The sequence below is a fragment of the Oryx dammah genome, unplaced genomic scaffold (assembly GCF_014754425.2).
Source record: "Oryx dammah isolate SB20612 unplaced genomic scaffold, SCBI_Odam_1.1 HiC_scaffold_26, whole genome shotgun sequence".
Taxonomy (NCBI): Eukaryota; Metazoa; Chordata; class Mammalia; order Artiodactyla; family Bovidae; genus Oryx; species Oryx dammah.
This window is the reverse complement of record NW_024070210.1, coordinates 72,000,178-72,144,356: the sequence shown is the minus strand read 5'-3', so window position 1 is coordinate 72,144,356 and position 144,179 is coordinate 72,000,178. Positions and strand designations below refer to the sequence as shown.

At 37.9% G+C, this 144,179-nt stretch overlaps 1 protein-coding gene across 1 annotated transcript; it reads right to left on the bottom strand.

The window, feature by feature from the left end:
• Nucleotides 1-52,969: 52,969 nt before the first annotated feature.
• On the bottom strand, nucleotides 52,970-136,698 carry AQR (aquarius intron-binding spliceosomal factor). The gene is made up of 35 exons (XM_040226986.1): nucleotides 136,270-136,698; nucleotides 132,747-132,803; nucleotides 130,629-130,669; nucleotides 127,473-127,508; nucleotides 121,839-121,959; nucleotides 119,626-119,766; nucleotides 117,928-117,996; nucleotides 116,836-116,936; nucleotides 114,097-114,173; nucleotides 111,217-111,281; nucleotides 110,621-110,737; nucleotides 108,777-108,890; nucleotides 107,161-107,264; nucleotides 102,965-103,067; nucleotides 100,349-100,469; nucleotides 98,305-98,446; nucleotides 95,033-95,211; nucleotides 91,916-92,083; nucleotides 90,639-90,808; nucleotides 89,328-89,569; nucleotides 87,246-87,392; nucleotides 86,420-86,489; nucleotides 84,265-84,375; nucleotides 81,507-81,616; nucleotides 78,966-79,101; nucleotides 76,687-76,896; nucleotides 74,417-74,554; nucleotides 71,577-71,648; nucleotides 70,387-70,574; nucleotides 69,517-69,688; nucleotides 67,495-67,665; nucleotides 65,548-65,633; nucleotides 60,769-60,943; nucleotides 59,978-60,091; nucleotides 52,970-56,753 (listed from the first exon to the last, which is right to left on the bottom strand). The coding sequence occupies exons 1-35, from the start codon at nucleotides 136,342-136,344 to the stop codon at nucleotides 56,442-56,444; spliced, it is 4,455 nt and encodes a 1,484-aa protein (XP_040082920.1). The 5' UTR covers nucleotides 136,345-136,698; the 3' UTR covers nucleotides 52,970-56,441.
• Nucleotides 136,699-144,179: the final 7,481 nt, after the last annotated feature.

The following is a 144,179-nucleotide window of genomic DNA, read 5'->3' as shown; positions in this document are numbered from 1 at the left end:
CATCAGGTGGCCAAAGTATTAGAGCGTCAGCTTCAGCATCAGTCCTTCCAATGAATATTCAGGGCTGCTTTCCTTTAGGATTGACTGGTTTGATCTCCTTGCTGTCCAAGGGACTCTCAAGAGTCTTCTCGAACACCACAATTCAAAACCATCAATTCTTTGGTGTTCAGCTCTATTTATGGTCCAACACTCACATCTTTCAAGAAGATGTGGTACATATACACAATGGACTATTACTCAGCCATCAAAAGGAATGAACTAGTGCCATTTGCAGCAACATGGATGATCTCAAGTTTGTCATATTAAGTGAAATAAGTCAGACACAGACAAATATCATATGATATTGCTATATGTGGAATCTTAAAAATAGGGTATGAATGAACTTATCTATGAAACCTGAATAGAGTCATAGATATGGAAAACAGACTTATGGTTATCAGGGGATAAGTAGGGGAGGAATAAATTGGGAGATTGGAATTGACATAAACTACTATATATAAAATAGATAATAAGAACTTTATAGCACAAAGAGCTCTACCCAATGCTCTGTAATACATATGTGTATATGTATAACAGATTCACTTTACTGTACACCTGAAACTAACACAACATTGTAAATCACCTATACTGCAAATAAAATTTTTTTAAAAAGTAGGCACACATCTGACATGCAACAGAAGTAGCAGTAAGACTAATTGCTAACATTTTAAAAGTGTATACTGGGTCCATGCACTATACTGAGACTTCACATGTGTACATGATCAACATAGTAAGCTTCTAGATGAAGCTGGACTGACTGCTAGCTGCAGAATCCATCTTTACAGACCTACTCTTTAATATGATGTTAGTAGCCTATATGAAGAGGCTGTGTAGGAAACAAGTCATACCGTTGCAAGGATGTTGTCATGCATATTCTTCATAGGATATGGTCTTTTTTATTTTTTAATTGGAGGAAAATTGCTTTACCATGTTGTGTTGTTTTCTGCCATAAACAACGCAAATCAGCAATAGTACAGAGTATGGTCTTTATGAGCCTCTTAGAAGAATTTCCTGTCTGGTTCTTATACCAAGAACAAAGGATTTCTACCAAGTAACTGGTTTGTTTTGATCCTGTAGATCCTGAATCTAGTGACTGATCAGATTTTTCTTTTGGCAGTGGCCAAGAAAACCCTCAGGGCTTCCCTGGAAGCTCAACTGATAAAGAATCCACCTGCAATGCAGGTGATCCAGTTTGATTCCTGAGTTGGCAAGATCCACTGGAGAAGGGATAGGCTACCCACCCCAGTATTCTTGGGCTTGCCTGGTGGCTCAGATGGTAAAGAATCCACTTGCAGTGTGGGAGATCTGGGTTGATCTCTGGGTTGGGAAGATCCCGTGGAGGAGGGCATGGCAACCCACTCCAGTATTCTTGCCTGAAAAATGGACTCTGTCCATGGGGTCATCAAGAGCTGGACATGACTGAGCAACTAAGCACAGCACAAGAAAAGCCTTGGAAAACTACCCTTGTGGCCCAATTGTTCATTATGATCTGTCTTGCACATCCACCTCTATTTTTCATTTTCTTTTTCTTCCACCTTTAAACTTTCTATGTCCATCTATCTTTATAAGCTAAGCTGCCATGCATCTTTTATGAGAGATAACAAAGGATGAGTGGATAAATAGATAGAAATGAACTCATGGGACCATGGAGAGAATATTTGAAATTGAAATTGGGGTGATCAAGTAACCAAGAATCCAAGATATCTTGCATATGTCTGCTAGTTTCTTCCTTCCAAATGCAAGCATATATACTTCATGAAAATGCCCTTTGCCTATGAGGGATTGTATCTTTTTTATTTTCCTCTTAACATCATGGTAAATTTACTTGGCAATTTAAAATAACCTTTCCCTCACTATAAAAATAATAAGTGCTTATTGTGGTAAACTAGGAAACACTGAACAGAGAAGGACAAAGAAAATGACATGTCTGGTTGAGTTTTTAAAGCCTTCCATTTTAACTTCCCTAAAATAAAATTAAATGTGACATAAAATTCATGAGGCCTTGGCTTCCATATCTATTCCTCCTATTCTGGTCGTTTGCAAGAATGTCCACTTGCTCTTTAAAGAGAGACAAGCAATGCAAGGAATTTGCATTAAAAGCATTTTTTTGGTTTTACTATATTAATCTAAATTATCTCTAGTCAACAGCTGGAACCAAAGAATGCCAAACCGGGAACAGGCTCTGCCCTTAGGATTACAGAATCTACATTTCACTTTTATGTTTTCGAGGGTGGGTTTTCATTGCCAACCCAGCTGTTGAGCTGTTTCAAAATTAGTCTAAAAAGAGAAATCTATCATGAACATAAAACTAAATGGTGTAACTATATTGCTGAAGGCTTTGTCCTTCTGTGAAGAGTCTGAAAACAATTGTTTTTAGGGAACATATTTACAGCTAATTTATGATCAGTATTTCCAAACTCTTCTTAGGACTACAAATAACCAACTCCTCTTCCCTTTATAGCCTCTAACTTAATTTCATAAATTAAAAAGCAATAAAAATAAAGGCTTTGCCTAAAGCTGTGTTCACCAGAGATAGGAAACCAAGTTTGTTCCTCCAAAGTATTGGATTGACAAAAAAGTTTGTTCAGTTTTAAGTACAAATAAAAGACATACTCTTTATTTTTGCCAAGAACTTTATTGAACAATGTATTCACTAAATGCATGAACTTTTTGGCCACTCTCTCCATATATATGGCATTTCAGAGAGATGAGCCAGGCTTTGAGAGCTGAGAAAAGAATCCACCATTGAGCCCGGATGTAACTTTGAAAAGTGATCAGAACAATCTTGAGCAGGACCCACAGGGGGTAACCATGTAAAGTATCACATCAACCAAGAAATACTTGCAAGGACTAGATAGCCCTCAAGGGAGAATATTCTTTATGGGTGAACAGGAAGGGTACCTTTTTGTAAACTCTGTTTAAATATGCTGTTTGCCAGGGAGTTCACAGTTGCTGTATAACTTTGTAGCTCAACATCTGTAGATTTATGCTGGGCTCCCCTCTCCATCGTGGGTACAGCTATCTTCTTTCTGTATCCTCTGCTCAGAGCCCTACTGCTGAGGGTGCAGAAAGGGATCCCTTAGACAGGCACAACCAGTTCCATCTGTGTTCACTCAAGTATTGCCAAAGGTGGTAGTGGAGAAAGAGGGAAATAAGTGGGGAGATGGTGGTGGGGGTACAGACCTATGTCCCCTCCACCCTCCCCATTAGTTTCTGTCTGAATAGGAAGTGAAAAATGATAAATTGGAAACACATTGTATATACTGTGATGTTTTGCTTTCACACTGGGCAGTGGGAAATTTTAGTAAACTGCGCTCATCTTGTCCTGCTCAGGGATGTGCACCCCAGAATGTAATGGAAATGGCAAAAGTGATCCTAAGAGGCAGAAAACGTTTATTAGAACTGCTCCAATGTTCTAGAAGTACCCACACTTCAGATCTGAAGTTGTTGTTGTTCTTTAGTCACTAAGTGCTGACCAACTCTGCAGTCCCATGGACTGTAGCCTACCAGGCTCCTCTGTCCATGGGATTCTCCAGGCAAGTATACTGGAATGGATTGCCATTTCTTTCTCCAGGGGGTCGGGATTGAAACCCAGTTCTCCTGCATTGACAGGCAGGTTCTTCACCTTCTTTACCACTGAGCCACTGGGGAAGCCCCTCAGGCTTAAAGAAAAGATCCTAAAATATTGTTTCATAGTTTATATCTTTGTGTACTCAAGAGTTTTCTTTGATCTGCCTGGAAACTAACCTTTATTCTGACTAAATATGAAAGCTTAAATGTTAAGCTTGCCTGCTTGCTAACCTGGAACACATTTGTGTGAATCTGAGAGACTCTGAGTAAAAATCTTTTTGCTGCTGTTTCCTCTGTTTCATAAAAAGATTGCTGTAGCGAGACCAAGCACACCTTCCCAAAGCATCTGCTTTAACCACAATCACACAGACAGAATCTTTAAAAAGTTGGTGTTATACACAAAACAGAAATAGACTCACAAACATGGAAAACAAATGTATGGTTACCAAAGGGGAAAGGGTGACAGGGAGGGATAAATTAGGCATTTGGGATTAACATATACGCACTACTATATGTAAAATAGAAAAACAAAGGCCTACTGTATTATAGCACAGGAAACTGTATTCAATACTTTGCAATAACTTATAAAAGAAAAGAATCTGAAGATGAATATGTGTATAACTATATCTTTTTGCTGTACATCTAAAACTAACACAGTATTGTAAATCAACTATACTTCAATTAAAAAAATAAATTTTTTAAAAGGTTGGTGTTGGGCAGTGGTTAAGAATGAACTAATGCTCTTTATTTCCTCAGATATTTGTGGGAGTAGAAGAGCTAGATAACATTTCATAATGTCACCACTCTGAGACTGCTATGTGGCAATATACCTTTCAGCCAAAAAAGTGTGATGCTAGGAAAATTTGGTACCCTGTTCTTGGAGTTTGTGTCATTTCTAATAAAGTATTTTTTACCCTCCTAGTGTCTCTGAATACTATTTAAATTCTCAGCATCAACCAAGAAGATATTCAGTTCTCAGTGACCGATTTTGAACAAAGGGCTTCAAATAATTTCTTTGAGACATTCAGGCTTGCTTTCACCTATGTGGAAGCTCAAATGTGTTCTTAGTCTGTCATTTTGCAAGTCACTGAGCAAAATATTTTAAATGAATAAACCCTCTGATTTGAAAAAGCATTATTTCTAACTAAGCAGGATGAAAAGAATGATGCTTATTTTGCAAATATAGACATGAACAAGAGGAAGAGTCCAATTTTGTGGCTAAATGGGGTTAGCCATTAAAATCAAGATATTGTTGACTCAATCAATGCTTTTGTCTTGCTTAGCCAGTGGAGATTTCTACATAATAGCCTCCACATACTTGAAGAAAGATATTGCATCTCTGAGTGTTGTTTAGGATCTTTTTCTCCAGTAATGCTATTTTTAAAACTGTCCTCATATTTGGTCAATTATCTCCCTCTGCTCCAAGTTTTCCTTGTACAATAAAATCTCTTTTAGTTAAATTGGTTAGGTATTGAGTTTCTTGTTAAGTGGAAAACAACCATTGTTTGGAGAATTAAACTTATCTAAGTACATCTACAAAAAACTACAGAGAATATAATTTAATTTTCTTTGATGTTTCAGGAGTTATTTATAGAATAGTCTCATTTTGAAAATGAATTCTTGTTAAATACTATGGCATAATATATATGACAGATGCAGAATATTGAGCTGAACTAAAATTGTAACCATGAAAAGTCGCTTATATGAAATAATTGTTGGTATCAACATACCTGTTATCTATTAATGTTTATTCCTCTTAAAAATCAAGTATAGGGACTTCCCTGGTGGTCCAGTGGTTAAGACTGTGCCTTTCAATGCAGGGAGTGCAGATTCGATCCCTGGTCAGGAAGCTAAGATCCCACACGCCTTGTAGTTGAAAAACCAAAACATAAAACAGAAGCAATATTGTAACAAATTCAATAAAGACTTTAAAAAAAATCAAGTATAGATCTGACTTCTAGTTCTGGCCAAGATAAAACATTCTATTCCTCCCAGGTCCTCCCTCTTATAACTGTGGACATTACATAGAAAGCAAGCAGAGGAAGACTCAAAGGAGGAAAGAAGCGGTGGACTCAGGGACCTTGGGACAGTGATGAGTTCTATAGTTTCCCCTATCACCTTCCATAGACCCCAGACAGGCACTCTAGCGGCCTCCATCCTGGAACTGCCAACGGGCAGAGACGAAGCACTAAGTAAAGTTCTGTTGTTGTTGTTTAGTCACTGAGCTGTGTCCGACTCTTCTGAGACCCCAGGCACTGTAGCCTGCTAGGCTCCTCTCTTCATGGGATTTCCCAGGCAAGAATGCTGGACTGGGTTGCCATTTCCTTCTTCAGGGGATCTTCCCATCCCAGGGATATAACCCATCTCTCCTACATTGGCAGGCAGATTCTTTACCACTGAGCTACCAGGGAAGCCCAAGAAAAGCTCCAAGGAATCTTTACAAAAATTTCCTCTGGTCAGTGTGAAGTGAAAGTTGCTCCGTCGTGTCCAACTCTTTGCGACCACATGGACTGAGGCCTGCCAGGCTCATCTGTCCATGGAATTCTCCAGGCAAGAGCACTGGAGTGGGTAGTTGTTCCTTCTCGAAGGGATCTTCCCAACCCAGGGATGGAACCCAGGTCTCCTGCATTGCAGGCAAGTTCTTTACCGTCTGAACCATCAGGGCTCTGGTCAAGGGACCAGCAAAAGAGAGGTCTCATAGCAGAAAGCCTTTGCGGCAATACCTACCCCACTGCAGCCAAACACTAAGGAAATTGCATCCCAATATCCCTTCATTTCAGTGGGGCAGAATGGGGAGTTGATCTTTCTCCCCAACCCATCTCTGCAGAGGCAGGTGGTGGTGCTCTAATTCTCTTGCCTGGTGGTATTGGTAGGATGATCAGGGAGCTGATCTAATCTTTCCTGCCTGTTAAAAACAGGCAATGCTCCTATTCTCCCACCAGCGTGGTGTCAGCAGGATGGCATGAGATCCTTGTGATAGAACTGTTCTGTATTTTGGTGGCCATATGAATCTCTGCATGTGATAAAATTACATAGCACTGAATACACGTGTATCCTTCCCAGGTGGTTCAGTGTTAAAGAATCCCCCTGCCAATGTAGCAGATGCAGGTTCAATCCCTGGGTTGAGAAGATGCCCTGGAGAAGGAAAAGGCAACCCACTCCAGTATTCTTGCCTGAGAATTACCATGGACAGAGGAGCCTGGCGGGCTACAGTCCATGGGGGTTGCAAAAGAATTGGACATTACTCAGTGAGTAAACAACAACAAATACACATATAGACACACACATGACTGCATGTAAAACTAAAACTGATGATATCTGAATGCTGTTGATGGATTGCATTGGTGCCAGTTTCTTAGCTGTGATATGGCTTCATAGTTAAACAAGAATGAAGGGTTTCATAGTTATATCTGAATGAAGGGTATACAGTATCTCTGGATTGTTTTTTATAGTTGCATATGAATTTTGAACTGTGGTGTTGGAGGAGACTCTTGAGAGTCCCTTGGACTGCAACCAGTCCATTCTGAAGGAGATCAGCCCTGGGATTTCTTTGGAAGGAATGATGCTAAAGCTGAAACTCCAGTACTTTGGCCAGCTCATGCAAAGAGTTGACTCATTGGAAAAGACTCTGATGCTGGGAGGGATTGGGGGCAGGAGGAGAAGGGGACGACCGAGGATGAGATGGCTGGATGGCATCACTGACTCGATGGACGTGAGTCTGAGTGAACTCCGGGAGTTGGTGATGGACAGGGAGGCCTGGCGTGCTGTGATTCATGGGGTCACAAAGAGTCAGACACGACTGAGCAACTGAACTGACTGATGAATCTACAATTATCTCAAAATATAAAAGTATTGAAAATAAAACACAAGGTACATTCCCTATATCCAGTGTTTTCAGTTTTTCATTCAGTCTGATTCTAATGAATTAGTTCCTATGTTCAGGTTACCATAGTTATGAAATTTAAATACCAGTCATATTAAATATATCTCATTTTCTATATTTATAGCAAGAATACTGGCTGGCCCAATTTAGATCTGGCAGGTGCAATTAGGCGCCACTGAGGCTGAGGACGTTCCAATGTCCATGGGCAAGTCTGACAAATCAGGTCCTGATGACAGTAGGCAAACCACAGCGTGATGGAAGAACCCTAGAGAGAGAGTTTACACCTATTGAAGGTGGAATCTGGTACAACAAACAGACTCAGCAGACTCGGAAGACTGGAGAGGGGTGATGCTCCTGATTAATAGCATGGTAGACCTTTAAAACATCCCAGCTGAGCTACCGCTGCTGCAGGTAAACAGTTGAATTGGAAGGCCTATTTTGCCAACAAAGAGAGCCATCTCAGAGTAAAAAAATCCAGTTTCCTGAGCTGGTCCAGATCCACAGCTGAGCAGTGAAGGGTGTTTAACCTGAGATGCAGCACCAGGAGAAGGCGTCAGTGGGGCTTGAATGTTGGCAGTAAGGAGCAAGTGGCACAGGATGCCTAAATGATGCCCGGACTGGACAAGGCATGGCAGCAGCCAAAGGGCACGCCCCACACTTTACCCTGAGCTTCCATGAAGTAACCCCAGGGACTCTTGGGAACCTAGAAAAGGCAGGAGTGTATGAGGGACAGGGATGGGAACCATCAGTTGTGCAGATAGGGGCATCTAGCCGACAAAAATCTAGGCCAGTTGTTCTTGATCTCGGCCACACATAGAATCAACTGGGGAGCTGATAGCTGGGTCGTACCTCCACAGATTCTGACTTAATTGGTCTGGGTACACCTGGCGTTTGGGAACTTTTTTATGGGAATAATTCAGCACTCTTTATTTATTCATTTACTTGTTTTTGCCTGTGCTGGGTCTGTGTTGCAGCAGGCTCTCTGTGATGGCGCACAGTTTTTCTCTAGTTGCTGCAAGCTGGTTTGTCTTGTGGATCACAGGCTCTAGAGTAAGTGGGCTTCATAGTTGTGGTGCTCTGGCTTAGCTGCCCTGTGGAGTGTGGGACCTTAGTTCCCTAACCAGGGATCGAATCTGCGTTCCCTGCTTGGGAAGACGGATGGATTCGTAACCACTGGACCACCAGGGAAGTCCCTAGAGAATCATTAATCTAACTGTGTGCTTCTCCAACTTAAACTTACAGCAGAATCACCTGGAGAGCTTGGTCAGCCTCAAATTGGTGGGCCCCACCCCTAGAGTTTCTGATTCAGTAGGTCTGAGGAGGGCATGATAATTTGCATTTCTGAGATGTTCCTGCAAGATGCTGATGCTGAAGGAACACACTCTGAGTGGCGCTGACCTAGGGTAAATGTTCACTGGATAACATTTATACCCACCAGGTGGTGAGGGTGCTGGCGACATTGGAGAGTGGGAAGCAGTTTAGAGTAAGAGCCAATGAATCGGCTCATAAAGACCTGAGTCTCACCACTGCCTCTGCCTCTCAGCAACTACATGATCTTAAATAGTTTACTCAGATTTTCTAGACTTAAACTTCCCCTTCAGGAAAGCAAAAACAAACAAACAAACAAACCTTATGCCAGCTACTCAGAAGGTTGTTATAATACTTAGTATTTAAAAAGCGCTTTTTAATCCCTGATAAACACATTTCATACATTATAACAATTTAATCCCTGCACAGGGTTCAGAGAAGTTAAATTACTTTTCTAAGTCACATATCTAGTTAGAATGAGATTAGAATTTGAACATCAGGGAGACTCCCAAACTCATACACTTAAGTATTACACTACACTAATGCAATAAATACTCACTGCTTTGGATAGTAATTACATATAATTTTAAAAATCTTTATTGGAGTACCGTTGATTTACTATGTTGTATTCTTTTCAGGTGTACAGCAGAGTGAATCAGCTATACATAAACATATATTCACTGTTTTCTTTTAGATTCTTTTCCCAAATAGGCCATTACAGAGCACCGAGTCCCCCGTGCTATAGAACAGGCTCTTACGAGTTATCTATCGTGTATATGTCAGTCCCAATCTCCCAATTTATCCTCCCCCACCCCATCCCCTGGTAATCATGTTTGTTTTCTACATCTGTGACTCTTTCTGTTTTGTAAGTAAGTTCATTTGTACACACTTTTTTTAGATTCTACATATAAGCGATATTATATGATATTTGTCTTTCTGTGTTTGACTTATTTCACTCAATCCGAGAGTCTCTAGGTCCATGCACGTTGCTGCAAATGGCACTATTAACATTTTGTTCCTTTTTATGGCTGAATAATATTCCATTGTATATATGTACCACAATTATTTATCCATTCCTCTGTTGATGGATATTTAGGTTGCTTCCATGTCTTGGCTGTTGAAAACAGTGCTGCAATGAACATTAAGTTGCATGTATCTTTTCAAATTATGGTTTCTCTGAGTATATGCTCGGGAGTGGGGTTGCTGGGTCATATGGTAGTTCTAATTTTAGATTTTTAGGAACCTCATACTCCATGCAGTTCTCCATAGAGGCTATTTGAATTTACTAATCCATCAACAGTGTGGTAGGGTTCCCTTTTGCCCACACCCTCTCTGGCATTTATTATTTGTAGGTTTTTTTAATGGTGGTCATGGATATAATTTATTAAAAATTAAATGTACATGGAACTCCAAAAACTTCAGATCAGTTTCTGGTTTTCATGAAATACAGATACAGTTGAGTAAGAATAGACATTGGGAATTGCTGGAATCAAATCTATTAACTAGTGTTTCTCAGATTATCTGCAAAGGAATCATCTGGAAATTTTCTTCCTCAAATCTAAGGAGTCACAGGCTCTTGGGGTAGTGGTCTGACACATGCTTTAAATCTAACATATTTTGTCATTCAGTTCAGTTCAGTTCAGTTCAGTCGCTCAGTCGTGTCTGACTCTTTGCGACCCCATGAATCACAGCACGCCAGGCCTCCCTGTCCATCACCAACTCCCAGAGTTCACTCAAAATCACGTCCATCGAGTCAGTGATGCCATCCAGCCATCTCATCCTCGGTCGTCCCCTTCTCCTCCTGCCCCCAATCCCTCCCAGCATCAGAGTTTTTTCCAATGAGTCAACTCTTCTCATGAGGTGGCCAAAGTACTGGAGTTTCAGCTTTAGCATCATTCCTTCCAAAGAAATCCCAGGGCTGATCTCCTTTAGAATGGACTAGTTGGATCTCCTTGCAGTCCAGGGGACTTTCAAGAGTCTTCTCCAACACCACAGTTCAAAAGCATCAATTCTTTGGCGCTTAGCTTTCTTCACAGTCCAACTCTCACATCCATACATGACCACTGGAAAAACCATAACCTTGACTAGATGGACCTTTTTTGGCAAAGTAATGTCTCTGCTTTTGAATATGCTATCTAGGTTGGTCATAACTTTTCTTCCAAGGAGTAAGTGTCTTTTAATTTCATGGCTGCAGTCATCATCTGCAGTGATTTTGGAGCTCAGAAAAAGTCTGACACTGTTTCCCCATCTATTTCCCATGAAGTGATGGGACCAGATGCCATGATCTTACTCTTTTCCAGTTCCTGAAACTGATCTAGTGTTCCTCTCACTGCTACTTTTTATGAATTTATAATATATTATTTGGGGGAGCTCAGATAGAATGGGCTATAGTTTGAGAAAAATATGAAGTCTCTCATTTAAGCTTTCATAAGTGTGCAAACAAAATAATGCATGAAATGTGTGGTTTAAAAGCTAGAGCATTGCCATCGGTGGTGACTTGAGAACCCAACTTGACAAATAAGCACATCATTTGTTTTTAAAGCATGGCTACGTTTCTGACTTTCTTAATTTAATTTAATAGGTTAATTTAAACAGATGAGTTGTACTTTCTTGGTTTTTTTAAATTAATTTATTTTTATTGAAGGATAATTCCTTTACAGAATTTTGCTGTTTTCTGTCAAACCTCAAAGTGAATCAGCCATAGGTATACATATATCTTCTCCCTTTTGAAACTCTCTCCCATCTCCTGCCCCATCCTACTCCTCTAGGTTGATACAGATCCCCAGTTTGAGTTTCTTGATCCATACGGCAAATTCCCACTGGCTATCTATTTTACATATGGTAATGTAAGTTTCCGTCTAGTCAAGGCTATGGTTTGTCCTGTGGTCATGTATGGATGTGAGAGTTGGACTGTGAAGAAGGCTGAGCGCCGAAGAATTGATGCTTTTGAACTGTGGTGTTGGAGAAGACTCTTGAGAGTCCCTTGGACTGCAAGGAGATCCAACCAGTCCATCCTGAAGGAGATCAACCCAGGGATTTCTTTGGAGGGAATGATGCTAAAGCTGAAACTCCAGTACTTTGGCCACCTCATGTGAAGAGTTGACTCATTGGAAAAGACTCTGATGCTGGGAGGGATTGGGGGCAGGAGGAGAAGGGGACGAGATGGCTGGATGGCATCACCAACTCGATGGACGTGAGTCTGAGTGAACTCTGGGAGTTGGTGATGGACAGGGAGGCCTGGCGTGCTGCGATTCATGGGGTCGCAAAGAGTCGGACACGACTAAGCGACTGAAATGAACTGAACTGAACTGAACGTAAGTTTCCATGTTACTCTTTCCAAACATCTCCCCCTCCTCTCCCCTCTCCCTATGTCTGCTTCCCCACTGTTGCCCTGTAAATAAATTCTTCAGTACCATTTTTCTAGATTCTGTATATATGCATTAGAATATGATATTTATCTTTCTCCTTCTGACTTATTTCACTCTGTATAATAGGTTCTAGTTTCATGTACCCCATTAGAACTGACTCAAAGGTGTTCCTTTTCATGGCTATTATTCCATGTGTATATGTACCACAACTTCTTTATCCATTCCTCTGTCGATGGACATCTAGGTTGCTTCCATGTTCTAACTATTGTAAAGAGTGCTCTAATGAACAATGGGATACATGTGTCTCTTTCAATTTTGGTTTCTTCAGGGTATATGCCTAGGAATGGGATTGCTGGGTCATATGGTGGTTTTATTCCTAGTTTTTTAAGGAATCTCCATAATGTCTTCCATACTGACTGTATCAATTTACATTCCCACCAAGAATGCAAGAGCATTCCCTTTTCTCCACACCCTCTCCAGCATTTATTGTTTGTAGACTTTTTGATGATGGCCATTCTGACTGGTGTGAGGTGAGATCTCACTGTAGTTTTGATTTGCATTTCTCTAACAATGGAGAAGGAAATGGCAACCCACTCCAGTATTCTTGCCTGGAGAATCCCAGGGATGGGGGAGCATGGTGGGCTGCTGTCTGTGGGGTCGCACAGAGTCGGACACGACTGAAGCGACTTAGCAGCAGCAGCAGCAGCAGCAGCAGCAACAATGGGTGATGTTGAGAATCTTTTTATGTGTTAACCATATGTATGTCTTCTTTGGAGAAATGGCTGTTTAGGTCTTTCCCCACGTTTTGATTGGGTTGTTTGTTTTTCTTTGTTTTTCTATTGAGTTTTATGAGCTGTATATTTTTGAAATTAATCCTTTGTCAGTTGTTTCTTTTGCTATTATTTTCTCCCATTCTGAGGGTTGTCTTTTCACCTTGCTTACAGTTTCCTTTGCTGTGCAAAGTTTTTAAGTTTAATCAGGTCCCACTTGTTTACTTTTGTTTTTGTTTCCATTATTCTAGGAGGAGGTCATAGAGGATCTTGCTTTGATTTATGTCATTGAGTGTTCTGCCTATGTTGTCCTCTAAGAGTTTTATAGTTTCTGGTCTTACATTTAGGTCTTTGATCCATTTTGAGTTTATCTTTGTGTATGGTGTTAGGAAGTGTTCTAATTTCATTCTTTTACATTTAACTGTCCAGTTTTCCCAGCACCATTTATTGAAGAGGCTGTATTTGCCTCATTGTATATTCTTGCCTCCTTTGTCAAATATAAGGTACCCATAGGTGCATGGGTTTATTTCTGGGCTTTCTATCTTGTTCCATTGGTCTATACTTCTGTTTTTGCATCAGTACCATACTGTCTTGATGACTGTAGCTTTGTAGTATAATCTGAAGTCAGGAACGTTGATTCCTCTGGCTCCATTCTTCTTTCTCAAGACTGCTTTGGCTATTTGGGGTCTTTTGTGTTTCCATATGAATCGTGAAATTTTTTATTCTAGTTCTGTGAAAAATGCCACTGGTAATTTGATCGGGATCACATTGGATCTGTAGACTGCATTTGGTAGTATAGTCATTTTCACAATATTGATTCTTCCTACCCAGGAACATGGAATATCTCTCCATCTGTTTATGTCATCTTTGGTTTCTTTCATTAGTGTCTTATAATTTTCTGTATATAGTTCTTTTGTTTCCTTGAGTAAGTTTATTTCTAGATATTTAATTCTTTTTGTTAGTGAATGGGATTGATTCCTTAATTTCTTTTTCTGATTTTTCATTGTACTAATGCAAATGATTTCTGTGTATTGATTTTGTATCTTGCAACTTTGTTAGATTCACTGATTAGCTCTAGTAATTTTCTGATACTATCTTTAGGGTTTTCTATGTACAATATCATGTCATCTACAAACAGTGAGAGCTTTAATTCTTATTTTCTGATCTAGATTCCTTTTGTTTCTTTTTCTTCTCTGATTGTTGTAGCTAGGACTTCCAAACTATGCTGAATAATATTGGCAAAAGTGGACACCCTTATCTTGCTCCTGATCTTTGGGGGAATGCTTTCAATTTTTCACCATTGAGAATAATGTTTGCTATAGGCTTATCATATATGGCCTTTACTATGTTGAGGTAGGTTCCTTCTGTGCGCATATTTTGATATTTTGAAGAGTTTTAATCATAAATGGGTGCTGAATTTTGTCAAAGGCTTTTTCTGCATCTATTGAGATGATCACATGGTTTTTATCTCTCAATTTGTTAATATGGTGTATCACATTGATTGATTTGCATATATTGAAGAATCCTTGCATTTCTGGATTAAACCCAACTTGATCATGATGTATGAGCATTTTGAGGTGTTGTTGAATTCTGTTTGCTGAAATTTTGTGGAGGAATTTTGCATCTATGTTCATCAGTGATATTGGCCTTTAGTTTTCTTTTTTTGTGTTGTCTTTGTCTGGTTTTGGTATCAGGGTGATGGTGGCCTCATATAATGAGCTTGGAAGAGTTCCTTCCTCTGCAATTTTTTAAAGATCTTTAGAAGGATGGGCATTAGCTCTTCTCTAAATGTTTGATAGAATTCTCCTGTGAAGCCATTTGGTCCTGGGCTTTTGCTTTCTGGGAGATTTTTTATCACAGCTTCAATTTCAGGGCTTGTAATTGGGTTGGTCATGATTTCTATTTCTTCCAGGTTCAGTCTTGGAAGATTGAACTTTTCTAAGAATCTATCCATTTCTTCTAGGTTATTCATTTTATTGTCATATAGTTGTTCATAATAGTCTGTTATAATCCTTTGTATTTCTGCATTGTCTGCTGTAACCTCTCCTTTTTCATTCTAATTTTGTTGATTTGATTCTTCTCTCTTTTTTCTTGATGAGTCTGGCTAAAGGTTTGTCAATTTTGTTTATCTCTCAAAGAATCAGTTTTTAGTTTTATTAATCTTTACTATTTTCTCTTTCATTTCTTTTTCATTTATTTCTGCTTGGATCTTTATGATTTTTTCCCTTCTACTAATTTTGGGTTGTTTTTGTTCTTCTTCTCTTAGGTGTAAAGTTAGGTTGTCTATTTGATGTTTTTCTTGTTTCTTGAGGTAGGACTGTATTGCTATAAACTTCCCTCTTAGAACAGCTTTTGCTGCATCCCATAGGTTTTGAGTAACCTTGTTTTCATTGCCATTTGTTTCTAAAAATTTTTTTATTTCCCTTTTCATTTCTTCAGGAACCTGTTGGTTATGCAGAAATGTGTTGCTTAATCTCCATGTGTTTATGTTTCTTATAGTTTTTTTTTCTTGTAATTGATATCTAGTCTCATAGCTTTGTGGTCAGAGAAGATGTTTGATATGATTTCAATTTTCTTAAATTTACTGAGGTTTGATTTGTGACCCAAGATGTGGTCTATCCTGGAGAATGTTCCATGTGCACTTGAGAATAAGGTGTATTCTTCTGCATTTGAATGGAATGTCCTGAAGATATCAATGAGATCCATCTCATCTAATGTATCATTTAAGACTTGTGTTTCCTTATTAATTTTCTGTTTTGATGATCTGTCCATTGGTGTGAGTGGGGTGTTAAAGTCTCCTGCTATTATTGTGTTACTGTCAATTTCTCCTTTTATGTCTGTTAGTGTTTGTCTTATGTATTGAGGTGCTCCTGTGTTCGGTGCATAGATATTTACAGTTGTTATGTCTTCCTCTTTGATTGAGCCCTTGATCATTATGTAGTGTCCTTCCTTATCTCTTGTAATATTCTTTATTTTAAGGTCTATTTTGTTTGATATGAGGATTGTTACTCCAGCTTTCTTTTGCTTCCCATTTGCATGTAATATATTTTTCCATCCTTTCACTTTCAGTCTATATGTATCTTTAGGTCTGAAGTGAGTTTCTTATACATGATATATATGGGTCTTGTTTTTGTACCCATTCAGCCAGTCTATGTCTTTTGGTTGGAGTATTTTAATCCATTTACATTTAAAGTAATTATTGATATATATGTTCCTATTGCCATTTCCTTAATTGTTTGGGGTTGATTTTGTAGATCTTTTTTCTTCCCTTGTATTTCTTGACTATAGAAGTCCCTTTAACATTTGTTGTAAAGCTGGTTTGGTTGTACTGAATTCTCTTAACTTTTGCTTGCCTGAAAAGCTTTTGATTTCTCCATCAATTTTTAATGAGATCTTTGCTGGGTACAATAATCTTGGTTGTAGATTTTTCCCTTTTAGTACTTTAAATATATCCTGCTATTCCCTCTGGCCTACGGAGTTTCTGCTGAAAGATCAGCTGTTAAGCATATGGGGTTTCCCTTGTATTTTACTTGTTGCTTCACCCTTGCTGTTTTCAATATTCTTTCTTTGTGTTTAGTCTTTGTTAGTTTGATTAGTATGTGTCTTGGCATGTTTCTCCTTGGGTTTATCCTGTATGGGACTTTTTGTGCCTCTTGGACTTGATTGACTAGTTCCTTCTCCATGTTGGGGAAATTTTCTACTATAATTGTTGGGGGCCAGCGTGAGGAACTCCGCCCATGGCAAAGGTCATGAGGAAGGAGGCTTGGCATACGCAAAGGCGTGATCAAGCCTCAGGAAACCCCCTGTTCCCAAGCATCTAACCCCCAAACCAGAGTCTGTTTTATGCTCTCACCTACGCCTCTGACTTTATGGGGGGCTCTCCCCCATAACCATTTCTCTCGGAGAAGGAGTAAACGTGCAGCTCAAAGGCAATAAAAATTCCTGGGCGTGACAAGAGTGTTTCAGCTTATGGACTCCTCTGAAGGTTATCCAGCCCACAGGTATAGGTTTGTCCAGCCACATGTGATTGTTTACAGCCTCCCAATCTGAGAGATGTTTTAGACTTATTAAAGGCAAATTCTTTTGGAGAGTTAGAAATTATTAGTATAGTGAGTTGGTTAGGAATTATATTGGTGAAGGGTTTTTCATTTGTTGGGCTGATGTTTGCTGCTAAATCTCCATATTCCCTGCCCTTATAATGAATATAACTAACATATAGGAGAAATAAGTATTAACCTTTAAGCATATAGGAGAGATAGGTATTAACCTTTAAGATTAATCCTGTTAACCTTGGGTTACATAAATTCCTTTCTTGATTGTAACTCACTACACCCTCACCCTATAGGAATGCAACTTTATCTGGAGGGTGGTGCCTGGTTTAAGAAAAAACACCCTTGGAAGAAATAAGGTTTTTTGGTTATCGGAAAGAAAGGATCATAGAATGTCAGCAGGTCTCACTCATGGCCAGAAGATGATGTAATATCCCTAAGACCCCCGCGTGACTCTGTATTCATCCCTATGTGTAACAAAAGGTATATAAGCAAACCCCAAAATAAAGAAATCGGATCAGTTTCCGGAAAGACTGATTCCACCATGTCGCTTCTTTCTTGCTCCCGTTTCTCTGGCTGAAATACAGCCTCTTTTCTCCACTAATTCTCCTACTACACTATCCGTTTCTAATCTCTCTATATATCTGTGATTAAATATGTATTTTTCCAAAGATGCCGACGCCGTCCCCCTGCCTTCGAATCACCCTGGATCCACCGGGGCTGGACCCCGGCAAGTGGCGCCCAAACCCTTTCTTTTGCTCTTCTTCTTCTGGGACCTCTATAATTCAAATGTTGGTGCACTTGATATTGTCCCAGAGGTCTCTGAGACTGTCCTCAGTTCTTTTCATTCATTTTACTTTATTCTCCTCTTCAGAATTTATTTCCACCATTTTATCTTCCAGCTCACTGATTTGTTCTTTTGCTTCAGATATTCTGCTATTGATTCCTTCTAGAGTATTTTTAATTTCAGTCATTGTGTTGTTTCTGTCTGTATGTTTATTCTTTAATTCTTCTAAGTCTTTGTTAATTGATTCTTGCATTTTTTTCCATTTTGTTTTCAAGGTTTTTGATCCTCTTTACTATCCTTATTCTGAATTCTTTTTCAGGTAGTTTGCCTATTTCTTTTTCACTTATTTGGACTTCTGTGTTTCTAGTTTGTTCCTTCATTTGTGTAATATTTCTCTGCTTTTTCATTGTTTTTTTAAACTTGTTTGAGGTCTCCTTTTCCCAGGCTTCAAGGAAAGTTGAATTCTTTCTTTGAAGAAGGTTGCATTCTTTCTTCCTTTTGGCTTCTGCCCTCCTAAGGTTGGTCCAGTGGTTTGTGTCAGCTTCATATAGGGTGAGATTTGTGCTGAGTTTTTGTTTGTTTGTTTGTTTGTTTGTTTTTCCTCTGATGGGCAAGGCTGAGTGAGGTGGTATCCTGCCTGCTGATGATTGGGTTTGTATTTTTTGGTTTGTTTGTTGTTTAGATGAGGCATCCTGCACAGGGTGCCACTGGTGGTTCAGTGATGCTGGGTCTTGTATTCAAGTGGTTTCCTTTGTGTGAGTTCTCACTTCTGATACTCCCCACGGTTAGTTCTCAGGTAGTCCAGGGTCTTGGAGTCAGTGCTCCCACTCCAAAGGTTCAGGGCTTGATCTCTGGTCAGGAACAAAGATTCCACTAGTGGTTTGTTATAACATTAAGTGAGATTAAAACAAATATCCAAAAATGAGAAACCAAAGATGAACCCCAGACAAATGGCAGTTACAAAATCAGGCAAATAGTAATTAAAATAATGGAATATACACATCTATACATATATATCCATGAGAAAAGTCAAAACAGTCCAAAAAAATAAAGTACAACAGATTGACCAGGTGAACAAAGCAAATCAATATTTTTATTTAAGAACAAAACTAACTAAAGCACAAACTGGAAAACAAAACTAAAACAAGGTGCCAAGTGGGGAATAAAGCAATGAAAACAAAAGTAACAAATATGTTGAGAAGAAAGGAAAGAAAGAAATGAAAGAAAGAATAGATATGGAAAGTTAAATATAGGTAGATGAAGATTTATATACATTAAAGATTAACTGCAAGGGGGAAAAAACAGTAGGAAAGGCAAACAAAGGAGTAAATGTATAAAACATATAATAGGTGTAAAAAAAATTAAAATTATTAAAAAGAGAAAAAAAAGAAGAAAAAAAAAAAAAGGAAAATGCCACAGAACTGCAAAAACTGAATGTAGAGGCAGGGGTTTATAACAACAATAAAAAGTGTGACTGAATATACACATATACATATACACCCATAAGGAAAATCAAAACAGTCCAACAAAAGTAAAGTATAGTAGATTGACCTGGCAAACAAAGGAAACCAAAAATTATATCTACCAGAACAAAAGTAACCGAAGCACAAACTGGAAAACAAAACGAAAGCAAGGTGCCAATTGGGGAATAAAACAGTGAAAAGAAAACTAACAAATATGTTGAGAGGAAAGGAGAGAAAGAAAAGAAAAAAAGAAGATATCCAAAGTTAAATAGAGGTAGATAAAGAAGATTTATATATGTTAAAGATTAACTTCAAGGGCAAAAGAGCAGTAGGGAAATAAAAGAAAGGAATAAATGTATTAAAAAAAACAACAATAGGTTTTAAAAATTAAAATTAAAAAAAGATGAGAGAGAAAAAAAAGAAAACTCCCCAGAACTGCAAAAGCCCAATGTAGAGGCAGAGGTTTATAATGACAGTAAAAAGAAGTGACTGAGAGAAAAGCTCGAAAGCTGGTGGGAACGTTTTGGATCTTCTTCCTTAGCCATTCTGCCCCTAGATTTCAACTGTGGTTTTATCTCCACCTCTGCAAGTGGGTCGTCTACTGGGGTTTGCTCCTGAGGCTGCTGTGGAGGACTTGGGTTTTCCCCTGTGAAGGCCAGGTGTGGAGGTGGTGCAGCTGCTTCGGTCGCAGGGATTCTGGCAGCATCAGGTACTCGGGAGTTGGGAGTGGTGGCCAGGGCAGAAGGAAATATAGAGCTCTAGAAGCGTATGGCCACTAGTATTGGCCAATGCACTCCAGTATTTTTGCCTGGAGAAGCCCCCTTCCTGACGGAGAAGCCCGACAGGCCAGTTTATAGCGTCACAAAAAGTCGGACACTACTGAAGCAACCCTGAGCACATAAGTGCAAGACATTTTTTTGCCTGTGGCAGCTCTACTCCAGTGAGAGTTGAGTATGAAGGTGGCACAGCTGCTTGGCTTGTAGTGCCCCTGGTGGTGCCAAGTGTGCAGGGACATAGACTGCCTCTACCACAGGAGTTATGGCCCTATCAGACCCAGTTTTCCCCTCAGTCAGTCTCTCCCATCAGGAAGCTTCCATAAGCCTCTTATTCTTCTCCATCAGAGGGCAGACAGACTGAAAATCACAATCACAGGAAACTAACCAATCTTATCACATGTATCACAGCCTTGTCTAACTCAATGAAACTATGAGCCATGCCATGTAGGGCCACCCAAGACGGACGAGTCAAGGTGGAGAGTTCTGACAAGATGTGTTCTGCTGGAGGAGGGAATGGCAAACCACTTCAGTATTCTTGCCTTGAGAACCACATGAACAGTATGAAAAGGCAAAAAGATGGGACACTGAAAGATAAACTCCCTAGGTCAGTAGTTGCCCAATATGCTGCTGGAGATCAGTGGAGAAATAACTCCAGAAAGAATGAAGAGACAGAGCCAAAGCAAAAACAACACCCAGTTGTGGATGTGACTGGTGATGGAAGTAAACTCTGATGCTATAAAGAGCAATATTGCAAAGAAACCTGGAATGTTAGGTCCATGAATCAAGGCAAATTGGAAGTGGTCAAACAGGAGATGGCAAGAGTGAATATCAACATTTTAGGAATCAGTGAACTAAAATGGACAGGAATGGGTGAATTTAACTCAGATGACCATTATATCTACTACTGTGGACAATAATCCCTTAGAAGAAATGGAGTAGTCATCATAGTCAACAAAAGAGTCCGAAATGCAATACTTGGATTCAATCTCAAAAACGACAGTGATCTCTGTTTGTTTCCAATGCAAACCATTCAATATCGCAGTAATCCAAGTCTATGCCCCGACCAGTAATGCTGAAGAAGCTGAAGTTGAACGGTTCTATGAAGACCTACAAGACGTTGTAGAACTAACACCCACAAAAGATGTCCTTTTCATTGTAGGGGAATGGAATGCAAAAGTAGGAAGTCAAGAAATGCATGGAGTAACAGGCAAATTTGGCCTTGGAGTACAGAATGAAGCAGGGCAAAGGCTAATAGAGTTTTGCCAAGAGAATGCACTGGTCATAGCAAACGCCCTCTTCCAACAACACAAGAGAAGACTCTACACATGGACATCACCAGATGGTCAACACTGAAATCAGATTGATTATATTCTTTGCAGCCAAAGATGGAGAAGCTCTATACAGTCAGCAAAAAAAAAAAAAAAAAGACCAGGAGCTGACAGTGGCTCAGATCATGAACTCCTTGTTGTCAAATTCAGACTTAAATTGAAGAAAGTAGGGAAAACCACTAGATCATTCAGGTATGACCTAAGTCAAATCCCTTACAATTATACAATGGAAGTGAGAAATTGACTCAAGGGATTAGATCTTATAGACAGAGTGTCCAAAGAACTATGGGTGGAGGTTCATGGCATTGTACAGGAGGCAGGGATCAAGACCATCCCTAAGAAAAAGAAATGAAGAAAAGTAAAATGGTTGTCTGAGGAGGCCTTACAAATAGCAGAAAGCAAAAGTAACAGAAAAGCAGAAGAAAAGCAGAGAAGCAAAAGGCAAAGGAGAAAAGGAAAGATACACCTATTTGAATGCAGAGTTCCAAAGAATAGCAAGGAGAGATAAGAAAAAGCCTTCCTCAGTGATCAATGCAAAGACATAGAGGAAAACAACAGAATGGGAAAGACTAGAGATCTCTTCAAGAAAATGAGAGATACCAAGGGGACATTTCATGCAAAGACAGGCACAATAAAGGACAGAAATGGTATGGACCTAACAGAAGCAGAAGATATTAAGAACAGGTGGCAGGAGTACACAGAAGAACTAGATCTTCATGACCCAGATAATCACAATGGTGTGACCACTCATGTAGAGCCAGACATCCTGAAATGTGAAGTCAAGTGGGCCTTAGGACTCATCACTATGAACAAAGTTAGTGAAGGTGATGGAATTCCAATGCAACTATTTCAAATCTGAAAAGTTGATGCTGTGAAAGTGTTGCACTCAATATGCCAGCAAATTTGGAAAACTCAGCAGTGGCCACAGGATTGGAAAAGGTCAGTTTTCATTCCAATCCCAAAGAATGGCAATGCCAGAAAATGCTCAAACAACCACACAACTGCACTCATCTCACACACTAGTAAAGAAATGCTCAAAATTATCCAAGCCAGGCTTCAAAAATATGTGAACCATGAACTTCCAGATGTTCAAGCTGAATTTAGAAAGTGAAGAGGAACCAGAAATCAAATTGCCAACATCTGTTGGATCATCGAAAAAGCAACAGTGTTCCAGAAAAACATCTACTTCTGCTTTATTGACTACGCCAAAGATTTTGACTGTGTGGATCACAACAAACTGTGGAAAATTCTTCAAGAGATGGGAATAACAGACCATCTGACCTGCCTCCCGAGAAATCTGTATGCAGGTCAGGAAGCAACAGTTAGAACTGGACATGGAACAACAGACTGGTTCCAAATCAGGAAAGAAGTACGTCAAGGCTGTATATTGCCCCCCTGCTTATTTAACTTCTATGCAGAGTACATCATGAGAAATGCTAGGCTGGATGAAGCACAAGCTGCAATCAAATTGCTGGGAGAAATATCAATAACCTCAGATATGCAGATGACACCACCCTTATGGCAGAAAGTGAAGAAGAACTAAAGAGCCTCTTGATGAAAGTGAAAGAGGAGAGTCAAAAAGTTCGCTTAAAACTCAACATTCAGAAAACCAAGATCATGGCATCTGGTCCCATCACTTCATGGCAAATAGATGGGGAAACTATGGAAACAATGACAGACTTTATTTTGTGGGGGCTCCAAAATCACTGCAAATGGTGACTACAGCATGAAATTAAAAGACACTTGCTACTTGGAAGAAAAGTTATGACCAACCAAGACATCATATTAAAAAGCAGAGTCATTACTTTGCTAACAAAAGTCCTTCTAATCAAAGCTATGGTTTTTCCAGTAGTCATGTATAGATGTGAAAGCTGGACTATAAAGAAAGCTGAGGATTGAAGAATTGATGCTTTTGTGGTGTTGGAGAACACTCTTGAGAGTCCGTTGGACTGCAAGGAGATCCAACCAGTCCATCCTAAAGGAGATCAGTCCTGAGTATTCATCGGAAGGACTGAAGCTGAAGCTGAACCTCCAATACTTTGGCCACCTGATGCAAAGAACTGACTCATTTGAAAAGACCCTGAGGCTGGGAAAGACTGAAGGTGGGAGGAAAAGGGGATGACAGAGGATGAGATGGTTGGATGGCATCACTGACTTAATGGACATGAGTTTGAACAAGCTGAGGGAGTTGATGATGGACAAGGAAGACTGGTGGTGTGATGCAGTCCATGGGGTTGCAAAGAATCAGACACGACTGAGCAACTGAACTGAACTGAATTGAGTGGAGTCTTTTTTTGAGCCTCTTATAGCTGGGATCAGAAGGCCTCTTTAGCCAGTCTTTCTCCATAGCTCTGCCCATGCAGGCATTTAGAGGGCTCCCTTGCCTGGGGTCCTTCTCTGTTTTTTGCTGTGCTTTCTAGGGGCACCCTGGGTGGGATCCTGCTCTGTTCAGGGCATCAGGCATTTGATGGGCTTGCCTCTCTATTGTTCAGCTGCCGATGCTGGGTTGTGAGGAGAGAGTGATGGCTCCACCCCCTATGCCTGACTCAGCAGTATTGCCTTGTTTTCGTGGCTGCCTGCCTTTCCTCCACCAGTATTCCCACCACAGTCTCCTCCCTCACATTCCCTCAATCCATCTCTCCACAGTCAACAGCAGCCCTCGCCCTGGGATTGCTCCACAATCCCTATACTCCAGCTCCCAGCCACTGCACTTTCCAGGGGACCAGTGTTCCTGTCTGGGGCATGTATGGCTGCGGCAAGGACTGTCGGATTCTCATTCCATTTAGATTGCCACAGATTAGTTGTTTCACTCTCAGCCTTAAATGTTTCTCCTCTGACTCAGACAATTGCCCCAGTATGGGGATTGGATCCCAGCTTCAGTTCCTCCACCCGCAGAGCACAGGTCCAGTCCTACCAACACTCCTGTTTTCCCCCCTAGTTTCTTCTTCTTACCGAGTTTTTGTGGGTCTATATATTCTTTTCCTCTGGTCAGGTACTCCTGTCTGCTCTCAGCTGGTGTTCTCCATTCACTTCTGTGTCTGAAGGTGTATTTCTGATGTCTCTGTGGAGAGAGACGTACTCCATGTCCACGTATTCCTCCACCATCTTGTTCTCCTCGAGTTGTATTTTCTTAAACAGATGAGTAGTTAAGACTTCTTAACATAAAGTTTATTGACACAGTGAAATTTCATAGAAAACCATTCCCACATTAAAAATTCCTCTGATTCTAAGTGGTTGGTGAACACTAAGTTGCTGATGAATCGCTAACTCACATAAACCTCCCCTGGCTACAATGGACTAGCGTGTCCCCCATCCAGTATTAGCTAGGAAAGTTGGATAAAGATTTTATTTTAAAAATTATTTATTTAAGGTTTTTTTTTTTTTCCTAATGTGGAACATTTAAAAAATTCTTTATTGAATTTGTTACAATATCGCGTCTGTTTCCTGTTTTGGTGTTTTGGCCATGAGGCATGTAGAATTTTAGCTCCCCAACCAGGGATTGAATCTCACTCCCTACATTGGAAGGCAAAGTCTTAACCACTGGACTACCAGGGAAGCCCCAAGCATTTAAAAAAGGCATTTAGTTGAAGGTATTTATTTAAAACATCTATTTATATAAAAACATTTGTTTGAAGTGGGTTACACCCCAGGAATAAAAGCCTGACAGTAAACAGGATTTGAATCAGCTCAATCCTGGGATAATTTAGAGTAATTGGCCCTGCTCTGTCTGTCAAAATCAAAAGTAAATTGCCTCTGGAGGAAGACATCTTGCATGCATGTATGCTCAGCCATTTTGGACTCTTTGCAACCCCATGGACTGTATCCCCCGATGCTTCTCTGACCATGGGATTCTCCAGGCAGGAATACTGGAGTGGGTTGCCATCTCCTTCTCCAGTGGATCTTTCTGACCCAGGGATCAAAACCAGGTCTCCTGCATTGGCAGGTGGATTCTTTACCGCTGTGCCACCTGGGAAGCCCAAAGATATCCAAAAGAGCTTTAAATTAAATCTACATTTTTTCATGCATACTGTCCAGTACGTAATAAAGGAGTACTTGACAAGACCAAATAATTGAAAAATCTCTGAGAAAAACTCACAGACAATGGAAAGAGAGCACCAGGAGATCCAGACACTGAAGTTATCTGACAAGGATGTGCGATATGTTTTTTAAAACCTGATGAATATATTCAAGAAAATAAATGGCAAAATAGAGAATTTCATCAAAGGATTGGAACCTATGAAAAAGGATCACATGAAATTGTAAAACCAAAAACTATGAGTATAATAACTGGGAGTCAAGGCCAGATTCCTATCTTGTGCTAATTTATGGATTTTCTCTAGTAGAAAGTAGAATGTGAATCTCAGCTCCAAAGTGCATTTGAGATATTCAGTTTAGGGACTATGTGGAAACAAATAAAAACACCCAACTCACAACCAAAGTTCTTTTCATTAGAGTGTCAGCAAGTCTTCAAAGCTGATGTCTCCTGTTTCATATAAATGAAAAGAAAATCAGATGACACGAAGCCAGGAAAATAAACAACATGTTTATAATTAGAAGCTCTTCTAGAGATCTGGTCACGTCTCTGTGTGACAAGAGCTAGTCTAAGCTTTTCATGAGGCATCAGGAGGCAAAAAAAGAAAAAAAAACCCTCTTTTTAAGGAAAACACTGTGTATGTGTAAGAGAGGTGCCCACATGATCAGGCCACCCTACTACCCAACTGTGCTGCCATGGGTCTCCTGGGGTGCCAGGGAGGAAGGCTGGGAACATTTGCCCTGCTCCCTTCTCCCACTTCGCAAAAGTATATCCCTTTCTATTTAGCTAATAAGAGACTCATTTAGGATTATCAAGATATCTATTTTTTCCCTTTGCCCCAGTAAGAGTAAGCCTATTGTATTATTAATGCACTTATTCTTGTTTACTTAAATTAGGTTTTATGCAATTTGATCATCTCAAAGCAAAGATTTAGTTGAGAACCAAAGTCAGTTGATCCTTTTTACCGACTTGAGCTGGCTGGTAGGATGGAAGGAGGGGCCGTGGTGCCATTGGTTTTGTCACAATGTCTAGTTTTAGAACAAAGAGACAGAGAAGAATGCTAACTGGCACAGGGTGGCATGCTTAGACTACTGAGGAACTTGACAGTGGAGAGGTGTGTTATTTTTACCAGGTGCCCTCCCTCCATAGCTGGAACTCTGCAATGGATAGACTATGTGCTGTGCTGTGCTTAGTTGCTCAGGTGTGTCTGATACTTTGCGACGCCATGGACTGCAGCCCACCAGGCTCCTCTGTCCATGGGGATTCTCCAGGCAAGAACTGGAGTGGGTTGCTATGACCTCCTTCAGGGGATCTTCCCAACTCAGGAGTCGAACCCAGGTCTCCCGCACTGTAGGCAGATTCTTTACTGACTGAGCCAGCAGGGAAGTTCTAGAACACTGGAGTGGGTAGCTATCCCTTCTCCAGGGGTTATTCCTGACCCAGGAATCAAACCAGGGTCTCCTGCATTGCAGGCAGATTCCTTACCAGCTGAGCTACCATGGAAGCCCGGGTAGACCATAATTCACTTGGGAAAGTACAAGACACAACCCCAAGGACATTGTTCAGACAATCAGCATAGAATGGAGAAAGAGGTTACTACAGGCTGGAGTGATCCACGAAGACTTCCTGGAGGAGGTAGTATGTGGTCTTAAGCTTCGAGTAGAGTTGACCAGGAGGGCAGGAAAAGGAATAGCATCCCAAACAAGAGGCATGGAAAAACCAAAGCCACAGAAGTGGAAAAGTTCAAGACATTTTCAATGGAAACTAAGAAAAATGATCTGACTGAAGCAGAGATGTTGGGGGATATAGTTTATTAAATGCATTTGACAGTTTAATTAAAAAAGAGAGAGAGATGCATTCTTATGACATGCTTCTTTCTCAGACACTTGTCTTTTAACCAAAGGTAGTGATACTATCAGAAGCACAAGGATAAATGTAAGTCACAGAAAAGATTGGTTTGGGTGCAAACATAATAAGAATTAAACACATATCCAGGGGACTGATGAAAAGCCCCCAGCCCAGATGAACCTGCCAGGCACTTTCTCTAGGCTTATACCCTAGCAGGTGAAAACTTACCAGGACCTTTCACCCCATAGAGCAGCAGCTGCCCAGTAATCTTTATACGTTTCTCTAGTCAGTTCATGGTGTTATTCTCCACATTAGTTCACACTTTTTCATGTTTGTCAAAGCTTCAGTGAATTCCCACTCTTAAGATAGACCTCTGAAAAGGGCTTTTAGAAGTGGGGCTATTGATGAATCCCAGTCACTACCAGGAGTTTGAAATGAGGGTCCTCTAGTAGCATCATTTTCTAGGATTTTGCTTGTCTTCTTCGCTGAATTTCTCCCTCCACACTTTACACATACTAACTCCTGGGCTTTCTCTCTTCCCACCTGTACTTTCCCACAGCCATGTGCTGCTAAACTGGCTCTCTGAAAAAAAAAAATAAAGCTTGGATTTGCACTGTTTGTTGACTTCTGTGATATAAAGATCCCTGCCACATCTGATTTCAAGCTACCACCAGCTTGAGATATTTGACAGCCACTGAGAACCTGGGAATCAGGCTCTGGCTCTGGCTCTCTTGAATCAGCCTTCTGGCTCTCTGGAACTCCTGCATTGCACCAAGCTCCCTTCTCGTTCTTCAGACCACTCTTCCAAGGGGCCTTGACTCTCTGGACATGGTAGGGGTTTTGTGCCTGATAATAGAGTTACAGCAACTAGGATCAGCTGACTGAAGCCTTCTGAAATTACTGACTTAGACCTGTAGGAGGCCAAGCCACATCTTCTACTGTTCCAAGGCGTGAGGCCTCACCTTTTATCTCTCAAGAAGTTCAATATTCTTGCAGGACCAGGGAAGCATTAGATGATAGGAAGCATTAAAAAGCCACATCCCTCTTCCAGGAAATGATCATTTCTTAGCATTTTGGACCCAGTTCTTTTCAACATTGACAAGAGGCAAGGACTCTTAATCCCTTATGCATTCTCCTTCAGTGCTTGTTAAACCCCAGTGTGCATACAATTACTGGAGGGTCTTGTTAAAATGTAGATCCTAATTAAGGAGTGGGGAGGGTGCTGAGAGTTTGCATGTTTAATAAGCTCTGTATGTGTGTGTTTGTTAGTCACTCAGTTGTGTCCGACTCTTTGTGACCCCATGGACTGTAGCTCTCCAAGCTCCTCTGTCCACGGAATTCTCCAGGAAAGAATATAGGAGGGGGTTGTCATTTCCTTCTCCAGAGGATCTTTCTGACCCAGGGATCGAACCCAGGTTTCCTGCATTGCTGGCAGATTCTTTATCATCTGAGCCACCAGGGCAGCCCAATAAGCTCTCCAGACCACCTTTGAGTAGCATCAGACCCAATGACCTCTAAGGTCCTATCCAGCTCTGGCTGCAGAACTTTGCTTGGCCTGTTGTGTAGGACTTTTCATTGACACTCAGCAGGTCTAAGAACTCTAGTGAGGTCTGCCAACCCTTCAACTCTGTGACCCCACTGCCCTCATCTTTTGTCACATTTTGGCTCAATTCTCGATGGGTATGTCCCATTCTGGCAAAGCCCACATCCTCTGTTCCTCACACGGTCACCTTCAAAGCATTTCTCCTGCCCACCCCTTCTTTCCCACCAACTCACCTCCATTCCAGCTCGCACTTGCTGCCCTGATTGACCCTCCCTGGCTCCAGATCCTTGGTCCAGTTTTAGCAGAGCCCCTAGCACATGTGTATTTTTAATTGGGTCTATTTACACAGTGTCACTTTTCCATGTGTGTCCTCATGCTCATAATATCTATTTTCATCCTCTCTTCAGTCTTTAAGAACAGAAGTCATGACTTTTCTCCCTTTTTGTCCTCTGCCCAAATACAGGTATGGAGTTCCACACAGGTTGTCCCAGGAAGACAACACAAATAAGCATCAACCAGTGTCTTCTATTCTACTTTTGACCGCACAGCACAGCACACAGTATCTTAGTTCCCCAACAAAGGACTGAACCTGCACTTCCTGTGGTGGAAGTGTGTAGTCTTAACCACTGGCCCACTGGGAAAGTCCCTCAACCAGTGTCTTCTAGTGTCTCATTTCCCCATTCCTAAGTCCATTCTTGCCTGACTCTCCTTTTTCCATGCCGCAGACATAGCCTTCTTCCTTGGTAGTGTGGGATCACTGAGAAAGCCAGGGACTTGAGGTCATGGAGAACCACTTCCTTCCTTGCTTCGGTTTGTGAAGCAGCCTTGTGTGAACAGTCTAGAACTGGGGTGAGAAGGTCCTGCCTGAGTTCAGGTGGTACTCGCCCCTCTGATTAGGTGTGTATGAGCAGGCAGGTGATTTTGTCTCTCTCCAGTGGTTTCTTTGTAAAATGGGAATCACGATGCCAAACTCAAGTAGCTGTGACTGTTTGAAAAAATAATTCACAGAAAATACTTAACACTGTGTCTAGCATGGAGTAGAAAAATCTGTGAGCTTAAAATCTCTCAGTGTTGGCTCCTTGTGAGCAAAATAAGAACGATAGTGCCGTTGTCCAGGGTATTTGGGAGGATAAAATGAAGCAGTGTACGTGGAGTGCACATCACCCACAGATGGCCCCCTTGCTTCTCCTTTTCTGCTATGTGGGCAGACTCCTGAGGTCAGTCTTGATCTTGGTGCTTTTCTCTCTTCCCCCTGCTCCCATTCTCTCAGGCTTCCTTCCTTCTGTCTTTTCCCTTAATAAGTATTCATTGACTAGAGTGACAAGGTGAGTGGAATAATTTTTTAACTTAACATGTATTGGAGTTTAGTTGTTTTACAATGTGCTGTTAGTTTCAACTGTACAACAAAATGAATCAGACATACATATACTGAGTGGAAGAATATTGGTTTCCTTTAAAGGAGTGTAATGGGGAAAAATCATGAGCCCATAGGTGGTGGTGGTCGTTTAGTTGCTAAATCGCGTCCGATACTTTTGGGACACCATGGACTGTAGCCTGCCAGTCTCCTCCGTCCATGAGATTCTCCAGGCAAGAATACTGGAGTAGGTTGCTCTTTTCTTCCCCAGGGATATTCCCGACCCAGGGATCAAACCCAAGTCTCCTTAGCAGGAGGATTCTTTGCCACTGAGCCACTAGGGAGGCCTGAGCCCATAGATAGATAGGGATAAAATACAGATTAATGACTAATTCTACATTAGCTCTTTATTCAGGCATTGCAAACCAGGTTCTGTGGGAAATGTCTCACTATATAAGACATAATCCTTCTATCTAGATGCTTATAGCTCTATGTATATGAGTGAAAAAAACTCCACTTTACTTAGAATATAAAATTACATGGTGAAAAATTCAGCTTCAAACAGAAATTTTATCACCTAAAAGTCAATGAGCCCAACTTAAGATTCCTAGCTGATTAAAATCAGTCTTTTTCTCTCCTGTTTCAATTTTTACTTTGACTATTTCTTAAAAGAAGATGCTACTAATGAATTTTGTGTTGGTTTCTCTCATCTTACAGTGAATCCCAGAGAATATATTTTAAAGGGGTGGGTGGAGAATTAGAATATAGGAATGTTAACCCACTGGAAAAGAAGAAAACAATGAAACAAGTCCTTTGGAGAAGTGAGAGGAAAAATGGAAATTACAATCTTATTAGATTCTCAACCCTATCTGCAAAGTAGAAACCCTTGGGGAATTTTTTTTTTAATTATTAAAATCCAGGTCCCATCCTAGATGGTTAAATTAGAATTTCTGAGCATTAGTAGTTTTATAACTTTCTCTTCGTCATTCCAATGTGCACCCTGGGTGGAGACATGCTCTTTTAGTTAATCAACAGTAAACACCACCTATTAAGTAAAGGGAGATGAGTCCAGCTTCATCTGAAAGCATGCCTTTTCTCTTGTTTTGACGTCCAACCAAGGCCCTCTTTCATTCTTCCAAATGCATAAAACCTTCACAACGGCCCTCTAACTAGAAGGATCTTACTCCCTCTCCTTGTCATCCATCCCATTTGAGTTCGTTCCCAGGGTTCTGCTCAATGATTTCTCAAGGAGGCCTTGGCTAACCTAGATTATAGTACCCTATACTTCTCCTTGGCATACATAGTAAGTAAAGTATTGTGTAATTAACTGTTTTATTTTTATGCCTTGCTAGAGCAGGAGTTCGCAAAGTGTATGTTGTGGACCGATAGCATCACCTGGTAACTTGTTAGGAATGCAAACCATCCAGCCCCACTCCAGACCTACTGAGTCACAAATTCTGTGGGTGGTTCCCAGCATTTCAGGTTTTAACCAGCCCCCAGGGTGATTCTGACCCACAGGTCTGTAGCAACCAATCCAGGGAGCCAAATTTCAACCCCTGTAGCAATGAGCCTGGAATGGTTAAGAACTTGGACAATGACTACCAGGTTTCCTATGTTTAATCCCTGCTTCCAATGCAGGACCAATCAGAGAAAGTAAAATATGCTCCCCAAACCAGTCATGTGAGATGCCCAGCTTCTGGTTAGCCTACCTCCAGCTTCCTCAAGTCAACAGTCTTCAATCAGAGCATATCTCAGCCCTTCTCCTTTCTGGACTATGAAACTTTTCCACTCCCCATCTGTTTTTGAGTCTCTGCTAAACACCGATGAAGGTGGTGAGTCCCTTACTATAGACAGCTCTGAAAAAATAGCCACCAATCTCATTTGGGAGTTCTTTGTATATTTCACACATCCATGGACAATAAATTAACTTGGAATTATCTCTTAGGTATCATGGACTTGGTGAAATAAAACTCATAATTAGGACATGTTGAAAATAATCTGAGGGGAGTAGAATTGCATTTTTATGATCTTCTCAGTTTTATTGAGCTATAATTTATGTAAATATTTAATTAGTTTAAGGTACAACATAATTATTTAATATTGTGAAATAATATTCAAGTTTATTTATATCCCTCACCTCACATAGTTACAACTTTTTTCTTGTGATGAGAACTTGTAAGAGCTGTTCTCTTAGCAATGTTCAAATGTATAACACAGAGTATTGTTAGCTATAGTTGTATACAATAGTATAGTTAAATATTGTATATTTCTAAGTAATTTACATGCTGTATATTATATCAACAGAACTTAATTATCATATAACTGGAAATTTATATCTTTTTATCACCTTCCCCCATTTCACCAGCCCCCTGCCCCTTATCTCTGGTAATGACCGATCTGTTTTCTGCTTCTGATAATTCATTTTCTCTTGGTTTTCCTGTCTTAATGATATCATGCATCATTTGTCTTTGTCTGACACATTTCACTTCGCATAATACCCTCAAGGCACACCCTTGTTGTTGCAAATAGCAGGATTTCCTTATTTTTTTATGGCTGAACAGTACTCCCTACATGTATACACCACATCTTCTAGGTCCAGTCATCCATTTCCACTTCTTGGTTATTGTAAGTAATGCTGCCATGAACAGGGGAGTGCAGATATTTCTTAAGATAGTGGTTGTGATTTTGTTTCCTTCATATGTATACCCAGAAGTGGAATTGACGGATCATATAGTCATTCTATTTTTAATTTTTTGAGGAAACTCCATAATGTTTTCCACAGCAGCTATTCAAATTTACATTCCCACCAATGGTACACATGGATTGCCTTTCCTCCATGTCTTTGCCAAAACTATTTCTTGTCTTTCTGATGACAGTTATCTTATCAGACGTGAGATGATATCTCATTGTAGTTTTGATCTGCATTTCCTTGACGATTAGTGATGTTGAGTACCTTTACATACCTGTTGGGCATTTGTATGTCCTCTTTGGAAAATGTCTATTCAGTTCCTCTGCCCATTTTTAAATCAGATTTTTATTTTGCTATTACATTGTATAGAGATGCATCTTTAAACTGTATTTAAATTATATGGTCATAGATAGCCATAAGCAGAGGATACTTGGCTAGGCAAAAAAGAAGAGAAAGATATGCTGTTTCTATAGGATATGCTACAGACCATCAAGCCAGACTAAAGATAAAGGTAATGTTTTTCATGAAATAGACTATAAAACTGGCAAAAGAGAAAATTCTAGTAAAAGATGTGACTAGGAAATGTTTGCTAAAAATCTAAATCTCTCCAAAACAGAGAATCAGATGCATTTCTGACTTGCTTTAATATTTCAGGAATAAAACAAAACCACAGACCCAAAAGATTATGTGGAAGTAGAGGAAGAATCAAAGCTAACAATCTAACCAGAAAGTTTTGAAAATATGAGAGGAACGGAATGAATTGAATTGAATTGAATATGAACTGGAGAATGCACAGCTTTGCAAGCAACAGACTAGGAAAGACGGCTGGACCTTGCAGAGTTTTTCTAATGTGTTATAATAGTTGGATTACGGTTGGAAATTTATTATCTTTTTTTTTTTAAATTCTGTTCAGCCTTACAGCTAAAAGTCCCCACATTTACCTATAAAGCAATGAGGTCTGAAGTGATGTTATTTTAGCATATGGTCTTATTTCTGATATGCTAATATTGGTAGATACTTTGGGCAGGTAGCACTAAAATTGAAATAAGAAAAGCCACCACCTACACTCTACTACAGTTATATTTTCCACTTGGAGTTAGTGTTTTCATATTGCCCATACTTCATTTTAATTAACTTTTATTTTCTATTGTCCTATTATTACTTTACTGAATCAACTTATGAAGTTTGTATTAAGAACAATATTGCTTATGATTTCAACACCTCAGTAGTCAGTCCTTCCTAACTAGAGTGAAAAAAATGAATCTCGAGATAAAGGGCCAAGTTTTAGGTCTTCCAAATGCACTTCTTAGCTTGCATGCATTCCAGAATTTTCAACTATATCTACATTTGAATGTAACAGCCAATAGCTTGAAGAGAAGATATTGAGAAAGAGCATCTCAGATCGTATCTGCATCAAGCAAAGTATTAGCATTGCAGAGTGATTATTTTTCATTGAAAGATTGAAAGTAATAGGTAAATATAATTCACTAAATAAATATTTACAATCATTAAATAAACACTTGCCAGACACTGTGCTTGCTACTATCAAACAGGCCAAACGGTAGAAGATTTATTCTCCAAGTTTCTTAAGTTTTAAAATGTATTTCCTTATTTCTACCTATCAATGTTTCTCCTGATGGCATCCAATCTATATATCTTAGAACGCCATAAAAATGGTTACACATTTGTTCATTTAACCTAACTTCTTTGAAGAAATGTTGGCCAAACCAATTTTCCTTTAATTGAAATAAATATTTCTCAAATGTGGTATTTTGGGGGTCTTGAGTTATCTGAAAAGTATGTTCAAAGCGTCCCCAGAAAGTACCAGCTGACAAAAAGAAAGAGTTGATTCTGTGAAGTTCCCTACTGGTTTAGCAGGTATGAGCATCTATATGCTGAGGAAATGCATGTTTGGACACTACCCCTTCCACCAAAATTCTCAGTTCTCCATGGGTACGCACAAGATGCCCATGACGAGGAGGCTATTGACTGTAAGTGCACCATCAGTTCAACAACAGATGTTTGGGAAAAAAAGAAGTCCCTCTATAAAATGTATACATCGTTATAAATGTTAAAGTAGAGAGAAAGGTACATCTTAGAATCTAGGTAATATATCTTTTTTCAAGATTTTTTTTATGTGGACCTTTTTCATAGTCTTTATTGAATTTGTTACAATATTGCTTCTCTTTTATATTTTTGGTATTTTGGCCATGAGGCATGTGTGATTTTAGCTCCCTAACCAGGAACCGAGGTTGCATCCCCTGCTGGAAGGCGAAGTCTCAACCACTAGACTGCCAGGGAAGTCCCTTAATGTTTTTATAAGGACATACATATATAATGTGTATTTTTTCTCCTAAGCATGTATTTTCAATATATAAACATATCTCTTAAACACACACACCATCATCATTATCTATGTGGGAAAACCTCCAACATCACAGTAAATCTATCTCAACCTCAAGTCCTGATTAACACATGCCATCAGGAGAAGCACACTTCTCACATAAGTGAGGCAGTTTTCACAGGTCGGGTGCCATTCTCCCTTCTTTAGGTATTACAGTGAAAATGAGAATTTCGGTGTGATGATATCATGCTTAGTTTAAATTTACTGCAGTCAGGAAATTCCCAAATTAGATGAATAACTTCTAAACATCACATGTGAACACAGCTAAGTATAAATAACAGTGGTGATCCCAACATTGATTTTTATTGTGTTCAGAGGCATTTAAATCATATCACAAAGGGAAATAGATGATTTTTTATGTTGATTTTTATAATTCTATTTATTTAGGACCAATCACTTTGTAAAACTCAATAAAGAGGTTAGATGTGACATTTATGGGGGAGGTTAAACATGGCTCCTAATCAGGGAGAAAAATATAAGGTAAATGAGAAAAGATAAACAAGAATAGAAGATGACATAGCCATCTGTCAGCTCCCAAAGGACCTCTTGGCTTTCATGATGGTGTTTTCTGTTTCCTTTTTCAATGCTTTACCCAGTAGCATGCTGCCTGGTGAGCAACATTCAGGTACAGGAATGAGAGAGATGCTACTGATAAAAGGTAACTACCTTTAGGAATTCTTGGCTTATAACCTGGCTTGTCCACTAGCAGATTTTGAACAATGGCTTTAAAGCATATGTTTTAATCCAAGATAAGAATCTCAAAGCTATTAAAGAGAAGATAGACTTCTCTACATATGTGTATGAGTACATGTGCATATATACACACATAGAGAGAAATGTGTATATATTTATACATTTCAAAGGCAAGGCAAAATGTACTGCAAAGTTATTACAGAATGTAAAGGCTTCTGGTTTCAGCAGATAGTGGACCAGGATAATCTTTAGCCTGGGACAAACAACTAGAAATGCTGAGTAAAAATATATTTTTATAAGTGTGTAGAAGTCTCTATAAAAAGAAACTCTCCAGATACTAGAAAGGAAGAGGGATTTGAGACCCTGCGAGGTAGGAATATGTTCTGATGAAAGGGCTATTGCAGAAAGTGCTATCCACTATAATAACCTAATGGCTTAGATAATTTTTTTTTTCTTTTAGGTTGACTTAAAATTCTATAAATTTTACCTTAGAATTGCAAACCTGATGTGCACATATTGAAGTATGTAGCTTGATGAATTTAAAATATGTATACACCCATGTGACCAACACTCCTAGTCAAGATGCGGAACACCTCCATCACCCCAGAAAGTTATCTTAGGCCCCCTTCCAGTCGATCTCTGTACTCACAAGTAATTACTGTTCTGATTCCTCTCACCATAGATTCCTGTGACCAGGTTTTTGAATTTATATAAGTTGAATAATTTATGTATTCTTTTATGTAAGGCTTCTTTCAACAATGGGATAGGAAGATCTAGCTATCTACAAATAACTGTGCCCCAAAAGGTCATTTATCTCTGACAAAAAAAAAATAATGATGATGACAAGGGGGATTTTTTGAGAATTTCAACCCACACTCTAGTGTATTGTAAAGATAATACAGAGGATTCTGGTATCAATATCATTAAGAAGCTGCTGGTAACCCTTAACCAGTGTGGATGGGGAATGTTGTCTGTTTGGTCCCATCTTTATGGTGCAAATTATTTCTGTCACACAGGTATGGATCTGTGTGTAAATTATTTCTGTCACACAGGTATGGATTTGTGTGTGGAGTCTCAGTTTTTCTTCAAGGATCATAGTTTCCAAATTTGGTCCTCGCAGGATGCACTTATTTATAGACTGCCTTCCAGCACTGAGTCGTTATTATTTTCTTAAGCTGAGTAGTTCTACAGCTTCACGTTTCTAACATGAATTTGTGTGCATATGTGCGTGCTCAGTCGTGTTTGACTCTGCGACCCCACGGACTGCGGCCCGCCAGACTCCTCTGTCCACAGGATTCTCCAGGCAAGAATACTGGAGTGGGTTGCCATTTCCTTCTCCAGGGCATCTTCCTGACCCAGGTATTGAACCTGCATTTCCAGCATTGGCTGGCAGATTCTTTACCACTGAGCCACCTGGAAAGCCCACGACTAGGCATGATGGGCCTTCAATTTCTCTGGAGCTGGGGACAAGGCAGGTTTCACCTGTTTTCCTGGGACAAAGATATGGGAAGGCCTTCATATCTAGTTTCCTCATAAAAGTCTCTTTCTGTTTGAAGAAACTTTTGTGTAACACCTTGATGCTTCCTCTAGTCAATAATCAATATCTCAGAATTTCTATTTAATTTACCTCTAAAATTGAATGGATTACATAAACTGCAAGCAGTCTGGGGTAGTGAGGGGCTGTGAAAAGGAATGTTGACTGGTTTCCTTTCACTCTTTGTAAGGTGGTAGTGACGATAGTGGTTGAGAAACATGGCATTTCTTTGGCTCTCCAGGTATGGGAATGAGTGATTTTTTTTTTTTTTAATACCTGGGGAGAGGCTAAGACACCCAGATGTAAATTCCACCACTTCAAGATTTTGTAAGTGCATCACTACGGGCCACTGAGTGAGCATTTAGAGCTTTGTAGGTAATGATTTAGGGGCTTCCCAGGTGGTGCTAGTGGGAAAGGACCCACCCGCCAATGCAAGAGATGTTAAGAGACTCGGGTTGGATCCCTGGGTTGGGAAAATCCCCTGGAGGAAGGCATAGCAACCTACTCCAGTATTCTTGCCTGGAGAATCCCATGGACAGAGGAGCCTGTTAGGCTACAGTCCATGGGGTGCAAAGATTCGGACACGACTGAAGCGAGTGAGCACAGCACTCAACGCAGGTAACAGCTGATGCTGACCCTGAGCAACTATAAAGCTTCAGCATGGCCAGCATCCTTCAGAAGCTCTAAACACACGGGCACATGAGCAGAAAACTATTCCTGTTGAGTTGTTAAATGGGGCTGTGCTACCCTCTCAGGCTTGAAAAAAAATTCAGGCGACAACATCCTAGCAAAGTTCTGGCCACATGCTGAACAGGTGACCTTAGCTGATGCGCTTTCTCCCAGCTCCTCTCCCCATGAGGACATCTCTGTCAGCATGTGGACCACTTTCCCCGCAGTGGTCAAATGTTCGATGATTTAGTTTGTCTGTGATGGCAAAGGTCTTCTTTGTTCAAAGCTCTAGGCAGGGTTTAGCCAGAGCAGCCCTGAGGTCCTCTCAGAGTACGGTTGCTGGGGTTAGGTGTGCACTTTGTGTTGCTTGCATTAAATGCTGTTGCACAGCTCATCTATCACAGCAAAGGAAGGAGGAAGAAAACATTTTGAAAGGCCAAGGTGGGAGTGGGAGGTAAAGGAGCTGAGCGATGCTCTGTGCCCCGAGCAGGAATGCAGGAGAGCATGCTCCAGCGGAGGTGAAAACGGGCCGGTGAGGACGGCCACCGGGATGGGTCTGGGGGGGTGCAGCGAGGTGTCCCAGATCTCGGACACTGGGAGGTCACGGCCCATGTTGATGAGGAGGAGCAGAAAGGGACCCAGGGAAGAGCCTGGGCTGTGAGCCAGAACAGAAGAGAAGGCTCTGAGCTGCCATCCCCCACCACGCGCCACCTGGGCAGGACATGGCTTCTGCACGGATGCCCCGGGGCGCCACCCCGCCTCTGCCCTTGGCTGGGCAGTCGCAGCTGAATGGTGAGTCAGCACCCGGCAGTCATTCATCCTTTTTTAGAAGCCAAGTCTCTAGTCATTTCTGAAAAAAGAAAAATGATTGAGGAGGAACTGATTTTTTCCCTTCAGAAAGGATGTGAGCGAACCCATTATGTTGTTTACTAATAAAAGCAGTCCCATCTTGAGAGCAGTGTGATGTTGGGGAATGAATGCTCCTTGAACACATTCTGCCCATGAGTGGTGCTGCCGCCCATGGTGCCAAGGGAAAGGTAGTGTGTGAGCAGCAGCAACCCGTGAGGCTCTGCCGTGGATCACCACCACCAGAAATTCACTCCAGAAAGCCAAGTAGCACTTACACTCCTTTGAGAGGCCAGAGTGAGTCTGCTCGCCTTCTCTGGTAGCTCAGCTGGCTAAGAATCTGCCTGAAATATAGGAGACCCCTGTTTGATTTCTGGGTCGGGAAGATCCCCTGGAGAAGGGATACGCTACCCACTCCAGTATTCTTGGGCTTCCCTGGTGGCTCAGACGGTAAAAGAATCTGCACTGTGGAAGACCTGGATTCGATCCCTGGGTTGGGAAGATCCCCTGGAGAAAAGAATGACTCCCTCTCCAGCATTCCTGCCTGGAGAATCCCCATAGACAGAGGAGTCTGGCGGGCTAGAGTCCGTGGGGTCGCAGAGTCAGACACGACAGAGACTAACGCCTACTATTTAGAATGACATGACAGCATAATAAAAATATTCATCAAAAGAAAACTCTTGAGGATATACCTATGGGCTCTACTTTAGGTCCACTTGGCTCCAAAATGCACCACCTCATCTGTCTTAAACACTTCGGCCACGTCCCGGGTCAGGACCTTCCGCTACCGTTCTGTCTGCAATATTCTTCCTCCAGATAGAAAATGTCTCTCTGCCTCACCTCCTTCCAGTGTTTGCTCAGTGGGGCTTTCCCTCACCATCATGAATGACTAGCAGACAGGGAGAGAGTGGATGTCACAAAACAGGGGGGAGAGTGTGGAAGCTCATGAGTCGTTTGCATGTGAGTCTGAGGGGCCAACGAAATGTGAGCCACATAGATAGGTGATGAATAGCCCTGAAGTGGGGCAGACTGTTGCCAAGAGGCCTGGCCCTGGGCAGCATTTGGAAACAGGTGAACTGCTCTCTAGCTCCAGGTACCAAAGGTCCTCAGGTGCCCTGTACTGTGGTTAGTAACTCAGTTGTGTAGGACTCTTTGCGACCCCATGGACTGCAGCCCACCAGGCTCCTCAGTCCATGGGGATTCTCCAGGCAAGAATACTGGAGTGGGTTGCCATGCCGTCCTCCAGCCTCAGGTGCCCTACATATTTTTGAATCCTCTCTCAGGAAATCTCCTAATAAACGCATTGAGTCCTGAAACACTAATACGTGCAATTCATTAGCCAGCCCATGTACTTTTTGTCTTAATATGCGAACAAGGTCCTAAGCCATAAAACTCAATCTCTAATGGTGGATTTTTAATGTGTCAGATGACAAATCTGGTGAGTGACATATTTCCTTACTCCTCCCACCCCCAATACTTCACAGGTGGCTTTCTGATCTCCTTATGAGGTGACCAAAGCAATGTTTGAAAGGCATTCAGCAAAGGATGGACAGAAAAATTCTTTGTGACTAAGTCCCTATTACTCAGAAAATATAAGTGGATCAAACGTCCCATCCCCCTCACCCTCTGAGCATGTTGGTAATCACGACGTTACTGTATAATGTGAAAATTTCCAAATAGAACTAAACTCAGGTCTATAAATATACATGATTAAGGCTTCAAATATAGCCCTGCTTTATTTTCATGGGGGCTATTTCTGTGTGGTGATTGCCTGGCTGATTTGCAATTTCAGAATACAAATGGCTTTTCTCTATATCTAATGGGAAACTTGGCAGGGTGCTGCACAAGGCCCTCTCTGAGAAAAAGTCTGTTAAACAGTGCTAAGTGCTCTTCTTGGGAATTACATAAGCAGAGCTGACAAAAGGCAACAGTACATCTACAGATCCTGCTAAGATCAAACAGTGTCTGTTTGGTTTCTCTTCTGGTCCTGGAGGAATACTGACTCTTCTTGTAATAAATAATGACATGATCAAGAGTTTGTATCCCTATGATAATTTTTAAAATTTTTATTTATTTATGTTTCTTTTTGGCTGGGCTGGGTCTTCCTTGCTGTGTGGGTTTCTTCTTGTAGTGGCTTCTCTTGTTGCAGAGCACAGGCTCTAGTTGTAGCTTGCAGGCTCTGGAGCACAGGCTCAGGAGTTGTGATGCCCAGGCTCAGCTGCTTTGCGGCATGTGGGATCTTCCTGGACTAGGGATTAGACCCATGTCCCCTGCATTGGCAGGTGGATTCTGTACCACTGAGCTACCAGGGAAGCCCCTCCCTATGATACTTTAAATGCTCTATGGTACAAACTAGGAATAAATTGCAATGGAGAGTTCTCTGACACTTGATTCATAAGAAACTAAAAAAATGCTTAAATAAAAATGATGTAAATAAATCCATAACCATGGTGACTGAACCAGAGAGGACCCGCCTGAAGCAAATTCTGTGGCTGTTATAAGTAAAAATTCTGTGGCTGTTATTATCACCTCCAGTTAATAAGAAAAGTAGATTTGGGACGCATCATGATTGCAACATCATAAAGCAACACTTCCAATGTCATCGCAGACACTATAACCCACCTATGGGCCAGGCTTCTGTAGATAAATATAATGAAATGGTTATATTTTGAAGCAGTTTAGAGAAAGATACACTTTGGAGTCAAAGTTCAAATCTCAAAGTTCTCTCACTTATACATTTGATTACTTTGGACAAATAAGGCTTAGAATTTTCTCATCTGTACAGTAGGGGTTTAAAGTAATACCTAAGTCTCATGGTCACTGAGACGATTAAATGAGAGAAGGCATGTAAAAGCACAGTATTTGACAAATAGTGTAGTCAGTAAATATCTTTTGTCTCTCATAGATTCTGAGCTTCCTTTTCCTGACTCCATAGTCCTTCTTTCTGGAGGACCTTAAGACATTCTTTCCTGCCAGCCCTTTTTAGGGATACAGTTAGGCCAGTTACAGCATTAGAATCCAAACATTGTGTGAAGGAAACACTTCTAGAGGAGTTGCTTCTTAAAATAGGGGTTTAAAAAAGGTGGGGAAAGAAAGTTAGGACCAAAAATTTAAACCCATACCAGACACAGAGTTAGTATGAAGCTAATGAAAGTTAAATTTTAAGATTCCTCTTGTGTATGACCTCTTTTAAAACCTTATTCTTTATTTTGTGATCATAATTTTGAATTCTTTTTCTTAAACATGGCTCTTAATTTGTAAAACCTGGAACTGCTCGTGTCTAATGAATATGCTCTGAGCCCATCTGATAGCAGGGCTGACCTGAAGCTGTGGATCATGGGGCTAGCCTGTGATGCATGCCTTTCTTTCATCTTTTCCCAGTGAGTCCCAGGATTGGTTAGAGGTCAGGGTTAAGGCTTGCTCCTTGGAAGAAAAGCTATGACAAACCTAGATAGCCTATTAAAAAGCAGACATTATCTTTGCTGACAAAGGTCAGTATAGTCAAAGCTATGGTTTTGTCAGTAGTCATGTATGGATGTGAGAGTTGGACCATAAAGAAGGCTGAGCCCTGAAGAATTGAGGCTTTTGAACTGTGGTCTTGGAGAAGACTTTTGAGAGTGCCTTGGACTACAAGAAGATCAAACCAGTCAATCTTTAAGGAAATCAGTCCTGAATATTCATTGGAAGGACTGATGCTGAAGCTCCAATAGTTTGGCACTCTGATGCGAAGGGCTGATTCATTAGAAAAGACCCTGATCCTGGGAAAGATTGAAGCAGGAGGAGAAAGGGGTGACAGAGGATGAGATGGTTGGATGGCATCACTGACTTGATGGACATGAGTTTGAGCAAGCTCCAGGAGACGGTGATGGACAGGGAAGCCTGGCAAGCTACAGTCCATTGGGGTGCAAAGAGTTGGACACAACTGAGCGACTGAACAACAGGATTAAAGCTACACCTGCAGGTGGGGTCGAGACATTCCTTAAGGAAAAGAAGAGCCAACCAGTTGTTTCAGGAAGGAGGCCTATTCTGATCAAGCTGAGAATTAATGGTAATTCTGCAGAGACTTAAGAGTTCAGTAAGGGAAATGAGACGTTATGAAATAGGTACACTAAGGCATTTAATCAGTGTTGTTCAAAGGTGGTCCAGTCCAGGTCTGATGGGATGGGCTGACCAACACTCATCAAGAACAATTGAAAAAGCTAGGAAAAAATAGAGGGGAAAAAAAAATGTTTGAGGTACTAGAAACCTGCTGACATAGCCAGGACTTGAGGGAAAGGTACTTACTGAAGTGATTTCCAAGTTTCTGCACATTGCTCTGTGCCTAGGGGTATGCAGTGAATGGGTATTTTCTTCAAATCTTAGGTTGAAATTCTAACTTGCACTGTGATGGTTATTTGGACGTGTGGCATTTGGGAAATAATTAACTTATGAGGGTAGATCCTTTATGGATGGGATTCTTGTTGTTGTTTAGTCACTCAGTCATGTCTGACTCTTGTGACCCCATGGATGGTAGCCCGCCAGGCTCCTCTGTCCATGGGATTTTCCAGGCAAGAAGACTGGAGTGGTTGCCATTTCCTTTTCTAGGGGATCTTCCCCACCCAGGGATCGAACCTGTGTTTCCTGCATTGGCAGACGGATTCGTGACCACTGAGCTACCTGGGAAACCCATGGATGGGATTACTGCCTTTTTAAAGGGGACCCCAGAGAATATTCTTACCTTCTTTCCAACATGTGAGGTCAGAGAAAAGATAGTCCTTTACAAACCAGGAAGTAGGCTCTCACCAATCTGAATCTGCCAGCTTCATCTTAGACTCCTCAGACTCAAGAACTGAGAAATGTTTGTTGCTTATGCCACCCAGTTTATGGTATTTTTGTTAAAGCAACCCAAATGGAAAAAGATATGGCATTTGGCAATTCTCAGTGCAGGGCAAATGGCTGAGAAGTTGGCAGTAATGTGATGGGAGTGGGAAGATAAAAATTGAAGTTTGAAGCTGCCCAGGTAATGGACATGCAGAATCAAGATCCCAGAGAAGTGGGGTACAAAAGTGTGACCCCTAACATTAGCATGAGTTTTCTTCAAGTTATTTACTGATTAAGGTGTGTAGGCAAGAGGCTTAGAGCCAAACAGAAAGTGAGTGGAAAAGCAAAGTGGAATTTTTTGACCATTTCATAATGCTATAGAGACCAATACTGAATTCAGAACCTATCCAAAAGTACTGGTCCCCCAGAAAATCTCAGACTCTCAGCTGGAACCTCTACATGGCTATATCCTAGGAATGAGAGTGAGTCAGAGCTGACCTTCCCAAAGACAGCACACCAGTCTGGGAGAGGTGTGGCCCTTCTGGATGGAGGCGATCTGCCTCCGGGCTACCTGTGAGAGGAGAGGGGGCTCCCTCTCTGCAAGAAGAAAGCGTCATCCAAGGCCTGTGGGATGTTTCACACAGTGTCAGACCATAAGAGAATGTATTCTTAACAAATTAATAGCATGGGAAAAATTAAATAATAAAAAATACCTTATATACCCAAAGGAAGGCAAGAAAGATGAAAAGTGAACCAAAACACAGGAGAGTAAAATGGTTAAAATAAACTCCAATATACCATCAATCATGTAAAATTAAATAATTACATAGTTGCTTACGAAAGAAAAAATTAAAGACACAGAACGATTGAGAAGGAGGATGGTTTTTAAAAAGATATGGAGTGGAAAATCTAACCTGAGGTAAACTGGTGTCATTAAACTAATATGAGAAGGTAGACTTTAGGGCAAGAAGCATTATTAGAGTTAGAGAGGGGCATTTTCTCATGATAAAACAGGGCTGATCAAGAAGGTGTAAGATTTGTGCCTGTTGTTCAGTCATTAAGTCGTGTCTGACTCTCTGACCGTACGGTCTGCAGCACACCAGGTTCCTTTGTCCTCCACAGCTTCCCTTCCAAGGGGCAAGCATATCTTTTTGCCTTTTCAACCTGTTCCCTGGGTTCTTACGGCTATAATACTGGAGTGGGTTGTCACTTCCTCTTCAAGTGGACCACATTTTGTCAGAACTCTTCACTGTGACCCATCCATCTTGGGTGGCCCTGAACGGCAAAGCTTCATTTGAGTTACGCAAGCCCCTTTGCCACGACAAGGCTGTGATCCATGAAGGGGACAATACATCAAGGAACAGTTGACAGAATACAAGGAGAAATAAATAAGCTCACAGAGTGTCCCAGCCCGCTCTCAGGGGGTGTGTCAAGAATGCCAGGCTGCACTTCACTCAGGCCATTTCCCAGGAGAGTTGAGTGTGCAGCAAAAACACTTTGAGGGATGAGGACATGTCTCCCTCTGGGACTACAAACAGGTTTGCTTGCTGCTTACTGTAAAAGTAGGGGGTTCCCCACTGTTCCTCTCCCATAACACAACCCGTGACTAAGCAGGCACCCTTCGGGGTCTGCAGGTCACCACTGTGGGACTTGGAGAGCAAGAGGATCTGATGCAAACAAACATGTTGCTTGCTGTTCTGTGCATGATGTAGTCTTCTGCTTCTCACCTAGAACTTTTGTGTCTTCAACTTATTATTTATATATAGGTACAATCAAATCCTAAACCCAGCAATATATTGCTTACAACAGGAAACCCTAAATATAAAGGACCCAGAAAGTTTGAGTAAGAGAATGGAAAAAAATGCCACATAAAAAGCAAACAAATGAAAGCTGGGATAGCTATAATAAATGTTAGACAAGGTAGTCTTAAAGGCAAGAAGTATATTTAAAGAGAGACATTTCTAAATAATTAAAAATCCATCCATCAAGAAGGTATAATAATTCTGTTTGTATGCTTTTAATAACAGGGTCTTAAAATACACAAAGCAAAACTTGAGAACTCAAGAAATAAACAAGTCTGTAACACACTCAGATTTTTTTTTTAAAACACACCTCTCAGTAACTGATAAAACAAGCAGACAACAAAAAAGTGAGAATATAAGGATGTGAACCAAATAATTAACAAACCTAACGGTACCTAACTACTACAAAATACACAATCTTTTCAAGGACACATGAAACATGCACCATAAAAGTCCGGACAATTCAAGGGATTGTTATCATACCACGTGTGTTCTCTGACCATGGGGGAACAAAGCTAGAAATAACAGAAAGAGAAGACAGATGCCCACATGCTTAGAAATTAAGAAACTCACTTCTTCAAAGGTGTTTTGTTTTTTTTTTTAATTGAGGTGAAATTCATGTAACATAAAGTTAACCATCTTAAGGGGAACAATTAAGTGGTATTTAGTGCATTCACAATGTTGTGTAACTACCGTATCTATTAAGTTCCAAAACATTTGAAAGAATATGAAAAAATGTGTTTAAAAAAGTCCCAATGGAAATTAGAAAACATCTTGAAATGGATGTTAATAGAAACATATGGGATGTGTGCAATACAGCTAGAGCTGTGCTAAAAAATTGATAATATACATTACTTTTGCCCACATAAATTTGAAAATTCACCTTAAATGGACAAATACCTACAGAAAAACAACTAACCAAAACCAACACACAACAAGAAGCAGAATAGTCGTATACCATTAAATAAATTAATCTGAAATTTAAAACCTTCTCACAAAGAAATCTCAGGCTTAGATGACATCACTGGTAAAATGTTCCAAATGCAAAAAAAAAAAAAAAAAAAAAGATACCACTTTTACAAAATCACTTCCAGTGAAAGAAACAGAAAATTCAACTGAATTTATGAGGTCAAAATAATCTTGATATGCAATCTGATAAACTAATATCATCATCATAATTATAGAACCACCTCACATCAACAGAGATGCAAGAATCCTAATAAAAGCATTAGTACACTTGATATAGCAATTATTTTTTAAATATTAGGAATATGTTCAGTTCAGTTGCTCAGTCATGTCTGACTCTTTGCAATCCCATGGACTGCAGCATGCTGGGCTTCCCTGTCCTTCACTGTCTCCCGGAGCTTGCTCAGACTCATGTCCATCGAGTCAGGGATGCCATCCAACCATCTCATCATCTGTTCCTCTGTTGTCCCCTTCTCCTCTTGCCTTCAATGCTTCCCAGCATCAGGGTCTTTTCCATTGAGTCAGTTCTTCCCATTAGGAGGCCAAAGTATAGGAATATGAGGTCGCTTTAATATTTGAAAAACCAATCAATGTAAGAACCTCTGCTTTTGCTCATAGTAACTCATCATCTCACTATAATCAAAATATACAAAAAATATAAACAAAATATACAAAGCAACTATTTTCAGACACTGAACAACAGGCAGCAAAGATCTGTGATCTCTGAAGGAAATGAAGTGAGCTCTGTGATTGCCTTGGCTTTTTGCCAAAAAGGAACTGCCCAAACAGCAGCACATGGAAGGAGAACTCTAGTAGAAGCCCAGCAGTCTCACTAACTTTAGGAACTAAAACCTGAGGAGGCTGAGCTGGGTGGACTTTGGGGGCAGAGTCTAGGAAAGCAGAGAATTATGCATAGAAAGAAGTCCAGAAGTTTGAACAGGGGTTCCCTCGAGTCTTTGGCTGAATACTCATCTGTACATATACAGCGTGAAACTCCATGAAGTCAATCAAAGAATCTGGGCACTATAAGCTAAATATCCCACGAAAATCAAGGTTTAAATTTCTACCAGCTCGAGTACAGACACCTCAGTTGAACATCTGGGGCAGTGACCACAGAAACGTCACAATTTAGTGACAGAGCTCAAAGTAAAGTACTCTATACCTGTGTGTTCTGCTGTGTGGCTGTCGTGTCCGACTCTTTGTGACCCAATGGACTGTACCCACCAGGCTCCTCTGTCCTTGGAATTCTCCAGGCAAGAACACTGGAGAGGGTTGCCATGCCCTCCTCCAAGGAATCGTCCCAACCCAGGGATCATACACGACTCTTCTGCATTGCAGGCAGATTCTTTACCGTCTGAGCCATCAGGGAAATCCTACTATACTTGCATAACAAAGTTTAAAAACAAAAACAAATCAACCTAGGGACCTCCCTGACGGACCAGTTAAGACTCCACACTTTCACTGCTGGGGGTGAGGGTTTGATTCTCAGTCAGGTAACTAAGATCCTGCAGGACATGTATTGTGCCCCACCCCTCAAAACCAAACCAAAACAAAAAAACACAAAAATCAACCTAATACCCACAATTAACTGCCTGCTAAAACAGACTTCAACAGTGTTTACAGGAAGACAACAAAATCTAAACATTAAAAAAGAGAACATTTGTAATTTCTAATATTTAACTGAAGTTATTAGGCACCTGAAGAATAATAATTTTGGCCCATGACCTGAAGAAAAAAAAAAAATCAACAGAAAAATAAACCAGTGCAATTCACCACATTAATCCAATAAAGGAGAAAAAGCATATAATCACGTTGATGGATACAGAAAAAGTATTTGTGAGATTTCAATATCTATTCATGTTAAAAAGAAACACACTTGGCAAACTAGGGATAGAAGGAAACTCTTAAAATCTGAGTGTTACAAAGACCTATGGCAAACACTATACTTAATGGTTAAATACTGAAAGCTTTGTTTCTAAGACTGGGAGCAGACACAGATACTCACTTTGATTGCCTCCATTCAACACTATACTGGAAGTCTTCAATAGGTCAATAAGGCACAGAGATTAAAAGGGAAATAAGAAGTACAATGATTGAAGAAGAAATAAAACTACCATTATTTATATAGGTGACATGATTATACATGTAGATAATTCAAAATAATCTACAGTCAAACTATAAGACATAAGTGAATTCAGCAAGACTGTTACATATCATACAAGAAATAAACTGTATTTCTATATACCAGTAACAAACAATGATAAAACATGATGATAAAATGTAGGTTTTAAAGTACCATTTACAGTATAAAAAATCAAATATAAATAAATTTAACAAAAGATGGCCAGAACCTTAATCTAGAAAACTTACAAAACATTACTGAGGTTAAAGAAGGGTTAAGTAAATGGAAAGAGATGACTCATTCCTAGATGATAAAGATGTCAGCTTTCCTCCAAATTGGTCTATAGAATCAATGCAATCTCAATAAAAATTCAAGCAAGTTTTTTTTTTTTTAGAATTGACAAGATGATTCTAAAGTGTATACAGAGATTAAGAGTGGTCAATAGCCTAAAAAAATTTTTTTATTGGTGTATTATTGCTTTACAGTGTTGTGTTACTTTCTGCTGTACAGCTAAATGAATCAGCCATATATATATATATATATATCCCTTCTTTTATGGATTTTCAATTGGGAGACTGGAATCGACATAAATATATATATTATCTATAAAACAGATAACTAAAGAGTGGCCAATATCTTGAAGAATATAGCTAAGGGAGAATACACAACCAGACGTCAAGATTTAACATAGTGCAGTAATTAAAGCAGTGAAATCTGGCACAAGAAAAGAAAAATAGACCAATGAAACTGTTTCAGATACAGACCCACACATATACAACTATTTGATTTGTGACAAAGGCTATGGAACAGTGCACCGAGGATACTACATCTTTATGGTTCCTACTTCTTAACAAATTGAAGGTCTGTGGCAACCTAGCGTCCATTAGTGTCGCTTTTCCAACAGCATTTGCTCACTTTGTGTCTCTGTGCAATATTTTAGTAACTGTTATAATATGTCATACTGTTTTCATTATTGTTATATTTATTATGGTGATCTGTGATCCTGCATGTTATTACTGCAAAAAGATTATGACTCGCTAAATGTTAAGAGGTGGTTAGAGATTTTTTTTGTAATATTAAACGAAGGTGTGTACATCTTTTTAGACATAATGCTATTTAGCATACTTAATAGACTACATTTTAGTGTAAACAACTTTTATATGTACTAGGGAACTGAAATATTAAGTGTGACTCATTTTATTGTAATATTCAATTTATTGTAGTGGCCTGGAACACACACAGAGTATCTCTGAGGTATGCCTATAATACTAATTCAAAGTGCAGGTCTTGGTACATTCTAACTTTTCCCTTATCATTTGTTACAGTCTTTCAAAATTGCTACTTAACCTCTTTTGGCTTTGCTTAAAATAAAAAATAGCTTTAGGATAATTAACTAGCATTTTGACAATTAAACATTACTTACTATAGTCCCATCACATTATATGTTTCTCATACTTTTTTCAATCCAAAACAAATATTAATTTGGCTTTCACCCTTAAGTCTAAACACTGTAAACATCAAAGCATATCTTTTTTTATAGACCTCTTATTTTCTATCCTGATTCTGGCAACCTAGTCTTCTCTTTGGTATTCTAAGCCTGGGAGGAATTCTTTTTTTTTTTTTTTTTTCCTGGCCACACTGCACAGCTTGTGAGATCTCAGCTTCCTGACCCGGCATTGAACTCTGGGTCCTCGGTAATGAAAATGTGGTCTTAGCCCCTGGACCACCAGGGAATTCCCCTGAGAGGAACTCTTTGGTAGGTTTCCCTTACTCATCGGTGAGGCAAGGGATCTGCCTGCATATCAGATGGTGTCTTGTCCCAGTTAAGCTAACCATCGTGTCCGAGGCAAACCAGCCAATGCCTCGGTGTTTCTCCTCTATGAACTATGGCACTGTTGCCTGTCCCACAGTAGAGACTCAGTCTAGGAATACTCAACAATTAGACAGTTTCAAAGGTATCTTCCAACAGTTTATTATGTATAACTCAATTCACTTCCGTGAAAAGTAGTCAACCAGCAAAATAAAATGTAAATTAACTTTGTCCATTCTTGTTCCACTACTATTCTTGGGGAAGTCTGGGATTAGAAGAAACCAGTACTGTCCAGTGCTACTAGAAGCAGAGGGGTGATGAAAATACAGTGATACAGAACCACATTCACTGTGAATAACTGAACTCAAAACCAGAAGAAAAGTCCCCTCAAAATGAATGAATGACTGGAGAAGAAAAAGATAACATTTTATATGACCACCTTCTATCAAGAACTCTTGACTTTTTAAAAAAAAAGGTCGATAAAATCAGTTTCTCAAAATAGCTATTCATATTAAACCAGGCATCTCCTAAGGAGAAACAGCTACCATTGAAGTTCTTGCCCTTAGATTTACTGTAAGAAGAGGTCTCAGGTGAATGTACCATGTAAGTCAAAGATGGAGAGAAAGAGAGAAGTGGGCAGTCATCTCTGGAGATCAACTAAGAGAAAATTCAATATGTCTGATGCAAGGTAAGTTCTGGGGTCTTCTCTCTTACATTTTTCTGAAAGGAAATTTTTTTCATGTTTTATATTTGTCTAAATTTTCTTCTATTATTTCTGGTCCACCCCCATTGCCCATGTTAAATCTTCTCCCTTTTTGAAACAAACTTTTAAAGAAAACAAACATTTAGAGAACTGAGAAAACAACACACATTGGAAATACATAGATTGTTCTTTTACTGCAGAGTAAAAAAATGAGAAAAAGTTGGTGTGAAATCCTGGAGCCTAAAATTAAAATGTAAACAGAAAATGCTCAGTGACCTTTTCTTCGAAGGCTCATATGAACAAATGTCATGGTACACTGATCAAATTTTTACTCATTTGCATTTTCAGGATGTTGCTATTAATACCACATGACACTCAACAAATTACACTATGACATTTTGTATAAATCACTTCACCTCTAGATTCTTCTGCTGTTACTTGAGCCTCTGGTTACTTGTGGAAAAACAATGTATTAAAGTCTTATTTTTGTAGGGCAGAGAAAACTTTTCCTGTGCCTTCTTAGGTCTGTAACTGGGGCCTATGAATTAAGTTGATAAAAGACAAATTAATAGGAGAAAAGGCATATAAATTTAATTGATGTTTTTAACTTTACTTCCATGGAGTTGCACAGAAAAGAAGTAAAAATTCCCCCCAGACTATTAGCTTCTAAGCTTATATATTATTTTAACAAAAGATAATAAATTATGGAAAAGTAAGTAAGGCAAAAAAAGGAGTTCGGGTTTTTAGGGGTGGTAAGTTGTGGGAAAGTAAATATATGGGGAAATTAATGGAAGATAAGGGTGAGTTATTTTAGTAAGGTTTATGCAGACTCATTTCAGTATCATCTCTGTGTATAGTAATAAGGGGTGTTTTCTTCCTAGTTTAGGAGAGAGGGGACATCTTTACAAAGGGAAATTCATGCCCTGCTTTCAGGCAGAAGCAAAAGGACTGAGAAAACTTCCTGTATCTGCGTCTTCTCAACTGCCTTCAGCTCAAAATATTCCTTTTGCCAAAGCAGCATATTTGGGGCTTATATATTCTTATCCCCCTAATTTTCTAAGGGGGAATCAACGTTCACTTGCTAATGTAAAAATATCAAACCTCAGAACCAGTTCCCTAGAATGTCTTACTTTGAAGAAGAAAAAGAAAGACTTCCAATGTCAAATAAGTTTGAGAAATGCTAGATTAAATAAAGTTAACTTGATTTTTTCCAGCAGGAAATAACCTTTCATTAACTAAAAATGTACTATTAGTCTACAAATGGGGAATAAGAATTAATTATGTTCCTCAAACTTATTTGACCATGGAACATGTTTTTTCCCCAAGTATTCTTTCAGATGAATGGTTTTTATAACATATGTTGAGAAATACTGGGATCAGCCATCTATATGTAAGTGCAAAAGTTTAAGTAGGTAGTGAAGTTAAATGGAAACCAAAAGGCAGAGCCAGCAATAAAGCTGTCAGTCTGCGCAGCAACTGTCTTGCATTCTGAGTCATGCTCCAGAGGGCTGAGCTGGGGTTTGTCTCTACGAAGGAAGACACGAATGTCCAAAGCTTTTGGATACTGCTGAATTAGAAACCTTTCTTGGGCAGTCAAGAGTAGCAATGGATAAAGAAAAAACAGTCTCACATGCTCATTTCCATCACTGGCTCAGTACAGCTCCAGTTGTTGTCATTCTTAAACATCTATTAACATGACTGCTTCATAATTACAAAGGCTAACTGCCAAGCATTTTTCACAGGAAGCAAAGCACTGCCTGTTTTTAACAGCTCTTCTGGCATGTGCAAAGGGGTCGTTTTTTTTTTTTTTTCAATCTGTTTAATCTTATTTTAATTGAAGAAACATCTCTAAAACACTATATGAGTGACTGCAAGAGGAAAAGGAAAAAGCATGTTAAAGCTAGATAAGTGCAATAATATAGATGATCTTGGGGTGGGGGATACAGGATACAGAATTGATGTTATCAGTACATCCCAAGCACAATGATACCTAGCTTCTTCATCCGCCAGATATTTTAATTTCAGCAGAGACCTTCCTCAATGTTGTTATGGGCTGATTTCAAGGTTCTGAATCAGTAAATTTGACCCTTGATCTCAAATGTCAACTGCCACCACGTTTGGCCTTCTTCATCATCCTCCACGCTCCCTGGATAGGGGCATAGCTAAGTGCTCGAGTCAGAGAATTATTTGGTAATAAAAGATCTGGAGGAAAATGGAGGGTGGAGGTGGGGTGGGGTGGGTACTGGTATTTACTGAGCAGCCAGGTGCCAGATATTTTCGCAAGAATTACCCTATTAACAAACAAACAGATCTTTCCCCCATTTTGTAGATCACAAAACTGGGACTTAGAGAGGTTATAATACTCGTCAAGGTCAAACCAAATACTGATGAGCAAACGAAGTAAAATTTAAGTCAGGACTGGATGAATCCAAAGTCTGTTTTATAATATCATGCTGTCTTCTGATCATAAAAAACTTCATTTTTTATAGGAGCACAAATGGTCCATTTGTACTATTTCTCTCAGTATCTAGCAAAATATCTTTTATCATCACACTAACTTAAGGGAAATGATAATATTTAGATCTTTCCACTCACTTGCCCAAATCAATACAGCTATTTATTCTCAACTGCTGGTAATGAACTTTCTTAACTCAGCATTTTGTGGGAAAAAGTCTAAATACTTGAATTGCTTCATTTCATGCTATTTCTCTTGGCATGTGTCTTTTTGGTTTGCTTTTAAAAATAAACTCCAAAATCATGACATATTCAGATATGAAAAACAGGATGCAGAGCAATGGGAACATTAATCTGAAATGGTCACCTGGCAAAAATACCTGTGTCTGTAGTAACTGCAAGTTAAACAGAAAACTTTTACATTTATGAAGCAAGTACTCATGTGTGGTTGACTTAAAAAAAAAAAAAAAAAAAAAAGGCAAAAAACTGCCCTAGTCTATAAACTGGATTCTACCCCAGTCTCCCATGGTTGTGACCCTGGTTAAGAACCTTTGATTCAGTTTCCTCATTATTTAAAATAAGAAAAGCTCTCTTAAGTTCCTTTAAAAATTCCACAATTTTATAGTCAACTGCAATTCACTGGCCTTTCTAGTGAATAAACAATTTAAAATAATTCAAGTCCCACTTTCATCATCCCTTTCTTAATTTGACGAAGGCAAAGAAATTATTTACCTTCCAGTTAAAATTTTCTTTTTAGTGATAAAAACCAGGCGGCAGATAAATAAGTTCAGTCACCGAGTTAGACAGAGCGATATACAGTCTTAGGAAAATGGTTTATTTAAGGAAAGACAGCACAACAGTTTGCTTATTTTGGTTTCAGGTACCATGATCCATATCCTCTAAAGGCTAGAGGGAAAAATCAATCTTTTCTAGGAAAGACAGTAATACGGTAAAGCTGCTTTCCCTCTTGCTTAGCTTGATACTATATATTCACAAATGAAAATAATTCTGAGTAGTCCGCATGCTAGGTGAGGCCCACAACACCTGCTTTCAAATTCTTATACCCAGAGAAATTATGTAACAGACCATTTGGTGCCATCCTGGCTCTGCTAACAAACAGAGGTGGATTTCTGAGTTTAGTTTCCTTGGCATTTCACTCTCCTCATTATCCTATCACTTTCATTTTCCCCCTCCCCATTCAATCTTTACACAATTGTTGATGCTGCGGGAAGCATCAAGATGAGAGTCTAAATTATACCCACCATAGACTGGTAAAGTTAACACTAGTTACTCAAAAATATCAGGGACTTGACTTTCTGGGTTTAATTTCCTGACGAATTCATTGCTTTGAAATGTGAAGACCAGAGAAGCATTTCACTGGCACTGTGCCAATTCTTCCTTAATTCTTCAAAACTTTGTTGGGCACGGTCAGGCCTCAAGGTAGATACACTGGAGGAGAACTCAGGGGAAATGTGTCCCTTAGCCACCCCAGCAGATGTGGAAATGGGGGAGAGAACCAGTGGGCACTCTCACCCTCCCCACACATACATCCATCTCTTCTCTGGTCACCGTGCCCAGGAACCTTGTAAGTAGAGGTTCACTGTCAGAAAACATAAGTCACACTCACTGTAAATTCCATCATCACAGAATCACTATTCTACCTCTGGTTCATGTGAGGGCAGCACAGTAATCTCAGTACAGTGCTTCTCAAACTACAAAGTGCAGATGAATCACCAAGGGACTTTGTGGTAATGTGGACTGAGATTTAGTAGACCTGGGCTACAGCCCAAACTTTTACATTTCTAACAAATTTCAGTGCAACACTGATGCTGCTGATTTGCAAAGCACACTTGAGTAGCAAGGTCCTAGTACAGCTGCTTTCCCAATCTGAAGTACATTTTACCTTGAGGTCTCCTTGTAGCTGGCTATCCATCAGGAGAACTAAATAAGACAGAAAACTCAGAATTTCTGTGTTGGGAGAAATCCATCATGAATACAGGAGTTAATTAAGTTCACTGATTTTCACTGCCTAGACCCTGGACCTTTGCTCCTGCCCAGATGGATTTGCCAGATTTTTCTTGCTTAGCTGAATGATGAATTTTGGCTCAGTCTTCACCAGACTAATCCAATGCCATTCAGTTAGCAGTTCGAATGTTAATGGTGTAGCACCTGTAAACATAAAAATGCAGGCTCCTGGGCTCTAACCTCGAGACTCTGATTCATTAGTTCTGGAGCAGCCTCAAGAATAAATAGACATTCTAGGTGACTCTAACACATTCTGAGGTCTGGGGGAAGGAAATGCATGTCCTCTGTGATGGACTGGAGTAACCTATATCCTATGGTGTTAATGCCTTTCCATCAAGGAAGACAGCAAAGAAACGAAGAACAGAAAGAAACATGACCTGATCATCTCACACTATGATAGAAGAAATGATTTCCTCCCCAATTTGGACACTTGCTTAAGGTCATTTATGGTTAATTCCAGTACATTTTATCCTTTTTTTTAGAGAAGTTCACTAAAAATGTGAACTATTATTCCATACAAAATTCTTCTAATGTGGGTATGATTACAGACATAGTTAATGATCAAAATAGCAAAGGAATGGTTATTCACTCTTCTGATTGAATAAATAAAATTGGAGTTGTTCACACACATACATTCTTTTTTAATATATCCAAGAAGACAAACATTGACAATCAGCTAACAAAAATAAGGACTGAATATTCACTAGTGCCATTATAATGGCAGAAGCATATATAAAATACAAGAAGTAACTTTACCTATGACTTTGTTAATGAAATGTCCTCTCTAAGAAGGGCTACAGCTTGGCTACTCGGTTTCTCCGGGAGTGGATGTGACATCGTGAGGGGTGCTATTCTCCACTGGTACAGTTACCGGTCCTGTCCCAGTGATCTCAGACTCAGCAGGGATAGCCTCTGGACTGGAGCTGGCTCTGATCTGATTGGGGGTGGTTTCAGTCTCAGAGGCTGAGGTTTCCTGACTGGAGCTGGCATCTGTTGCTTTATCAGGTACAACGTCAGCTTGAGCAGGCATGGCCTCTTCTTCTGTTTCCAATTCTGTTTCCTGACTTTGAACTTCCTCACTTTCTTCTACCATAGCAGGTGGTAGCTGTAATAGAGTCTGATGAAGAACAAAAAAGAGGGAAACATTAATGAATCAAAAAAAAAACCACCCCACCTGGCTTATAAAGTTAGGCTCTCGCATTATCGTCCTAATAGATACTGTCACTCTAGAAAGCTCCAAAACACTGAGGGCTGTTTTACACTGCAGAGGTAACAACTCTGATGATAATGGCCTAGGTTTTGCCGATTCCATGGAATATGCTGACACAGATATCAGATAATAAGAAGAGAACATATATTAAATCTTTGGGGAGAAAAACCAATATCAAAAGCAATTAAATTTTTTCATGAAGGAACTTATTATAAACACTGGAAAAGAGTGGCTGATTAGGACTAACTGGCACACCAACTCAAGAAAGGGCCCACTTCAATCAAGGGGCGCTGTGAGGGTGAGGATGAACCAAGCCTTGAGACAAGGCAGGGAGAGAGCAGCAGGCACAGGGCTTCTGTCCCACTTAACCAGAGCACTGGAGCAGCCCTATATACCTGGCTTCCCTTTCTGGAGCTAAGGCTTGGCTTCTTTCTTTAGGAATTTTGTTTCTCTTGTTGGAAACTGAAAAAAATTTAAAGCAGTATTCGCAATGGCAGCACAAAATGTGAAATACTTAGCGATAAAACTAACAACATATGTATGAAGGCTGTAGGCTGAAAGCTGCCAAACATTGATGAGAGAATTCAAAGAAGACCTAAATATAGTGGAGAGGGATATCATACTCATGGAAAGGAAGACTAACTATTGTTATGTTAATTTCCCCCAAATTGATCCTAAGCAATAACACTCAAAAATCCTAATCAAAACCTCAGCATGCTTTTTTCTAGGGATTGAAAGAGATAGGCTGATTCTAAAATGTAAAGAGAAAAGCAAAGGAACTAGAATAGGCAAAAACATTTTGAAAAAGAACAACAAAACTGAAGGAGTCACATTATTATTATCATTTTGGCTGTAATGTGTGGCATGCAATATCTTAGTTCCCTGACCAGTGATTGAACTTGTGCCCTTGGCAGTGAAAGCGTGGGGTCCTTCCTAACCACCGGACCACTAAGGGAATTTCCAGGACTCATATTATCTAATTTCAATATTTACTATAAAGAAACTCTAAGAAAGATAGTGTAATGGCAAAAGGAAAGACACAAAGATCAATAGAGCAAAACAGAGAGCCCAAAAATAAGATTCTCACATACACAGTTAATGGATTTTTTTTTTTTAACTAAGACCACAAGGTAAGATCTTAAAAGTTCTCAACATTAGGAAAAAAAACATGTAACTTAGTGTGGTGAAGGATATTAACTAGATTTATTGTGGTGATTGTTTTGCAATGTATAGAAATATCAAATCATTATTTTATATACCTGAAACATAAAATTATGTGTCAATTAGATCTCAATTTGAAAAATTCCTTTTTTAATCTCAAAAAAAAAAAAAAAAAAAAAAGTCAGGTCAATAGAGGGAAAAAACAGCCTCCTCAGGAAATGGTGTTGAAACAACTGGATATTCACATGCAAATGAGCAAAATTCAACCCTTGCACCAAATAAATTAACTAACAATGTATCATACTTATAAATATATTAGAAAAAACTATAAAACTTCTAGAATGAAACACTGGAATAAAACCACAACTTTGGGTAATGCTAACTGCTTTTAGGACATAAAAAGCATGAATCACAAAGAAACAACTTGATACACTGGGAATTGAAAGACACCTAAAAATGAAGAAAAAAAAAAAGTCACAGACTAGGAAATATTTGTAAAAACAAACATCTGATGAAGAACTTTTAGTCAGATTAAAATTTAAAACTCTCAAAACTCATTAATAATAAAACAACCCCAAAGAGTGAGAGATCTAAACAGACACATCCTCACAGAAGATATACAGAAGGCAAATAACCACATGAAAAGATGTTCATCAATAGTTATTAGAGAAACGCCGATTAAAACCACAATGAGACCACTACTATACCTACTGGAATGCTAAAATAAAAAAGACCAAGCATAAGTATGTGTGAGCACTCACACACTGCTGGTGGGAATATAAAATAGTACAATTTTGTAAGACTATAGTCAAAGCTATGGTTTTTCCTGTAGTCATGTATGGATATGAGAGCTGGACCATAAAGAAGGTTGAGTGCCAAAGAACTGAACTGTGGTGCTACAGAAGACTCTTGAGAGTCCCTTGGATAGCAAGGAGATCAAACCAGTCAATCCTAAAGGAAATCAACCCTGAATGTTCACTGGAAGTTCTGATGCTGAAGTTCTAATACTTTGGCCATCTGATGTGAAGAGCCACTCATTGGAAAAGACCCTGATGCTGGGGAAGACTGAGAGCATGAGGAGAATAGGGTGACAGAGGATGAGATGGTTGCATGGTATCACTGACTCAACAGACATGAGTTTGAGCAAACTCCAGAGGACAGTGAAGGACAGGGAAGCCTGGCGTGCTGCAGAGATGGATACGACTTAGCAACTGACCAATGACAACCAACAACTTTGTAAGACAGGTGGGCAGTTTCCTAAAAAAAGGTGAATACATACTTCCCATAATACCCAACCATTCCACTCCTAGAAATTTACCAAAGAGAAGGTACAAAGACTTGTAGGAGAATGTTCATAGTAGTTTTACTTATAAGAGCCAATACTGGAGGCAAACCCAAATGTCCATCAATGATGAATGGTTAAACTTAGCACATCTGCATAATGGATTACTTATTCAACAATAAAAGGAAAAGGACTACTGATAGATTCTGAAGTACAAATGAATATTAAGATAATGCTGAGCAATAACAGGTAGGGGAAAAAGAGTACATGTTGTTTGAGTCTATTTACATTAATATCTAAAATATGATGACTAATTATTTTGACAGAAAGTAGATCCTCAGTTTCCTGGAGAAGGGAGAACAGGATCTGGTGAGGGATGAGAGGGATTATTCAGGTGTACATGGAAAACTTGGGGGGGGATAATGTATGTTCATTATCTCGATTATAGTCATGGGTACATACAAACACCAGAACATATCATATTGGATACTTTAGATATGTGGAATTCATTATATGCCAGATTACAGCTATAAAATACGTTTTTAAAATATGGATGGTATATGAACAGTAATCTACTTTGGTTTAGCTGGTGTCTCACAAGGAATAATCAAGTACTTTAAAGATTTATTTGCCAACAGAGAAAATGCTACAGCAAGAGCAATAATAAGTCAATTCTGAGAAAACTTACCTGATGATAATGATGTGTGGTCTGTATCAAATGCATATACATATTATATACAAAGTTTGCCATCTGGGGCATATTCTTTATTATCTGTACTTCATGGGATGGTCTCTCTCCATTCTAGAAGAAGGCAAAAAGAAAGTTAAGTACAATCACTTATATGTGGAATCTAAAATATGACACATATGAACTTATCTACGAAAGAAACAGACACACTTGTGGTTGTCAAGGGGATGGGTGAGGGAGGTATGGGCTGGGAGTTTGGGATTAGCAGATGCAAACTGTTATATATTGAATGATAAGCAATATACTATATAGCACAGGGAACTATATTTAATATCCCATGATAAACCATAATGGAAAAAGGTATGAAGAAGAATGTATATATATGTATAACTCAATCACTTTGCTGTATACCAGAAACTAGCACAACACTGTAAATCAACTATACTTCAGTAAAATAAATTTTAAAAAACAGAAAAAGAAAGTTAAGCATATAGTGAAAACCACTGAAAGATAACACTTCAATAGAAGTTCATGTCTCCGACTTAAGTATGAACACTGTTAGGGTTTGGAGGACATAAGAACAGTAAGAGGACATTAAGATGTAAGTGTTAAAGTCCAATAAGGATTTCCTTACTGTGATAGCTGGTATTATTTTTACATAGAAGATATTATTCAGTTCCTTAGTGTAAGGAGCACTCTAAACCAGTGATCAGACGACCTATGTGGTGCTCTCAAACAACGCAGTCACCTGTAAGAAATGCTGCCCCACACAATGAAGAAAGAAGTCTTACCTTTCTGCTGGTTGGGAAAGGTTCTGTTGGAATTATATGCAAATGAAGTGGGCGGGCTGTGAGCTGGCTGAAAGCTGGAGTTAGTTCAAAACAGTTTTGGAAGAGGGATACTCTGGCAAAGATATAAAGTCCAAGTCTGGCTCTAGACATGGCAACTACTAAGCGACGGACATCCCTTTGAGAAACAAACAAAATTAATTAAAATATATCATGATTAAAAATATATTTATGCAGCCTTTTATTTTTTAAACATTCTACTATATATTACTGTTAAGCTGTGGCAATAAAGAGTTAGGTTTCTTAAAAACTTAACAGGATAAACATTAAGTTAATCAGTGCTATGTAACTAGTTAACCAAGTAGAAGTTAATGCTTTATTACCAACTTCTAAGTGTTTTTGAGTGGATAGAGTAGGGGGAAATCACAAAATAACCAATGCACTGATTTAAAAGGTTTAAACACAAAGTCATGTGGCAGCCTGGAAGGCAGGGGAGTTTGGGGAAGAATGGATACATGTATACGGATGGCTGAGTTCCTTTGCTGTCCACCTGAAACTATCATAACACTGTTAACTGACCATACTCCAATATAAAATAAGAGGTTAAAAAAAGGTTTAAGTAGCAATAACAGTTCAGTTGTTAGTTACCAATTTACTGTGTCACCACCATTAAGTCAATCCAAACCAGCCCTTCCTCTACTTCACCCACCAAATTCCCATGCTCTGTCAAGGTTAATAGGTCAAATTTTACTTCCTGCTTTTTATGATCACTTTCTATGATCATAATCACACTGCTTTATACTTATTTATAATAATAATAATTACAATAAAAACATAAATACAATATGATGAAATGATATAACATAATAATATTCTGTCTTATTCATGCATTTACTCTAGTACCTACGCCCAATTCCTGGCCTACAATAGGTCTCAGTGTTCACATAAACAGTGATAAAAATGCCAAAATGCATGCTTCATCTACACCGGTAGCTGGCCAAATGATGAATGATGGCAGTTTCCTTTATCTTTTAGAAAGAATATGTTCTTTACTGAATTTACCTGAATCAAACGAATTTACTTACAAAACAGAAACAGATTATGAACTCATGGTTACCTGGGGAAAAGAGTGCTGGGGAGGGACAGACTGAGAGTTTAGGACTGACAAATATAGAGTGCTATATTTAAACAGATAACCAACAAGGATCTACTGTAAAAAGGAAAAAACAATAAAAGAGTAGCTATGTAAGCCTGATTTCACATCATTATTTCACATTAGTTACAACGTGTCTTAGTAGAAAATATGGTTTTAGTTTTCAATATGGAGGACACTTTGTTTTCCTAAGATGCTGTTAGATGGCTAATTAAATTTGTGAGTATTCCACAAAAGAGAAGATGTTTATGAATAATAATAAAATCTGGTATAAGCATTCTTAATACCTGAAAGAAAGTATTAAAGAGTGTTATAGGGACCAAATGTTACAAAGATCATATAATAACCAGACAGAGAATTGGGAATTGAAATATTTATCAAATGGCTTTTCTTTGTCTCTGCATAATGTGAGATATTTGGGGAATATCTCTATTCAGTCTCATTTTCTGTTGTTTTATGGCCTTGATAAGGATCTAGTTTCCCTTATCAGAAGAACTGTACAACATCAGTGTATAATAGCAGTTATATTGGGGGTGTACAATCCTTATACCCCACCAACCCAAACTAAGGGAAGTTCATTTAGGTGGAAGGAGAAAGCATACCCTTTTACAGAAGTTCTGATGAATTTCTACATTTGTGACACACTGGATTCTTGAAGGAAATGTTATCTTTAGGTTACTGCAAGTCAAATTGTTTTTCACTTCCTCCACCTTCCTTAGAAGCCCAAGGGGTCACGCCATAGGTGGGTGGTTCCAAAACTAGTAACTAGAGGTACAGTGCTAGAGATACTTAGCATGAGCTCTCACGTAAGTATTACAACTTTATTCAGTTCTCCTCTTCTCATCCAGAAGTCTCTGTCTCTAAGCGGAGCACAGCCGCAGCGCTACTGCAGTGACAGTAAACTTGTTTCTCCGAGGAACTCTGCCCTCTAGTCCCTCGTACTGCAGTGCAGTTAAGTGGCTCTACCGAGCTCATCTCCACTGTACAGACTAAAATCTTCTGCAGAATCAAATGTAGGTATTTCCCAAAGACATGTTTAATGTCTCGCCCACTGGATTCTAAGCTTCATGGGGGCAGAGACAATGAATGTTAGACTTACCATTATATATCATGAACCTAGCATACTGCCAAATAATAGAAAGATCTAAGAATATCTGTTAAATGAATGATCACACACCACAAACAAACTACCAGGCACAAAAAGAACAGGGTGGCAGCATGAAGAGACAGGGTTCCTTGGAGCTGTATCTTGAAACTGGGGTAACGGGAACTGCTACCTTCTTTCATGATCTCCAGAGGATGGCTGGGGACAGCTTCACTGACTTGCTCTGAACGAGTCACAAGCATTTCTATTTGTAGCTGGGCTATTCAAGTCAGCAGGGACGAGAACAACGAATGTTGGAAAAGGGACCAGAAATGTCTCACTATTCTAGCTTCTGAACAGCTCCACAGTGTCCCAAAACAGGTCTCTGGAACCAAAGCTGAATAGTCTGGCTCCTACACAATCACCTGCTTAGTCTCTCCTGGATGGGTAAAAGAAATACGGCAGGCACTGACTTAAAGGGTTAGACAGAGTCACCACAAGACCGAGCAATCCTACTCCTAGGTAGAGAAAGGAAAACATAGCTTCACACAAAAACTTGTACATGAATGTTCACAGCAGTCCAAACAGTCACAAAGTGGAAACAACCCTGGCGTCCATCAACTGATGAGTGGGTACATAAAGTGTGAAATATTCACAAAACAAAATGTTACTTAGCAATTAAAAGGAATGAAGTACTGACACATGTTACAACATGGATGAATCCTGAACACACTATGCTAAGTAACTTCATTTACATGAAGTGTCCAGAACAGGCAAATCTATAGACAAAGTGGAACAGTGGTTGCCAAGAACTTGAGGGGGAGAGGAAGGGAGTAACTGCTGACAGGTATAGGGTCTCTCGCTATTTTAGAAAATGTTCTAAAATTGTGAATATAGTTGTATAACTCTATGAATATACTAAAAAAAGCATTGAACTGTACACTTAAAATACAGTTTATTTATACACAAAAAATCACTGAATTGTACACTTTAAAATACAGTTTATTTATACACTGAATTGTACAGCATGTGTATTATATCTCAATAAAGATGCTGCTAAAAAGAAACATATGGACGATGGAAGGTTTCCTTGGTATCTTGAATTTGAAAGACAAAATATTTTACTGCTTCTTAGAAAAACAAAGACATGAAAGACTGCATCTACAAACCAAAAAATTCTATGAGGAGCTTGATAAAATTCTCACTAAGATACCTAAACTATCTGGATAGCTGAATTACAGGTAATTGGTAAATTAAGTTTTTCCCCCTCTGTGCTTTAATAAAACTACCATCACTATCACCAGCAGCCACTGAAGAAGCTGAACTTCCAAAAGTCTGGCAGATATAAAGAAGATTAATTTATTTGGATAAAGAAAAGCTGGATATGTGAGACAATAATGAAATCAGGTTCTTTTTTAAGCCTTCATTTATAAGCATTTTATTATCATCATCTTTCTCTTTATTTAGTTGAGTTTTCAGAAAAGTCAGGTAAAGAACAGCATAGAAATAAACTCATGGGAATGTGAAAAAGACAAAAGTACTACAGAGTAAGAGAAGAGGTGGGGAGAGGAGGAAGCGGTATTCTCGTCTTCATACTGTGAGCTTGGATAAGAGATTTTAATTAGGTAAATCATAATGATGCCCTATTTAGTAGCAGCTATAAATTTCAACGTGGAATGGAACTTTTTGGAAAAGTTAGTCTCCAAAAACACGTTTGACACGTAAGTAAAAATAAACTGTATTTAAAATGCTATAGTCTTGAAATTATTTCTTGAAACATTACATCTTTTGTTTATTCCTACATAAAAGTTATTGGCTTAGTGGAACATGAGTACTCTAGGTTAAATACCAAATAGATCTTGACTTAATCACAACATTAAGAGAACATACAGAATTTTCTTTTTATAGCCATTAAATAAAATAATAAAATGAACTCTCCTTACAGTTTTGCTAGTAAGTCATATGAGATGAAGGTTTATATAAAACTAAATGGCTGCCTTGAAATAAGGAGATATTATTCCCACAAAATCTGCAGCACATAAATACATCACAATAAATGATAAAAATAGGTTACTGTTTGTTTTGACAATTTTTAATCCTGAAAGAACAAATGGTTCCTTTATCCTCTCTAACACTGAGCTAAAAGACTGTGTCGGGTGAAGTTAGAAATTCTGTGCAATGAAAAATTTACTTGTGACTTTTTACCACTTTACCTCCTTTAATTTCTTACATTAAATTTCAAACAGATATAGGATACATATATATACATATATGTGTGTGTATAATATTTTATGATCAAATGCTATCTCTGAATGCTCCTGAAGAGAAAAGTTAAAATGACTAAAATATTTAAGATTCAAAAAGTTCAGAAGCAATGGCAATGATTATACAAAGAATATGATACTGTTACATTCCAACAAAAAGCACCAAAAATTGCCATAACAATTGACTATACTTTAAACCTGAAAGCTACTTAGCCATGAAAGCTCAAAATTGAAGCAGATAGTAAGATTCCACACTACTATAAAAATGCTTCCTCACATACCTCAGATGGCCCACTGCCCTGGTTCGTACTAGAGACAGAAGAATGTAGTCGTTCTGCTGCCCTTGAAATCTGTCAACAGTTGTCACCTGGGAGGAAAAAAAGGGAAATGTGGTATATTTTCAAAAGCAAAAACTCTTGAGAGGTCATTAAAATGATATGCTAGAAATAAAAATCTTATCCTTAAAATAATCAATCCCAAGAGAACATAACTATATAGTTGGAACTGAAGGAACAAGTAAATGAACCCTATGAAATAAACCATGGTAACCAGATTAGGCTATGTCCCTACGTTACTCACACTTACAGCACTCATCTTTACCTCTGTGGGTAATGAAGTAACTATTTGTGGTTTTAACAGTCTTCCCTCTACTAGACTACTCAGCCCCATGAAAGCAGGGACCACCTTTGTTAATTATATACCTAGTATCCCTTTTATCTTCTTGATACAAGAGAGAGTAACTTTCCTTATTAAGTTTTTTTTGTTACTTATAAGTAAAAGGACAGAGATAAAGATTCTTATATTTCTGAACTTTCTATATTTCAAAGTTATTAGTTTTTCATTTTCACTCTCTATATCCCTTATGGAATGTTCCAGTGTCTGTTCCTCCCCATTCCTTTTGTCTCCATCTCTGATTTTATTTTACTTTCTGCTAGTTCCCATTTTATCTCTTCCTGGGTTCTTCAATTTCTTTGTTTTGTAGTCTTCCCTTATAGAAGTGGCTACTTCATTAAGCATTTTAAAATTCATACTCAAATATGCATTCAAAATTTTCATCTGTTCTAGGCCAACATGCTTTCTGGAGTATGTTATCGTATCAATTAGTGTGTTCTGATGCTCTTTACCTCATTTATAAATTGAGCTTGTGCTAGTTTCCTTTTCCCCTCTATTTCACCACTGATTAAGTGGGTTTCTTAGATTAGCTATGTATTAATAAAGAAGATAGGCTGGGGTGAGCAGAACTGTTTCCTAAAGGCTCAGTGGTTTTCACAACAGATGGTCCTCTTTTTCACTGCTACTACAGAGACAGTCTTTTTTTTTTTTTTCCCCCAAATATTGTTCCCCTGTAGTTTCCTTTGAACCAATCTGGGACCTGAAAGGCTTCTTCTCCCCCCAATACCCACATCCACTGTTGAGTAGGAATGTGGCTCTTACACTCCAAAGTATGCCACTCACTTTCAGAAAGTGTGTCACTTTCAAGACTGATCCCTCGATTCTCTTCCCCTACGTTTTCTTCCTGATCTTTAGTTACATGGCATCTCACTAAATGTCATTTGTTTCCCCCCCCTCCCATTTTCCTCTTACTTGTGGATGATTTCCAAGAAAAGATGAAAGAGCTTTATACAGCTACGTTCACAACCAAAGTCCTAATTTCTTCATTACTAATACTATATTTACGTTTTGTTATTCTAATTTTTCAAACCTTAATTGATAAAATCAAGGATCTTCATTTTTATTTGATACCACTCTGTCATATCACATTAGAAACAAAAAAAGTAATAAAAAAAAATCCTTAGGTCTGACTATACTTGATTTTCCTTTATCCCCAAGAAAAACACTTCCTTTGTGTGTATACATGCACACAGAGACACACACACTAAGAAGCAGTACCAATTATACCTCTGTAAAACAAGATAAAAAATGCTACAATTTCTATTTCAGTTGTAAAGGACATATATAATTAGATATCATTTACCAACAAAAAGTTTTAGAAACAGTTATTTCTGGTTACTATCAACAAAAATCTTCAATGTGATACGTAAGACAGACATTCACAGTAAATCAATAACACTGTCAGAAGTGTCAGAGAATAACTTATAGAGTTCTTATTATTTCATTTTCTCACACATTTTAAATGGAGATAGCAAAGTAGAACAACATAAATAACTCAAATATAAATCTTTCTATCTTTCCAACAATACGAATAAGAGAACATATTATAAAATCACCTTATTCGGTCTTCCAATCAATGGATTGCTCCCACATCGTCTGTTGATGATGTCACGAATAAGATGCTTTTGTCCATTATACGTTGTCAGAATGCTAATCTTGTCAGCAGGGTAGCCAAGTAAGCACATGTACATAAAAAGTGCCACTACGTATTCTGCCTCTCCAAGATTCTGTAATGAAAATGTTAATCAGATTGTGCATTTATTTCCCTTTATAGAGAAAAATCAGGGCTTTCCAGGCTAGTGATAAGGAATCTGCTTGCCAATGCAGGAGACCTAAGAGACGCAGGTTGGATTCCTGGGTTGGGAAGATCGCCTGGAGGAGGGCAGGGCAACCCGTGTCAGTATTCTTGCCTAAGGAATCCCCTGGACAGAGAAGCCTGGCAGTCCACAGTATCATAAAGAGCTGCACACGACTAAAGTGACTTAAGCATGCAGCACACGTAGAGAAAACAGTTAACTAGTACAATTTGCTCATTCATCACACCTCAACAAGTGACAAGTTACTATCTTGGACAAGTGAATACCTCTCATAAAACTGAGCAATTAACCTACCCTAAATTAACAATGATACATGAAAATGGCATATGTGGTAATTATCTGTCCGTAGTTCTATACGTATGTCTTGTTTTTAAAAAACAAAGTGGGATACTATAGATACACTTTGCAACCTGATTTTTTCATTAATACAGCATAAAAAAATCACTGCAGATGGTGACTGCAGCCATGAAATTAAAACACGCTTACTCCTTGGAAGGAAAGTTACGACCAACCTAGATAGCATATTAAAAAGCAGAGACATTACTTTGCCAACAAAGGTCCGTCTAGTCAAGGCTATGGTTTTTCCAGTAGTCATGTATGGATGTGAGAGTTGGACTCTAAAGAAAACTGAGCATCGAAGAATGGATGCTTTTGAACTGTGGTGTTGGAGAAGACTCTTGAGAGTCCCTTGGACTGCAAGGAGATCCAACCAGTCCATCCTAAAGGAGATCAGTCCTGGGTGTTCATTGGAAGGACTGATGTTGAAGCTGAAACTCCAATACTTTGGCCACCTGATGTGAAGAGCTGACTCATTTGAAAAGACTCTGGTGTTGGGAAAGACTTAGGGCAGGAGGAGAAAGGGATGACAGAGGATAAGATGGTTAGATGGCATCACAGACTCGATGGACATGGGTTTGGGTGGACACCGGGAGCTGGTGATGGACAGGGAGGCCTGGGGTGCTGCGGTTCATGGGGTCGCAAAGAGTCGGACACGACTGAGCGACTGAACTGAACTGATAGCATAAAAATTCTTCCTGTCAATACACCAAGTTATAATATTATTCTTAGTGGCTATTCAGTATTATATGGAATAGGTAAAGGTGTAATTAATTCTTATTGATAACATTTAGGTTGTTTTTCTTTTCAAAAATAATTTGCAGTAAAAGAAGATGTGATGAACATTTTACCATATAAGTCTTTGCAAGTTTGTCTATTTTTTAAAGGATAAATTCATAGAAGTAAGAATACTGCTTTTAGTAAGTACTAACAATATGTCCACCACATAACTTTCCTACTAGCATTGCATGAGTATAGAATTTCCCAAACCTAACCCAACAGAGGTGAAAATCTGCTCCAGTGATTTATACTTGCTATACACATATCTTTGTGAACTGTATATTCTTGTCATTCTTGTATTTTTCTATTGGCTGTTAATTCTTGTTTGTTAAATGATGAAAATAAATTCTGTTCTAAATCAATATTTTTCTTTATGATTTTGGATTTTGTAAGCTTAAAAAACCTTCTCATCCCAACATTATATATTCATCAATATTTTCTTCTTTCTAGTGTGTTTACTGTTTCTTTTCTTTGGTATATATATCTTTAATCCATTTGAAACAGAAAAGTATGTGTGGTCTGTGAGGTGGAAATCTTACTTTCCTTTATTCAGTGGTTGGCTAAATGGTTCAGTAATACTAATTCAGATAGTAAGTAAGCCAGGAAAATACAAAATAAACTTAAAAGTTTCTTGTTTTTTCTTACCTGATAAAAGTAAGGATTAGGCTCAGATTCTCCAACTCCCTGAAAATCTTCAACATTAATGAGCTGGAAGTCATAGAGCAAGCCAGCATTGGCTGTACTAAACTCCGGCAAGAGCTGCACATGGGGTAAGTTTCCTAGATTCTTATACCGCCAGTTGTAGAGGTTGCACAAGCTGTCAAAGACAAATCCCCACCCCGAACAGGAAACATTAGCAGTGTACATTCCCTTTTAATATGCCTAAGGGGGTTTCTAAGGAACTGGGTTCTTCCTGTTAATTTTCATATTACCTACTTTGTGCTCATTGTTTTAGCAATAATGTTTTTGCAACCTTTGTCTCCCTACCATCAAGCAAATCAGGAGACTGATGATATTACAGAAATGATAACTCTATTATGTTCTCTAAGGTAAATGCTATCTTTATTCCTGAAATAAGAAAATCAACTACAAGTACTACAAGTAACTCTCTGAGAGGGAACCTATATATTTTATGAATAAGAATTAGTGTGTTCTCTTGTTCATCTCTAGCTTTAGATTTCAAAGTGACATTAATCATATATCTTTTGGGGCCATGCAGAAGAAGGAGGTAACAGTGAAAGGAAGCCCTTAGTTTATAAGTCACTTAAATTAATCTCAATGAATAAAATGAAGGAACTCATTTGTTCAATTCACAACCCACGCTGAAAGCAATAAAGGTATTTTCCAATTTGTAGATGTGTATCCAGGCAAGTTCCTAGAGAGCAGAGAGTGCTAAGAGTCTATACAGAAGATGCTATCGAATAGTTGGGTCATGGAACTGATGTCCTTAAACAGGAGTAGTTTCCCTAACATCCAGTCCGCTGCTCCCGTCTCCCATTGCCCAGTCTCCTTTACCTTGCTCTGGCCCTCCCCTGGGCATCAAGGTCCACAGTAGGGACTCCAACCCTGACAAAGCGAGTGAAGAGGGACTGCTCCATGTTTGAATACTTCTGAAAGGCCATGTTCTTAATGACTGGAGGTAACTGGTGGTGATCACCAATCATAATCCAGCGTTTTAGTCGGCTAAAACCATCCTGAGGATTCTAGGAATAAAAAGTGGGGAAATGGCAAAATAATTAATCTAGTACCCTGTTAATCTCCAATTCATGGCACAAGATTCTTGCTATTCACATGATGGCTTCAACAGTTTACTAATTCTTGTCATTCACCAGTTCCACAGAGAAGAACCTGGCAGATTTACAGAATGACTTGTATGGGTACCACTGGCTGACAGTGTGTGAGGGAGGCTGGAGGGATTGAGAAGGCAGGCATGGACTCACCCTACACAGGGTAACCCAAAGAGGTCTGGGAGGCTTAGGTCCTAATCAGGCAAAGGGTGCACAGAAAGAAACAGATGCCCAAGCAGGGAAATGGAAAGATGTCAAATTGTATCACAATTACAGGCAGCAGAAATTATACCTTCTATAATTTCCTACTCTATTACTTCAATTTCCTACTCTACATGTCTGTTTCTTGAAACATATTTTGATAAAAGAAAAATACCAGATAACTTGGCTTTATAAAACAACTTTCAGAACCCAATTATCAATAAATTAGAGAAGCCTCTGTTCTTCAATCAGGAATTCCACATTTTTTTTTTAATGCTTCCATAGTAAAGACTATTGTACAATAAGAAAACATCCTTAAACATCCTCATTTAACTAAAAAATTGCAGGTATAAAATAAAGAAAAATAATGTACCCAGGGATCAAAAATAATTCCAGAAACAACTCTAAAAGAAATGAAAAAAAAGCTCATCTTCCCTCTAAACTGCATAAAAATGTAATTTTTTTGAGAAAAATTGCTGTCTTTTCAAAACTTAGAGATAAACTATGAATTTTTAAATAGTACTCCCAAATAATACAAACTACTCAATAACCAATGAATAGATTAAAGGACGTTTACATGCTTAAAATAGAATACTAAATATCATGAAGTTAAGGAGAATACATAATCATAGCAATCAGCACCCCCAAACTCTAGTTTTCTGACTCCACCCTCCAGAATTCTTAAATCTCTACTTTGTCTCAATTTCAGTATCTTACCTGTAGAAGAAGAGGTATAAAAGTTTCTATCTCCAGAATCTGAGCAGCTTCCTCCATTAAAATGTTGTCATACTGAGAAATGGAGAAAAAGAAAGCTTGTGAAACAGACAGTTTGAAAACCAAACAGCTAACACCATGACTGTAATAAGCATCCCCAAACCTCTCAAATAATTCAGATAAAAATAACATACAAATTATTCAAACAGAAAGTTCATGATCTTCTTTACCATTGTGCCTGAATACTCATTTCCAGGAAGTTAGGCACTGCACATCTATAAAATAATGAAAAATCAAGTCTTGCTCCAACCGAAGGAAATTTCATTCTTTGTGAATCTTCTATCTGCCCGATTTCTTCTATATTTATTCTCATCAGGTTTTATCTTTCCCTTCCTCTTCTAATTCTGATTGCTATTTATAGTATGATATCCTATTCCTCGTAAAATACCTTCTTTGAGACTCTTACTAAGCACAAAGTAGAGTTCCTTTGTTTTCTATTTTCAAAGTTTTCTCCCCTGATTTTTTTTCAAGGAAGTGGATGGTAGGGGGAGTATATTTACTCTTAATGCTTAATTAACTTTTTTCTTTTAAGCTAATTGTTTATATATCCTCTAGTTTCTGTGCTGGAGAAGGCAATGGCACCCCACTCCAGTACTCTTGCCTGGAAAATCCCATGGATGGAGGAGCCTGGTAGGCTGCAGTCCATGGGGTCGCTACGAGTCGGACACGACTGAGCGACTTCACTTTGACTTTTCGCTTTCATGCACTGGAGAAGGAAAAGGCAACTCACTCCAGTATTCTTGCCTAGAGAATCCCAGGGATGGGGGAGCCTGGTGGGCTACTGTCTATGGGGTTGCACAGAGTCGGACACGACTGAAGCGACTTAGCAGCAGCAGCAGCAGTTTCTGTGCTGGAGAAGGAATTGGCAACCCACTCCAGTATTCTTGCCTGGAGAATCCCAGGGACAGAGGAGCCTGGTGGGCTGCTGTCTATGGGGTCGCAGAGTCAGAGATGACTGAGGCAACTTAGCAGCAGCAGTTTCTGTGCTACTCATTTTTACCAAAATATGCTTGTATTTGTTCAAGACTGGTAGCTGGATTTCTACTGGACATGATGAAATTTAAGGTTCAATTCTGTACTGTTTTCTAGTGAAATTACCTTAAGTTTTAGGCATGTGGATGGATATCTTCTCTAGCTCTATCTGATGCTAAATTTCCCTATTACAATGATTAGTTAGGTCATCCTGGTGGGAACCTAGGAGGAAGGGGTTCAAAGAGTCATATTTTCTCAGAAGTTCCCACGTGGGGTCTCAAGGTGATAGACACAATATGGAGAACAGAATGGGAAAAGCTCAAAGATGACAGCTTAAAGAGACTCCTTCCTGAGAAACAGAAACTCTAAAGTGATTTAACCTATAAAAATATATCTATAGCTCTTGTTAAAAAGGAGATTCTAATTGCAAAGCAAAATATGACACAACTATACTGGGTGTATTAAGGAAGGAAAAGAGCACACAAAAGTTGTTTGCATGTCTCCTTGGAGACAGCACGGAATCAAAAGACAATGCCTAAAATGGAAATTTAGCACTTTTTATTGATATAAATGAAAAGGACAAAGGAAATATTAAAAGAGTTTAAAGACTAGATAATTGAGTGGGGAGTAATGTTAAGGGATACCCTCAGCACTCACTAGCACAGTATAAGAAAATGATTAATGAAAATATGATAAGCTACAAGTAATGTTTTGTAGATTATGCACGTGAACAGCTGCATGGAAGCATAAAATGCTCAGTTTAGATTGTATCATTTCCCTGTGTTGTTAAAAGTAATGTGATTTAATAGCAAATCCAGAGTATATTTTATGTGTCAGCCCAAAGCAAGAACAAAATATTTAGGTGAAAAATTTTCACTAATTTGCAAAAGGTAAGTTCACACCACTAGGTTAAGTTCACACTACCTTTTAATAAATTATCATATTTGTCCTACCTTATAGCTGAGGAAACTTTAATCCAAGATTGCAACAATTCTATCACCTTGAATTTATTTAGCACTTATCTTCCAGTGACCTCATAAACTTAAAAAATGTCAGCTATTTTCATCAACAACAAGTGTTTTGCTAACTTTGAATTCAAACCAGTATATAAAACACTAATAACATCATATAAACCAGTTGGAGGGAAGTTAAACGATTTGCATTAAAATCAGAGCTTAGTCAGTACCACTAGCAAAGTCACAAAGTGTCTGCAAACTCAAATTTACTGATCAATTATTACATTACATTTCAACTGAGTAACAAGTAACAGGCTGTCTTTACCCTTTGGCTCTCCAGTCCTCATCCTGAGATGGAGCCATTTAAATATCTTGTTTGACAGTCTAAATAAGTATATTCCATCTCCTCATACAGAATGCTTTTCATTTACTGAATGAACAAATAACTGCAGTGGATGAGTGCTTAAAAGGTAAATAAGGCAAGCATACAGATTTCTAATAGGTGAAAAACACTGTCAAGTGTTTTTATAAAGTTTTTAGTTCTGTTTGGAAATTCTTTTAACACAGTGAAAGTAAGTTAATTTACCTTAAAAAGTATTACATTATTTAGACAGTCATATGGCTATAATGTTACTTTAAAGACATATTAATGCATCTAGTAACTAAATTTAGAAAAATTAGATTTAAACATGGGAGATTATTATCACTTTAGAAACATTTTAAAGTAATTATAAATGCAAACTTCAGTAAGAAGCAAACAATCAAGGGAAAGGGCCAAGTATTAAGGAGAGAAGAGAAAAGAAAGGAACTAGCAGCTGCACAGATGAATTAAGGAACTAAAATATAAGTCTTTACCTTGAAACCTAACTTGACTAAATCATGTCGTTTTAAGGCAGCATGAGTACAGGTCATAGCAATGATTTTGGCTTCTTTCACCAAGAGGTATTTAGATCTGTCTAGTCCACTTCGAAGCAGTTCAGAGGCTCTGAATTCCTATGGGAGTGGGGAAACAATGAGATACTTGTTTTAGGAAAATCATGCATACGTTCAATAATCCAGTTTATGAGACTTTATGTGCAAGCTTAATATAACTATCTGGGTGGTGTCAGCCAGTGCAGGTAAAGAACCCGCCAGCCAGTGCAGGTAAAGAACCCGCCAGCCAGTGCAGGTAAGACGTGAGATGTTTGATCCCCGGGTTGAGAAGATCCCCTGGAGCAGGACATGGCAACCCACTTCAGTGTTCTTGCCTGGAGAATTCCATGGACAGAGGAGCCTAGTGGGCTACAGTCCATAGGCTTACAGAGTCAGACAACTTAGCTGCAGCAGCATAAACTAAGCCTATCATCCAACTCGATGAACATGAGCTTGAGCAAGCTCTGGGAGTTGGTGAAGGACAGGGAAGCCTGGCGTGCTGCAGTCCATGGGGTCACAAAGAGTCGGACACGACTGAGTGACTGAACTGAACTGAACTGAGAGAACAACAATTCTGTCCATGATTAATAAGTTACTAATTAAGTTCGAATAATAATTGATATTAAAGCTACAATTTGGACTGCTTTTTTGTATAAGGTAAAATATTTACTGTATCAACAAGAATACTGACTATCAATCACCCTTGTACCTCCAGGAAAATAGACACTATGTCAAGCATTCATAATGAAAGGAATTTATTGCAAGGAACCCATTATGCAGGTGATGGAGGAGTAGAAAAGCCAACCAGCGAATGGTGAAGTAACCCAGAGATTGACAACAGCAGAATATTATGACCATCTGTAGGCTAAGAAGTATAAAGAAGAGGAAGTGTTATCTAAGCCCAGAAACTGAGGTATCAATATAAGCTGGAACAGCAGTGGACCAGGTCAGCAGAAACTGGAGTCATGTAAGGGAGGAAACCCAGGCAGAGAGAGCTGGTGGTGAAAAACCCTGGCTTCCTTCTTTCCTCCATTTTTGCCACATTTCTCATTGGCTAAACCCAGCCAGAAGTCAGCTGACATGAGAGGCTGGGAAACCAAAACTCCAAGGACCAGTCTCAGTCAAGACCATGGCAGAGGATCCCAGAGCAGAGTAGGGGAATCGACAATAGATGGATGTAAGGAGTAAACGAGCCATGCAGAGTACCTAATATCAAGTTTTATCAAGTCTGAACATTATGTCATACTTATGTCAGACTTTTAAACATTTGTTTTGGTTTATTTATTTTTAAATAATTAAAGCATCACAGGCACAGGTGGAGGTACCCTGTATTTCCTTCCTCCCTCTCCCCAGACAGCTATTATTATAAATTATATGCTTTTATCCTTTTATATTCTATTTATGTAGTCATAAGCATACCACAACACTGCTTTCCAGGTTTTACGATTTTATTTATCATTATCATACTACATATATACTACATATGTATATACATATTTATTATTCTGTACCAACCATTCATCCATTTCTATCCACCTACTCACACCATGTGTCAATGTTTACTGAATATTTACTATCTGCCAGATATTATTGTAAGAAGTAGGGATAAAATCATATCTAAAAGGTACAAAGACTTTTAAAAAGAGATGATCTTTGCTCTTTTAATCTGAAGTAATCCTAAACCTTCTAACAGAGAGGAATGTGAGTCTGAAATGTGGTCCTTTTACAGTATTGCTGTAGTCTTCCAGGGATGTTTCCAATAAGGAATGAGAAAACTAGGAAGCATCCCAGGGGCCCTGGGCTCCAAACATTCTTCTCTGTCTCCTGTGTATAGTCGTGATTCTTATTTCACCTTAATAATCAGGAACATCTTGGATAACACAGCAACCTCACTTTGCCCACTAGGCATAAAGAACTTAGAATGGCCAAATTCCAAATCAAGGAACTACTGTTAAATCTCCTAAAGAAAGCATTCCTTTCTTAAATATCAAGACTCTCACACCAGGAAAAAAAAATGGTGATTCAATTCATATCATAATTTTTACTTATTTCTTCAACTAGAACAATAACATGCTTCCAATAATTCCACTTAAAAGTAATAATCTTGTTCGCTAGATCTGAATATTCTACTTACTTTAAAAAAAAAAAAAAAAAGAAAACCAGCTAAGTTTAAAACCTTTAAAAGAAAGTAAAAAGAACTTGAGAATCCTTACCTCAAGCTGAGTAAAGATTTTCTTAATATGCCTGAAACATCCTTCAGCAATTTCCATGTCTTCTTCATAAGATCGGCCTTTAAAAATGGGTTGAGGGGCATTTGCAAAGTACTCATGAAAAGGGAAGAAAGCAGAGACTTCAGTAATATCTGGCATCGTGTTACTTTTGTTTTTCACTTTGCTGATATACTCTTCCCAACGAGACATTACCTGTAAGAAAAAGAGACTTGAGGTTAAATTGGCCAGCCCTTATGTTTTAGATGGACTTCCCTGTTGGCTCAGTGGGAGAGAATCTGCCTGCCAATGCAGGAGACTTGGACTGATCCCTAAGTTGGGAGGATCCCTTGGAGAAGGAAACGACAACCCACTCCAGTATTCCTTGCCTGGAAAATCCCATGGACAGAGGAGCCTGGAAGGCTACCATCCATTGGGTTACAAAGAGCTGGTGTCCAAACGAGAGTGACTGAACAACAATGTTTTAAATAATAAAATAAAAAATGCGCTTTGTTTGGTCTTCTCTGGTCCAGTAGGAAAAGGAAAAGAAAAGAAATCTTTGACTCAACCAGACTATTTCTTATCCAAGTCACTGACAAACTGCTCTTCTTTTATAAAAGTAAACTTCAAGACTGTAGGGTAAAAAACCCTTAAATAAAACATGTACAGATAGGAAAGAACCCTAGAATCATCTCATGGGACCTTCCATCTCAGATGTTTCATATTTCCCATGCATATTCAAAACAGTTTATGATCGATGATCCAAAAGCCCCTCTCTGAACAAAGAAATTCCTTATTTTTTCACTATCTCAGTTTCTTTCCATATATGGTTAACGTCCAGCTCTAGTAGCTTTTTAATCAATTTAGCACTTGTCAACTCTTCTCCTAGATCTTCAAAAATTTTTTGAATTCTTCTTAGTATACATATAAAAAACTTCTGGTTAAGCTGCCTAAGTATTTGAAAGCTCACTTTATGACTTTTTGGGTATAGATAGTTTAAATATATGCTGGTGTAAATGTGACCCCACTCAGTTCCTACTTAATTTTTGTAATTCTCTCAGTTTTTCTGTTATAACTTCAGTGTTTCTCAAACTGTAGTCCTTAGGCAGAATATCTGAGAAGCTAAATAAAAATGTAGATTCCTGGATATCACACTGTATTAAAAGAAAGTCTCTGGGGACAGAGCTTGAGAATTTTCCTTTTCAACAATTTTCCTAATGTGATTATTGTGTGTTGAAAATTGTTTATGAACACTGTGAGGCCTCCAGTTCATATTTCTCAAATTTGTTAGGCCTCAGTAATTCATATGTTACTTCTACTACTTTTAAAAGTCGTTTTCACTAAGAGCCTGGTGATTTTATCTTGTGACAAACATGCACTTAAGCATGATCATTACTCCGTTATTCAAAGTTCTGAAGAGTCTAAAACGGAGATAACTTTGCATCATCATGCATATGTCCCATGTTTCATAAGGAACCATGAAATATACTCATTCTGAATGGACTCAAGTGGTTTATCAGCTTATAATGAGCATACTTTTTTTCATACACATTTAAAAATTTCAACACTGTGATTTATACCTAAAATATGCAAATAGCATTAGTACAAAGAAAACAAATCGAGTTATACAAAAATCTTCATTATTTTATGTTCAGTCCATTTAAAATTACTAGTAAACCAAGTAAGTATTCAAATTTTATTTTTATCCATTTTATTTGGCTATTTCTCCCTAATTTTCACACTTCCAAAATTAACCCTAACAAAAGCAAAAACATACCTCTAAATTGAAGTCAAAGAATTTTTAACTTAACTTCCTACTTTGAAATCAATTCTATAACAAAATGTATTTTTGGAAATTTAAACAGAAAATATGCTTTCTTTTATTGCTTGATTAATATGCATATTAAAAGTAAGTTAAAAAACTGCATCTGTTACCACTGGATAGCTAGGCTACTTAGTTATATTTCTATAGTAATGAAAAAAAATGAAAAAATAAAAAAGACTAGAAACTTTGTCAATAACAAAAAAGGAGAAGAAAAAAATTTAAAAGTAGCAACACTGGCCTTTCATTGAATGAGTCATCAAGTAAAGTTATTTAGCAAAGAAAATTGAAGACAATAGGAGATAAAACATTTGACATCCACAAATATAGCTTTGGCAACAGCATATTTTTAATCTACTCGAAAAAATAATTTTCAAGAAAGGATCTCTAGAATCCATCCCAGTTTCTAAATAAAGAGTATATTCCAATAAAGTATGATTTAAATATCTTTAATCTCTTATACCTGATACAAGAAGAAATAGCCTGCAGTTTCACAAGTGTATGAAGCATCTCCTGGAACTCCTAGACTCTTCTGCAATCGTTTCACTTCTTCTAAAAGTTCTATTCTTCGAGCTAGGACATAATTAACTCTTCCATACCTAAAAATTTCAATTAAGTAAAAAAGCAAAATTATATTATGAAGACACTTTGAAGGAAATTGTCAGCAAAATATTTAAGAAAATCATAACAGAAATAATAAATGGGCAAAGAAAATAAAAGGTAGAAAACATAGTTTATATTTACTAAGTAGCATTGGTATAAAGTAACTCAAGTGGTAGTTCTTTAGTTATTTTATACCAAAGCTACTTAAAATCTACCAATGGATCAAGGATGATATGCAAATGTGTTGGTGGTCTGTGAGAAAGGAAAATTAACTATATTATTAAACACCTTTAGTTCAGCTATCTTTTCTTTTTTCTTCATAAAAAGACCGTCACAAAGAAGAAAATGCTATAGTACATTCAACTGCTAGTTCATCTCATAACAAACAAGAATACAGTTTATAAACTGGCTACTCTGAACACCACTATCATAAAAGGAGGTTAGCTCTAAAACTTTTGAAATGTAATTTCAAAATTTATTTGCTTATTCTTTGGCATTGAACACAGCTTGGCATCTGGACCAAATAGGCTCATCAATATTTGCTGAATGTGTAAGAAAACTGAAATTTGGAGAGTACCTGGCCCAAAGATAGGTAGTTAAGAAAAAAAAGTGGAACCAGAACTGGATCCCAAAGCCTGTACAAATTCTTTCCACCATAATGAAGTGCCTGCTACAATTCCTCACCACCAAAAAAAAAAAAAAAAAGGCAGCAGCAGCAAGCAGCAGTATACAATGGAATCCTATGTAATATTTGCTCAAGTATTCTGTAAATCTAAAATTATATTAAAAAGTCTCAATTAATTTTAAAAAGGGAAAGCAATGTATAGGAATACTTCATTTTATTGGGCTTCACTTTACTGTACTTTGCAGATACTGCATTTTTTACAAATTGAACATCTGTGTCAACACTGCATTTAACAAGTCTATCACTGTCATTTTTCTCCAACAGCGTTTGCTGTCTGTATCAAATTTTGGAGATTACTGAACTATTTCAAACATTTTCATTATTATTATTTTTGTTATCTGCATCCTGTGATCTCTGATACCACTTTGGGGTGCCACGAATTATGCCCATGTAAGATGGCAAACTTAACTGATGAATGAGCATGTTCTGACTACATATTATGCTCCATCAATTGGTTATTCCCTCATCTTTTTAATTATGACAAAGAGAAAAATGAAATAATTGCTCAATCAAATAAACATACACATTACTAATAAGGCCTGGAGCTTGACTTACCCTTCAGAAAGCAAAAAGAGTTATTTCCCAAGAAATTGGTAGCACTAGAAATCACTTTAAAAATTCTACTTCTTTTCTATTATAATATTCTCTAAAAACTATAAATTATACTGCAATACACTTATAATTACAGTACTTAGCATTTCATCAGCCTGCATACATTCACTGAAATCTGGATTAGCAGATTTTCAGAGTTGAGTCCACTTGTGTAAGTTAGGTTCAACAAGAAGAAATACCCATGGGAAGAATTCAGAAGCATTACCAGCTATTCAAAAATTAAGAATCTAGAGCCCCAAGTAACTTAAGGTGTGTTGATCTTGCCCTCTGACTTTTTAGAAGCTAAAAAATATTTGGTGAGCTCTTTAATATAAGAACTCTAAATAAATGCAATATAATAATTTAATACTCTTTTAGTTCTTTTGATGTCTGTAATCAATTTAGTAATGATTACAAAAGTAATGTTCAATAGTCAAAGGCTATATTAATTATGTACAACTGTTAATTATGTCTATGTCAGAAATCAAGCTTTAAAAACTAGTTTAATTATAAATGAAATGATCTGTTTTTTTATATAGCAACTTTGAAGGAAAAACCAAAATACTAATAGCAGAAGAAATTTGACTTGTAAAATTTTAGTCACTTTATGTCACATTAACATAAAGTCCAGCTAAACTGGCAGTAAATTCCTGAAATAATACTTACAACCCCAAAGCTTATACAATCACTAATCTCCAATTGCATTTTGTTAAGTGAATCTACCTAATTGGTGCCCAGATTAAATGAAATTAAATGTCCAGATGAAATGTAAAAAGGAATTGTGTAAAGTTGTATAGTTTGGGTTTGGCAATGTTGACTTCAGTAAACAGAAAGCAAATGGAAATCTGCAATTTAAGAAAGATGAACAAGATAATTCTTTTCACTGAAATAACCATATGTTTGAGGGGAAAAATGACATAAACATGTAGAACTGAAACAGAGGGAAATTATGACTGGACTTTGGGGCAACCTGGTATACCTATGCAGGTTATGCTAAAACCCTTCAGAATTCAGTTGGATTATTCACTGCTCTCTTTCCTGTTGTGTTTTTCTTTATTAAAGAAAAAGAGGAGAAGGTTAAAAATTCTTCATATACTGTTTCAAAACTCATTCCCATTTGCTCACCTGCTGAAATCTTTCTCTGTCTCCAGCTCTTCTTCTCCATGACCAAGACGCAGGAGGTGGCGCTCGTCAATGTCTAAAGCCATGATTTTCTCAAACAACTGGTTCAGGGCCTGAAGAATAAAAAAAAGAATGAGTGAGTTTTAAAGAATCAGTAGGCTCCTTTAAAAGCAACAAAAACTAACAATCACAAGGGTAGAAATGAATGAGTATTGCCCAGTCAGATCAGAAGGAAACATATTAGGCCATGTATAATTTAAATGAAATAGTGTTTTTATTGATTTGTGATAATGCAATATATGTATGTGTAGTCAAATAATAACTGGAAATCATAAAAAGTCATCTATCTATTACATCTCTGATAATTTATGAAAAGAGAAGGCTTTGGCTCAGTTTCTATTTCCCTCAAGTAGTAATACTTACTACAATAATTAACAATCACATCAAATTTCACTTTACTCAACAAAATTTCTATGAGTTGCAGAAAACTGGAAGGGTTTTGTGGCTGGAGAGGGCCTCCCAGGAGGTGTGCCGATAGAATGTATCAAGAGGACCTCGGAGAGGAACCCAAAGTGCAGCACTCAAATCTTAGGCTGAATCTAAATCAGCTCTTGACACAATAAGGAGCAGAGCACTAACTGCAAACTGTTCTGATGAAAGATATTTACCCATGAAACATTCATCTTTGGGGCTTCCTGAAATCCTAGTACTTATTATCTGAACATCTGTAGTCACAAGGTTTTGTAGAAAGGCAAACATTTCATTGCATTTAAAGATATACTAACAAAAATGCCATTTAAAAATCAGCCCCCATTCAAATAGTTCTCTGAATTTACCACTAGTCTAGCCCTGACCATGAAGTCAATATCCAGTCTTGTAAACATCCGGGCTATAAAGTATCCAGCTATCTTTTACTACCAAAATCTAGCAATTAGAGCTCAGAAACTGCTGAGATAAACAAAATTTTCTGAAAAAATAATTCACACTATCCAAACTCTTAATATTCTCCATCTAAAACTTGAGATACAATAGATCAGACCACATGGCATTACTCACTATTTAAACCTTCCCTATCTAAACTTATGAACCACATAGATTTAGAGGGCAAAAAATACTCGCACATGGCAATCTCAGAAAAAACTGTAAGATTTCATCATGAATTAAAGTGATGTTGGAGAATGGCTTGAATCACATATTTAAACCAAGATCTGGTATACAAACTCTGAAAAATAAACAATTTGCATTAAACAGGATGATTTGATTATCAGAGGATCAAAGACGTCTTTGGCTATTTTTGCAAAATAACATCATCTCTAAAACAGTGCTACACAAGTCAGTCATAAGTAGAGGATACTACAGAAAGTCAGTATTGGGTTATGACAAAATTTGTTTGAAAAAAACACCAGTATGTTAAAACAACACATGAATAATATCTTACTCGTTCTAAGAAGTTGAAAATAGGTAAAATTATTACAGACTAAATTTCATTAAACAGAAGATAGAAAAAGTCTTTACATAGTTTGTTTCTTTTATCAAGATAAAGCCTCGATTACCCTCTCCCCTGCACAATTTTAGTATACCATGCCAGTTACTTACAAACATTAAAGATAAGAAAACAGAGTGAATGAATTGGATGGACAGTTAATACCTTTAAAATTCTGGGATTAAAAGTTGATGAATAACAGAATAAGTAACATTGAGCATTCTAAAAACCCAGTGCTTCTTCACAGACCAGTTTAAAAAAAAAAAAGAAAGTAGTGAACCGAAAGCACTATTTTTAATATGTATTCAGAGAAAAAGTACCTTTGGCACAGACTACTGTGCAAGTTTCACAACATGTTTCAGAAGATTCTGAGAGTTGCCTGTCACATTTTACAGGAGAATTAATAAATATTACTTGTTCTTCCTTATTTCTATGACAGCTTTAGAATAAACACCCTGGCACACATTAGATGTAAAGATAATTTTTCATCCATTATTTACAAGAAAGGAGTTTGTTTTTCTTGTTTTAGTTATTTATAGTGTCAGTTGCTCAGTCGTGTCGAACTCTGTGACTCCATGGACAGTAGCCTGCCAGGCTTGTCTGTCCGTGGGATTCTCTAGGCAAGAATACTGGAGTGGGTTGCCATTCCTTTCTCCAGGGGATCTTCCTGACCCAGGGATTGAACCTGGGTCTCCCACATTGCAGGCAAATTCTTTACCAGCTCAGATTCTTTACCATCTGAGCCATAAGGAAGCCTCAGCTATTTATTCATGTTTTATGTTACTGGACCAGCAACCTAAAACAGTCTACCCATGTAATATACATATTCATATGTATACTTCATAAGAACTTAAAATTCAATCCAGTGTCAACATGATATAGGTTCAGTCTTTTACGAATATCCATTCTAGTAGCAGAAAAATACTACTAGTAAGTAAGGGGTAATACTTTTAAAGACAAAGGTCTAGCTAAGAATGGAAGATGGGGGAAAAAGTCAATTACCACGTATCCAAATATTCCTCTCAGCTTTTCCACATGTGGACTGCCTCTATTAGAATAGTCTGGTCATGACCAGTGATAATCCAAGATTAACTCAACAACAAACACTATGCTCATCAGCCTTTGCTGGTAATGCTGTGTGCCCAAAATCAGGCTATCATATACACAGAAACCTACACTGTGCTTCTACGCAGCTCTTGTTCCACACGTGCACACCCACTTCACATAAGCATGTACACACATGAGCGCACATGTACAAACACACTCCCTTTTTCTTACCTGATTGGAATGAGTAACAATCAGAGTCCTCTGCTCTGGGAAATTGTGGTAGATGTTGGATATAATTTGAACTGCCACATCTGTTTTTCCTGTACCTGGTGGGCCCACAACCTAAAAAGCAGATGAACATATAGCAAACTACTGAATTACCACAATGTTAGAAAAAGAAAATTTTAAACCTGAAAGATGAAACAAGTTAGAAAATTTGCTGGGTAAGTTCAAGGCAACACGGAAAAGGTAAGAGTTAGTGTACTTGAAGATGAATCAATAGAAATCAGCCATCCTGAATAAAAAGCAGAGAAAAAAAGATTCATGCCTTCATGAATTTATGGGGCAATATTAAAAGGTCTGATATCCTTGAAGTTCTAGAGAGGGGGAAAAGTATACAGTATAGAAAAATATTTAAAGAAATAATGGCCGGAAATTTCTCAAATCTGACAAAAGACATAAATCAACAGATTCAAGAAGCTCACTGAAGCATAAACAGAATAATACCAAAGAAATCTAAGAAGAGACATATAATAATTAAATGGTTGGAATCTAAAGACAAAAAAAAATCTTAATAGTAACTAGAGAAAAATGATATATTACATATAGCAAAAAGACATTTCAGATGACTGTGCACTTCTCATCAGAACCACGGAAACCAAAAGGAAGTGGAGTCACATTTTTAAAGGGCTGAAAAGAAAACTATCAGTGAAAATTCTATGTCCAGTGAAAAATATTTTAAAGAATGAAAATGAATTAGAGACACTCTCAGATGAAGGAATACAAAGGTAATTCATTGTTAGCTGATCTGTTCTTCAAATTGGTAAAAGAAATTCTTCAGACAAGGGAAACACCACCAGGGAATTCCATGGTGGTCCAGTGTTTAGGACTCTGTGCTTCTACTACTGGGGGCCTGGGTTTAATCCCTGGTCAGGGAAGTAAGATTCCACATGCTGCACAGCAAAAAAAAAAAAAAGGAAATGATACCAGAGGATACTTGAGATATCAGGAATAAAGGATAAATGGTAAATATAATAGACTATTCTTCTCCTCTGGAGTTCTTTAAAATATGTTTGATGTCTGTAATAAAAAATTTTAATATTGTGTGATAGTATTTTCAATTACAACAACATAAAATGGGAAGGTAAAGGGACTTATATGGAAGCAAGGACCCTCCATTCAATTTAAGAGACAAAATATTGATTATAAGTAGGCTGTGAAAAGGTAAGTATGTATATTATAATTCTCTAGAGTAGCCATTAAGAATAGAGGGAAAACGCCATGTCCAAACATATGCTGTCTACAAGAAACTCACTTCAAATATAACAGGTAGGTTAGAAGTGAAAGGACAGTAAAAGATGTGTCATGTAAACACCAATCAAAAGAAAGCTGCATTGGCTATATTAGTATCAAAGTAGTCTTTAGAGCAAAGAAAGTCACCAGTGATGAAGACAGACAGTATACAGGACAGAAGCATCAATTCACCAATAAGACACAACAACCCTGAAAGGGTACGTACATCTCCATGAAGCTTTAAAACACATGAAGCAAAAACTGAGAGAACTGAAAGGAGAAGCAAATTCACAACTGCAGATGGAGACTTCAACACTCCTCTCTCAAGGACAGACAAGTACTGAGCAACAGCAACAACCAAATGGCATACATAGGACAATCCACTCAAGACAAGAGAACACATATTCAAGTGCACATGGAATATTCACCAACAGATCATGTTCTGGGCCATAAAACAAACCTTAATAAATTAAAAAATGAAAATTATAGGAAGTATTCAATATGCTCTCTGACCATAATGGAAACCAGTAACTGGAAGACAACTAGAAAACCTCCAAATACCTGGAAATTAAACACACTTCTAAATCAGTGTCAACAGAACTTTTCTGCAAAGAGCCAGCAAATAAACACTTTATGTACTGTGGCAGCATAAAAAGGCTATAGGCAGTACATAAACAAATGGCCATAGCTCAGTTCTAATGAAACATTTTTTATCAACATTGAAATGAGTAGTGTCCAATGACATAAGGTGCCACAATTACTTATAACAATTCAATTGGGTTTCTGTGCTTAAAAATGGAATATACTCTGAAAATCTGATGCTTACTTCTAGTCTGAATCCATTTAAGAACTAGTAGAATAGTAATTCTCTTACCATAGTTAGCCCAGGCTGCATTCCAGCACGGATGGCCTCTATCTGTGTATGAGTGAACTGAATTGTATTACTGCAAATTAAGAGTTGATAAGAAATTGGTTAAACATAAAGATGGATAATGTTAATAAGAATTTAGACAAGAAGAGGTCTGGACATTTGCTCTGTATTTGTCCCTGGTCTCCCAATCTCTTCTTCCTCCCATCCGAGGCCTTTTTATGGCTGTGCGTGTGCAGCAAAAAGTACATAAAGACATACTCTTTCAACAAAATTTAAATGCACAGTACAGTATTGTTAACTGTAAGCACAATGTTGCACAGCAGATCACATGACTGACCCAGTCAGTTCTGAATGACTTTCTTTATCTCTGCCCCTCCGCAGACCAATTAAAACTGAGTGAATCTTGTGGAAAGAAAAGACGACAGTTATTTTTCAATATGATTAGCCCAGATCTTAACTGGAGTGTCAAAGTACTGGTTCCCCATCTAATACCAAACACAACGCCACTTTATTACTCATGACACACATGCACAAGGGTAGCTGCTAAATGTACTGCATAGTCATGAAGTAAGAACCTTGGGGTCACATTCAGGCAGACTGCTAATATTTCTTTTTCATAGTACCTGAAAATGTTTCTTTTTGAAATACTACAGAATGGTCAAAAATGTCTGAACTATTGAGTCAACTAACAGAAGAAAAGTAAAGAGGGTACAGAAACAGAAGTGTCTTAAAATTTTCAAAGAATCAGAAAAACTTTTAAATATTACTAACCAATGTGAAACAGTAAACTATTATCTATTACTATAATTAGCAGAGGCAGTGAAATTACCGTTTGGGTTGGTTGTAAGGATAAGGACCTCTATTAGGAATAACATGAGGTTCAACAATTAAAGTTTTTGCCTCCTCAGTGTCTTCATCTTCCCCGTCTACATCTTTCCGCTTCTTCCCCTTTCCACTTCTTACTGGAAAAGTTATCCTACAAGACCAAAACCTTTGTTTATTTTCACAATTAACAACAATTTGCCAAGTACCTGTCTCATGCATGATGTTGTACAGAGGACAATCATGAGCAAGAATCATTTATGGTTTAAAGGAACTTACTCTCTGCATATAAATTTCAAAAAAGTAGATTTAAAAGCACTGAAATGTGGTTAAGGGTGTTTAGATTAAGAAAACAGCCATCTGATTAAGGGAGAATCAAAGAAGAAACATTTATCTAATTTTTTTTCCTATGGGAAATAACTTTTTTTTAACTGGGATAATATTCATATAAAAGTCACCATTTTAAAAGGTTCAATGCAATCGGTTTTAGGATATTCACAAGGTTGTACAGTCATCACTACTCTCTAAAGCCAGAATATTTTCATCACTCTAAAGGAAACTCCATGTCAATTAAGCAGTCACTCCGTATTCCAACTCAAACCTAGCCTCTGGCAATCAGTCCACTTTCTGTCTTTGTATCAAACTATTCCGGTCATTTTGCATACGCGGAATCAATCATATAGTATTTGTTCTCTTCTGCCTAGCTTCTTTCACTTAGCATAATGTTTACAAAAGAAATTTTATTTACTTACAGCATATTCACTGTAAAGTGCTTTACACATTGTCCTTCATTTAATCAGAAAAGGCTTTATGGGAAAGAGAGTATCTAAAATGAATTTCAAAAGACATTCCAGGAAGAAACAAACAGCCAGTTCTACAGAAGTTTAGGATACAGTAGAGAAAACAAGGCTAGAGAGAAAGACTGGCACCGGGTTATGAGACACCTCTGGAATACCGAGCCTTTAAGGCAGAAGTTCTTAGCCTGGGGCCAGGGATACCCTAGGAAGCAACTCCCCACAGGCACCCAGTGGAGAGTCAATGAAAATTCTTAAGATTAAACTAAAAAGTTAATTCTCTATTTGTACTTTTTCCACTCTTTGTTCACATTCTGAAAAAAACATATTAAAAAATTGCTAAGAACCAAAGAAGCTAAGAGGTCAGTTTTCAGTCAGACAATGGAATGACTCTAGCAGTAGACATCATATAATGGATTTAAGAAAGAAGACAAGGGGGAGAAAGACACTACCATTTCAAAGACTGAAAGTGCTGAGAGTTTAGAGAGGGAGCCATCAGGACTGACATTTGAAAAAAAAAAAAATGTATCCTTAAGGCAGAATCTGTAAGACACAGCAGGAGTTATGGGAATAGAAAGGTTAAAAAATAAAGTTGAGATTTCAAGTTGATTTTGCCATTAACAAGATTAGAGAAGTATGGAGGAAGCCTAGGTTTGAGAATTAAAAAGGGTACATGTTTTTAATATGTATAATTATTATATTTATATTTAATGGTTAATTAAAAGCTCTATGTTCTAATTTGCAACTAAGAAAGTAATTAAATCCTTTGCTAACATCCCAGGTATACCTAGTGCTTTGCCACTAATGCATATGATGGAATTCACGAAGCATTCGGTACTTCAGGTACTCTGTTCTTTTTTTAATTTAAATTAATCCAAAGTTCCTTTAATTTTGAGTATAACAATATCATTAATATTTAAAATTGTGAAAGCAAATAGGGTCAAAAGAAGAATTTTTTCCTAAAAAGCAAGAGTTCAAAATCACGTGGCTCTTTATATTAATTAGGACTTACTTCTTCAGTCAAAGGCTGCAAATATATCAATATAATACTCTTCAAACTGATCCCTTGTAAGACAAAGGCTACTTTTACTGTGGTCTTAAAATAGCTACTACACAAAGAATTAGAAATAGAGTCTACTAAAATAAATTTATCCCAGTGATTATATGGGGAAGGTGAAAACTACCCAAACAAAATCTAGAGATGATACTTAAAATTTACTTTAGCTACAGTCCTGATGGCCTCACTCAGAATGACTACAGAAAGCTTGGAAAGGAGTATATCGTTTTGACTTTACCTGAAAGGGGGTATCTGTAGAGCTGGGTCATCCACAGTTACTTTAACATGATGACCAGGAAAGCTGGTTTTTAAATGTTCAATGGAGAGAAATGTATCATTGAAATCAAGGGTGGCAATCTGATTGGGCATTTTGGAATAATGTGCACTACTTGGATCCCCATAACCTAAAATGATGTCATGCAGCCAGTCAGGTACCACACAATCAGTATTCATCAGGTTCCGTATAGTCTCCAGCACGGCCTGTCAGTAAGACGACAAAAACCGATTTGTCAGGACAACATCTCAAACATTTGCACTTCAGTGGAATGTAGAGCTGGCTGTACTAATCCAGAATTCCCAAGTGTTTCAAGGCAAGAAGCTATTTTCTGCTGACAGGTGCTTGGCTAGACTGAATCAACAGCTATATTTCCAGCTGATACCATACACTGAGTTAAACAAAAGACCAAACTTAGCAAGAACAGTTTATCCATTAGGAGATCATTTAGACAGAATGTCATAGATGAGTTTACCACTTGACTTCTGTTGGGTAGGATGACAATCTGATCAGGTCTACACAATAGCAAGAAAATATTATAGAACAAACCCTTGAAAAAAATGTTTCCTCTTAGAAATTACTGGCGTTTCCTCTACCTTATAGCCTATAGTTCCTCATTACTGAGACCATATACAAGCAGAAGCACATTAATGTATGCCTTGATTGTGAAACACACCACAATTTAGAAATGCTAAAATTAGCACTGCTAGAGGTAAGAAATAAAAATAAATGAACAAGGATAAAAATGAAATGTCTAAATTTCAGAATGAAAGAATTAGGACTACAATAAGAGGTCCCTATAATAGTTAATATATACATTGTCAAAAGTAATTACTAGAAGCCAAGGCAGATTCTTAGACTTTCCAATAATTATTTCAACAAAGTGATCTATGCAACATACGAAAATCAGAAAGTTAGGCAATTAATTTCAAAGAATAACAAAACCAGACATTTTTATATTATAGTTATACATCCAACAAGATAATGAAATAACAAGATAGTATAAGTTAATCTCACTTCTATTATCTTATTTTCTTGTACTAATCTCTAAACCTAAAATTCTCTTAGTCTCATCAAAAGACAAAATAAGATTTAGCAAATAAATTTATTTTATATTTAATCTATAAGTTAAGAATTTAAGAAATTTGTTTAAAATCAAAACAAAAGCAGTGATCACTATTTTAAATCTTTTTAAACCTAGTACCTATGTAGTTATGTCTTAAAAGTTATTCAAATGAAGACACAGTACTTTTAATTATATAGCCCACAAATTACCTTAAAGTTATTTTCCTTTGGTTTTCTTCTCATTATTACATTGAAAGTTTCATATACATCTTCTGCTCCATTTTGTATAGTATTGGTCATATCTTGTTGATACTGATTTGGATCCAAAAACACTCTAAAAGTCCTTGATTCTCCTCTAAGACTGGGTCTGGGTTCAGGTCCTAGACATTTTTTTTTTTAAAGTTTGTTAAATGAAATATATATGTTTCAAATATCAAAGTAAGTTAGCAGTATTCCTTTTCTAGAAATGATGAGTAAACTATTCAGACTTAACTGCAAGCCATTCCTCTAACTAGAATGACTTCCACTCATCCATTTCAAATTCCAAGCTGAAAAGATTTTCTCCTTTCTCTAAATTGTTACTATTTCTTCCCAGAACAATTGTGTGATGTTTATGGTACAATGCCATGAACTGCAATTATTTGTGTGTATGCCCTCAACTAGAACAGGCGCCTTACAAGTCAAAGAACTTGATTTATGTCAGTTACTCATAGCTCCTTCTGTGTGTGTTTAAAATGCGTATGTTAGTTGCTCAGTTGTGTCCAACATTGCAACCCCATGGCCTGCAGCCCGCGAGGCTCCTCTTGCAGGCAAGAATACTGGAGTGGGCTGCCATTTCCTTCTCCAGGGGACCTTCCTGAGCCAGTGATTGAACCTGGGTTTCCTCCACTGCGGGTGGATTCTTTACCGACTGAGCCACCAAGGGAGCTGCGAGGAGATGCTTCTAAATAGGGTTATGCTGGCATCCTGGGCAAGATAATTCCTTCTAGAAGACAGTTCTGCTGAGGCACTTAACATCCCTGGCCCTGCCCATCAAACATTAACAGCTGACCATCCCTTCCCTGCCCCAGTCATATGACATCATAGATACCACCATGCATTTTAAGTCACAGGAGAGTGTGGTTTCCATTTATGAGCCACTGCTATCATGGATCAGATCAGTGAAACTTAAAAAGGAAAAATTAGGAAAATATACCAGGGAACAACTATAGGAGGTATTCAGAGGTTTTTAAAAGCAATAAAGTATCGTAAAAGGAAGAGTTTTAAATACAGGCAATTTCAAGAGTCTGTCCAAAATCTAATACAGTAGTCTAGAAACCATATTATTTATCTCTAAAACCGGGTGGTAGGTACCCCACACTTCTACATATGTAATCCTTTGTGCTGATTTAGTATATAAAACAACTAAAAAATTACCTAGGCTGCAAAAAGGCAAAGAAATTTATCATTATGTACACATAGTTTTTCAAAAATAAAGATTATCATACCGTCTTCAATGACACGCCCTTTATCATCTAGCATGCCCTGGATTTCACAGCCTCTGACATAAACTAGGCCAACCTGCTCAATAAAAGGTCTTCTTCGGTCAAACTTGGTACCATAAGGTTTTGTGGGACGCACAGTAATTAAAAAGCATACATCATGCTTCCGAAGCCCTAGTAAAACATAAACACATTTTCACTTATTAGAATGCTGCTCCTTTCTGTCTTCCATTGGTAAATTCTCTTCCTTTTATCTTTGGAAAAGATATAAAAAACATTTAAAATATCAGAGATGATCAATGATTATATTTACTTTGTAATACAATTATAGATTTCCTATACCTTTACTACTCAATGTTTGAAGCAATAATTAAATAAAAATTTCTCTTTATGTTAAAATGAGAAAATTTAAGCCATAAATACATTACTGAATAAGTCCTCTAGATCATGTTACAACTCCAAAATTAGATGCTTGTCATCTTTCTTATTTCTAATATTCTTAACAAGTAACCAAAAATATGGCTGGCATCTATATCATATTTAGCAGGTTTCTAACATCAGTTTAAACTATCCATCAGTGTCATTTCAACAATAGTCTAATTGCATTTCACCAGAACAGGTCAACTCTAGAATAATTCATCAAGGCACGAAAACATTGTTTACAGACAGCATCTTGAGGAGACAGCCAAATATATGTTGCTTCAGTTGGCAAATACTAAAATTTTCATAAGCAAATGTCAAGAAACAGGAGACTTGTGCCAAAGTCTGTAGTTTCCCATTCATTAGCTCAAATAATGGATTAAATAAGATTCCCAGCTCTATTAAAAGCAGACATACTGGAAGATGAGGGATTTTTATTTAGACTACACAGCATGTTATGTTACGTATCATTTTTTTCTCATTCATTTTTTGTTAGTTATTGTATAGCATGAATGCAAATTTGAACATTTTGCTTGCTCATAACCTTGGTAACAAGATAAACAACTCATTCAAATCAGCAAATGTGAGTGTGGCTAATAGTATTAGCACCATTCTGGTGGTTTCAATATGGAATATGGTTCAAGTGTGCTAGAAATAATAACTGACTCATAATAATGAATTGACTGCTTATTTCCCCACAAATTCTAGGCAATGAAGCAGGAGAACAATGAAAATGAAGGGGAAATGATCTACTATGTGAGTGGTACTGCCGATAACTTCTGATGCACACAACTCACTGAAACCTCAAAGTCTTAGAGACAAGGAACTGGGCCTGAGAAGTAATTTTGTCCCTATCAATGTCACTTTTTGGCATCACAGAGGGACACTGTGGAATGTCTCAGTCCACATTAAAAATACTTGTATTACAATAATCTCAACTGTTTCAACCGTTTGCATTTACTCCATCCTGGCTCTGTCTTCTAGATATTTCAGTCTCATTAATTCTGTTTCTGTAATTTTAAATGGGGTAATGGAGAAGATAATGATGTGAGCTTCATACTTTCTTGAAGAGACAACAATCTTTTATAGTATTTAGCTTCATTTCCACAAAACTTTTGTTGTTTCCAGGACAATGCTCATTACTGTTTACAGAACTTCTGTCTCATTGTTTATTTGGTTGCTCTATCTGGAACCCATAAAGGGCCTGCATTTTGGCTCTGGGTTCCCATAAAATACTCTTCTACCCACCATGCCCCTGACTGGGGTCCCAACTCCCAGGCCACAGACAGGTACCACCTGAGCTCCGCCTCCTGCCAGATCAGCATTAGACTCTCATAGGAGTGTGAACCTCACTACGGTGCATGCTCCTTATGAGAATCTAATGCCTGATGATCTGATTCTGCATTATGGTGAGTTGTATAATTATTTCACTATATATCAGAGTGTAATAATAATAGAAATAAAGTACACAATAAATGTTATGCATTTGAATCATCCCCAAACCATCTCCCTACTCCCATTCATGGAAAACTGTCTTCCACGAAACCTGTCTCTGATGCCAAAAAGATTGGGGACTGCTGCCCCAAATAAATCTCTCATCCCACCATACCCTATTGTTTCCTATCTTGCCCATCAAAATTTACCCTTCTATTTCTCATCTGCCAGAGGTCTGTTAAAATAAAAAAATAAGATGACTTGATGGGCTTCGGATTAGCAGTCTCCAAAGTAATGGAAGTAAGGAGTTCCCAAGGGGTTTGGGGTAAAGAACCTCTTTTCCCCTTTAACATCATGAGAGCTTGTCTATATATCTCTACAAAGGGTCTTGCTTCCCCCCAAGTTTTATTTCCAGGCATCACTAGTACTTCTAGGAGTGGCCAGTAAGTTACTTCAGTCCATTACCCACTATGTAAAACAGTATTTACCTTAATACCTCCTCAAGCTCTAAGGAGCAGTAAATGTAAGACCTTACTCAGCAACTGAATGCCTCTCTCACAATTCAGCAATAACAAAAGTATACATTATTTTAGACGTGTAATGTGCCAGATTGGAATAGTTTTGAGGGATACAGGAGTCATAAAAACAATTTGTCACAAACTTTACCCACTTCAGTGGCCATTTGTTAAACATCTGGCCAGCTTTGTTGCTGGAATTCTTCAAAATTATTTGACAAATGTATCATACAGTCCCTGAGGTTATAAACAGCTATATCGAGAGCAGTAATTTCTGAAAACTGATCCATTAAGGGACTATCCCTTTCCTTCCAGCACGCCACAAAGGTAGAAGGAGATAAAGCCCACCAGCTCCCGTTTCTCATAACAGGGTAGTAAGAGCTGTCATAGACAGCCGGGAATAGAAAACTGCCAATTTAAATCCATTTATGAGCCATTTCTGACACATTTTAACATTTAAAATGCTCTCTTCGCAGCTCTGCCAACTGCAATTTTTAAAACACTCTGATATACATGCTATTTAATGCTTTTTACTAAAGTATTAAGGTATTTAATTATTATTCTGTATGATCCTTGGTGTTTTTACTAGTAATAATTATAAATCAATTGTCATTTTTTAAGCCAAACTTTTTAAAGATAAAATTTAGTACACTTAAAAGGGCAATATTTAGTATATGTGTTTTTGTTAATGCTGTAAGCAAAAGTCTATAAAGTAAAAGACAAAAGGTAACGACTTCTTGAAATACAAAATTACCTTCCCACTCATCTTTGATGTGATCTCTGACATTCAGATTGATGGTAACATCCGCTCGAACTCGGGTTGGCCAGTTTTCCCCTATGTTGGGTTTGGCAACCTCAACCACAGTGAATGCCACAATGGGCTGGGCCATTCGTGCCCAACCACCAAACACTACACCGCCATACTCTGACTGCCTAAAAAGCAGAAGTAGATGATTACTCAAACAAAAAATAACTTTGTCCAACTTTTAGACAAGTTAAACGAGCAACTAAAAATACATGTTTAGCTAGTATTTAAGCCCTAACAATAATATGGAAATCTTATTCCTAAACTTAAGAAAAACATATAATTTATATATGTAAGAGCTGAGCCATTTTGTTAAAGAATAAAATTATCCAGCATTCAGTTTTATATTTTTGCCCTTTCTCCCTCTTCAGATAGTTGCTCAGTTGTATCCAACTCTTTGTGATCCCATGGACTGTAGCCTGCCAGGCTCCTCTGTCCGTGGAATTCTCCAGGCAAGAGTACTGGAATGGGTAGCCATTTCCTTCTCTAAGGGATCTTTCTGATCCAGGGATTAAATCCAGGTCTCCCGCACTGCAGGCAGATTCTTTCCCATCTGAGCCAACAGGGAGTATTTCCAAAAGTTGTTTCAAAAATGTTTTAGAACAAATTAGACTTAAAAAAAACTAAAGATAAGCAAATGATATCTATGCAAATGCTTTCTTTAGGGGACAATATTTAAGATATTGAAAAGATATTGCCATGAATGGGAGTAATCAAGCTAGTCTAATAACGAGAACCACTAATATGCAAATACTCATTATTTCTTCTTATACTAGTGCTTTAGCTTTTACATTAAATATCTGGGAAATTTGTAATATTAAAAACTGCAGCAACACTCCAATATTGGAAAGTACTACCTAAAATAATATGCTTACCAAGATAAAGAAAATCAATATCCTAAGGCTTTTGTAAATAACAAAAAATTGTAAAACTACATGACATTAAAGAGTGAAGCTAATTAAAAATAAAGTTTGCTATTCTAATGACTTGGTTAGTACTGAAACGATTTCTAAAAGGCAATGTGTGTGTGTGTGTTAGCTGCTCAGGTATGTTCGACTTGGCGGTCTCACAGACTAGCCCTCCAGGCTCCAGTCCATGGAAGTCTCTAGGCGAGAACATCGGAGTGGATTGCCATTCCCTTCTCCAGGGGATCTTCCACACTCGGGAACTGAACCTGGGTCTCCTGCATTTCAAGCAGATTCTTTACCATCTGAGCCACCAAGGAAGCCCCTTAAAAAGGCATTACTTTGAGCATAAAAGCTTCTGTAATAATTTTCTATCACCTTCTCCATTCTTTACAGCTTTAATACAGTTGATAGACCATAAAATTCATTCATTGTCAATGTGTAATTCAGTGATTTTCAGTAGATTTATAAAGCTGTTCATCTATCACCACAATCCAATTATACAACATTTCCATCAGGCTGATCCCCTCATCCACTTCAGTCAATCCTGTTCCTACTCCCAAGCAACCACTAGTCTACTCTCCCCAATTCCTTCCCTCTTTATAAAATCTACCTACAACACGAGGTATTAAAAAGTGTAGATTTCTGACCCTCATAAGCACATCCTCATACTGCTCACAGCCTGAAAGTATGATTAGAACTGTGTAATGAGTAAAAATGCCTCTACTACTTTTCTTCCTTCAAGACATGAAAACAGAAAGAAGACCCACCCTTTTAGATCTCATTATTTTTAACAGTTTTCAATGATGGGCAGAAAAATAAATTTTTCAAAATTTAGAAAAACTTATTATCAGAAGTTATCTCCAAAAAGACATATGTTCTACTCGTAGAAAATAATGTAAGCTAAAAAAATTACTTTATTAATAAACCATAAGAACTGTATTTATTGCTTTATTTGGCATTTAAGTAAAGTATAAGTGCATTCTACTTGATGAACTGCTAGGTATGAAGTCCCTACTTTGCAAAATGATCAAAATTTGGTCTAGAATCTGAACATATAAGTCAAGGTAACCATAAATTCTAAGGCAGCTTTCTGATTAAGCACTCCCCCAGGGTCCAAACAATGGGCAGTGATTTCAGCAAAGCTGGGGGCAGAGATGATCAGCCAGAGGGTATACAAATTTCACAGTGCTGGCCTGCCCACTGACTCAACTGATTATTAAGTCAAAAATACTTTATGCTGTGTTTTATAGTCTCACCCAGAATAACTTTCCACATAATAATTAATTAAAAAATAGAACTGTGTATGAAATAAAATATGGAAATGAAAAAAAAAAGGATCATAATCACAGTGTCCATGAAGCTCTCTGTAATTAGTCAGGAGAGAAGCCTGGAAGATACCTGAATCAGTTCACACTTAAAACACATTAAGCTCTTCACAAAGAATGCAGTATAATTATATATATGTCTGCATGGTATGACACTAATGTGATAAAAAATTCATTTTACAGAATTCTTTTACTCATTTTCAGTCATTTGTGATATGTAACTTATCACTGGTAGTAATTTTATACTTCAAATCAAACAGTGAATGAAGCACATTTACCCAAAGTCAGTCATGTCTGAAAAGCAAAACTAACCATCACAAATCTTATAATGCAGAACTGCCTGTAACAGAATGAAAGGCTTTTCTTAGCTAAAGGAGTTCCAGACGTAAGCTAGCAGATGGAAAGTTGAGTTGGGGCCAGAAAAGTTCCTCAAATAATGGAACCTACTCAACAGGCCCTAAAATTGAGGGCTGATGATTCCGTCTCTTCAAGGCAACCTACGGAGGGAGGGCCAGGGAAGATTTTCCAATATTCCGCTCTGTGCAATGTTCAGCTATGCCCCTCATCTCCTGCCAGGTCCTTTAGAGAGGCTGACTGCAGTTGGGGTAACAGAATACCCCTTTATCATAAGCTTCTCCCAGGACGTAAACTGCCCTGCCCAGCACACGCCTGCTGGCCAGCCCCTCCCCTCCCTCTACCCTTTCACTATCGCCCGACTTACTCCCACTCCCACCCAACCTCCCAGAGCAATGATCTCTCCTCCCTTTCCCTCAGTCTCACTCCCAAGTACCCAGAAACTTATTTTCTATTTTAGTATTTTGGATGTATCTAATTCACATTAAAGATTTTCTCAAAGAATAAATATTTCCTATTTTAAAGTGCATCTTCACCAGATGTATTATTTCTAAATACATGTGTGAGGTTTCTGACAGAAGTATGTCAGCCACTGTTTGCATCTCTTTGTTGCAAGTAGAACCAATTTACTAACCATGGCTTCATTCTGCTGACACTATCCTCGATGTCCTGCCTAATTTCATAAGTTGATTCTAAGCGGAAGAGATTGAAGTTCCTTAGGAGGTAGTCATGAAGAGTCAAAAACTGCAAATTCAACTTGGGAAGAGCAAGACAACCTGAAAAGGAAAATAACATCCATATTGAATTTTTTTTTTAAATCAGACATCTGCTTTATATATATACATATATAAAAAAAAGGCACCACAAATTTGTTACGAATCTAATTTAATAGTGTTTAAAATAGAGCATATTTGAAAAGGTCTTACTTTTGTTTCCATACAGAAACTGAAACCAAGTTAGCAAATGCCATATATTAAGATTGGGAATAAAGGATGAATTTCATTAATACATGCAGTCTGTACATCTATGCTGCTGCTGCTGCTAAGTTGCTTCAGTCGTGTCTGATTCTGTGCGACCCCATAGACGGCAGCCCACCAGGCTCCCCCATCCCTGGGATTCTCCAGACAGGAACACTGGAGTGGGTTGCCATTTCCTTCTCCAATGCATGCAAGTGAAAAGTGAAAGTGAATCTCGAAGTAAATAATGCTACCATAAACACAGCCCATGACCAAATTTACCAAGGAAACTGAACTAGCATATTATATTACCTAACTCTATCTTCAGTGATCACCACTGTGTTCTGAACCTTTGCCTTTCTGATAGACTTTAAGGATAAGGCATTGACTTTATGTTACTCCTAGAGTTCTTTCCCTTCTCTGACAATATTAATGAATATAATTCTTTCCATTACCCTCATGTAACACTATTTACCTTGGATAATAAATAACCAAACACTCAGCACCTACATCAAAATGTCTAAAAAGAACCCCAAAATACATTTACAGTGACATAACTAAAGTTACACTTACAGCTTTATTCAGTTTCCTTAAAACACAGCTTTATGGGCACATTTTATACAGCATGATGTGCGTGCACCCCCGCCCCCACTATTCATTAGGGAATGCTTAAGTTTAATAAAAATTCTTAATGCTAAGCATTCAAAACACTGAATAGTTTCTAGCTTCTACAGTCACACTTGAGGGTACCAGAAAATTACCCTAATGTATGAAGACTACATCATGAGAAACACTGGGCTGGATGAAGCACAAGCTAGAATCAAGATTGCTGGGAGAAGTATCAGTAACCTCAGATATGCAGATGACACCACCCTTATGGCAGAAAGCAAAAAAGAACTAAAGAACTTCTTGGTGAAAGGGAAAGAGGAGAGTCAAAGAGTTGGCTTAAAACTCAACATTCAGAAAATGAAGATCATGGCATCTGGTCCTAACACTTTATGGCAAATAGATGGGGAAACAATGGAAACAGTGACAGACTTTATTTTTTTGAGCTCCAAAATCACTCCAGATAGTGACTGCAGCTCCGAAATTAAAAGACGCTTGTCCTTTGGAAAGAAATATTATGACCAACCTAGACAGCATATTAAAATGCACAGACATTACTTTGCCAACAAAAGTCCATCTAGTCAAAGCTATGGTTTTGCCAGTATGTACGGATGTGAGAGTTGGACTATAAAGAAAGAGAGCACCAAAGAGTTGATGCTTTTGAATTGTGGTGTTGGAGAAGACTCTTGAGAGTCCCTTGGACTGCAAGGAGATCCAACCAGTCCATCCTAAAGGAGATCAGTCCTGAATATTCATTGGAAGGACTGATGCTGAAGCTGAAACTCCAATACTTTGGTCATCTAATGCGAAGAACTGACTCATCTGAAAAGACCCTGATGCTGGGAAAAATTGAAGACAGGAGAAGGAGACATCAGAGGATGAGATGGTTGGATGGTGTCACCAACTCAATGGACGTGAGTTTGAGTAAACTCTGAGAGATGGCAATGGACAGGGTGGCCTGGCGTGCTGCAGTCCATGGGGTAGCGAAGAGTTGGATACAACTGAGCGACAGAACTAAACTGACTGATACAGCAAATAAAAGTACGTTCAGGTACATATGATAACTTCTACACTAACTTTCATGATACATCTGAATGCTGTACTTCATTACCATACCTTCCCCAGAATAGTATTCAGTTGGGACAATATTTTCATCCCATATGATCTTCTCAGTCGGATACAAAGGCATCTGGTTCAACTGCTGAATCTGAGAAATTCGACGCTCATGACGAGATACCTAAAAGAAACAAATTTAGGAACAAAGTCAGAAACATCTTTCTTTAATCTGAATAACTTATTAAAAAATTCGCCGTGAAGTATGGAATGAGAAGTTTCATATTTTTCATAAAACTTAACAAGAGATGTTTTTTCCTTTTTCCATGTTCTCCATAAATCAAATATGAAAGAGGTACTGATTGTGATGAACTTTGGAATTCGGCAGATCTGAGTTTAACTCCCAGCACCTCTACTTACGGGCTATGTGGATGCTGGGCAAGTTACTGCAAACTCCCTGATTTTAATTTCCTTTTCAGTAAAACAGATTAACTCCCCTCTTAGGTTTCCTATAAAAATGAAATGGAATCCTGTAAAATAGTGTCAAAGAGCCTGGCACATGCCAAGACCTTAAAAAAGATAATGCTATAGCACACAGCGCTCATTAATGCAAGAACAAAATGGGGGCCCTAAGTCCTAGGTTATGGTTGTCATTCTTGTACTAACTGGTTAAACAATCTGGGTAAGTTTATTAATAACTTGGCTTCAGTTTTCTTTGTAAAATGAGAATAAGAGAGCTGGACTTAATGATCTCTATGTATCCTTCCATTGTTAATATTTTAGAGATCTATCTCAAATATAGAAAAAAGTTTGTTACCTAGTTAAGAGATGTTAAAATAATATTTGAAAAATGTGTCACATTCTTGTCATTAAAGATAGTATTGTTTTAGAAAAGAAGACACTGTATTATCATGTAAAGAATATACATATTCTAACTTTTTAGTCATAATTTGGTTGGCTATTAGTAGAATTCAAAGCCTGTGAAAATCTTTTAAGAGAGGGAGAAAATGAAAGATAATGACATAGCACTATAAATTTTTAAAACTGTTTTCTTTTCACATAACTATTTAAATTTTAAGGATGAAATTTTAGCTGTAAGACCCTAAAAAGCATAGACAGGGCCAATTTTATACTTAAACCTATTTTCCATTAGAAAGGTTACTGGAAAAATCCTCATTTCTTTCTATAGTCAGGATTTATTATTAATCTCCAAAACCTGACTTACCAGAGAAGATTTTACATTGTCAGAAAATAGGACAAGGAATTTTTAGAAAGCACTTTCAGTCAGGGACAATGGAAACTGACTTGTAAGAAGGAAGGCAAAGAAAGTGATCCAAGACACACAATTCATCCAAGTGAATATGGATAAAAAGTATTTTCCATACTTGGTTAATTTTAAACCCTTCCCAAGAATTTCTCTCCAAATGGCATTAAACACCTGTCACCAGGCTTAAAACACCTGCTACAAATAGTTTCCTGTTACTACCCAAAAACAAGCATATCATCTTCCTCTTTACAGTAAGGAACTGTGTTTTAAACCTTACATTAGCTTGAAATATATCTCAAAACCATTTGCCTATTATTATGTGTAAAAAAAAGATATATACAGCACACCTCCACACAGTGTAAGTTTATATAGGTATAAAAATATGTTTGAAACATACAAAAGACAACTCAGTCTTACAGTATTCAGGAAACAAAGAATTAAAACAACCTTAAAAAAAAAAAAAAAAAACCCATGAGATTGGCAAAACTGGGAAACTCATAACATCCGATGCTGGAAAGAGCTTAAGGAGACAGACTTTGACACACTGTCGATGGGAACATATAGCTTCTGAAGGACAGCTAGGCTGCATCTCTTATCTTTTAAGTAAGCACATGCTTCAATCAAACGGTTTCATTTCTAGGCACCTCTCCTAAAGGTCCACATCTGAGCACAAAAAGGCCTATATTAGGACTGCATCAGTATTGGTGACAGTGAGCACTGCCAACAACCTAGATACTCATGGTAGGGTATGGTGAAATCAACGTCCTCTTTAGGAAATACTTTATGCAAGTTTAAAAAGTAAGGTATATCCATTTCCCTCAAGTTTGCTATGAATCTAAAACTGCACTAAAAAAAGTAAAACTTCACAAATAGCTTGAGTTAATGCTCAAACTAATACTCATTTCCCAAAATGACTGAGGAAGTGATCATTTTCTCTGTTTCTAAACATTCATGAATTCTCTAGTGATAAAGGTATGGTTTAATACTCACGATGCTATATTTAAGTAATAACATTAAAAATAAACTGATAAATGATATGAATATATATGTGTATTACCCATGTGTGTGTGTATGTGCAAATATAAACTGTGGTCACTTAAGGGCAGAAATGCTGTCGGTCATCTCTGTATCCCCAGGGTCTTTAATCCGGTGCTTGACACAGATGTTCACAAATGTCTGCATGGAATGAATCCACACCAGAAAGCAGTTTTAAGAGGTAAGAGATTTGAAAAAAGTAATCTAAGAGAGAAAAAGAAATCTGACAAAGTCAAATGCTGATATGAGCCAAACCAGGTAAAAGAATCTACCAATTTTTTAGCCCAGAAAAAAAAAATCTCCACCAACCTACATCTTTAAGAGTGATTCAAAAAGGTAGGAAAAACATGCATAATTCAAGGAACACTAATATTTACCAACAATTCTAGAAGAAATTCTTTATCAAAAGTCGTGTCTTCAGCTTTAGGAAGGGTTGGTAACAAGCAGAGGTATGATGCCACCTGGTGGAGGGTATTGGAACTGCCGAATAAAAATATTGAGATCAGAATATTGTCTTATAACTTCACTTTTCAAAAGTAATTTTACAGGCTGCTTGAAAAGTTTTACCTAGAAAATATAATCCTATGACACAGAAACAAATATATGAAATCAGATATGAATATTAAAACTCTAATACAGACTTCTCAAAGTCTTGTACAAACCTCTCATAGTCCCTAGATCTTTTCAGGGTGGTTTCAAGGACATTTTTTCATATCAATACCAAGACATTATTCAGTCTTTTTCCCACTGTCTTTACATGGACAGTGACAGTGCAAATGTGACTGTGGGTAAAACTGGTGGCCTGGATAAAGGAAGTGGCGCCATCCAGTGCTGTAAGAAGTGATCATGGCATTCCTGCTGCCGTGGTCATTTTTTTTTTAAGTCAATTTAAGAAACATCCATGATGAAACGAGTATCTGATTTTTTAGAAATTCTGTGTGACAGAACAGGAAGTACATACTTTGCACATGCTTTTCACTTGAAAGAATGACTGACAAACTATGGTTATTCAGATTTGAATAAGAGCAAAAAAATCTGAGCAATAATAAACCTGTCACTTCAATGAAAATAACAGTTTTGACAACTATGAATAAAGCTACTATATAAATCTCTGGACAGATTTTTCTGTGAATCTAAGTTTCCATTTCTCTTGGGTATGTCTGAGATCACTAGATCACACAGTAAGTGCATGCTAAACTGTGTAAGCAACTATCAAATTTTTTCCAACGTGGCACGACCACTTAGAATTCTCATCAGCAATATATAGGAACTGCAATTGTTCCACATCTTTGTTAAAAGTCAATACCTTGTTGCTTTTATAAACGATTCTAATAGGTCTGTAACAGTATCTCATTTTAAGTTTGCTTTTCCCTAATAACTAATACTGCCAAATGATACTAGTACCTTTCTATAGACTCACTGAAATCTACACATCTTCTTTGGTGAAGTATCTGCTCAAATCTACAGCCATTAAGTTGTTTTCTTGTTACTGAGTTCTAAGACGTCTGGATACTAGTCCATTACCAGGTATGAATTTAGCCAGTATTTTCTCCCAGTATGGGGCTTCTCTTCTCATCCTCTTCAAGACCATCCCCATGGAAAAGAAATGCAAAAAAAGCAAAATGGCTGTCTGGGGAGGCCTTACAAATAGCTGTGAAAAGAAGAGAGGTGAAAAGCAAAGGAGAAAAGGAAAGATATAAGCATCTGAATGCAGACTTCCAAAGAATAGCAAAAAGAGATAAGAAAGCCTTCTTCAGTGATCAATGCAAAGAAATAGAGGAAAACAACAGAATGGGAAAGACTAGAGATCTCTTCAAGAAAATTAGAGATACCAAGGCAACATTTCATGCAAAGATGGGCTCGAAAAAGGACAGAAATGGTATGGACCTAACAGAAGCAGAAGATAAGAAGAAGAGGTGGCAAGAATACACAGAAGAACTGTACAAAAAAGATCTTCACGACCCAGATAATCATTGATGATGTGATCACTAATCTAGAGCCAGACTTCTTGGAATGTGAAGTCAAGTGGGCCTTAGAAAGCATCACTACGAACAAAGCTAGTGGAGGTGATGGAATTCCAGTTGAGCTATTTCAAATCCTGAAAGATGATGCTGTGAAAGTGCTGCACTCAATATGCCAGCAAATTTGGAAAACTCAGCAGTGGCCACAGGACTAGAAAAAGTCAGTTTTCATTCCAATTCCAAAGAAAGGCAATGCAAAAGAATGCTCAAACTACCGCACAATTGCACTCATCTCACACGTTAGTAAAGCAATGCTCAAAATCTTCCAAGCTAGGCTTCCGCAATATGTGAACCGTGAACTCCCTGATGTTCAAGCTGGTTTTAGAAAAGGCAGAGGAACCAGAGATCAAATTGCCAACATCCGCTGGATCATGGAAAAAGCAAGAGAGTTCCAGAAAAACATCTATTTCTGCTTTATTGATATGCCAAAGCCTTTGACTGTGTGGATCACAATAAACTGTGGAAAATTCTGAAAGAGATGGGAATACCAGACCACCTAACCTGCCTCTTGAGAAATCTGTATGCAGGTCAGGAAGCAACAGTTGGAACCAGACATGGAACAACAGACTGGTTCCAAATAGGAAAAGGAGTACGTCAAAGCTGTATATTGTCACCCTGCTTATTTAACTTCTATGCAGAGTACATCATGAGAAACGCTGGAATGGAAGAAAAACAAGCTGGAATTAAGATTGCCGGGAGAAATATCAATAACCTCAGATATGCAGATGACACCACCCTTATGGCAGAAAAGTGAAGTGGAGCTAAAAAGCCTCTTGATGAAAGTGAAAGAGGAGAGTGAAAAAGTTGGCTTAAAGCTCAACATTCAGAAAACGAAGATCATGGCATCCGGTCCCATCACTTCATGGGAAATAGATGGGGAAACAGTGGAAACAGTGTCAGACTTTATTTTGGGGGGCTCCAAAATCACTGCAGATGGTGACTGCAGCCATGAATTAAAAGACGCTTACTCCTTGGAAGAAAAGTTATGACCAACCTAGATAGCATACTCAAAAGCAGAGACATTACTTTGCCAACAAAGGTCCGTCTAGTCAAGGCTATGGTTTTTCCAGTGGTCATGTATGGATGTGAGAGTTGGACTGTGAAGAAGGCTGAGCGCCGAAGAATTGATGCTTTTGAACTGTGGTGTTGGAGAAGACTCTTGAGAGTCCCTTGGACTGCAAGGAGATCCAACCAGTCCATTCTGAAGGAGATCAACCCTGGGATTTCTTTGGAAGGAATGATGCTGAAGCTGAAACTCTAGTACTTTGGCCACCTCATGCGAAGAGTTGACTCACTGGAAAAGACTCTGATGCTGGGAGGGATTGGGGGCAGGAGGAGAAGGAGACGACCGAGGATGAGATGGCTGGATGGCATCACGGACTCGATGGACGTGAGTCTGAGTGAACTCCGTGATTTGGTGATGGACAGGGAGGCCTGGCGTGCTGCGATTCATGGGGTTGCAAAGAGTCGGACACAACTGAGCGACTGAACTGAATTGAACTGAACAATGTCTTTCAAATGGAAATTTGAAATTTTGACCAAGTCCAATTATCAATCTCTTTCCTTTATGGACTGTGCTTTGTTATCTATGGAAAACTTTGTACAAAACACAATGACAAAGATTTTCTCCTTGTTAAGTTTTAATTGTGATATTTAAGTCTATGATTTATTTTGAGTTAACCTGTGTATATGATATGAGGAATTCGTCAAGTTTCATAGTTTGCATATGGATGTCCAATTGTTCTGGCACCACTGTTGAAATTAGCCTTTTTCCATTGAGTTGATCTGTCACCTGAGTCAAAAACCAACTAATCATATATGTGTGGTCTATTTCATTCGACTCTATTTCAGTGATCTATGTCTACCCTGTTTTCAATAGCAGAATGTCTTGATTACTGTGAATTTATAGTAAGTTCTGAAGTTAGATAGTGGAAATCCTCTTTGTTTTTTTCAAAAATGGTTTTGACTATCTTAGTTCCTTTGCCTTTCCATATTAGTTTTAGAGAAAGCTTGGCAATTTCTATAAAATTTCCTGCTGAGATTTTGACTGGGTAGAATTCATATCTTAACTGAGTCCTCATTACAAGACCAAAAAAGTTCTACATGCATGAAGATGAATGCTATTTATACTTGCAGTGATCAATTTCACAATAAATATAAATATTAAATCATTACATTATACATATGAAACTAATATAATGTTTTATGTCAATTACTCTTCAAAGAAAAAAAAATTAGGGCTCAGAAATCAGACAACCAACTACTTAGGTTCAAACCCGATGACCTAGGAAAACTGTATAAGTTATAAAAAATATGAAAAAGAAAGATATGACAAAGAAAAAAAATTTTTTAAGATAAAAATATAAATTTTACAAAAAAGAGAGATGTATAATTATATTTAAGTGACCCAAAGATAAGAAAAGCTAGAGAGATGCTAGTTTTAACTGTCAATAAATAGTAGTACCACAAATAATATCAGCTAAAGCAGTGCACAAATAACTAAAAGAAAATAAAGAAAATTAAAATACAGTCATCCTTTCATACTGCCTTACCTAAGAGGTCCAAAAAACTTGACCAAGGATTCCCGAGTATCTACTTCTGCCACATTTGAGAGAGCAAAATCATAGAGTTCAGGGAAATGTGCAAAAGCAGCTCTCTAGAAAAGAACAGGAAAAAAAAAATTAATGCCTACATATAATAACTTACTGCACAACAGCAAAAATATTTTTAAAAAATATTAATGCACTTCTTTTTCTTATATGCTTCTCAAATGTGACCTCTGCCTTGCCCAAAAGCACTAAATACAATGGGAAAAGAAAATAGAATTGTTCTAGCAAGAGTGTAAAACCAGAGTCAATGTTCAGTTTTTGATTTCTAAAGTCACATTTTGAATATACATAAGACCCAGGAAGGCCAGCTTCACTGACAGGAAAAGACAAAAAACAAAACACTTTACTATTAAGAACTGGCTTAAAAAATAAATAAATAAAATAAAGAACTGGCTTAACAAAACTAAAAGGAAGTCTCAAGGGCCACTCCCACTGAAGAGGTATCTGAGGGAGGGGCCTACAGCTTAGTGTGCATGCTTGACTTTGGAACTCAGGAAAGAGAGGCCCTCCCAGGGTAACACTTCCAATCAACATGGGGTAAGCATTATGCTGATTTAAATAAGTGCGTCAGAGGTAACATCTCCAGTCCTCTTTAATGCCAAGTTAAAAGATCCACAAGTTTTTAAGTCCCCTATAGAGGATTGCACAGAAGGTTGCCAAGGTTATGGATAAGGCCTGCCACGAGATTACCACAGACAATGGCAAAATGACCCTGCACCAAGCCTGCAAGTGAGTTCCCCAAGCTAGAAGATGAAGGAATCAGCTCCCAGGAGGACTCTGGCACCATCAAGACCAAGCACTGGGACCTTGTCAGGAGGCTGACAACCAGCCTCCAAGAGACCAATTGTTCAGCCTTGCCGGTGCCAAGAGAACAGCACAGACCACACCAGCCATGGTCTCTTCAAGGGCAGAGCCAGAGGAAGAAACACTAACTCTCTGAGAAAAGCAGGAAAACATATCTGAATTGGGACTGTGTGCAGGAAGAGCAATGACCTTGAGAGATAGGGGACCTGATGGTGAAAGATAATCTGAACTGGCTGCGTCTTTACACACTCCCTACCCTTCTCCCTGCAAGGCTCTTTAAAAGGTTAGAGAGAAATTGAGAAATAAGTCTCTTTCTGCCACCAGAGGAAATGGAGTTCAAGAGCAAGATGAGCTCAATAATAAAAACAAAGGTACTTTTAGGGCATATCTGAGCTGCATTGGTAAATTTCAGTACCATTACATGTCTTTATCTTTAAAATGTATGAAGTATGCACATATACTTTGTCAAGTTGAAACACTCTTTCATAAAATAAAGTTGATATTTAAATGCACCAAATTTGCCCAATAACTAATATTTTTTGACTGTCAAATATCAATATACTGATTCTCAAGACCGAGGACTATAAAAGAAACCTTTCTTTTTCATAAATCCATCAGAATTAGCAATATTTTAAAAATTCAAGATGAGCACACTATTAAATAAGTACCTTTCCTATGTGGACTATATAAAACCTAGATTATTTATGACACAACTTCATGGAACAGATGCAAAGGCTCTAGTGCACTCCACTTACCTGGAGAGAAGTAATTCTATCATAGTGAATAGTCGTCATCTCATTCTCTGTCAGAGCGTTTCCAGTCTGGTCATTAATCTCAAAACCAGTATAGAACTTAAGCATGTCCAAAAGCTGAAAGGATACATTTAAATTCACAAACTGCAAACACGAGAGCAAGAAGGCAAAAACAGACACTATTAAAAATAATAAATAAGTCCACATACCTTCTTAGAGGTACCAAAAAGCTTTGGAATGTAAACACGACAACAAGCATTTCAGAACACGCACAAACGTTTTGTTTAGGTGAGAATGAAGTATACACTGTGAATAAATTGTTAAGTCTATCTCATATACTTGGTCTACTTCTACAGGGAAGAACTTAAAAGTGCAACCCCAATGCTAAAGAAACAATAAGGAACTAATCAAAGGAAGTCAATCATTTTAATGGAAAAAAAAAATCTCTCTACAGCACTGTAAATATATAGACCCATACAATTAGAGGGAACTCCTGAGGGTTTATGCCACTCAGAATTTTCTGATGAGAATTTTGCAGTTCTCTATCAGCGATACTCTTCTCTATATTGGGAAAAAAACAGCAAGGTAGGAGGAAAGGCTAAGTTATCCATTCCTCTCGTCAGTCTCCAGGGCCATCAAGCCCTTTTTCTGGCTTAGTTCCTGCGACTGCTGAAGGCCTCCTTTCCCCCTGTGATGGCAGCATCAACAGAATTGGGGGCTGCATCTGCCCCCCATTTTTATTATTCTTAATTCTAACCTATAGCAGATCAGATATTAGGATTTTTTTTAATAAAGTTTTATCAGAGTATGGTTGATTTACAATGTTGTGTTAGTTTTGGCTATACAGCAAAGTAGATCAGTTATACATATACATACATTCACTCTTTTTTACATTCTTTTCCCAAATAGGTCATAACAGAGTACTAAGTAGAGTTTTCTGTGCTATATAGTAAGTTTTTATTAGTTATACACAGTAGTGTGTATATGTCAATCCCAATCTCCCAATTTATTCCCCCTCCCTGATATTAGGATTATCTAATGTATCTACATGCAACCAGTCACTGGGTAAAATTTAGTATGAGAACAGGAAAAAAAGGAATGCTCACGGACACCAGATAAGAGTTTTTAGGAGAGAATGTAATATATACAAAAATTTTATCTCCAGCTGTGACCACACCAAAGGCAAGTGTTAGAAGTTTGTTAGAAGCCTTTTCTTCTGGATGACATTATCGGAAATGGGAAACCCTACTACTCTGTCTTCTGCACAAAGCAGTAAACAAAGTGCGCCTGCCTTTCAACTCAAGGCAGCGCATATACACACTTCCGCTTTACCAGCCGCCCCGTCACTATCACCTCATGGAAAGAGCGCCATGATAGTAGGCTCTTTGCTAATATTTAATGACGTTAAATCACTTCACTTGAAATTAATGCTTATCATCTATTTAAAGTCCACAGAATCAAAATATATGAGCATGTGTAACTGTATCATGCATAATTTAGCCCAATGATAACATCACATATTAACAAGTTTTATGTGAATTAACCATCCCCCTCAAATTTAATAATGCTTGTTTTACTGTTTAATTAATAAAATGAGTATTTGGAAGAAAAAAAAGACGATGATACAACATTAGTAGAGGTCACCTACATGAGAAGGCATCCACTTTCTATATCAAGACTTGGTTTCACTTTAAAATGACTAATTTGGAATTTATATCATTCAACTAAATATTTAGCAAAAGTTTACTTTGTGCCATGCCCTGGTACTCCCAGTTGCATGGCGAAGGAAGAAAAAAATCAACTTAGAAATGAAAACAGTAAGTATATTCAGATACACCAATGTTTACCTGGGAAAAAAGATGGCCATCCTCTTCTCTACGAACAAGATTGGAAAGGTAACAGTGAACCAAAACGTGAGAGTCATCCAGGATGGTATTAAACCAGCGTCTTGTGGGGAGTAGGGCCTAGAGAAAATAACCACCGCAGCATTAAGTCTACATGCTCTCCCAGCAGGAGGTGAACTCCACTGATACTCAGTGCAGGCGTGTTAATCACATACAGAGTCCCCTCAGCCCCTCAAGACACTGCGCAAAGCCAAGGGTCTACTTCATGCTGCAAATAAACTCAGTGGTAATGTTTCTAAACAAAGTACAGCACTGGAAAAAAATCTCAGATTCTATCTCGGCCGGTAGTTTTCAAACAAAATCCTACTAAATAAGGTGTTTAATACAAACACAGCCCTTTGACAGTCATCTGAAACTTCAAGAGTCAATCACTTTTGACTTTCTTCTTTCTAAGACACTTGAAATAGGTACAAACAAACTAAGGCCAGTTTGAGGTGATAAAGAAATATTTCATAGATAGTCATGGGTTTAATCTTACATATATAATCATTAGCTTCCTTAATGATTATGTAATAGAAAAATCACTGCACACTTCTTACCTCTAGATCAATCATAAGTTCAATAAATCTTTCACAGTAATGAACTTTGTCCATAGTGACAGGATCTAAACATAAGAGAGAAAACATGTTAAAACTTTCCTACTTAGGTCATTCTATGGTACTATATCTTAAAACTGGCAGTTATTTAGTTATTTAAACAAGGTTATTTATCTCATTCATCAGAATTGGACTAACTATGATTCAGAGTACAGACCACACATATTTTCAAAAAGGGCAGGCCTTACACTTACATTAAGCTTTATAAGTAGGAGAAAATGAAAACTGTAGCTTGCATCAGAAACACATTTAAAAAATCAGACCTGCAAACATATTTTTAAAGTGTTTATTTTTAAGAACATTTTCATTTTTAAAATAAGTACAGCTTTGTGACATGATATACTTTCAGAGTACAAATTTCTTTTTTTTTTAATGTCAGAAAATGTTCTGCTATTTTACCAGGTGAAACCATCCTGCCAAGATTGTTTCAATTGAAAAGGAGAAAAATTTAGGGTCCCTAGTCTAAGGAGTCCCAGCAGTGAATAACCCAGTGCTAGAACTATAGAAGGTGTCCTACAAATGCTTTATTTGAATTTATTTAAATCTACTTATTTATTTGTTGTAGACAGGCAAATAGGCTTTATGTGAAGGAAGAATATGAATACTTTTGTAAGTAACATATGCCCATAATTCAAACCCTAAAATAACGTAAACTATAGAATTTCACAGCTAGAAAAGATCTCAGACAACATCTTACTAGCTCTTCATCTTATAGGTGAGAAACTGAGGACCAGAGGAAAATGACTTGATTTTGGGCTGGTTAGAACTGGAATCCAGTTTTCTGAGACACAGCCTAGGTCATACAGTTGCTAAAACTAAAGAATTTAAATGAGTGACTTTTAAATTAAATTCGTTCAAACTGGTCCTCTGTTGTATCTTCTGTTCTTATTACTGGCAAAGGAAAATAATTTTGTCCAAAATTTAAAAATGAGCAAAATCTGTATTTCATATTTTTATTTATAGCTTGAGAAAATTACTGGAAATGGCCTATTTAAAATTAGAACATGATGGTTGGCACTCAATTTCTGAGTTCTGGTGGATAAAGCTGCATATTTTTACACTAATTGGCCCTACGAGGCATGCTGTTCAGAGCTGAAGCCGTTATTCCAATTTTGGACACCAATAAATTCTTATCACTTGCTTTTGATGTGTACTGTGTTTTTTCCTTCTTTTGATAGCAGCCCTGACATTTCAAATCATCCTACACAGATTTCCTTTATAACAACTGATGTGGACAGTTGCTTGCGATAACCTTGCAAAATGGAACTACACACAATCTTTTAAAAATTAGTTTTCTGTTTTCTAACTATATAATCCATCTGGTTTTATGCCCTTTGTAAACTGGCACACTATTTTCATCTCTGTTGTTTCCTTTGCCAGCAAGTTAATAAATTTTGATTAAAGCTCAAGATCAATCTAAGAAATTTTGTTTTCTGACAATATATTATGATGATGGTAACATTTAGTTGCCATTTAGTGCTTTGTTAGTCATTAAAATTTCTGCAGGCCCTATACTGTTTTATTTTCTTGACTTTCAAACCTTTCTAGATGCCATCAACTTTCTGAGGGTGCGAGGTGCTGGGGTGCTGCCACACTGGATGGCTTGCAGGGTCTTAGTTCCCTGACCAGAGACTGGACCTCGGCCCATGGTAGTGGAAGTGCCAAGACTTACACTGCGGGCCAGGGGAATTCCCTACCTGACACTAATTATTATACATTACTGGTTCTCATTATTATTATTTGTGTCAAGGAAACCAAATCTAAGTCCTCTTTCCAGGTTCATGGTGCTTACCTGAAAGATTTAAATATATAAAAATTAGGTGACAGATTATAAGCATATGACAATTTTTTCTTTATACTGGTAGTAATATTATACCCCAAATCTGGCACCATAAATTGGCATCTATAGTGTTATTATCTATTCCTCACTCAATTATAGGTGTGACTTCCAGTTGTAAACTATTACTTGGGGAAAGTCAACATTTATAAGTACACATTGTTATATTTTAGTTTAAACAAAGCTACAATCTCTGATCCATATGTATGGTATAATCTCTGGTGCATATAAATATGGTACACCTATTGAACTGTTCTTAGATTATATTTCAGTTAGAAAATAAAATATTAACAACCAATGATATATCATACATAGCATACACATACTTTTATTAAGTAAACAATACCCTATTTGCACTCCCTAGATGCTTATGTCAATCTTGCCAACCCAGCAAAATGTAGCTAGATCCTCTTGGTACATTGAGCTCATACTCATTCATATACACACACATATATGTATCTATATACAGTGGATAATCGTGATATATTTTGAAGTTTATACTCCACAAAGCATATAGTTCTATTTGTTTCATAATAAATGGGGACCACAATGGAGGAAAATACTTTCCATTTCATCTTGTAGCTCATATCTCAAAACAATTCTCCTCTTCCCCTCCTAAACAGTATTTGATATGGCTTGAAAACATTATTCAGCACCAAATTATTATTACGTGGATAGGGCCTGTGACTATCTTGTTCACCATGTCCTGGAAACCTTGTTCAAAACCTGTGTGTTATAAGGAAGCTCCAAAAATAACTGCTAAATAAATGAACAATTCAATAACCATGCTGGTGCCCTTAAATGATATGAATTTCTAAGGCAGTCACAATACTCAGACTGGTAGCATACTTGAAAAGGGAAGGACATAACCCCTTGTCAATATAATTTAAAATCATCTGGAGAGCAGTTTTTAGACTAAATATAAATAACAGATGGGCATCAGAATAGTAACTTCACAAATGAGCTGAGAAAAGGAAGAGAGTTACCAGAAAGTGGGACTGATTTCAGCACAGAGATAAACTTCTGGATAAGTTGTGAAAGAAACCTTCTTTCTTGATAGGCTCTAAAATCAGAGAGATAACAAACAGGGAGCAAATTATTTTTGAGAAATAATTATTTCAAAAGTAACACTTAAATGCTGAGCAGCCTTTCTTACACTGCTCAAATTGTTTCATTTTTCTCTGAAATCAGGACCATAATTTAAACAGCTTCTTCCTTGAGAGAAACACAGCATTTATATGAAGAAAACAGGAGCCTCATTACTGGCCTCATAACCAGTCAAGAAAGCATCTCTGTCTTATTATAAAAGTTTTCATTTGTGATTTAAAGGTCAGGACTAGAAAGGAGTTTTCAAAATTTCATTTACAGCCTGCTATCGACATTAAAAATCTAATATCTAAGTATGTAGTTGAAATGAGCAATTTCATACTTTAATATGCTTAAATTATTAGAGTATTATGATGTATAAAAATTAAATGTTAGTTTAAAAAACAACTTTTTACTCATTACTAATTTAAGACACATCATGTACCAACTATTCAAAAACCAATCACCACATATTGGACAGCTACAAATGATTATACCAGCCCTGCTGGAAATAACAAGGAGGGAAATGACTAAAATATACTTAAAATGACGACAAGTCATAAAATATAATCAGTAACACAAGCCAACATTAATGAGTAAAACTGCCTGACATTAGCTGAGCACCTACTGTGCGAGGATCTGAGCTGTGTGAAGGACATCACACAAGACAACCTAACGCTGACAGCACTCCTACGTAACAGGTACTGTACTGTCTGGACTGCACACCGAGGCTCAGAGAGGCACAGTAACTTGCCCAAACTTACACAGCAGGGGGGTGTGAAACCTAGGGAAGTCTGATCATAGAACTTACACTCTAAACAACTATACAGTCTAACCACTACAAAAAGAGATGATGTTTCAATGAAAAACACTGTGTTTCAGTTCAGAAGAAAGCACTGCAGGCTTAGTACTTGGTCTGGAAGACTGCTTAGAAGGTTAGCCTCAATTAAGTGAAGTAGAGGGGCAAAGGTGGTTAGGAAAGGAATGTTTAAGAAACGATGAACAGTCGACTGATTTGGAATTAAATCATGCTGAGGTAATGGGAAGAGAGGGTTTAAATTTTTAAAGCAGTCAAATAACGCAAAGATATCATGTAAGTAGCCCAATTAAGAGGTTATTGATTAGAAAGAGATCATGGAAGAGATGAGACTGGAGTCTGAAGTTAAAGAAAGGATATTCCTATTCTGACCCTATTCTCTTGTCCTTATACCTCTCATTTCCTTACTCCCAAACTCGTTTCTCTGACATCCAGCTTTTTTCAGTTTCTCTCGTTTTCAGTGATCACCAGTACAACTCCAAGCTTCACTTTTGTCCTCAACCCTCTTTTCACAGTTTATACACCTCATTAGATAACCTTACTCATACCTGACTTCAACTGCTATCTATGGGTGAACAGAGTATTATCCTAAGTGGACAAAAAAATATGAGTCAGAAGAAGTTATCGTAGGCTCAAGAAGTGAGTCCTAAGCATATATACATAAGCAGAGGGAGGAAAAAACATGAGTGGAAAGAACACTTGGAGATGAAGAAACAAAAAAGGATCACGCTCACTGCTAGAAGAGTCATGGAATAAATAAAGCAAGAACACAGGTAGACCAGTTAGCTTCAAAGACAGAGAGAGGAACAAACCTCTTGGAGCAGGGGTCCCCAACCCTGTGAGGAACTGGACTACACAGCAGGAGGAAAGCAAGTGAAGCCTTATCTGTATTTACAGCCACTCCCCATCACTTGCCTGAGCTGTCTCCTGTCAGAGCAGCAGCAGCATTAGATTCTCATGGAAGCACAGACCTTGTGATCTAGGTTGTACATTCCTTCTGGGAATCATCCCTGAAACTACTCCACATCCCTGCCCTGGTCTGTGGAAAAACTGTCTTCCATGAACTGGTCCCTGGTGCCAAAAAGGTTGAGGACTGCTGTCTTAAGAGTATACAGATTCTTTTCTTCCTTCCTACTAATAGAACTTTGTTTGATGACATAAATGCTTGCTACCAGACTTTTATCCAATTGATAATAATTACTATTAAAATAACCTGCAACCCTCATCTGCTTCCTTACTCGTTATATACTTCATAGTTTTCTCCTTAGCATGAACCACTGGATAATATACCATAAAATCCATCTGTTATTAGCTGCTTTCCCCAACGAGAATGTAAACTCCACAAGAGTAGGAATTACCTTCTGTTTTGTTCTATGCCATTTCGCCTACCCCTATAATAGTACCCAATAAAATAATAAACACTTAAGATATATTGAATGAATGAAGCGTATAAAGTGTAGTGTGTAAGTCATCATTAAGAGTGAGAGAATGGGAAAAAGAAAGAAAACTTGGACTGACAGCCTGAAGACTGGAGAAAATTAAGACCCATTCATGATGAACAAACTATGACGGACAACAGGCAAAGGGAAGACCACTGGTAACACTTGTCACTGGGGCAGAGAAAGGGAAAGGAGAAATGATGTGTGGCTTCTCCACTGGACCTTTGTGAAAAAGATTTCTATGATGGTCTAAGCAAAAGCACTTCTTAATCGCTTATTTGGTTCAGAAACTACATAAAGGGAAAAACAAAACAAGTCAGCAACATCTAAGACTCCCAACTCAGTATAACAAACCAACATGGAACAAAGCTTTGGCAACATACTGTTCTCTTGCTTCTGAATCCATCTTTTCATCATTCTTTTTAATCAAGTTCCAGAATTTTCTTAGCTTAGGTGTCTTTTTTAGTTCTAATTCCAATCGTGCCTGAAAGAATGATGTGGCATTAAATCAGCCATAACCCCCACGTAAGACTATAATATAGAGCAATGGGATCAAACCAGACAGGAATGTGACAAAAGCTGGGACCTAAGAAACTAATCCCTACACTTTAAAAAACTACTTCAATTCCAATACTTGTCAACAGAAAAAAAATCGGACAAAAGAAATTTCTCGTTGATTTTAAGCTCAGTAATAAATTTTCTTTCTTATTTCTAAAATTCAGGAATTCAGTTTGAAAAATACGAGCATTAACATTTAAAGTTCAAAAAGTCAGTCTGAAACAATGCATTAAAACAGCTATCATAATAAGGAAATGTCCATACCACCACTCTTTATCATGGTACTTATCTGTTTTTAACTTGGTAATAATTACTTATAGGTGCCTGTTTTAACCTTCATCAACTGGTACCTATGAATGAGCTTGCATATCTGAATGTCTGCAAAACCACCCACATGCAGGAAATGAAATTCTGAATACAGTATTATATAGAAATCTGAAAGTTTTAACTCTAGTCCCTAAAATCTGTTAATTTGGCTTTGATACTCGCCTATATTATCCAATAAGACTTTGACGGAAAAAATGAAGTTGTTAATATTAAACATAATTCAGATGTTCTCCTATACCTGTATGTACATTACATTCAAGGAAAATTAAAAATTCAAGTCTGTATTTAGTCTCATCCAGAGACATATCTATGAATAATAATATTTTACTAAATTAACTCCCTTTATGAGCTCAATAGATATTATCTATTTCACCTTAAAATAATGACATTAGGAGAAACATTTATTGGCTTATACACAAAAGCTTTAAAACTGAAAAAAACTACACCTATGATTAGTTAATGCACAGTAAATTAGATAAATTTGGTGGGGGATTTTTAACTGTCATTTTATATCCATAACAAAGCTACACCATCTAAAACCACATGTTCTACTTACAAGTACATGTGAGTTTCTGAACTGAGATACTTACAGGCTGTAAGCCCATCCACATCGGGAGAGAGATAAGCTGCTGTACTTGACTCCGTATCAAGTCTACTTCCTGTTTAAAAACAGTCATGAGGGGAAAATATGCCATCAATTCTTTCAAATTAATGATTTTTTATTATTAAGAAGTTCAATCCATTTTTTAAAAAGATACAGCTAAGCCTCATGATTTCCAAATTCCATGTCTGTGATGTCATCAGCTTGCAGAATGTATCTGTAGCCCTCAATCCAATATTCCCAACGCTTTCACTGTCATTCAGTGACAGCACAGAGCAGAGCCAAATGTGAACTGCCCAGCACACACATTTTGAGCTAAGGTTAGACAAGGTGGGCTCTGCCTTCTTGCGTCAGCTCTCTTACACTAGCATCTCTTTTTGGTCTATGTAGTGCTACTTTCTCATAATATTGTGATTTTTGTTGGTGATTTTGCTAGTTAAAATGGCCCTAAGCACAGGGCTTCAGTGCTGTCCAGTGCTCCCAGGTGAAAGAATGCTGTGATGTGCCTTAAACAGAAAACACTGTGTGTTAGCTAAGTTTGTTCAGACTTAAGTTGGTCACAAGTTCAACGTTAACAAATCAACAATATATATAAAGTGACTTTAAATAGAAACACATAAAACAAGGCTATACACTGATCGCCTGATGAAAATGTGACCAGAGGCTTGCATGAAACCATCTCTGTATTTTCCCTAAGAGCAGTGGTTCAGTTTTAGCTAATTCTGTGTTCACAGCTATTTTTTAGAGCATAACTACCTCAAATAATGAATATTGGTGGTAAGCTGAAAAAAGTACCAATAATAAGATAGCTTTTAAGTTAATTAAACTAGCACCAAACTACCAATACCAATTAAATCTTGGTTTTGTTCCATTTCTGACAAGGAATCACATCTATTTATATTTGCTTTGTTTAATTTAATAAATATTAAAGAGGTAATACTGAATATAAATCTTTTCCTGGTCTTTGCAAGACCCATGTGAGGTACTACATGGAAACAGATAATAACCATCCATCTATCAACATTATTTTCAGGGTAAGAAAGAACCTCATGCATTCTCCTGCATGGGTCTAAATGCGCTATCAATTCAGAAGCACCTATATATACATATATACAGGTATAGACCTATTTATTTAAAAATAAATACCTTCAGATAACCACAGGAGAGAAGTACAAATGAAATATTACTTACTATAAATGTTTATTTTTTAGAACATAATCTTACAAAGAATGAAAAGTGTATTATGCGCAACCCAAGAGATTTTGAAAGATCATCCATAATCACCCCGAAACAGTCAACTCAAAACGTAACTCTCCTGCTGACCTGCCGGGTTATGTATGAGGTATGACTGAGAAGCAATGAAGCTATGTCCCTGGGTGTAGTTTATGACACTGATCTCATTACTTAAGGTTCATGTTATCAGACTCTTTGCTGCTCTATATTTGGAGAATTTCAATTCTTATCATTTTACTTAGAAGCTAGATAGAAAAAAGAAGGGATCAAGTCCAAATCTATTAAAAAGCCAACAGATCCTACAAGATGATTTTCCCAAGAAGGGGCTGAAATGTTAGCACTGTCCTCATTCTCCACTACTATGAGGAGATGGCTCTAGAGCTAATCTCATTTACAGTCAACTTAAAAGAATAAGAAAATGTGAACATTCTCCCTAAAGATAAAGTAAAATTACCAAACTATTGAAGCAGTGGTCAAGAAAAAGCAGTAACACTGTCTGCTCGTGGAGTGAAAATTCACCATCAGTTTCAGCTAATGCTGCTTTCAAGATGCACTTGAAAAAGAATGGGAAGTGATCTGGTTTCTTCTTAAAAGTCTGAAAAGAGAAAAAATAAAAATTCATTTTGAAATGGCTTGCTCACCTCTTTTTCTCCTGTAAGCAAACACTGGCAGACTTTTTAGGAGTCTATTAACCAAACGTAGTAACTACAAAAAGATACTCGCTTACTTAAAATTCACTGTAGCAAGTCAAATATAGATTTCTGGCAGGACAATGTGAGAATTGCACAAATTTTCAGCTAATAAAATAATGGCTTTGATTCTTTTATTTTTTCTTCAAGTATTAGGCTGGTAATTAGCTTAGGATTTGTTTTTTTTTATTAAAGATCTAAAGTGTTTTAATTCTTTTAATTTAAACAAAGAAACATCTTTAGCAAAAACTGAAGTCTTCCTATTCTATTTAATCTCAAAGACACCCTTTCCTTTATATTATCTCTTTACTCTTAATATACAAATAATGTTTTAAAAAGAAAAGGTAAATAATGTAAACATATTCAAGCTTCTCTGTGATCTACCTCCCCACCTTTCTGTTAGCTCTCTTTTCTTTCATAGGCAAGTGCTCCAAATGTATGACCTACACTAGCTGTTTTCACTTACTTCTCTACAACAAGTTTCCATGTACAGCACTCCCCTGAAGCTGTTATAGCTGTCAAATCCTAAGGACGCTTACCAACCCTCAACTCCTTTTCGATGTGAAGGTTTCTCTTCTTTGCCACTTTACCAGGCAGTGTCCCTGGGGATCTGGCCTCCTTCTTCTTCTCCCTCTCCCATTACTTCAACTACCATATGCTATTGATTCTAAAGACACATCTTCAGTCCAGATTTCTTCAGTCCTTAGATTGCTTTGTCTACTACAATTTCATCTAGATATTCCAAAAGCAACTTAAACTCAGAAAGTCCAAAACTCAATTCAACAATTTTGTACCCGCCAAAGTATTCCTCAACCCTCTTCTACCTATCTTGGTAAGAGGCACCTCTCCTCTTTTACATTCAGTTGCCCAAACCTGGAAGGTTACTGAAAATAATACCCCGTCCCTCAAGCTACTTCCATTATCAAATCCAATCAATTTTACTTTCCAAATCTGTGTGTAACCTCTTCTCTTTATCTGTGTCAACTCTACCAAAGTGGTCTTTACAACATGAAAACTGATGAAGTCATTCTCTGGTGTCCCTCTCCCTTCCTCTGGTGGTTCAAAGCAACTTTAAGAAAACTCTAAGATTTCTCAATAAGACACAAGGCCCTTATATGATGGCACTAATGAATATTTGAGGGTCCATGGTTTTATCTTAAAGAATGTTAACACCTTTTCATTTTGGAGACCATCCCCTCAAAAGAGATGGCAAGTATACATGGCTTTCCTTCATTTAAAGAAGTATGATTGAGGGGAAGGAACTCTTTTGATGAGCTGACCATTTCATAATGGCCAAAGAAAACCTAGATTTCGGACCTCTGTTAGCTGATCAAGGCTCTGTTATAGTAGCCAAAGAGAAAATGTCAATTATAAATTTCAAAAGAGAAAACAGATCCCAAATCAGACAAAGAGAAGACTAAAATTACAATATAAGCACCTGTCTTGACTTTAGACATACTACTTTACTCCAGTAAAACTATAAACACATACTCTCTGTTGTGAAACAAGGCACTGAAAAATATTATCTCACTGAACATTATCTATTTGAGCTCAGTTCAGTTCAGCCACTCAGTCATGTTCGACTCTTTGAGCTACTTAATATAAAATTTACTTTATCTGATGTAAAAGTCTTTATAATACATACCATTCTTTGTTTTAAGCACAAAGCAGAAAAATAATTTCACATTCATAATTTTTCAATTCACAGTATATTAAAGAAAGAACTGAAACCAAAAGAAATATCATTGAGTTGGCCGAAAAGTTTGTTTGGCTTTTTCCATACCATCTTAGGGAAAACCTGAACAAGCTTTTTGGCCAACCCAATATTTTTTCATACATCCATTCTTTTTCTCAGTATTTACTTTATTTTTGGATAAAAATATTTTTCTGTTCTAAAAATATTATCAGTAAAAAAGCTACTTTGTAACAGTTTAAGAGAGCACAGTAAGAAAGCTATGAAGTAATTTAAATCTGTTACCTCCCATGCAGGGACATTTTCTCTGAATTTTTCATTCACCATACAGCAGATTGACATTAAATAGGCTTTGCTGGACACTTCTGGAGAATAATTCATCCAGAGGTAATTTTCAAGATACTGGCTACGGAGAATAAAAAGGCATAAAATATTTCATTAGTTACTACCATCTCATTATATCACTCCCCTGAAAAAGTCTAATTACTTACAACTTTTTGAAAATCTGTATTGATAGTCTGAGAGCCCTTCACAAATTAATCTATAATGTAGGTCAGTCTTACTATTGGAAACATATGTAGCAAATATGGCTCTGGAGAACCAGAGTTTTATTCCTATAATGAGAGTTTTTCAAAGTAGGAAAACATCAAAGATTACTGACATATATAATTATCACCATTAGAGCACTGGATATTTCCTTATCTAAGGTGCTTCACAGAGTAAAAAACAAAAATTTATGACAAATATCAGCTCTAAAATCATATAATGGACAGCTTCACAGATAAAAGTAACTGAGAAATTAACACAAACTCATATCAGGACCAAATGGTTTCTGAAAACTAAGAAAAAGACTTACTCAAAAAGAGGATTTGTTACTTAATTTACAAGGCATTTAACATAAGTCAGTTTTCAAGGTAACTAGCATTTTCTCTTCAAAACGCCAAAATTCTTAATTTAAGACTAGTGAAAACATTCCTAAACTAAGTAATTCTGATTTTCAAAACAAAACCATTTCTTGTTCAGAGTAGTTATAAACACCAATCACTGTTGTGGGCTGTAAAATCCTCTCAAGCACTAATGCAGAACACAGAACTTTTTGTTTCTATTTTAAATCACTCCACATGTATAACTTTTCAATGTAACTTTTCACTTATGTCTTCATGTACACATGCATGCATGCACAGGTGTGCACACACAGTTGTGCATTTCGGATTGTGCGGGCGCGGTAACACAGAATTTTTCTACTTCCTCTTAAGCTTCAAAGGTCTCCTCATGTTGATATTTCCATGGGTCTATCTTTAGGAATCATTCTTACTTAGTTTGCGAGAGCCTAGGAAACTGGTAAATAATATTTTATCCTAAATAACTGCCAAAAGGCTCCAAGTTATAGACTACTTTTCATACAGAAAATGCATGAAACTTCATATCATTCTACTTTTACACGTTTAAATTCCTTTTCCCTAAATTATGCCCTTCAGAACTTCTGCTAGCAAGTCTGTTAGCATGAATCTGTCTGAAATCTGTTAATCTCATGCAGTTTAGCTGGTGATAGAATTCTTTCTTGGTCGATAGTTCTATTTTTCTATTTACTAGACTCATTCTACTACCTTTCTATTATTGCAATTGTGAAGTCTACAATCAATTTGTTCTTCTTCCTCTGAGTAATTGTTGTCCTCTAGTAGATTTTAAGATTTTTGTCACTGTTGCTGTGTTCACAGCTTGCTATATATACTTCCTGAATCTTACAGACTCATGTCTTAATTACAGAAAATTCTTAACCATCACCTCTTCTAAACTGCCACTCCCTCATTTTCCCTAAATCTCTTCTGAAACTTCTAATGGACCTTCTCATTCTAGCCTCTGTATCTCTTAACTGCCTTGTATGCTTCTGTTATTTGTTAATTTTCTCAGCTCTAAATCCCCATTCACTAATTCCCTCTTTAGCTGTGTCTAATCTATTCAACTTAACCACTGAGTTTTTAAATTTCAATGACTTTTATTATCATTTCCCCCCAAATCTGTCCGTTTTTAGTGTCTTGTTTCTTATTCATATATTCTATTTCTTCTTTTATACTCATAAAAATTTTAAACATGATTTGACAGTATATATATTATTTAATTACCCGTGGTTTTCTGAGGAGTATCTAATTCTGCTCTTTGTTGCTTCAGCTAAATTTTGCTGTAATGTGCCCTGTAATTTGAGTCTGGACTCACATTCATCAAGGTTTTAGCTGTAGGATTTTTTTTTTTTTGCAGTCTAGATGGAATACATATCATTTCAGAGTATCTTTATGTTTGATTCTGCCAGATGTCGCACAGATATCATTGGCTTCCCACAGTTTTTAACAGTAATATCATGGGTATTATCTGATTACACAGTGAACTCCAAACCTATTCTTGACATTTTTCAGATAAGGAATCTGAGAATATGAGAGTCAAGATCTGCCCAAGATGATGGACTTATCTCTGTGATATATAGATGATACAGATCACACTCCAAACTACATCTCTTTAAACCAAATTTAAGGACTGTTCACTAATCCCGATTCTATTTTGGCAATTGTAGCAAATATAGTCTATATAATAAAATGCCCCTCTGATGAGTTTTCTCAAGATTCAGTTCACTCTCCTATACCTAGACACCTTCTCCACACCATCTAACTTTCCACTTTAGCAAGAGACCATCAATTATCTCTACTACAAACTTGAGAATTATTGTGTCTGGAGGCTGGCAGAGAGAAAATGGCATTTTCACCCAGAAATTACATAACAGTTCCTGGACGGTAACAACCCACTTTATCAGTTATTAAAAATCTTTCCCTGTCACTGGTGCCTTAAATATGTTCTGCTGCTTTCTCCTTTAGTTCTCGCAATTCTTTTGGTATCTGATATTTGCCAGGGCCACAGAACTCTGGTTTTATCCTTAACTGTATATCAGCATCCACTTGATTTTTATTGTTCTTCTTGAAAGATGGCATGGTATGACGAAAAAGTGTATTAATCTAAGGGTCATATGGATCCAATTTCTAGCCTAAGTGGTCTCTATAAAATAAGGAAGATCTTACTGGAATTATTATGAGAATTAAATGAGATCAAGTATTTAATAACAATATAGTTCTTAAGATATAGCAGGCACTTCACTTACAAGTTAATTCATAGCTACAAACTTCAATTTTTCTCTGCAAAAATAAGAACACTTCAGCTCAGTTCAGACCAGTTCAGTCACTCAGTTGTGTCTGACTCTTTGTGACCCCATGGAGTGCAGCACGCCAGACCTCCCTGTCCATCACCAACTCCTGGAGTTTACCCAAACTCATGTCCATTGAGTTGGTGATGCCATCCAACCATCTCATCCTCTGCCATCCCCCTCTCCTCCCAATTTCAATCTTTCCCAGCATCAGGGTCTTTTCAAATGAGTCAGTTCTTTGCATCAGGTGGGCAAATATTGGAGTTTTAGCTTCAGAATCAGTCCTTCCAATGAATATTCAGGACTGATCTCCTTTAGGATGGACTGGTTGGATCTCCTTGCAGTCCAAGGGACTGTCAAGAGTCTTCTCCAACACCATAGTTCAAAAGCATCAATTCTTTGGCGCTCAGCTTTCTACATAGTCCAACTCTCACATCCATACATGACTACTGGAAAAACCGTAGCCTTGACTAGACAGACCTTTGTTGGCAAAGTAATATCTCTGCTTTTTAATATGCTGTCTAAGCTGGTCATAACTTTTCTCCCAAGGAGTGTCTTCTAATTTAATTGCTGCAATCATCATCTGCAGTGATTTTGGAGCCCCCCCAAATAAAGTCTCTTACTATTTCCACTGTTTCCCCATCTATACGGAACTGGATGCTATGATCTTAGTTTTCTGAATGTTGAGCTTTAAGCCAACTTTTTCAGTCTTCTCTTTCACTTTCATTAAGAGGCTCCTTAGTTCCTCTTCACTTTCTGCCATAAGAGTGGTGTCATCTGCATATCTGAGGTTATTGATATTTCTCCCAGCAATCTTGATTCCAGCTTGTGTTTCTTCCAGCCCAGCGTTTCTCATGATGTACTCTGCATATAAGTTAAATAAGCAGGGTGACAATATACAGCCTTGACATACTCCCTTCTCGATTTGGAACCAGTCTGTTGTTCCATGTCCAGTTCTAACTGTTGCTTCCTGACTTGCGTAGAGCATTCTCAGGAGGCAGGTCAGGTGGTCTGGTATCCCTATCTCTTGAAGAATTTTCTACAGTTTGTTGTGATCCATAGAGTCAAAGGCTTTGGCATAGTCAATAAAGCAGAAGTAGATGTTTTTCTGGAACTCTCTTGCTTTTTTTGATGATACACAGATGTTGGCAATTTGATCTCTGGTTCCTCTGCCTTTTCTAAAACCAGTTTGAACATCTGGAAGTTCACAGTTCACGTACTGTTGAAGCCTGGCTTGGAGAATTTTGAGTATTACTTTACTAGCTTACTTTACTCACCTTAATTTTGAGGTGAGTGCAATTGTGCGGTAGTTTGAGCATTCTTTGGCATTGATGGCAATCCACTCCAGTATTCTTGCCTGGAGAATCCCATGGACGGAGAAGCCTAGTAGGTTACAGTCCACGGGGTCGCAAAGAGTCGGACACGAATGAGCGACTTCACCTTTACCTTCTTTGGGACTGGAATGAAAACTGACCTTTTCCAGTTCTGTGGCCACTGCTGAGTTTTCCAAATTTGCTGGCATATTGAGTGCAGCACTTTCACAGCATCATCTTTCAGGATTTGAAAGAGCTCTACTGGAATTCCATCACCTCCACTAGCTTTGTTTGTAGTGATGCTTCCTAAGGCCCACTTGACTTTGCATTCCAGGATGTCTGGCTCTAGGTGAGTGATCACACCATCATGATTATCTGGTTCATGAAGACCTGTTTTGTATAGTTCTTCTGTGTATTCTTGCCACCTCTTCTTAACATCTTCTGCTTCTGTTAGGCCCATACCATTCTGTCCTTTATCGAGCCCATCTTTGCATGAAATGTTCCCTTGGTATCTCTCATTTTCTTGAAGTGATCGCTAGTCTTATGCCATTTTTGTGAGGATCAAGTCAGTTTATGAAGGGAGTTGTTGTTCTTCAGTCTCTAAGTAATGTCTGACTCTGCCACCCCTGGACTGCAGCACGTCAGGCTTCCCTGTCTTTCATTATCTCCTGGAGTTAGTCATTAAAACAGAGACTGACTTCTGATGCAGACTATACCCCGAGGGAGGGTGCAGAAGTGGAAAAACCATGAGCTTTGGCATAAGACTCTGGCATCCTAGCTCCACCAATTACTTAACTGCTCTGATCTCAGTTTTTTTCCTTCACTATATGGAAAGTATAATACTGACTTTTTGCAGCATTGCTATGATTGCTCTCTATATAAAATGTTTAATACTATGTCTAGCACAAGGTTCAATAAATGACAAATACTATCATCAACAACAATCTTGGCTTTTACTTCCAGTCTACTGGCCATACCTTGCTGTAATATAATCTAAATTATAATCTAAAAATTGCATATCTTCTGCCTAAAATATCTGTAAGTGGTTTAGGTCAGGACAAGGTTGGTTTGGTCATAATAAATAAGCTTGGAAGGGAAAAAATGGTTATAGAATGCATTCCAGTTTACTCCCATTGTAACTAGAGGAACCAAGTAAGAGTTCAGAAATTGCTCAGCACACACTATCTTAATTAGTGAGAAACAATTCAAAATACAGTTACACTAACAATGGAAAAACATCCTTGAAAACAAAAGACATCATTCACATATTCCAAAATAAGCCAAACACAAAAATATAAGGCTTCAAAAGTCTATAGTAATTATTTTCTTACCAACTCACAGCAGTGTACAGAAAACCTAGTTAAAAGGTAAGTCACGTTGTCATCTTTAACTTCGTCAAAGTAAAGTCTTTTAACTCACCTAAATTCCAAGAGCATTATCTTTCTGATAGCAAACCTAAAAATACAAAAGTCAATAGTAAATATACTTAAATAGAGAATATAACATTTCTGAGTTACTAATACAGATGTATTCTGGAATCTTGTTTTAATACTGACTCATATATCAGAATAATTTTATCCAATAAAACATTGAAGAAAGCAAATTTTGCTTTTATATATTTTTATTTTGTTCAGTTTATTTATTTTTAAAAACTATCTAAGAAGAATTATATCCTGTTCATATAACAAACACAATTAGCACCATGACATACAAGGAGATAATACACAAACTAATAAGCTGAATAGATTTAATCAAAACACAAGTGCTCATCAATATTCATAATATTGGATCACCAATATTATTGGATCACCATTGCCAAAAGCTAGTCTGCCTCAATTTCTTAAGCACTAATCTTCTTTCATTTAATAATAATCAAATGGAAACATTCTGCTGAAGTCATGCCTGCCTTCCTACATAAGGGACACATATTTGTATTACAGACATGTCATGTAGTCTTGATATTAAGTCTAAAATATTAGAAAATTGTAGAGACAGTATCAGATATTTCTGTATATTCTTTAAGAAACAGAAGTGTTTGTTTTATATGGATAAATGATCCTGTAGTTAGGGTATCTCTGCAAAGGTAGGTTCAAATGTCCACTAATTTAGCTTTATCATTTTGTATATTAGAAATAAAGAAGCCAGACCAGAACCATGCCACTGGATATAAGCTTCCAGCTTTGCAAATTAAACTTGTTGAGACAGGTAAAGAGCTTAATTAATGCTATATATATATATAAATATATATATAAGATATAAAAATGGGTCTAGAGACTAGACATGCCAGAAAATCTTTAAAGGATGAAAAGTTACAAGTAATAATGACAAATATTACTTATACAAAGTTTGTTGAAAGGCTGACAAGGACTTGACATGAACTTCTGAGCTATCTACTCCAGACTGATTATTACACAGATTAAAAGATCAAATAAATCTGTGAACAAAGGAAGCCAGCCACAAAAGAGTACATATTATGTGGTTCCATTTTTTTAAAAGTTTAAAACCAAGCAAAATTAAACTACAGTATTCATGTTTGCATACTTACATATTTAAATGGTAAAGCAAAGGGCCATACAAGGGTTTCTAGGATGCTGACAATGTTGGTGGTGTTTTTTTTAACCTTGGTGGTGGTAAAATTCAGAAGGCTATACATTTCTGTACATTTAATGCAGTATCTGTTAATTTCATTGTAAAGAGGATTAAACATTTTTAAGGAAAAGAAATCTAAACACTGGCAAAAGTAAACTGCTCTATAAGTTATCCTTGTTTCTTCAGTATAAAAATCACTTGGATGGATTCATAATTGGATTAACAATTAAATCACAGTGTATGGGTTAAGAGAGTCCTAAAGAGCAAATGGACCCTGTCCTATTTAAGAACAGAGTATTGGATAAGAGCCAGAGAACAAGGATTTAATAACTGGAGCAGCCTCTTTATCTACCTATGGTAAAATACATTGGGGTAGTTACTTAACTTCTCTGCACCTCAGTTTTCTCATCCATAAAAGGAAGATAATACTTAACGTGTCGGCTCACATGTGATATACCTTAAGGGAGGACTGCCTGGTCATTCAATCTAAAGTAGCAGTCTTTGTTGCTGTACCCTAATCCCACTTTAATTTACAGCACTCACGACCTGCTGATGCTACATCTGCATATGTTATCTGTCCAGGTAAGAATTAGAACATAAGCTCCATGAGTGAACATGAGACTTTACCTGCCACGTTCACTGATGTACCCTTAGCACTAGAATGGTGGTTGGTGCTCAAAGTAGGCTCAACCAAGTCCTCTATTCGTAACTCTACACCTAGATACCTAACTACTTATTCTACATCTATAAGGCTCTTTAGTAGCTAGAATTCAACATTCCTATACCCAATCCCACCATCAACAACAGCCAAAGTCAGGAATGGCACCTAATCACCTAACTACCTTGGCCAAACACTTTGTGGAGTCATCCTTGATTCCTCCCTTCCCACACTCATCACATCTAGCCACCAACCATCTCTTCATGTCCCTCTCTCTCAAACTGGTAACTCCTCTGTATCTCAACTTCCCATGCTAACCCATGCCAACCCATGCCATTATTATCTTTAACCAGACTACAACAATATTCACCTAGCTAACTACCTGCCTCTTGACCCCTCCAACAGGGAGCATTTTTAAAATACCACCATCAGGCTTCACTGGTTTCCTACTGCTCTTCAAATTTAAAACAAACAAACCTTAAGATGGTCTTTGATCCTGTTAGGACCAAAGGCTCTAGAATCAATCAGGCTCAAGAATCAATCATTAAAACAAAACAACTAACCTCTTATTTTGACACTGTGTTTATATTTAGCAAAATTCACCTAATTTCATGGAACACATGAAAAAATAAAATCTGCCATTTTATAAGCTCTATGACATTCATAACATGAATGTTTCCATTTCATACTAAAACAGTTAGTCAATTACCTTTTAAAATACTGGGCATATATATCTACAGGTGCAAATATGGAAAAATGTCCAAGAGGCAGTTTTAAAAAAAATCACAGGGGTAGGGAACTGGAAAAGATGTATATATAAATAAAGACACTGAGGGTTAAGGGTCAGGGAGAAAGATTTACTGAAACTTATCCCCTGCTGGGTATTGTTCAAAATAATTTTTTATTACATATATAGCTTATACAACATACTTATTTCATTGGTTGGTATTTAATTATCATGCATGTTTACTTTTCCAATTTTTAAATAATCTTTTAAAAAGATTTATCAGAAAATGGTAAGAAAATTGGTATTAACTGAACTGAAATCTTAAAATCTCTATGTTTAGTCTTCCTCACATTCCTTCAAAAAGAAAATAAACCCTAAAGAACTTAATCTCTCTAATCTGCATCAAAAATTATAAGGCAAAGAAATATCTTATGACTCTTCAGCAGCTGGATGTAATTTTTCTAGCTACCATCTCCCTGATGATCAAATCAAGAAAGAAAAGAAAGTTCCAAGTTTATAACTACATTTAGTTTAGAAGCTCAGATGAGATCCAAGTTAGAAATATCTAATTCCTATGTATAAAAATTAAACTCATTCCTACCTTGATTTGACAATTTCTTTCTCATATATATCTTCAATCACCTGTTGTTAAAAATATAAAAATGTTTAATATCTCAAATAATTTTTTTCAGACTCTGAGAGTTTTCAGTTACTGAGATTACATAAAACAAGTTGATTAGGAAAGCTATCAAATATTACTTCTAGTGAAATAATACTTCAGAGATATTTTTTATAGTCCTTATATTCCTCAAAACGTAAAATAGCAAGAAAGCAAAGTAGTAGAAAAAATAAATATGTCTGCATAAAAATAATTATAGAAATAATTATTAAAATGACATATTTATTTCATTTCTAGGGAAAACAAAAATTCACAAGAGCAGGATAATTTTTAAAACATAGTTTTAACAAGGAATACTAAATGCTAGCAGGCTTCATCTAAGAGTTTTAACAATGTGTTTTCAAAAATCAGAAAGCAAACTGAAAGCACAAAGAAATAACAGAAACAAACGCCATTCTGTTTTCCAAATGCATGATAAAACCTCTGATTTCCATTTATTTGGGTTGGGGGGGTAAAATGGTATAATCCCTAAGAATTCAGGTTCTGGAGTTGGAAGCCTGATTCAAACCAGCCACCTTCACTGCTGATGGCTACAACCTCTGCAAGTGCCTGACTGCTCTAAGGCTGTTTCCCAGTATACAAAAAGGATCTAATTATACTATTAACTACCCCATGGGTTTGCTAAAAAACAACACACATAAAGAATTCAGCCCAGGTCCTTGCATATGGTGAGCCTTTAATAATAGCTAACAGTAGCAGAAGTAATAGTAGTGCTAGTGATGAGTAGGTTAAAAAAAAGGTTAAAATTATAAAGTGCTTTAACATGGTATAATATAATTTTATGGTAACTATAATATCTTTTAATTGCTCAGAGTATATCTGTCAAATAAATGTTTGTGGATGGTAAAGGCAGAAAGATAATGAGGCAAGCAAATCTTGAATTTATATGAAATTTCTGTTTTTTTCTGCTTTTTTATTAAAATCTAAATTATTAAAAAATAATAAAATGAAGGGTATAATCTTCTTTAAATACCAAGTTAAAATAAATTTTTTCTAAACAGGCATACATAGCTTCATCTAGAATTATCTCTAGTATTAACTAAAATGATCTGAATATAAATTTAATCTCTAAAAATTTGATCTAATTAGGTTCAACTCAATCTAGTAGTGTCATCAAGATAATTTTGTTATCAATGAAACATGACTCTAGGAACCCCCAGACCCACAATATACAAACAACATAAAGTAAGATAAGGCAACCTGGCCAATAATTAAGAGTAACTAACGTATGTCAAGTTTAATATCTTCCTAATGAACAAAATGGGATTGCTGGCAAAACAAATATATTTACAGATAAAACATTTAAGCTCAAATAATAAGAAATTTGGGGTTCAGTTTTACTAAGAGTGCCTAAAGTATCACAATTCAATTCATAATGGCAAAGCTTTATATCAGTCTTTACTACACATTAAGGGGCATGCAATATGTCAGCTCTATTTCATGTAAGGACCTCTTTTTAAGAACCTATTTCAGTAAGAATTAATCCTACGTTTAGGCTTCTTTTCTTTTCAATTATTCTAAACTGTGTCACATGAATCCCAAGACCATTCTCTAACTGAATATGACTGGCCCCACACCTCTGATCCTCTACACTAAACAAGTCACCCCTCTTCTACCGTTATTACGGATCTTTATTGAAGTTCATCAACCAGAAAACAATAGATTCTATCCTAGGTGAACTGTCAAAAAAACTGTAGGAATACTGCTGTATATTTACAAAGATATTCATTACATGGTCATCTAATAATGATAAATCAAAAACAATCTAAGAATCTATGAAGAGGAAAATCCACACACACTTTTTAAAAGCTTAAAGGAAACAGAACAAATGATAGAGGTTATCACTGAGAAACGATCTTTTATTCTCATATGTGTGGCCTCTGTACTTTTCAAATTTTCTCTTATGAGTAATCACTAGTTTAGAAAACCATTCATTTTAACTTTAAAAAAGGTGAAAAGCTTTTGATGAGTCAGCTCTTGAAAAAGAGATACAAAGAGCATACTTACTCAAAAAGGATGCTGCAAATCAAAAATACTTACCTTTATATCAAAGGGTGACTTTTTCTTGATATGGGGTGCCCAATATTTACATGCTAACTGCAAAAGTAAACAGTATAAATAGTAAGTCATATATTCATATGGCTGTAGAGCTAAAAGACCAAGATCAGTCAGTAACAAGCACTTCTGGAACAGGGCCATGTTAAATAAGAGTCATTTACCTACTAAGGGGACTACATGGGCTTGTAGACCAGTTAGCATCTTTGGCCACAATCCAATGAATGTCAGTAATGCCCTGCATGGCAACCTGCTACTGTGATTTTAAAAACAAAACAAGACATACTTTTCTAATTACCCCTAGGGGAAAGTTAATAACCACAGTCAAACATCTTCAGCATAGAGCTAAGGAAACACAGGTTTAGAAAAATTAAATGAGCTGCCCACGATAAAATGTTCACAAGAGAGCCAGTACTAAACACCAGATTCAAAGTCCTCAGGAATGTTGATCTGCAAAACAATAAATCGTTAAGTGATTAGCACACACTCAGGAGGACTTCTTTGGTGGCACAGTGGTAAAGAATCCGCCTGCCAATGCAGAAGTCAGTCAATTTAGTCGCTCAGTCATGTCCAGTTCTTTGCGAACCCACGGACTGCAGCACACCAGGCCTCTCTGTCCATCACCAACTCCTGGAGCTTGCTCAAACCCATGTCCATCAAGTCAGTGATGCCATCCAACCATCTCATCCTCTGTCGTTCTTTCTCCTCCTGCCTTCAATCTTTCCCAGCATCAGGGTCTTTTCTAATAAGTCAGTTCTTGAATCACATGGCCAAAGGCTCCAATGCAGGAGACTGGGTCTCAATCCTTTCATCAGAAAAATCCCCTGGAGAAGGAAATGGCAACCCACTCCAGTATTCTTGCCTGGGAAATCCCATGGATAGAGAGCCTGGCGGGCTCAGTCCATGGGGTCACAAAAGAATCAGACTAAACAACAATAACAGTAGTCTATTAAGTGGATAGCATTATGTCTCAAAAGAAACAATGTACATACTTTAAGAAAACTTTATTGCTAAAAAATGCTTATCATTAAAAAAGTGAGATCACAGAATTCAGACATCTGATCTTCTTTATAACTAAATTTCAACCTCTACACCTCATTCACTCAATTATCATTAGAAAGCACCTTCTCTGGTCAGGTGCACCAGGTGCTCAGAAATAATAGTGGAGGAGGGGCAGGGAAATGGTACTGTCCCTACATATTCTCTGTCCCCATCTCTGCCATCCTTCCTTTTGCGCTCCTGGCTTCTTTACATACACATCATAAGGCATCTGCACTTGCGTCTCCCCATACTGTTTGCCTGCTCTTCCCCAACGGGCTCTTTTTTTGGCATTCAGGTCTTAGGTCAAAAATCACCTCAGAGAGGACTTTCCTGACTGCTTTTATACACTCCACCTGCTCTGTCACAATGCTGTTTCATTTTCCTGATAGCAATGATCACTGTCTGAAACTACGCTGTTCATTTACTGACTCATCTCTAAACTGTAAGCTCCCTGAGGGGAAGAAACTAATACTTTCTACCAAAAATTTCAAGTATATGTGAAAAGAGGGTTCTAATCTAGTCTGGAGCTATGACAAACCTAAAGTGAAGTCGCTTGGTCGAGTCCAACTCTTTGCGACCTCATGGACTGTAGCCCACCAGGCTCCTCCATCCATGGGATTCTCCAGGCAAGAATACTGGAGTGGGTTGCCATTTCCTTCTCCAGGGGATCTTCCTGACCCAGAGATTGAGCCCAGGTCTCCTGCATTGCAGGAAGACACTTTAACCTCTGAGCCACCAGGGAACCCCATGACAAACCTAAACAGCATTTTTAAAAGCAGAGACATCACTTTGCTGACAAAAGTCCGTATAGTCAAAGCTATGGATTTTCCAGCAGTCATGTATAGAAGTGAGAGTTGGACTATAAAGGCTGAAAGCCCAAGAACTGTTGCTTTTGAATTGTGGTCCTGGAGAAGACTCTTGAGATCCCTTGGACAGCAAGGAGATCCAACTAGTCAATCCTAAAGGAAATCAATCTTGAATATTCACTGGAAGGACAGATGCTAAAGCTGAGGCTCCAATACTTTGGCCACCTGATGCGAAGAGCCGACTCACTGGAAGACTCTAATGCTGGCAAAGACTGAAGGCAGGGGGAGAAGGAGTGACAAGAGGATGAGATGGTTGGATGGCATCAGCGACTCACAAGGGAGACAGTGAAGGACAGGGAAGCCTGGTGTGCTGCAGTTCATGGGGTTGCAAAGAGTTGGACAGAACTTAGCGACTGAACCACCATAACAATCTAGTCTAAGTTACCTGCAAAAACCTCTCCAAATTGATGTAGATTGATGACAATGAATTAACCATATAAGAAAAGGGTGGGAGGAGCGGAGAGGATTAGGATTCTAAGTAGAGGGAACAATGTTGAAAGGCCAGGAGGTGAAAGATAACACAGCACAATTAAGTGCAGTTCAGTATGGCTAAAACACAATTAGAAAAGGGGAAATAACAGACAAAACTGGATATAAGCACAGGCTAGATTATAAAACACGTTGGATGATTCCAGTCATTATCCTAAGAGCAATTAGAACTCATTAGAAATTGTAAGAAGATAAGTGAGGTGATCAGGTTTGTACTTGGGTAAAATCACTCTGACAACAATATGAAAAATGAGCTCGAGGAGAGCAAGTGGAAAGACAGGAACACAGGTTAGGATACCTAAGTTCAGGAAGAAAACCATGGAAACCTGGCTTAAGGCACAGAAAGCAGATAGATTTAAGAGACATTTAGAATGTAGCAAAGTGCAGGCTAGGAAAAGAAGGACGCAAAGTGACTCCTATGCTTCTGCCCTGGCAGATCTGCTGAGCCACGGCACAGAGAAGAAAGAAGTTAGTGAGTAGTAAGTTCTACCTTGAGTTACTTGCACTGTTAGTCAATACCCCAAACAACAAATAAGGATTAGGAATGTTGCTAAGAGCTACCGGGATTGTATTTCCCTGTTCAAAGCCAACCGCGGTTCACAATAAGCCACAGTAACAGTTCTAGAGGAACACTGACGCATTAGCGTCGGAGACTGCTCTTCCTAGACGCGTTTGTTTGAAGCAAGTCTCTTGTCTGATTCTCATCGCTCCGCTCAAAGATCGAGGTTACTTTAAGGATAAGAATAAACCTATCCCTCCTTCAGCACTCAGTTCAGCATCACCTCTGCTACGGAATCTTGCCAGTCTCAGGTAGACTGAGGTGTTCCTTCTGCGACTTCATCGCTCCAGCGACAAACTCTAGCATAAAAGCTTTCTTTTCATGTTTCTGTATCCCCCGGAATGTGAACTCTTCAGGGCAGAGCCTCTTTAACCATGGTTTCCCCAAGAGCTAGTACGGTGGCTGGCACACAGCACATACACTTTAGTAAAAAGACCTGAGTTAATGAATCGATGAACAAATGCCTCCTGGATGCTCCCTTCCGGAGGAAAATTCCACCCCCTGGCCTCAGAGTCCTCATCCCTTCACACACACCAGACTCGCCCCAGCCCACCTGGGTCACGAACTCTGCGTTGATCTGGGACACCGTAGGGGCCACGATTTTCTTGGGCTGAGCAGGGGCCGTCATGGCAGCACTCTCTCCGCTCCAATGGAAAAAAAAGGACCGCTCCGAGCAGCGGTGAATCTGATGAACTTCCCCGAAGAGGCGATTGCAGCTGCCTAATTCCAAGATGCAAAAATTCGGCGGGGCAGAATATCCTCAAGGTTTACAGTCTCGAGGGGAACGCGTACCGCAAATTGTACATTCTTCGGGAAGCGGAACACAACAAGGCCGGAAGTGCATGCAAGGTGTCGGCTCTGAGCTAGAGAAGCAAGAGCTTCTCTCTCTCCCGCTTCTGCCCCCTAGTGGGAAACCGACAGAAAAACGCCAGCGAGACTGGATTGATGTCTCAGTGGCCTGATAGACGGTGTTGGTGGAGGTTTTGTTGTTAGCGTTGGGGAGGAAGAGGGAGACTTGGGATTCTTTCAACCCTAAAAAAAAAAAAAAAAAAGTAGTGAAAAAAAAATTAGACGGGGAAGCAAGGATTGATTTTAACTTTTTAAAAAGATTCATGGAAATATAAATTAGTCTGTAATGAACTGCACATATTTTGTGTGAAATTCGATCTTTTTTTCATAGGCACACATTTGTGAAGCCATTACCGAAGTCATAATAATAAGTATATCCAGTGTCTCTAAAAATTTCCTACTACTCCCGTGCGATCCATTCTTATCTCTCTTCTACCCATCCACTGGGTAGAAGTGATCTTTTTGTCACTATGCGTGCTAAGCCGCTTCAGTCGTGTCCGACTCTTTGCGACCTCACGGACTGCAGCCCACCAGGCTCCTCTGTCCATGGGATTTCCCAGGCAAGAATACTGGAGTGGGTTGCCATTTCCTTCTCCAGGGGATCTTCCTGATCCAGAGATCAAACCTGTGTCTCAGCATCTCCTGCACTGGCAGGTAGATTCTTTATCACTGAGCAACCTGGAAAACCCCTCTGTCACTATAGAAAAAGATATGTACTATATTATTTCATTTTTGTAAAATCCTATTAAAAGTATATTAACCTACAGATTAATATAAATGTATATGAATCTATAATCTATTAATCTTACGTATATTCATCTGTAGGTTAATATACTTTTAATATAATTTTACAAATATGAAATAATATAGTATGTACATTTTTCTTTCTTTTTTTCACTCAACATAATGATTTTTATTATTTATCCATCTTATTGGCTGAGCTGGGTCTTTGTTGCTGTGTTTGGGCTTTCCCTAGTTGTGGTTCAGTTCAGTTCAGTTCAGTTCAGTCGCTCAGTCATGTCCGACTCTGCGACCCCGTGAATCGCAGCACGCCAGGCCTCCCTGTCCATCACCAACTCCCGGAGTTCACTCAGACTCACGTCCATCGAGTCCGTGATGCCATCCAGCCATCTCATCCTGGGTCGTCCCCTTCTCCTCCTGCCCCCAATCCCTCCCAGCATCAGAGTCTTTTCCAATGAGTCAACTCTTCGCATGAGGTGGCCAAAGTACTGGAGTTTCAGCTTTAGCATCATTCCTTCCAAAGAAATCCCAGGGTTGATCTCCGTCAGAATGGACTGGTTGGATCTCCTTGCAGTCCAAGGGACTCTCAAGAGTCTTCTCCAACACCACAGTTGAAAAAGCGTCAATTCTTCGGCGCTCAGCCTTCTTCACAGTCCAACTCTCACATCCATACATGACCACTGGAAAAACCATAGCCTTGACTAGACAGAGGCTATTCTTTTTTGCAGTGCACAGGCTTCTCTTTGTAGAGGCCTCTCTTGTTTCAGAGCACAGATTCCAGGCACACGAGCTTCAGTAGTTGCAGCATCTGGGCTCAGTAGTTGTGACTGTAAAGCCCTAGAGCATGTGATCAGTAATTGTGGTGCATAGGCTTAGCTGCTCCAGAGCACGTGGAATCTCCCTGGACCAGGAATTGAACCAGTGGCCCCTGAATTGGCAGGTGGATTCTCATCCACTGTACCATGACGGAAGTCCAACATAATTATTTTGAGGTTCATCCATGTTGATGCATGTATTAATAGTTCATTCCTTTTTATGGCTGCTGCTGCTGCTGCTAAGTCGCTTCAGTCGTGTCCAACTCTGTGCAATCCCATAGACGGCAACCCATCAGACTCCACCGTCCCTGGGATTCTCCAGGCAAGAACACTGGAGTGGGTTGCCATTTCCTTCTCCAATGCATGAAAGTGAAAAGTGAAAGTGAAGTCACTGAGTCATGTCCAACTCTCAGCGACCCCATGGATTGCAGCCTACCAGGCTCCTCCGTCTTATGGACATACCACTATTTGTTAACCTACACATCTATGGATGAGCATTTGAATTGTTTCCAGTTCTTGACTATTCCAAATAATGCACTAAGAGCATTCTTAATGTAGACATGTGTTTCCCTTTCTCAAGTAAATACATAGGAGTGGAATAGTTGGGTCATACGGTAGGTGTACGCTTAAATTTTAAGAAACTGACTATTTTCCAAAGTAGTTGTACTATTTATATTCACAACAGCAGTGTATGAGAGGTCCAATTCCACTTCTTTCTCATCCACACTTGGTATAGTCTTTTTAATTTTTGCCATTTTAATAGTTATGTGGCATATCTCATTGTAACTTTAATTTGTATTGGCCTAATGACTACTGATGTTGAGTGTCCCTGTGCTTCTTTGCCATTCATGATTGTGGAATCCTCTATTCAAGTCATTTGCCCAATTTTTAAATTGAATTGCTAGTTTTATCTTATCATTGAGTTTGAACTCATACTTCTACCACTCCCAAATCCATTCAAAAATTAAACATGTGTCTCTAGTAAACCTTGCCTGGAATACCATAGGCAAGAAACTGGCAATCCAGTTGCCTCTAGGGAGAAAGTACTGGGAGAGGGAAGAACAGGAGCAAGGGAAGTCTTATTTTACATTTTATACCCTTTTGAAACATTTGAATTTTGTAATGTCTATAGCCTGTTTGAGAATAAACAGTTGAGAAAGAAAACAAAAGTGTCTGTAAACATGAAAATTAAATATGGAGTCCTTTTCTTCTCCTAATTTCTATGGTATAAAGTTTAAGAACTAAAGATGATTTGCATGATCATAATTTCAAATGCAACAGATTTTGAATACATAAAGTAATTACACTTTAATCACAAATAAAGTCTATAAAACAAAAGGTAAAATAAGATTTTCTGAATAGCTTTTATGATGAGTGTTGAAAGGTAGGTACGATTTTGACAAACATCAGGGAGGGAACTCAGCACATTAGAAGGCAAACTCATTCCAAGAGTGAATGAAAGGCTCTAAATGAAAATAGAGATTTACAGATAATATAAGAGCTTGTAATGATGACTCCACTCATTTCCTTCTTTATATATTCAGTATACATCTGAGAATGTAACAACATCAGATACTGTTTTATACTGTATCTTTAAAACATAAAATCATGCCTTCTCTTGCTTTCCAGAAACATGTATTGTTAACAACAGTTTAACTCAATGGTTCTCAAGTGTCATTTCAATACAGCAATAACATAACTTGTGTAAGTGCAAACTTTCAGGCCCAGGCCCAAATACTGAATCAGAAACTCTGAGGGTGCAGCTCATCAATCTCTGCTTTTAACAAGCCCTCTAGAAGATTCCAGTGCACACTGAAGTTTGAAAACCACTAATCAACAGGGACAATTAACATCATTAAGAACAAAAAGCAGTGGGAGCCCTGGAAATGGAGTGCTAGGGTAAATCAAAAAGCCTTCCAGAGGAAGCAGTGTTTAAGTTCAAACATCAAAGAATGAATAGAAGCTAGTCAATACAGATGTAAAATATTACATGTTCCATGAACACCATTGAACCACTTTTCTTTTTCAGTTTAGTTCTTTTTTTCCTCTAATAGAATTCTGTTTCTCTAATGGAATAGTGCTAATAGAATTCCAGCAGTTAGCCCTGAAATTCTAACCCCTCCTAACTGACAATAAGAGAAATCTCAACAAGAAAGGAATTAAGTGTGTTCTTTCGCTGCTTCTGAAGAGCAGATACTCTGCATGAAACAGTCCTAGCCAACATCAGTTCTAATAAAGGATTCCTGAAAGACATGCAGACTTCAAACATGGTTACTGTTAAATCACTTCAGTCGTGTCCAACTCTGTGCGACCCCATAGATGGCAGCCCACCAGGCTCCCCTGTCCCTGGGATTCTCCAGGCAAGAACATTGGAATGGGTTGCCATTTCCTTCTCCAGTGCATGAAAGTGAAAAGTGAAAGTGAAGTTGCTTAGTCGTGTCCGACTCTTAGCGACCCCGTGGACTGCAGCCCACCAGGCTCCTCCGTACATGGGATTCTCCAGGCAAGAGTACTGGAGTGGGGGGCCATTGCCATGGTGCTATCCCCTAAAAACTGTGTGCAATTACCATTGGTTATCTTACATAATATAAATTGAAATCTGATTTCTGCATATTAAACTTTAGTTTCCTTCCATAATGATGGACTTCCCTGGTGGCTCAGATGGTAAAGCATCTGTCTACAATGTGGGAGACCTGGGTTCGATCCCTGCATCGGGAAGATACCCTGGAGAAGGAAATGGCAATCCACTCCAGTACTATTGCCTGGAAAATCCCATGGACAGAGGAGCCTGGTAGGCTACAGTCCATGGGTTTGCAAAGAAATGAGGGACTTCATTTAATTTTAATTTAATGATGGAATAAAAACAAATTAAACCTGGCTCAACTAAATCTCTTCTTTGAATAGAGTATGAAAGTTTGTATCTAATTTAAATTCATACTATGTTGGAAAGATGAGTTCAGTCACTCAGTCGTGTCCGACTCTTTGTGACCCCATGGACTGCAGCACGCCAGGCCTCCCTGTCCATCACCAATTCCTGGAGTTTACCCAAACTCATGTCCATTGAGTTGGTGATGCCATCCAACCATCTCATGCTCTGTTGTCCCCTTCTCCTCCTGCCTTCAATCTTTCCCAGCATCAGGGTCTTTGAGGTCAGGTCAAATGAGTCGGCTCTTTGCATCAGGTGGCCAAAGTATTAGAGTTTCAGCTTCAGCATCAGTCCTTGCAATGAACACTCAGGACTGATCTCCTTTAGAATGGACTGGTTGGATCTCCCTGTAGTCCAAAGGACTCTCAAGAGTCTTCTCCAATGCCACTGTTCAAAAGCATCAATTCTTCAGCACTCAGCTTTCTTTATAGTCCCAACTCTCACATCCATACATGACTACTGGAAAAACCATAGCTCTGACTAGATGGACTTTTGTTGGCAAAGTAATGTCTCTGCATTTTAATATGCTGTCTAGGTTGGTCAGAGCTTTTCATCCAAGGAGTAAGTGTCTTTTAATTTCAGGGCTGCAGTCACCATCTGCAGTGATTTTGGAGCCCCCAAAAATAAAGTTTCTGTTTCCCCATCTATTTCCCATGAAGTGATGGGACCAGATGCCATAATCTTAGTTTTCTGAATGTTGAGCTTTAAGCCAACTTTTTCACTCTACTCTTTCACTTTCATCAAGAGGCTTTTTAGCTCCTCTTCACTTTCTGCCATAAGGGTGGTGTCATCTGCATATCTGAGGTAATTGATATTTCTTCCAGCAATCTTGATTACAGCTTGTGCTTCTTCCAGCCCAGCATTTCTCATGATGTACTCTGCATATAAGTTAAATAAGCAGGGTGACAACATACAGCCTTATGTACTCCTTTTCCTATTTGGAACCAGTCTGTTGTTCTAGTCCAGTTCTAACTGTTGCTTCCTGAACTGTATACAGATTTCTCAAGAGGCAGGTCAGGTTGTCTGGTATTCCCATCTCTTTCAGAATTTTCCACAGTTTGTTGAGATCCACACAGTCAAATGCTTTGGCATAGCAATAAAGCTGAAGTAGATGTTTTTCTGGAACTCTCTTGCTTTTTCAGTGTTGGCAATTTGATCTCTGGTTCCTCTGCCTTTTCTAAAACCAGCTTGAACATCTGGAAGCTCACGGTTCAGGTATTGTTGAAGCCTGGCTTGGAGAATTTTAAGCATTACTTTACTAGCGTGTGAGATGAGTGCAATTGTGTGGTAGTTTGAGCATTCTTTGGCATTGCCTTTGTTTGGGATTGGAATGAAAACTGACCTGTCCTGTGGCCACTGCTGAGTTTTCCAAATTTGCTGGCATTTTGAGTGCAGCACTTTCACAGCATCATCTTTTAGGATTTGAAATAGCTCAACTGGAATTCCATCATCTTCACTAGCTTTGTTTGTAGTAATACTTCCTAAGGCCACTTGACTTCACATTCCAGGATGTCTGACTCTAGGTGAGTGATCACACCATTGTGATTATCTGGGTTGTGAATATCTTTTTTGTACAGTTCTTCTGTGTATTCTTGCCTCCTCTTCTTAATATCTTCTGCTTCTGTTAGGTCCATACCATTTCTGTCCTTTATCGAGCCCATCTTTGCATGAAATGTTCCCTTGGTATCTCTCATTTTCTTGAAGAGATCTCTAGTCTTTCCCATTCTATTGTTTTCCTCTATTTCATTGCACTGATCACTGAAGGAGGCTTTCTTATCTCTCCTTGCTATCCCTTGGAACTCTGCATTCAAATGGGTATAAGTTTCCTTTCTCCTTTGCTTTTCGCTTCTCTTCTTTTCACAGCTATTTGGAAGGCCTACTCGGACAGCCATGTTGCTCTTTTGCATTTCTTTTCCATGGGGATGGTCTTGATCCCTGTTTCCTGCACAATGTTATGAACCTCTGTCCAGTTCATCAGGCACTCTGTATCAGATCTAGTCCCTTAAATCTATTTCTCACTTCCACTGTATAATCGTAAAGGATTGGATTTAGGTCATAACTGAATGGTCTAGTAGTTTTCCCTACTTTCTTCAATTCAAGTCTGGATTTGGCAATAAGGAGTTCATGATCTGAGTCACAGTCAGCTCCCAATCTTGTTTTTGCTGATTGTATAGAGCTTCTCCATCTTTGGCTGCAAAGAATATATCAATCTGATTTTGGTATTGCCCATCTGGTGATGTCCATGTGTAGAGTCTTCTCTTGAGTTGTTGGAAGAGGGTGTTCGCTATGACCAGTGCATTCTCTTGGCAAAACTCCATTAGCCTTTGCCCTGCTGTACTCATTCTGTACTCCAAGGCCGAATTTGCCTGTTACTCCGGGTGTTTTTTGACTTCCTACTTTGGCATTCCAGTCCCCTATAATGAAAAGGACATCTTTTTGGGGTGCTCGTTCTAAAAGGTCTTATAGGTCTTCATACAACCGTTCAACTTCAGCTTCTTCAGCACTACTGATGGGGGGCATAGACTTGGATTACCGTGATATTGAATGGTTTGCCTTGGAAACGAACAGAGATCATTCTGTCATTTTTAAGATTGAATCCAAGTACTGCATTTCGGACTCTTGTTGACTATGATGGCTACTCCATTTCTTCTAAGGGATTCTTGCCCACAGTAGTAAATATAATGGTTATCTGAGTCAAATTCACTGATTCCAGTCTATTTTAGTTAGCTGATTCCTAAAATTTTGACGTTCACACTTGCCATCTCCTGTTTGACCACTTCCAATTTGCCTTGATTCATGGACATAACATTCCAGGTTCCTATGCAATATTGGTGTTTACAGCATTGGACCTTGCTTCCATCACCAGTCACATCCACAACTGGGTGTTGTTTTTGCTTTGGCTCCATCTCTTCACTCTTCTTGGAGTTATTTCTTCACTGATCTCCAGTAGCATATTGGGCACCTACCAACCTGGGGAGTTCATCTTTCAGTGTCCTATCTTTTTGCCTTTTCATATTGTTCTTGGGGTTTTCAAGGCAAGAATACGGAGGTGGTTTGCCATTCCCTTCTCCAGCAGACCACATCCTGTCAGAAGTCTCCACCATGACCGGTCTGTCCTGGTGGCTCTATGCA

Excerpts from the sequence above, each read along its gene's own strand:
- AQR (XM_040226986.1), bottom strand. The coding sequence starts at position 136,344 with ATGACGGCCCCTGCTCAGCCCAAGAAAATCGTGGCCCCTACGGTGTCC. Across the intron at positions 127,509-130,628 it reads AAAGAAATTGTCAAATCAAG|GTTTGCTATCAGAAAGATAA; the intron begins GTAGGAATGAGT and ends TTGTATTTTTAG. Across the intron at positions 92,084-95,032 it reads CATCAAAGATGAGTGGGAAG|GGCTTCGGAAGCATGATGTA; the intron begins GTAATTTTGTAT and ends ATGTTTTACTAG.